Source organism: Vidua macroura, chromosome 3, assembly GCF_024509145.1.
Source record: "Vidua macroura isolate BioBank_ID:100142 chromosome 3, ASM2450914v1, whole genome shotgun sequence".
In the NCBI taxonomy this organism is placed as follows: domain Eukaryota; kingdom Metazoa; phylum Chordata; class Aves; order Passeriformes; family Viduidae; genus Vidua; species Vidua macroura.
Window position 1 is genome coordinate 38,074,001 of NC_071573.1, and position 144,179 is coordinate 38,218,179.

The 144,179-nt window shown below is 43.7% G+C and overlaps 1 protein-coding gene across 5 annotated transcripts; it reads right to left on the reverse strand.

The window, feature by feature from the left end:
- Window positions 1–30,593: 30,593 nt before the first annotated feature.
- CCDC85A (coiled-coil domain containing 85A) lies at window positions 30,594–111,065 on the reverse strand. 5 transcript variants are annotated; one of them, XM_053972679.1, is made up of 6 exons: window positions 110,996–111,065; window positions 96,413–96,801; window positions 92,996–93,911; window positions 47,752–47,828; window positions 38,218–38,337; window positions 30,594–32,601 (listed from the first exon to the last, which is right to left on the reverse strand). In XM_053972679.1, the coding sequence occupies exons 1-6, from the start codon at window positions 111,045–111,047 to the stop codon at window positions 32,512–32,514; spliced, it is 1,644 nt and encodes a 547-aa protein (XP_053828654.1). In that variant the 5' UTR covers window positions 111,048–111,065; the 3' UTR covers window positions 30,594–32,511. The 5 variants fall into 5 exon arrangements, with proteins under 5 accessions (XP_053828654.1, XP_053828655.1, XP_053828657.1 ...); XM_053972680.1 differs by lacking the exon at window positions 38,218–38,337; XM_053972681.1 differs by lacking the exons at window positions 30,594–32,601; window positions 38,218–38,337 and adding an exon at window positions 47,473–47,566.
- Between the last annotated feature and the right edge of the window lie 33,114 nt (window positions 111,066–144,179).

The following is a 144,179-nucleotide window of genomic DNA, read 5'->3' on the forward strand; positions in this document are numbered from 1 at the left end:
AGGATATAAGGATGTTCTTTAGCTGCAAGTGTGGCTTGCATATATTCATTTGAGACGCCTGTCTCAAGCACAGGCTTTACACCACAAGTCTGATGTGGCTTTCACTTATACCACATTTATAGCACTTTTCTGCTGAGTTTGACAACATTGGAGTTTGGAGAAGCAAAGCTCCACATGAGTTTTCAGATGTCTGCAATTTAGGCATGTCCTTCCATATTTTGGATTCCTATCTGAAACAGAGGCTTACAAGATTACAGCCCCCTGTGAGCAAACCAAAGGGAATAACAGCAAACACCATGTGAACACAGCTCTCCCTAACACCAGCCGAAGTCCTTTCCCATTCTACTTGCACATCCCTGCTCGGAGCTGTTACCACATGGATAAAGGCAGGCTGATGCTACAGACCTCATGGGCTCATGGGTTTGTCTCTGTAAATAAAACCAGTGCTATTTTTTCTTTGAATAACCTTTAGCAGCTTGATCCTGCCTCTGGGAACGATATTTCCTTTACAGAAACACATTTGAAGGATAATTCACACAGACCTACTAAAAGCTGAGGAAAACCTCCAGAGAGAGCAGACCCGGAACCTGCCCCCGGAGGTGAGTGCCACTCACTTTGATCTACAAACCCTCACATTTTTGTTCCATTTCTGCAAGCTTCTTATGCCAGGATGCAACCTTGCTAAATTTTTTGTACATGGACTATTCAAGGATTAAACTTGTAAATAAATTTCTCTTTTCCCCCTATGTCTTCAAGGGATTCCATGGAGTGTCTGCTGATATTTGGGTGAACTGTTGCCAGAGGCTTACAACTGCAGAGTAACTCCCAAACCAGACTAGAAGTGTTGGGTTTGCACAGTCTGATCAGAGAGAGACAGACTGACACACTTAAAAATATTTCTACTCATACTTTCCTTTCTGTCTCAGAGGAATAAAATATTTTCCAATGAGGCTGAATTTCCCTTTTTGTGATGCCTTCACTAGAGAGGCACCATTCTTCTCAGGCTCCAGAGACAAAAGATTTAAAAAATTCTTTCATGTCTAATTTCAGTTTAACTTCTGTTAGGACTCCCTGTCTCTGGCCCTGTACCACAATTTCCTCTGCTTTCTGAAGCAAGAGTAAACTCAAGTATTAAATAAAACCTTCTATGTAAAAAGAAAACAACTGAGCTTTTCATGTGTAAGTCTACACATTTGTTCTAGAAATTTAAAATTGATCTATCATCTCTAACACCTCTATCAAAAAATCCCATGCTGAATAAAATGGAGGGCTTTTCCCCTTTTGTTGGCGATACAACAAATAAATTCAAAATGAGAGACAACTGTGCACAGACAATATGAGAGTCAGAGCAGATGAAGAGTTAATATAGAAAAGCTGATTTCCTGTTCATTTTCTGTGCCTGAGTGTCCTCTCATGTTTCAATATGTATATTGTACTCTGATTTCACAGAGATCAGAAAGCCCTTGCAGACACTGGTCCCTGTGTCACAGGCAGGTGGGTCCTGCTCAAGCAGGACCTGCTGAGACACCCCCTGCCCCAAGCAGCACAGAGAGTGTTACAAAGTCAACCCTCACATCTAACAGGGAGAAGAGAGGACACAGAACAAAAAGGGAGACAATTCAGACAGAAAAGATAAGCTGAGGACACAGCACAGCCTTGATCTATAGCTGATCTCATGCCCTCAGCACTGCTGGAAGCTCTGGCTGAAGCACAGCCAACTTACATAGGCCAGTCCCAGTTTCATTTACTTAGAAATGAAAGGCACTGCTGGCAGAGGCTTAACACACAGCCAAGAACTCAGAAGCAAGTTGAAGCTAACTGAGGTACCTCAGGTGGCAGACATGGCTCCTTACACACACTCAGGAGGCTGAGCTCCTTCCAGCCATGCTGAGAGCTCTCCATGCCTTGGCAGGGATTTGGGCACAAAAGCAGCAGATCAGGGAGGGGCAGATCTGCTGAAGTGGCCAATGAGATCTGCATTACTGCAGACTTAGCTGCAGACTTAGCAGCTGCAGTGCTGCTAAGTCTGTGAAAAGGAGGTATGAAATCATACCCAATTAGTTAATTCTGAAAGTTGTATCACTGTGCAAGAATCATCCTGCTATATTTTTTTTAAATAATCTTTTATGTACCTTAGATCAGAAGTATGCAGAAAGAAGTTTAAAATGCTGGAGCAGAAGACAGGAGAAACTTGTCCTCTTTGTTCTTGCCAGAACAATGCTCCAAATTCCCCAGGAAATACATTGCCTTTTAAAGCACAAACATTATTTTCAAATGACCTTAAAAACCCCACCAGGGCTCATCAGACACACACATGCTCCCAGACACAAAGCCAGAGGAGAGGAGAGGAGAAACTCCTCAAAGATTTCCAGCATAATTTTTCCTTACGGTGTTGTATGCAAAGCCCACAGCCCATTTCTGACAGCACCTGTGCAGGTGTGGAGCCTCATTCTCACACGCTCATCCACAATGTGGCAATGCTGTCTTTAACAGGATGCTGAAAATCCAGCAGAATCCACAGGACAACAGCCCAACATGCTCTCCTCCAGGGCATAAGTCTGCTGTTGTCCCATAAGTCACCTTTTTGGTTTGGGTAACAACAGTCCAGAGTCAAGGCCCCAGCACTGCACAGCCCCAGGAGCAAGGGCATTTCAGGTGCTGAATCTGGGGATATGGCATTTAAAAAGGAGTAACTTCTGGCTGTATAATTACAAACTGCATCATTATGCATGTGCACGACCAAAAGAGAGGACAAACTGAGGTCACCCAGGAAACTTTGATGCTGGCATTTCTTCACCTCTGAGCATCTGACTTTGCAGCTTTAATAATATTCTTGTCATGAAGGGGTTTTGTTTAATTTATATATAGATTATGGGTTGCTGTCCATTGGCAGACACCCAGAGTATTGGCTGGATGCATTTTAAACAGCAAACCTTCCCTCTGTTGGAAACACTTGTTTTAGCCAGAAGAGCATTTCATTGCAGGTGTTACACTCTGAATGAAATAGGAACCTGTTTTGATTCTGTGATCTGCCCAGGGATGACAGCATCATATAATGTACCCATCAAAAGTTACTAACTTGATTGTTATGGAATGGGAAATGGTGCATATGACCTTTCTTTTAAATTACCATTGCAGACTTTTAATAGGTTTCTCAAAAGTTATTGTTATTAACATGAATATTACAGGAATAAAATCAGCCCCTTACAGTCAGTTATCATAGTGCTTAAACAAAGCTGATATCTGCAAACAGCCTGCTGAGGCACCAAGAACTCCATTGTTCCTAAAGGAAGACTTAGATAAAGACAAATCTATTGCCTGGTAGAGATAATGGCAAAGATATCACCAGAGTTAATAAATTGTTTTTAATGGGACAGAATTTTACAGCGTGTCCCGTGGTTAAACGGGCACAAGCTGATCTTTTGCATCTGCCACGCCTGGTTGGTGTGTGCTGGATGTTGGCTGTAATGTGCAGGGCACCGCGAGCTGCAGGGCGCTGGCCTGTCCCACACACTGTGAACCTACACCTATTATCCTCTGAGGTCCTGCAGCCACACATCAGAGTTAACATCACATTTACTGCCGAGGTTAGCAAGCCACACAAGGGAACAAATTCCTAACTCACAATGAACTGCATTTTTTTTTTTGAAGATGGCCCCTTTTAATTTCTAAATGAGAAGTGAATAAACTGTTTGGTTATTCATAAGGAAGGACAAAAACCCAGTCACATCCCACTCTGTTAGTTTGCTATTCATCTTTCTTTGGTGCTCCCCCCCACTAGGATCAGTGCTCTAGTGGGTCTCACATCTGCTGTGCATATTTAACTTTTTAGTAACTGGAGGAAAAACTGCAGTAGTGGGTCTGGAAAAGGTCTGGTCTGGAAGAGCTGCAATACACACAGCAGGGATCAGTTTTTCCCTAAGGATGTCCCAGTCCCTGGTCAAAGGCCCAACCCCAGAGTTCCAGACAAGTGTTTGTGCTTTGGCCTTTCCTGGGAAGAAAGGGGTGAGTTTTGATGGTGTGCAGAATCTTTATAACAGCTTCCCACTTCTCATGGTCCCAGTGAGGAGTTTTCCGAGCCCTGAGTGCCCTCTGAGAGGCCACTACTCCTCTTCCTCCATTTACCTTGTGAGCTACAGTACCATTTACAGAAATCAATGTAGAATTAAGTTACTAAGCATGTGAAATTGGCTACAAATAGCAAAGGCATTCTTCCAGGGAAGAGTCACATTTTTTCTATCATGCCATAGTTTTCAGCTATTATTGTCATTTCTTAAGTATAATTATATATAGTTGATGCTAAACTGAGTTTAGAGCCTGTTGTAATTCCATGCTCTCATCTATTTTTCTGCCCCAGCAAGCCTAACTGCCAGTAACAGGAAGAATCCAACCCATTTACAAAGAGAAAATCATTAAACTTGATCCTACCTATATAGCAACTTAAATATCATAAATTTTAATACTGGGCATTGCAAAGGGCACTTGGATATGTACTATATTGCCTCCACTGATTCAGGATATGCCATAACTGTACAATACAAGTCACTAAAGACTCCAAAATCTACTGGAAATGGAGCATGTCTGGACCTGTGGAGCACCATGCCAATACTGTGTTACCCAGCTTTTTACCTGGCAGCTGGCCAAACCCAATAAAAATAATTACCATGAGATGTTTTTTTACAAATGGAAAGGCTGCAGTTAGAGACAATCCAAGTGCGGAGCTCTGTGCAACAGGCAAACACCACTGCCAGTTTTTTTTCTTGTGGAGAAAGGGGCAATTTGCTCCTGCTCACTCCAACAGAGAAAGTCACAGCTCTGTTCTCTGGATCTGCTGCTCCTAGGAGACAGCAGCAGAGAGGACCTGACTATAACTACTATGATAAAGATGATTCCCTTCGTACCCTGTACTGAAACACTTGCAGATCCCCTTTCATTATATGCAATTTTTAGTTGCTTTTTGCAGATCATATTTTTTTTCACACATCCTTCAATCTGCCACTGCTACAGGGTTCCATCCAGTCAGGTCCAACATGCAGACACAAATTCCTGTTACAGAGAATCCCAGAGACTCCTTCAACCCAGCACCGATGTAGAAGCTTTCTAAAATTCCTCTACTCCCTGCCAGAGCTTTCGGATTTCACACTAGAAGAGATCACATGGCTCACGCTCTTGCTGCCACTTGCTTTTGGCACATGGCAGGAGCTCACTAGTGTGACCCAGAGCTCCTGACATGGGAGCAGAGACACAAATAAAGCTGCTAAAGCAGTTCTGGTACCCCTAGCCGTCACACCCAGAACTGGTTGCCACCAGTACCACAGCACATCCCAGTCTCACATCTAGGACTTTGTTGGCACCAAAAAGCACTGTTGATATTTACCCTGATCCTCTGAAAAAATAGTGGGAAACGAAAAACCAACACAGAACAAGAGTCTTTGCTCAGGATGGCAAAAGCAGGAAAATTTTTTAATCAGGAGAGTAAATCTCTCTCCTCCATAGGCATTGATATTTGGGATGGCACTGAGCAGGCATTTTCACAGTTCCAGAAATTCTCTTTCAGGTCAGTGACTACAGACAAACACCATCACTGTTGGATACTCCCATCCGATTTCCCAGTTTGCACCTAACTCACCTTTACACTACCAGACTGTACAGATGACAGCAAAGTGGCTCCCTCAACTCCACTGGGCTGCCTCACCCTGTGCCTGAATCCAGCCACATGCTCCAGAGCCTCCTGGCTTAGGGCTGGGGCTGCCCACTGCTCCCCACACATATCCATTGTCTATGGCTTTAAGGGCAGAACACATCATTTGCTGCTAGAAAGGCAGCTAGAAGGTTTGGTGCTCTGAGTCTATCAAGTTCTTTAAATCATTTGAGAATATTTACTGGCAGGTGCCAGCACAACACAGTTTTTCAGTCCTTTTCCTTTGTTGTTGCTCCCATCCTAATGGACCCTTCCCAGAGCCCTCCTGGGAATCCATCAGAGACCTATCCTCTCCTGCCAAGACTAGCCCAGGAAACAGTGGCTGATATAAAGCAAGAGGCATCACACCAAGAAAATGGCTCATTAATGACAATGTTTAGCAAAAACAGACACCAAAGATCCCTCTTTAATGAGGGGATCTGTGTCTGACAATTTGTATCTGACTGCAGGGAGAGCAAAAAATAGCACGGTGTAAGGAAGGACACACAGTGAGGCTCCCAGGGACACTTCTGCCCAAGAAGGAATCTTTCCCTTGGAGTCTACAAAAGCCATTCTTTGTCTCACCTGCTGCCCCATTTACTCTGCTCTGCACAGGTCACAAGAAGTCAGCTCAGAATGTTCAGGTACAATGGAACACCACTTCCAATCTCCAGCCTCCAAAGCAAGGCAGGCACCATACTGCCATGGACACCTTCCGAGTGAGGAACTCAGACCAGGCTCTGTCCCTTCTGTAAAGTTTCAAGGGCATTCATTCCCTTCCTCCCAAAGAAAGTTGCCTGAGCAGATGACTACACCATTTTGGAGCAACTTTCCCACTGCTGCGTGCACCTCTGCAGGCTGTGAGCACTTAGTCCAGAGCTTCCACTAAAGTCATATGCATTTTGAAACACAGTGACTCTGCAGCCTTGGCCAAGGATTCCAGCTGCATTCCCCAGGCGTTATGCTGACTGTGCTAAAAAGCACCTGCAAAGCAGTTCTTTCTGGTATTTACTTTGTAAAATTAAAGTACAGGGAGAGAAAAAAAAATAGAAATCAGTATCTTTCTGCTACCCCTTAGTTTGCATAAGCAGTCAATGGTAAATGTCAAATGGCAGCAGTGCATTAGAAAAGGATCACACTGAAAAATTCTGTCTTCAAGGCCTGATCCCAAATCCTTCACCAGCCCCAAAACTGCTCTAGTTTCACACACAACATCCTACATTAGGGGCATGTACACTAATGCCTAATTTAGCCATCACAACTCCAGGACTGTGGGAGTCAGGGAGACTCCAACAGCACATATGCAGAGGGTTCTCTCTATGCTGAATTTTGGGAAGTGCTCCCCTGCTTCAGACAGCTCTTCCCAGGTTCAAAGGAAGGAACATGGAATATTGTGAGATCCGAGTTCATTAGAGGAGCAGGTGGGGATGTCTGCAGCTGAATAAGCAGGTTGCTTTGGGAATAACTTGAAACAGATGCCCTGTCTTTGTGCTCCCTGAACATTTGCCGCAAATAAATTGCAAGTTCAAGGTTTAAGGCTGAGTCTGTCATTTATCTCTTTAGCAACTCCTCTTCTGTTCTCTTCTGCCCGTTTTCTTTCAGGGCAGAAAGTCTCTTCCATAATAAGATGACTTCAGAAGCAAGAGAGCCAAATCTGCTTTTTGATTGAGCAAGGGAAATGAAGGACTCCCTGCTAGATGAGTTTACTGATTTTTCAGGTAGAGAATGCTGGGAGATGCTCTGCACATGCTCCAGGACAGACACACATTCAAACATCAAAGCTCACTGAAGAAAACCATCAACTAGGCTTTATTAAGGGAATTTCCCTTCAAGATATTTTCCCCAAAACATTTATTGTTCAGGCTGGGGTTTTGCATATGTTAAGTTCAGCCTACAAACTGTTATTTCAGCATAGCAATGCATTTACTCATATCAAGTGTTTGAAAGAGATGAGGAACACTGGTTCTGACCCCATACCCAAGTCCTGGAGAATACTCACTCTGGACTAGAACCATATTTGCCAAGAGATTACTTAAAGCACATGTTAAGGAGGCTTGATTCTCCATCATTCAGGAGCATTTTGCTCTGAAAGACCAAAGCACACAGCATTTCACACACAGGCAGTGTCCTGGGATGGCTCTGTGAGACACCCCCAGCCCCTGCCAGAATGTAACTACTGATCATCACAAAGTCCCTTTCACTTCCCATCTAGAAGGCAACATTGAGATCCATTCAGGTTTGCCAGCCAGCCCCATTGGTCAAGGCCCAGAACATATTTTAAGAACATTACACTGATAATGTACAAGGGACTAAAACAGATAACAGCTTCTAACTCTTACTAGCACAGAAAATGGGTCTTACAAGTCTACTGCCTTAACCCACAGCAATGTGTCTCTTCTGCCTGCGCTGCTGGGATAACCTTTCCTGCATGCAATTCTCTTATTAATGTGCTTATCTCAAAACTGTGCAAAAGAAACTTCCAAAAATCTGCACAGAGGATTAGCTCAAGTCTCAAGACAAAGAAGTAATAATTCACCCACTCCATCAGCACTACCAGAAGCTAATGTAAAATAAATTCCATGGGAATTTCCAAAAATGTTAGATGACAATAATACCTTATTTTATGCATCCTGTTCATTAGCTGAAAAGCCTGTCTGCATGACCTTTTCTCTCATTTGAATTAATCACACTGTATATTAAGAAAAGACCTGCTGAGCTCTTTAATACATAACGTATTTAAAAGATGTTATTAAAAAAGTTATTTTGGAAAATTGCAATTACACCTCTATGTGTACAGTTGCATTTATTGCTTCTCTTCCTGTCAGTCTGCATCAAGCAAAAGACATATGAGCGTTTCCACAGCCAGAGGTTTGGAGCCATGCTAGGGACATTTATATGGAAGTAACAGTATTACAGTATTATCCTGGTGAAAGGCTACACATCTTCCAACATGCATTTCATACTAAGTTTATAGAGTACCTCGGCTTCGATCTACACCCCAGTTCCAAACCCAGGAACCTGGAAAATCCAAGCTCAGCCTAGTCCATTAAGTAGCGCCAACAACCTCCAACTGATGCTGTGCATGGAAGTTCCTCTATGTGCAGCATGTCAGTTAGTCTGGAGCCTTAAATATTTTAAAAAGCCCTTTGCAAGGCAAAAAATCCCATCTGTCCACCAATGTACATCCCCTTATGTGAATTAACTGTCTTACCTAAAAGGAACTTCAACTTTTTGCTTTTGGCCTTTACAGGCAGATATTTTTTCTAGCTTGAGATTCTCTTCCAACTGATACAATAAATGCAGTCACTGCCAGTTTATCTCCATGTAGTCTGGCATCAGGCAGCTCTTCTCCCTTCCTGATGTTCACCCTTACACTCTTTATAGGCAACAGCCTAAAACATCCAGCCAGCCCTTAAAGTGAGACTTGGGCACTGATTTTTGTGTACAAGACAAGCATAATTTCTGCACACAGGGCTATCACCCTGCTACCATGATTAAAAGCAGGAAAATAGTAAATTATGAATTCCAGAGCCCTAAAAAAATCTCATGAAATTTGTGAATCACAACAGCAAACAGGTCTCACCCAGACCCCCATGGACAGCGTTGGTAAAGGCTGACACAAGGGCAGCAGTTCCAAGTGCTAAATGGATAAAGTGGCATCCCCAGCAGAATTCTTCTTCATTCATTATCAGTGTATTTTTAGAGCCACCACATAACCCTGCCCATCCTTCCCCACAGGGATATGGGTATCAAGTCATTCGTCAGCAGAATATTGTCACATTTTACAATATGACCCTTAAGTACACAAGCTCTCAACAGGACAGCACTGGAGGTTATTGATTTTGAACCACTGACACAGCAGACAGCATCCCCTCAGCAAGAGAGATGCCCAAGGTTAAATGCCTTCTTAAAATACACATTTGGCTACAGGAGTTTCATTAAGTCCAATAAACCCTCAGGTATTGACTGGTGGCACTATTTATAAATAATCAGCCTGTTCAGTGCTGACCCCTTTTTTATTTAATGAAATTTGCTTCCTCTTGTCATTGTCAGGTATTTTGAGTCGGCAAAACACTGTGACCTCTCCTACAATAAAAATGAAACTGTGTATGAAGACTGTTACAAAAGCCCAACACCAGCTCACGGAAATAGCATGTATCTATTTAGGCAATATAAACAAAATGTCAAGTCTTTAGGAGCGTGAGCTGTTGAAGCAAGCACCAAACCCTCCCTAGACATTTGCACACCACAGACAGGGAGCAAGGAAGCTCTTTCATTCAGCCTTCATTAAATAAATAATATATTATGCACAAGCAAAATTTGTGTTATTGCAGCAGTGACAACAACTCATTCTGAATTAAGACATCCAGGAATTAAAACACTCACTCTTTATGCATTTCCTAAAGAGAAAGAATTTCCTAAAGGCAGGATTTATTGTAGAGAAGTTGCGATGTCCCACAGCACTGTGGGCCCAGCCAGGTCAGGGCTGGGCCTCAGCAAAGCCTCCCTTCTCAGAGATCCAGTGCAGGACCAGTGCTTAAGCCCCCACACTCCATTAGTTCAGCATTGCTTCCTCCTCCTTAGCCCAGAACTGGCAGGAGCCTTATCCACCACAGGCTGGAAAAATCTCATTTTGAGTTAATGGTCCTTTATTTCCCAATGGACTTTCTTTATTCCTATTTTTTATACCACAGTGGCAGAAGTAGGGATCCCTTTTCCTCTTTCTGAGGTAGTTTGGTCACCTGACCTTTAAATCCTCCTACACCATCCATAGGGCAGGTAGGGGTGGGGAATCACACCAAAAAATCCAGGAAACATAAGCTCATCCCTTCAGGCCATTCTATATTTAGCAGTTCCCTGGTATGCTGCTATGTTTCTAATTGCTGTTGTTATATGTAACAGGTATAATTCGCGCCATTTTTTTGCATTATATATATATATAATATTAAATAGTTGTTAGAATGTACACTTTGGCATTAGAAGCTCCCCCTTCTCAGGTGTTGCTTCTTTTCTCTCCGACTTCCTTGTTTTCACCCGGCTCCTCTTTCCTGGGGCACTGGCCAGGCGCTTCCAGGAGCAGCCGGAGAGAAGCAACAAACACCTTTGTGGGTTCGTTTGATACAGACAGAGCTATTTAGAGAGCGCGATTGAGACCGGGATAAAGAGACTCAAGAGATTGGACACTTGTTGTGCAGTCCAAAGTAGGTTGTATTTGTTCGAACGCCGCACGTACAAGTGACAATGGTTAGGGGTTGAGTTACAGGTTATATAGGGGAAAATAAGAGATAAGGTAAAACCAATAGAACAACGCCCAGTATGAATACATTATAGGTAAAATCCAATGGGAATAGCTTCAGGGGAAAGGATGAATACATGTAAAAATACAGAATAGGAACTCCAGCTTTAGGTTTAGGAAACAAACTCCCATTTCAAATTCACAAACCCTTTTTGCTCCGTTTGCGTAGCTGTACACTACAACACTCAGGCAAAACCAGGTGTGTGTTGAAACCCGATTTACAAGCAAAAGGATGTGGCTCGCCAGGAGATGGGCCTTATCTGAGGCTATATGAAGACATCCAGGTGCTGATCATCGCGTGAACGACCGGAGATGGACATCAGGAACATCCCCCGGGCTGAGACATGTGAATACCACGTTCCCATAAATTTCATCAAGAGTTTCAACGACACCAGACTTCAAATTGTTCTGCCTTGTCGCTGAGAAGGAAATCTCATCAACTTATGGGACTCTGAATGAAACAAAGGACTGAATGCCGAAATCCTGGCTTCAGGGAAAATTTTCCCTATAAAAATCGCTTGTACCAGGATGGTGGTGTGGGAGCATAGAGTGAAACCTCTGCTGAGGCTGACTTCTGTGTCTCGCACCCAGCGCCGATTCCGGGCTCGGCACTGTCCTTTTCCTTGTGGCTGGCTAAGTTAGACCTCTATTGCTAAAGTAAATTCTTTTTATTTTTTAAATTTGGCTGGATCATTTTTCATTTATAACAATCTTGGTGACCCCGACATGATCTGGTTTGGGGTATCCAGGGGGTTCCCTATCCTCGATCCGGGCGGCACCTCGCTGAGTTCAGCGGCCGGATGGGAAGGAGGAATCCCACGGAACCAACCGGATTACAAAAAGCCACAAAAGCCACGGTAAAGAAAAAAAAAGGTGGGTCCAGAGCTCTCGGAATTCGGAGCCTAAGTCTCTGAGGCTGCAGCAGAAATTTTTTTCACTCATAAAATCAACATGCACAAAGAATCCACGCAAGTATCGCGTGGTCGAGTGAGGCGTGAGTGGGTGTGCGTGTGAGACGTGACCTCGTCATGGGGCGAGAGCGGACCCCAATAAACCGCAGTTTCACTATCCCGCGAGGGAAGTGGTCGGCTACGGGGGAAGCAAAAGAACTCGGGTACACTCACAACACGCATACGACCTGAAACTCGGGGGAGTTACGAGGATCCACTCACGGACAGGTCGGGGGAGGGAAGGTACGTTCTCGTGGGTTCGAGAAATTGGTAAACCTCACCGACTTCTGGACTCGGGGAGTCCAGGGAAACAGGTAAAAGAGAGCTCACCCTTCTTCCAGCTGAAAACCCACAGAGCGGTTCACTGTGCGGCTGCTAGGTTGGCAAGGCTCGGTCGGGGACAGACCGGTTTAAACATTTGGTAAGACTCGGTCCGGGACAGGACTGGAGTATACATTTAGCACGCGAGTAACTGACTTCTTGGAACGGCTTGCGGACACCGACTCGGAAACACAGTAAGGAAAAACTTTAAACATGGGACAAAGGAACAGTAAAGTCCAGGGGAGAACTCAAGAGAAGAGTTCTAACTCCAGAAAAGATAAGAACTTAAAATCAGGGAAAAATAAATCGGGAGGAGGGAAAAAGGACAGGTTGCCCGAAATTCCGAGGGAAAGTCCCTTGGGCTGGATGTTAGTACACTGTCAGAATCTATGCAGGAGAGGGAGCTGCTGTTTTACAGAAGAACAGCCCTTCCTACCCAGGTGTGAAGTGTGGGATGTCAACCGACATGGAGCAGGAGCTGCCAGGGTCAAACACAGCTCCCAGACTGTTCTTTTTCCCTAAGGCTCAGCCTTGCTGTACTTGTCCTGGAAGCCGCCTGGGTTTGTTTCCATGTGCACCCCCCATTCTCACAGCAAGGGGTGCATTCCTGGTGGGTGTGTGTACACATTTATAGTCACTACATTGCATGGGGTCATTGACTTGATTTGCAAGTAAGCAGCGTCAGTGACACCACACTGTAATGAATGTGGGGCTTGGAGAGATGAGTTATTACAAGGCAGGATTAAAACCCTTCAGTTGATCTGTATTGATTTTATTTTTGCCGTACTGCCTACCTGTTCATACATCTTCCCATTCCCATCCCGCTGCTGGGCAGGAGGGGGCACGGCTCAGCCGAGCCTGCAGAGTCTGGCATATATCCATGGAGCAGAGGAAAAGCTGCCGGCATCCTTGAGTGGTTACAAATTACAGACCTCTCACCAGGGGACCAGGCTGGAGCCCAGATCCAGCTCTTAGAGTGCCAAAGCCAAGTACAGCTAAATGACATTCTCATCTGCTCTGCCAAGCAGCCGCTGTGGCGGACACAGGTCCGTGCCCGGGGCCACCATGCACATCCACCCACAGCACCGCAGGCATGGAGGGGCCAAACTGCTCCCTGGCTGTCCCACTTGGCCCAGGTTTAGCCCTGTCCACATGTAACAACCAAAATCCCCTCGGGGAAAGGCAGACAAGAATTGCACAGTGGGAGTGCTGAGGGAGAGCTCCCACACCTGCACACTCAGCAGCCACGGGTGCTGCCTTTGCTGCTGCGCCAGCACAGAACTCCCTTTCTTTCCAGCCCAGATTGACCCAGGAGCAGCTGCTATGTGACCAAACAGCTCCCACTCCTCCCTGCTGACTGGAAAGCAGCAGATTCTTGGAAAGCAGGAATCATTTTCAACCTTGTTAGCATTTGCCAAGCGTCATTTCAACCCTAATATTATAGGTGTTTAATAGGGCCATACTGAAAGTCTTTGAACCTTGCAATCGATACAGCTGAGCTGCTGCACAAAATTTACCATTGATCTGTGTTTTACTTCATTAAATGTTAGTTTTACAAGCTTTGAAGATAGGCCTGCTTAAAACTGTTTAACAACCTATGGCTGCATCATCAGTTCTAAATGGCCACACAGCACTGACTGAAGGCTAACCCCACTAGTCAGTGATCTCTTCCCCTACAACAGTATCAAACGCACTTTTAAAAACCTGTAACATGTTCAGCAACATTCCTTTAAGCTCAAAGCACACTGACACAATCACTTAGAGAAAGAGAGAGTACAGACAATAAAACTGAAACCCTGGACCCACCTTCTTTGAACACCCATCTCAGATGTGGCTGAGCTGCCCACCCTACAAACCCCAAGAAGGGACTCTTGAAAATTCTTCAAATACTAATTTTTTGAACATACCAGCTCCAGAGGAGCAAGCAGGCACGTGTTGTTAGTCACTTGGAGACCATGCAATCCCCAGGTGGACTAAGCCATACAGATTGGCAGCAATAATAATGTGCACACTCAGCAAATTAATCATCAATCTGCTTTCTGGCTTCTCTTCCTTGATCCACTGAGTTAAGAGTGAACCTCTATACCTCCTACACCAGGATGTCTAAGAGGATCTATCAAGCCCTTACTCCACAGGCAATGCTCTGCATGGTATAAATTATGAGGTCTGATAGCAAACCATCACTCTGCTACCACTACTAACACACAGTGTTACTTATCTTCTAGACAAGTGTAATATTTTAGCGCAAATGGATTTATGTACTAGTATTTCCTCATTTCTATGGCCTTGCCTCACCAGCCTCTATATTTTCACTTCCACAACCAACAGCCAGAAATGGAGAAAAATACTGTACATTCATTACAGATGAAAACAAAACAAATTTCCACATCTATTATTTCTTTATGCTCTGGTTAAAGGTTACACTTTCCTCTTCATTCCTGTCTCCTGCAATTTATTAAGCCCTTTACTAGGGTAATTCTTGGAGTAGGCAAAAATCTATTTACACAAACAACTGATATATTGTACAAACCACCAGATAAGAATCAGAGCATTCTTTAAAATTAAAACATATAAATATATACACACATACCAGTAGCTGCAGAACTTTGTCACCTACCACGTGCAGAGAGGCTGGGGCCTCCTTGCTTCTCCTGCCATCCAGAGCTGCTTCTGGAAATGTTGTTCAGGTCCCTTGGAAACGGCTACCCACAGTTGCTTGTGCCAGGGCTGCTGTGACAGTCCTGCCCCACGCTTGGGTGCCCTGCTGTCCTTCAGAGGGAGTGCTGCTGTTTGGCAATGGGGGCTCAGAGAATCAGGCCACATTCACGGCCCAAAAAAAGCAGCTCCCCCATTCAGGCAAATAACTGGACATAGCAAAAGCATAGAAAACATTTTTGCATTGGTACTCCACATGACAGACCAAAATCTCCCAGATGCCACTACTGAGATGTTACACTACAGCAATACTCATTCCTCTGCCAACAAATGGGAAACCTCTTTTGGTTGCCAGGAGCTCCATGGTCAGGAGGGAGACACACATATAAATGTTGAGATTTGGAGGTCTGCCCTGCACAGAATGATCAAAACCACCCCTGCAACACATCCCAGGGAGGTTCACAGCACCTACTACAGCAAAAGAATTCAGAGAATTCTCCTTTGTGCATTCTTTCTCCCCCTCATCCACATCTTTGCTTTGGGCCATGCTGACAGCAGAGGCTGGGAAGTGGAATGTTGGACTTGGAGCTAAAGCATCACAAAATGCAATGTTTATTGTCATTGTCTGCAAGAGAAAAGCTGTTTCTCTGACATTCCTCCACAAAACAAACACAATCCTACAGGATAAGAGAAGTTGGGAGCTGCTCCAGCCACAACCCAGCATGACTTCACAAGCCCCAGCAGCCTCTGCCAACTTGCCTGGCACAGCCACAAAACCAACTCCAGACCCGAGGTAGAAAAGGAGAAGAACTGAAATCAGCTCTCAGCTGCTAAGTTTTATTCCTCCGAGCATTGACAAAACCCATACGGTCTTTTCTCTGAGTGAAGACCATTTTGCACCTGGAAAACTCCAGTTGGGAAGAGAAACCAGAAAGCAAAGGGGAGAAATCTGCTCATGCAAGCACTTTTGCTTTGCAAACAGAGCTGCACCCCTCTAATCAGCAGCAAATGTTCCTGTGCACAGCAGGAAAATGTGCAAAGTAAACTTGACTCTCAAAGAGATGAAGGCATTTCTTCACATCAGTGAATATTTCACACTGATGCAAACAAAAAAAAAACCCAAACAGACACCTGTTGGAAGGTTCAAAATTGAGGGAAAATGTGTTAACAAAAATGGTGTTAATGAGGCTGTTTGGGATCTACCTTTCTTTTCTGAAATCGTTTGAAGGACTAGGACTGAAGTCAGCAGCAGATGGGAGGGGCCTTCCCTCAGGAGCAGATTTCAAACAGCAGGATTTTTCTGAGCAATGTTCCCAAGCAAAGGCCACCAAGCATTCCCAGATGCCTTCCAGTAGTACCACAGCAACTAACACCACATACTAACATAAACACTAAGCTAAGACCAAATAAAATAATCCTGCTTTTCAGGCCCAGGCTCCAGACACCCAGAGTAAAGCCCATACAGAGTTACCCCTCTCTACTAACTTGCAAGGTGAAATTGATTTTTAAACCTTTTTAATTACTACCTGTGACAGTTTCCACATAATTTACACTCCCCAGGAAATGGCAACATACACATCAAAACAAAAATAGAAATTGCATAATTTTGAGGTAATTTTCCAGTCATTTATACCCATGAAATCCCAGTTAACAGGACTACATCCGTAAAGCAGCAATAGCAACGTGAACGGATTTGATCCTTTTTTTTTTAAGTGTATATCTGGTAAACCAGCATTAATTTTTTGGTGGGTTGGAATATTGTAAGGATCACTCAAGTAATTGAAAATAGAATAAAACCTTGGGTTTGTGTGCAGTTATAGTTCAGCACTGCAGTCATTTTTGCTGCCCTTTGGACATCTTTATGTATCTGAAAACAATGAAAACTCATAGGACACATCTGAGCAGAGAGTTACTTTGGTTACACAGCTCTCTTCCAATACTATCCCTTAACTGATATAATTTCAGCTCCTCTTGTGTTGCATCCCGGAGTTTGGGTTTAGATTAGGGTTTTTAATTTATGTTAAAATAAGTCAAGTTCTGTAATCCCGCGTTTCCCCCGCATTGTTCCCCCCCGCGGTTTCTGGCCCCATGTTGCCTGTTTTCGGACCTTACCCCTGTGCCGCTCCTGTAACCACCCTGCCGTTCGGCCCCGGGAAACCCCGTGCTGGCCGCCCCGAGCCACACGATCCCGCTCAGCCCGCTCTGGCTCGGCGCCCGCCCCTGCAGGGTTCTCTGGTTGGTCGCTGTTGCTGACATCACCGCCACAGCAGCCGCCCCTATTGGACGCCAGGCCGTGGATCCTCTCGCCCCGCCCCTCCATAAAGCCCTATCCCGCCTGCAGTCAGCCGCCATTTTCTCCCATGCGAGTGCCGGGAGCGGTCGCGTCTTTCCATCGAACCGCGCCGCGTGACCAATAAACCGTTCCTGCTAAGCACGGAGTAAATGGACAAATTCCTTCCTCTTTGCCGGGTCCCTAGCGCACGGTAACAGAGGCTGGCCAGCCCACGCGCCCGAGACACGGAGCCGTGTCCGGGAACCCACGGCAGCAAACCCCGGCAGCACGTGGAAGCTACACCGCAGCCGGGCTCCCAAGAGCCGCGTGCAGCCGGGGAGAGCAAAAACCCACGCCGCAATTGGCGCCCAACGTGCGGCCGAGGCCAGCGCTGAGCTGATCGCGTGGACGGAGGTTCACCGCGGAGCTCCAGGAACAGCGCCGGGAGCCGCCGCCGCCGGCCAGGGGCTGCGCCGCCGCCAAGGGGGGAGCGCCGCCGCCAAGCCAGAGCAGGCAGCGATCCGCGCCGGACCACAGCTCCGTGCCGGACGGAAACCGAGAGCAGGGGCTCTCCAAAGTACGTCAGTGAAGTCTCCGTCACCCACGAGGGACCAGACAGTGTGTCCTGCGTGGGACAGGAAGTGCAAACTTTCGCAGCCAAGAGGGCAGAAGGAAGAACACTTCCTGGGACTCCCGGACCCTGGTGGCAGCTTTTCTTTGCAGAGACTTCAGTCTGGTAAGTATTAGTCGTGGAAACGTGTCCAGCTAATACGGGGAGGGCTGGCCGTGTTCCCGAGGTTGGGACGTGCAGCGCGCAGCACGAACGGCAGCCGCTGGAGTCGCCTGCATTTTTTTGCTTTTTTTTTCTTTTTTACTGCCCCAGGGGTGAGGTGGTTTGGGTGGAAGAAGCATGGGGACCGTGCTATCTGCCCAACAAAAGGAATTTTATTCCCAAGTTAAAGAAATCCTTTTGGTGAAGGGCCGATACCCAAAAAATTTAGTGAAGAAATTTGTCCGGTGGTTGTTCTTTGCTTTCCCTCGTCTGTCTACCGAGGACGCGCGCAAAACAGAATTTTGGGAGCAAGTGGGAAAAAGGCTAGCAGAGGGGATCGGTAGGGATCCTTCCATAGATGACTGCTTCCCTAAATTCCATTTGTTGATCACAGATGTAGTAAAATCAGACCCCGCACGAAACTCGGTTGGGGAAAGGAAAGAACCATCCGGAAAATCTTTTACTCCCTCTGAATCTGTTTCCCCATCCCCTTCTCCTACCCCTTCTTCCCCTAACCCGGGTGGGTGAGGGGGGGCACCCCGTCGATCTGAGACGCAGGGCAGCTCCACAAACGTGGATCGTGCTCCTGGCTCCCCCAAGCCATCCCGGCGTCCCTGCCTTAGCAATATCGGTCGATTCGCTGAGGCCACGACCCTAAACCCGTTTTCCAATCCCTTTTTCCCAGTTGAAAATCCCAGTTTCGGCGCTACCCCGCGCAGTTCTGTTTCTTTAAACCCCTTTCTTTGTCCCCCTGAGGAGGCCGAGGCCACGTGGTCGATCTCTTTGTCTTCCCAAGATGGAGGGCAGCCACATGGCAAGGCTTCCCCTTCCCACAATCCCTTTCTTCCCTTTGTTCCCTATGACCCCACCCCCTCCTGCTTCCCGGTGGGCGCGGGAACTGCCCACTCAAGGCATCAGGTTACCACCCCTCCCCCTGTCCCTCCTCGGGTACGCGTAGGCGTTCCCTCCTTGCATGTTCTACCTGCCGCGTCAGCAGCCCCGCCCTCTCCCAGCCGGGAGGGCTCAGTAGCCTCCTTCCCACCTTCCGAAGAGGAGGATTCTCCCCGCCCTGTCCGTCCTCTCCCTCGCGCTCCGCCCCCGCGTCCTCCCGCTCCTCGGAGACCTGGGGTGGGGGGAGGAGAGGGGGTGCAACAGAGCCCGGTCCATGAAGTCAAGCAGTCGATCCACACTCCAGTCCCCTACACAAGGGGAGGGGAAAACCCTGCGTGGACACCCCTCTCCTACGATTCCCTCAAAGAGGTCTGCAAGACATTGCAAAAATTTGGCAGAAAGAGTCCTTTTTTTAAAGGGATTCTAAAAGCCACTTTAACATCTAAAACTGTAGTGCCGGCTGACCTTAAGCATTTATTCAACTGCCTGCTTCTCCCTTCTGAATATGACCTGTGGGAGAGGAGATGGAAAAGGCTAGCGGCAGACCTGCTTCCCGAAATCCACGAGGGGCCTTATGGCCTGGATTTCGCGGAAGAGCAAATCACCCTAGACCATCTTGTGGGCGAGGGAGAATGGAGTGAGGGGCAACTGCAAGCTCGGGGAATTCCCACAGCAGTGTTGGACATGTCCAGGAATGCAGCAGAGCGTGCGTTCCTGGGCATGCCCGCCAGGGATCCGGGGATACCCTACACGGCAGTCAAGCAAGCCGTGGGGGAGCCTATGTTAGATTTTGTAGATCAGGTCCGGGCAGCCGTGGAGAGACGCATAGAAGTACCTGAACGCTGGGAAGGAATGATCCTAGAAGTGGTGCACATGAATGCCAACGCCATGTGCTAAAGAGTCATCATGTCAATGCCGGCCTCACCACCGCCAACCCTCAGCCAGATCATCGAGGAATGCACACTGAAGGCGCACCTGATGGAAGAGGAGGAGGCTCCAAAGAAAAAGGACAAGCAAGTTGCCTCGGCCGCTGCTCCTTCGAGGAACCCAGCACTGAAACGACTTCCATCCACACGCCAGTGTTACTATTGCCATCAGGAGGGACACTTCCAGGCTCAATGCCCACTTCTAGGGACTACGCTACCCAGAGTTGCGGGAGGGGGGAGGGGGAATGGGAACCCCGCGGTCCAAAAAAACTGACCCGTGAACGCGCACTTGCCACGCGTTCAGACAAAAATGAGGCAAGTCGTGGTGCTGCAAGAGGAGCCACAATGCACCATCTAGTACCATCAGTAAGCGGCCACCTCTCAACTAGTGACAACCGGGAGCCTTATCGACTCCGACTCACTAACTCTGTTCATTTCCGTTCCCAGGACTGGCAGTTTTTCATAGCAGATGCAGAGCTTCTATCGCACATCTGCCGCTGTGAGACCAGGAAAAAGGAAGATCTCTTAAATTGCAGGTATCTCGTTGTAGGGGACACAAAGAGCACTCCACTGGAGATAGAAGTCCCTCCAGTAATCTCCACCCTCAATCTGAGGCTCTTCTATCTCGCAGCACGCTGTGTCCACCCCCCACTCTTCCTGCCTAAGGGCCAGGTAATTGCACAAGCAATTCCCATTCCTCATGCTCTGTGCAATGACCTGGAGCTCTCTGTGTTTTATGCTGGGAAGTTGGGAGAGGAAAAGCCCCTGGTATGGTGCAAACTCAAATGCGAGGGGCGATCTGTACACCTACAGGGGATGATGGACACAGGGGCAGACGTGACAGTCATTCCACCACACAAGTGGCCGTCACACTGGGAGCCAGCCACAGCCAGCAAGACAATCCAAAAACATTGTCCAAATTCAGGGTCCGAATGGGCTGCTGGCCTCAGTGCGTCCGTTCGTGATCGACTGCAAATTTACATTATGGGGGAGGGATGCCATGTCGCAGTGGGGAGCCAAATTGGAATTTCCGGTCCCCCAGCATTTTTTGGTGTGGCCACTGAAGAGCGCCCCACACAGAAAGTAACATGGCTCACAGATAAGCCTATCTGGGTGGAGCAGTGGCCGCTGAGTAAGCAAAAGCTGCAGGCGCTCACCAAATTAGTTAACGAAGAGTTAGAAAAAGGACACCTTGTAGAAACAAACAGCCCCTGGAACTCTCCTGTGTTTGTAATAAAAAAACCAGAGAGAGACAAGTGGCGACTCCTCCACGATTTGAGAAAAATTAATGAGGCAGTGCAAGATATGGGTTCCCTCCAACCGGCTATGCCATCTCCATCTATGCTACCCCAGAATTACAATTTGGCTGTAATTGACATTAAAGATTGTTTCTTCCAAATCCCACTCCATCCGGATGATGCTCCCCGTTTCGCATTCTCTATGCCTTCCATCAACAGAGAAGCCCCAATGAAGCGCTACCACTGGACGGTACTACCACAGGGTTTCAAATGTTCCCCTACTATATGCCAGTGGTATGTCGCTATCTATCCCCAATGCGTGCCAAGTGGACATCCTGTATTTTCTATCATTACATGGATGATGTGCTGATTTGTGCCCCTGACAGCGAGATCCTGCAAGTAGCACTGGAGGACACTGTTAGGGCCTTGTCGATGGCCGGATTTGAGTTACAGAAAGAAAAGGTACAGTTGCTGCCACCCTGGAAGTATCTGGGCTTGGAAATTAACAACTGGACAATCAGACCCCAACAGATACAGATAAATGATAACCCCAAGACGCTGAATGATCTCCAGAGCCTGTGCGGATCATTAAATTGGATCAGGCCATGGCTAGGACTCACTACGGGGGAATTATCCCCCCTCTTTGATTTGTTAGCAGAAAGGGAGGGGGATGAGGGTTTAGGTTCCCCGAGAGTCCTGACCCGAGAGGCCAGAGCAGCGCTCGAGAAGGTCCAGAAAGCCATCACGAGCAGGCAGGCCCACCACTGCCAACCAGGGCTGCCTTTCCGATTCATCGTCTTAGGTGAGTTGCCCCATTTGTATGGTGTGATATTTCAGTGGGACAAGGGTCAACGGGACCCCCTCTTAATAATAGAGTGGGTGTTCCTTGGCCACAGGCAGTCCAAGAGTATCACCAGGCCACAGGAGCTGATGGCGCAGCTCATAATACGGGCCAGGGCTCGTCTGCAAGTACTAGCTGGCTGTGACTTTTACATGTATCCATCTCCCCATCAAAACATCCACGGGGAAGATGACCAAAGAGGCTTTTGAACACCTGCTAAGGCAGAATGAGAACTTGCAGTTCGCTCTAGACAGCTTCTCAGGCCAAATTAAGATCGGACATCCTGGCCATTATTTGTTCAATACTGAATTCAAATTGTTACCCAAAGAATTACAGAGCAAAAAACCCCTCCGAGCACTAACAGTATTCACGGACGGGTCAGGGAAGTCCCACAAGTCAGTGGTGACTTGGAGGGATCCAGAGACTCGGGTGTGGGAATCAGATATTAAGGTAGTAGAAGGTTCCCCACAGGTGGCTGAGTTGGATGCTGTAGTGAGAGCTTTTGAGAGGTTTGAACAACCGTTTAATTTAGTAACAGATTCGGCATACGTAGCTGGAGCAGTGTCTAGAGCTGAACATGCAGTTGTAAAAGAGGTGCCAAATCAGGTCATCTTTGGGTTGCTCTCAAAATTAGTACACCTGGTTTCTAACCGTGAGCATCCCTTTTATGTGGTACATGTGAGATCACACACGGATCTCCCAGGCTTTATTGCCGAAGGGAACCGCAGAGCAGACGCCCTGGCAGCCCCAGTACTCCTAGGAGGCCAGCCGAGCATAGTCGAGCAGGCCAAGCTGAGCCACCAGCAGTTCCATCAGAATGCCCCGGGGCTGGTACACCAGTTTAATCTGCGGCGTGACCAAGCCAGGGAAATTGTGGCCTCATGCCCCAACTGTCAGGAGGCAGCTTTACCAACACTGGGAGCAGGTGTGAATCCCAGAGGTCTCTGCAGCTGTGAGGTGTGGCAAATGGATGTCACCAAAGTCCCTGAGTTCGGTAAGCTCAAGAATGTCCATGTAACTGTGGACACCTTCTCGGGGGCAGTTTTTGCTTCAGCACACATAGGGGAAAGGGCCACAGACGTCAGGAAACATCTTGTCCAGGCCTTTGCCACCTTAGGGGTCCCAACCACGATTAAAACAGACAATGGTCCAGCCTATACTTCCAAGGCGTTCCGCAACTTCCTGCAAGATTGGGGGGTTCAGCATAAGACCGGGATTCCCCACTCCCCCACCGGCCAGGCCATAATAGAGAGAACCCACCAGACTCTAAAGCAAGTCCTCAAAAAGCAGCAAAAGGATGTGCGAGTGCTGTCACCGCACAAGAGGCTCTGTAAAGCATTGTTTACCATCAATTTCCTAAACTGTTCCTTTGACAGACCAGAACCGCCAGCCCTGAGACATTTCAAACAACATCAGGAGCTCCAGCCAGAGGAGCAGCCTCCAGTGTTAGTGAGGGATCCAGACTCTAAAGAAATCCAGGGTCCATTTCCACTTTTGACTTGGGGACGGGGATACGCCTGCATGTCTACGCCTTCAGGAGTCAGGTGGATCCCCAGGAGGCATGTTAAACCCTACACAGCAGAGCAGTCAGTGAGTCAGAGTGATACGGTGCCAGTGGATGCAACCTGTGATCCCACCAACCTAGGGGTTGCATCCAATCGCAGACGCCGCAAGGAAGGAAAAGATTCTACCTCTCTCTAAGCAATGCTTCCCTTACAGCTACCTCAGCCCAGTTACACCCCCAGTTCCTGTGTTTGTAATAAAGTTGTCCCAGTTTCCCTATCCCTAAACACCCTGAGAAGAACCAGCACCAGTACCATCTCCAGGCCCTCTCCACCTGCGTAGCAGTCACCGCAGTTGCAGCAGCAGAAGCTGGGAGAAGAGGCCACCGCTTGAGAGACTGAATCAACACCACTGCTTTCTTTTTATATTTTATTAAGCGGGGAGATGTTGCATCCCGGAGTTTGGGTTTAGATTAGGGTTTTTAATTTATGTTAAAATAAGTCAAGTTCTGTAATCCCGCGTTTCCCCCGCATTGTTCCCCCCCGCGGTTTCTGGCCCCATGTTGCCTGTTGCCGGACCTTACCCCTGTGCCGCTCCTGTAACCACCCTGCCGTCCGGCCCCGGGAAACCCCGTGCTGGCTGCCCCGAGCCACACGGTCCCGCTCAGCCCGCTCTGGCTCGGCGCCCGCCCCTGCAGGGTTCTCTGGTTGGTCGCTGTTGCTGACATCACCGCCACAGCAGCCGCCCCTATTGGACGCCAGGCCGTGGATCCTCTCGCCCCGCCCCTCCATAAAGCCCTATCCCGCCTGCAGTCAGCCGCCATTTTCTCCCATGCGAGTGCCGGGAGCGGTCGCGTCTTTCCATCGAACCGCGCCGCGTGACCAATAAACCGTTCCTGCTAAGCACAGAGTAAATGGACAAATTCCTTCCTCTTTGCCGGGTCCCTAGCGCACGGTAACAGAGGCTGGCCAGCCCACGCGCCCGAGACACGGAGCCGTGTCCGGGAACCCGCGGCAGCAAACCCCGGCAGCACGTGGAAGCTACGCCGCAGCCGGGCTCCCAAGAGCCGCGTGCAGCCAGGGAGAGCAAAAACCCACGCCGCACTCTTGTTCTGTCCACTGGAATTCTGAGGCTAGCAATATGTAAAATAGGAATTTAAAATGTGGTTAATAGACAGTTTAGCTCAAAACCTTTTTGGGAACATATTTAATTACTCCTAGAGAAGAAAAAGAAAAAAGCCTGCCTAATATTTCCTCCCCAACCAAACGAATAGCATGGGGTAATTAGACGAAACATCCTTCCCTCTTGCAATCACTCTGATTTATGGACTGTTTACATATTTTCTATGATGACAGAAAACTAAAATGCAGCAAATATTACTTAGAACCCATTTTTTATAATGTGCATTCAGAAAGTTTTCCTCAGTCTGTGACAGCAACAGCTCCTGAGCCACCCACAGTCACAGGTGAAGGCAAAATTTATTTATGTGGATTCCATCCAGCCCAAGAGAAGCTCTCTCCCTCTAGGACACAAAGGACTGGAAATCAACAAATTCCACCTCTTTTTTTTTTAATTTTTCCCCTCCAGACTCTCACAGATCAGTATTTTCTGTATTTATGGTGAGTACCTGTGCTGGGGGTGAAGGCCTGGTCCTGTGAGGGGAGAAGAGGGCTGTGAGGGAAGATGGCAGAGACGGGGCTGTGAGGGGAGAGAGGGGAGTTGTGAGGGGAGAATGGGGCCATGAGGGAAAAATTGAGCTGTGAGGAGAGACAGAGGAGCTATGAGGAGAGAATGGCACCGTGAGGGGAGAGAGAGGGGAGATGGCAGAGATGGGGCTGAGAGGGGAGAGAGAGGGGACTTGTGAGGGGAGATGGTGGAGATGGGGTTGTGAGGGGAGAGAGAAGATTTGTGAGGGGAACGAGGGGAGCGAGAGGGGAGTTATGGGGAGAATAAGGCCGTTGAGGGAAAAATGGGGCTGTGAGGAGACAGGGAGTAGTTACGAGGGAAGAATGGGGCCGTCAGGGGAGAGAGAGGAGAGTTGTGAGGGAAGACTGAAAAAGATGTAAGGGGAATTGTGAGGGAAGACAGTGCCGTGAGGGGAGAGAGAGGAGAGCCGTGAGGTAAGACGGGAGTTGTGAGGAGAGATGAGGCTCTGAAGGGGCTCTGAGGGGGCATGTTGCTCCTGCCAGTTCTCGCCATCCCAGCTGCATCATGTGAAAAAGCCCACTGTAAAAACCAGCTCCGGGGATCTGGGGGACAAAAACACCCCCAACAACCCCACTGTAAAAACCAGCTCCGGGGATCTGGAGGACAGAAACACCCCCAACAACCCCTGCCCCGATCCCAGCAAATGAATCCTGGGACACGACAGGACCAAGCCCTCGGTGCTTTCCTCAAGCAAGCGAGGACATTTCCGACTGAGACCTCAGCATCAATTAATTAATCGAGATCCAAGATAAAACCTTATCCGCTCCAGTCTGGGCACCGATCACTGGCTTCCTCTGCTCTCCATTGTTCCTTTTTCCTGCTAAGGTAGGGATATTAGCAGGGGAAAAGTCAAACCGGCTGTCACATGCAAATATTCTCCGAGAAAAGAGAAGGGAGCTTCAAAAAAGCCGAGGGAAGCAGCTAGGAAAGCTTCAAGTTGTCTATTTTTCCTTTATTTGCAATTTTTTTTAACCAACTGCTCATTTTTACACCTGAAAATGCCTCCAAAGTGCCTTTAGAGCAGCACATTTATTGCTCTCTGCTGGCACGTACCTGTCTTGCCATCCATCTCAATTTTCCATCAGCACTTGCAGAAACATTTTCCTGGACACAGTAAAGTTATTACTTAACATAATCCATAAGCACATATGGATTATAGATGCTCTGTATGAATATTCCTGCACTTTCCATTCTGTCAGGGTACCAACACAATTTCTTCCCTGCCTCTATGGCCTTGTTTGTCCATGGCTACAAATCGTGGAATAAGCTGCTTCAAGACAGCCCACATGTGCTGGAACAGCGCAGGAAGAAACTGAAACCTCCAATTCATGTTTAGCAGCATAAAGTAAGAGTACACAAGCAATACATCCAACCCCCAAAATACTCAGTGCAAAACTCTGAAATCTCTAGTGAGAAGCCATAGAGATGCTGCAAAATGGTCACAACAGGTTTAAAAATAAAAAGGAAGTGTGAAAATCATGCCAGAAAGGGAAAAAAAAATTCCACAGTTTTAACATCAGAACATACAAGAATGCTCGTAAGGAAGGTTTTAAAATGAGTTTCATAATTTATTGTGATTGAACAAAAGGCCTTATTCATGACATCATTCATCTTGCACCTAATTGTATGCACATGTTGGGGTTCCAGCCTGAAGCAATGGGTTAATTCTCCAATTATTTCACAGGATTAGAACTACTTTTTTTTTTTTTTTTCCCCCCCAGGAAATGTAGTGTGATTGTGAAGCCCATCAAGACATGCTATTTCATAATTAATTCTAAATAAAAAGTGAATTCTCTCTTTTCTCTAAATAGTTTGCTTTGGCTCAGCTAGGAGCAGCAATTAGCAGGACAGCCTCCCTGAACACATTTGATCTGCTACAGGGTTTCCTGCTGTGGATCAGAGGAACAAACCTGATTTCACACAATCCATAGGGCTTATGTTGGCTGGATGTGCTGTAATTAAAATGATCTTTTTTTCCCCAAGGGCTTTGTTTATCTGCTTGTGCTTTCCCACAGAGAGGCATTCACATACTTAATTTAGCACTTCTGTTGATACACTTCTGCTCTTTACCAGCTCCCTTTGTAGCATTCACTGTTTGTAGTTCAGTGCAGAAACTGGGACCTGTTGTCACTGGTGTTATAGGTCTGTTTTATTAGCAGGAGCAGAGGAACAGTTCCCATGGAAACATTTCCATGTTTCATGGTGTGCTTTTCCTGGGATTCCTGGGGTAGGGTGGGCTCTGGGCCTTCCTAAATGGGAGCATTCAGCAGTCTGCGGAGACTTCCCCTTCAGCAAGGGGAGGAAAAAACTGTATTTTTAGATTGTGTATTTATGCTTATGAAGTCTAACGCCTGTGAAAACAGAGCAGCTCGACAGCCTCACACCACTGACTGATGTTCAGGGCAGTCTCACCACTCTGACAACAAACTGGATCCTATTTGGAAAGGCCACCTCCAAACCCAAGAGAACATTTTCCTTTCACTCTGACCTTTACACTTAAGCTGTGAATGAAGCTGTGGTTTAATAGGGCTCATCACACTGGCCTGAGCCAGGATGGCCCTCCCTGTGTCACACCAGGGAGAATTTCCCAAGCTTCTTGGAAAAAACATTCCAAATATGCCACCAAACCCCTCCTGCTCCACAGTGGAGGTGTCCAGGCCTGAGAACACCACTGCTCACAAGCCAATCCGAGCCCCTGGCATTTACCAATAGTGATGAGAAAAAGAAAATGAAGTCACCTGTGAAAGGATTAAACCACCTTCTCTCTCCCTCAGTGTTTGCCACACACAGGTGAGCTCATTGCAAATTGATTGTCCCACCTAAACACAGCATGAGATTCACCTGCAGCAGCCTGGATCCTGGCAGGGCAAGTCCCCATCCCCCTTCCCTTTGCAGTCTTTCTTTCCAGAAGCTGGCAAAGGGCTCCCAGTGTTATCTTTTCTTTCTTTTTTTATTTTTTATCTGCAGCCTCACAAATATTTTTTTAAGTCTACTTCAACCTATACACAGTAGTGAGGGGCAAAAAAATCCAAAGAAACGTCAAACTTCAGGGCCACAGCTGGTGCTTTGAAGATATCATTATAACAAGTTCTTATTCAAGAGGAGAGTAATTATCATGTTCTAACAAATACATTAAATAATTCAGAATTATTATTTGGGCAGTTCTTTGTGAACCAGGTGTTCAGGAAGCGGTTTCAGACAGAAGCCTGTGATGCAGTCTCTGGGGTCCTTCCCCACAAGCCAGTAGCATGAGGAGAGCCACTAATACTTGAACTAGGCTGGAGCTCCCCAGAGCCTGACTCCAGCAAAACCCTTATATCAATATCACAGGACACTGTAGCTTTACTTATTTCTCATCGTCCCCATCAATATTTCTCAATTTTAGAATTACTCACAAGGAACTGTCTGAGCTTTCACAGTTAAGGAAGATTCAAGTAAGGTTTCTGTCTCTGGTCTATGTTATCTTAAGCTTTTAAAACACAGTCATATTTTTATTTATGTAAGAGTATTCAAAAGTTCCTTTTCCTTCACACTACCATCTCTGTGTTGCTTGACCCCTACCAATCCCACAGTCTTGCTAAGCCTTCCCCTCCTCTGACCTTCCACACACTGAAAATCTCAACCATGCTATGCTATTTCTGGGATTAAAAAAACAAACAAACAGGAGGAATCTGGAGCCACCAAGCAGGAGGGGAAGGAGCTTTTTCTTTAAGAATAGAGTGATTCCAAAGAAGATGATTTGCTCATTCCTCCTTTGGCAGTTCCCCTTCCCCCTCAACTCCCAGTATAGCATACATCAGACCTGAATTGCCAGCTCTGGCAAACACCACCTCACAATCCTCTCTTGCACGTGCTAGAAAGTACCATAACCACAAATCAGCCCAGCAAATCCCTGTTTGCTGCTTGATTAATTAATGCAGAGCCTCTATTTATTCATCCCAGGCAGAGCTGCTATCTAGTCAGCTGTTCTTAGGGATCTTGGACAACCAGAGTTGCAGTTTGGTGCTGGTTTGGGGATATTCATGGCTGGTTCACCTGAGTCTGGAAAACACAAGTGTGGAGATTGCCAAAATCTCTGTCATTCTATACCCAGCAGCTGCATTTGCTAACCCATTCTGTTCAAAATAAAGGACAGTCTCATCAAGACTTTTTCCACTTAAAAGTGGGGGGGGAATGCCTGAGCCATTTTTTCTTCTGTATCAAAGTTGTGAGATCAGTATAAAGAATTCACACCACCCTAGGACTTACTTCAAAAACATTTGGGGAATTAAACAAACCAGTGCCCTGGCATGGCTGGCATTTGCTGGGAAGGCAACACAGAGAGCCTGGGGGGCATTTGGTGTTTGAGAGGTTTGGGTAGCACAAAAGAGCGCTGGGCCAGGCGTTGTCCCGAGGCCACATAGGCTGTTTGGGCTAGCTCTGCTCAAAACATTATAAAGGGCACTCCGGCTTCATGCCACATTCATAAACATGTCCATCAACTGCAGCCTTTGGGGAACAAACTCTACTGAAACCAGTCACTTGCTGAAAACAAAGTGCCATTCTTTACCTTCTAACCCTTCAGCAAAAGCAGCTTTCCTGCAGTACAGAAGGTAAAATCCACTCCATACATCCACTACACAAGTGCTATTTAAAATTCACTCGCACAATGAATTTATAGTTCATTCAGGCTCAGCTCAGATCCTGGGAAAGGCCCTGTAACAACATGTGCAAATCTTCAACCAAAGCAGAATTCTGCTAAAAACAACCACGCAGTCCACGAGGCTCAGCACAGTTGCATTTCACTGAAAAAGGCTTAACCATAGGGTCAGGGAGCAAGACAGAGGAGCTAAAGGTCACCAAGTACTACAGCAATTTTTATTCATTAGCACAGAGGCATTTCAGCAGGCTACAGACTCTCCCAAGAGCACTGACCCCCTTCTCCATACACTGCCCACTTTCTTCTCTTAGGAAGGTGCATTTTAAGGAGGTCCCATGGAATTTATTAGCTTAAAGATATTGATTGTACTAAGTATCTCTTTTCTCCAGAAAATTCAGTGGAAGTTCTCTGCTCTGCAGTAAGAGTCAGCTTTTTCCCCTGGCCCACAGAAGCTCATCCTGGGACAGGGATGTGGTGACACACAAGGCCACCAACACACTATAGAACACTGCCAGCCCCACCAGCACCCCTTACCTGAACAAGAAGACTCCAGGAACTCCACATTCTCCTGTCCACACCTCAAGACTACTCTGTGAGTGGGGCAGGAAGAAAGAACCAGCACAGCTCTCCTGGGGCTGCAAACACAGCACAGCTGAGGACTGAATGAGTTGCACCTGGTCACAACCCCCCTGCACAATTACCCACAGCTATTCCTTGTTTAGCAGAAAACAGAGAAGCTACTTCACATTGCTGGGATTTTTTAAAGACACCTGGCAAGAAAATGAAGAAAAACACACAGCGTGCTGCTAATTTCTCCACCAAGCAGGAAACGTTGTCAATGGCTCCTGCCTGTAAGCCCAAGCAGCTCAGAGCTTCAGTGAGTAAAGGAGAGCAAACAAGGGTGGGATTCTATAATTTATTACTGTTGCTAAGATGAACACAGTACTTGATACCCCATCGTATGCAGAACTGTAAAAAAATAGTTTTAATACAGTATCAAAATTTACACAAGTGTAGTGTCAAAAGACCAGTGTCCCTCACTTGGCCCCTGCACATCCAGAGTGCAGGCACAAGTACAGGTGTTTACAGCTCTTCATACATACAGAGAGATAGGAATACAACAATTGAAATTGAACTCTGCAAACAATATAGGGGAGAAAATAACCTAGGAAGAGAACAGATAGCTGTCTGGGCTGGGGGTTATATCAGAAACCATGCAGGAGGGCAATGGTTCAAAACAGAATACTGGATTCTGCATTTCCAACTCAAGGAGAAGCAGTGAACGGGAGTTTTCCCAAGAAAGCAATGCTGGATCAGAGGTCTTACATTGAATGGTACCAAGTGAAAATAACAACAGAAACCAACAGAATTACTGCTGCAAATTAACATACTTTTTCTGAAGACAGATAGTAGATTTACATCATACTCCTATATAACAAAAGATTGTACAGCAACAGAGCTACATTTCACTGCAAATAGCCCACAGATACAGTCCAAGCTCAGAAAAACAGAGGTTCTGACTTTGGCTCAAATCTTAGTAACCAAGAACAAACCAGAAACCCAGGAATTGTTGCATTCCTATTTTTTTAAAATTAATTTTTATTAGTGTTTTTGATACTTAGCTATGGTAAAAAGTTAAGCAACAGCATTCAGTCACAAGCCTGTTGCACATTCATACATGAAACTATCATTGCTTTAAGATATACACAAAATATCTATTGTTGTAATTCAATACACACAACTAGGATCATACACAGAGATAAAAATAAACTAAGCACATCTAGGGTGCCGTCTGGTCAAATCTCAGGCAATTTGAACAAGAGCTTTCTGCCTTATAAAAATGAAAGACATGCTCTGAGGATAATAAAACCTTTTTCTTTGAAATAACGCTACAGTGGCAAGAAAAGCTTTTTTTATAATGCAGGGCAATCTTTTAGATCCTTGTAGGCTCTTGTTAAACAAACCAGCATGTCTCCAAATTAAACAGTAGAAATTAGCATCCTGACAATTGGAATATAATGTCCAAAATAAATTCTAATGGAAATCCTGACTTGAGACCTGTAATAATGGTGTCTAAGTATTCTGTTCATTAGAGGGCTGTTCATTAAACACCTTACGCCTCTTCAGAAGATGTGCACCAAAGTGAATCAAAAAGAAAGCTATCTTGACTTTCATTTAGAAAGAAATTGTGGATCACTACAAATACTGTAGTTATGCTACACTACTGGCTGGTTAGGACTTTATGGTCTTTTAGCACCTCCAAAGGCAGGTATTCTACCAAAGCAAAAAAAATCACCTGGAAATTGCCTAAGCACCATTAACGGATCCTTTACAGACTGTGTGAGTTACAGAAGTGTGAGTTACTAAGAAGCGACTTTCTCAAACCTGCAGAGACCAAAGGCACAGTTTATCAGTGTCTCTCCAGTCTGCTGAAAACCCTCTCTCAAATCCATTGGAAAATTCGTTCAGACCTATCAGAGATTCACTGTAATTAACCAAAATAAAACTTATTTCGCGTAATGCCTGCAGAATCCCAAATATCTTTTGGTTAGGATGGCAATACCTCAGTGCTTCTAAGGGTGGAGTGTTGCAGTGAGGGCGCAGAGCTTCATTAGCTGGGATATTGGAACAGCAGGATTGGGGGACACTGCCACACGGCTCCCTGCCAGACCCCTGTTCAGAATGTCCCCCCTTTCCAGCAGTCTCTTGCAGTGCAGACCCCCGTTGTCAGCTGGGAATTGTGGCAGACACAGGCGGTGCTTCCCCTCTCCTGGGAAGTTCAGACAGTGCTCTTCGGAGAGAGGATGTGCTCAGGGCCTCTTACATGGGTCCTTTGTACTGATTTCCTGACAAGTGTTGTCTAATTCCAGGGCACGACCCTGCAGCATCTCCAAGTTTCCTCCACACAACCTAGAGGGAGGGATGGAAAGACAGCTCATTATTCCCAGTTAAGGAGCACTGGTGTTCCTATGGACATGCATCTGGAATGCCACAGCTTGGCCCACACACCATGCAGCACAGCTAGGACAGGGCAGAGACACACAGCAGGAGCAGAGACTGTCGCTCAAGGGATACAACATTCCTTCTGAACAGAGAAAGCACATGTTGCCAGGTAAAAATGATTAAAAACAAGGACACATGAACTGGCACGTGCATCACTGGGACATTTTACGCTCCACACACACGACCGAGGGTATTTGCAGACCTCAACAGAAACTCTGTCCAACTAGTTCCCCAACCACATCTCTTGCAGAACGTGATTCAGAAGCACAAAGACGTATCCAGAGGTGTCTAAACATCTCCAGTTTAAAACCCATAGAGCAGTTCTCTATTGCAAAGGGTTTACTTGTTCTCTTAAAATCAAGCAAAGCATTAGAAGTGTTTACTCCACTAATTCTTCCTTGAGGTCAGAGGAATTGTGCCTGCACTCACTGTGCTACACTTTGCTTAACACCCATGTTACAAAACTGGAATTAAAAGGCAGAGGAGTGATACCCCCCAACACTCAGGGAAGTATTTAATAATGATTTATAGAAATGTTGATGGAATAGGAGCACAATAATAGTAGCTTGTGTCATGTCCCCAGGCCTCCCAGGACCACTAGAGACAAGAATGGTGATTCCTACCAATTGCATCACAATTTCAGATTATTTTTTGTAACTGCTACTAAATCACCCACTAATCTCCAGCAAAACAGCAATATGACTGTCAAGGAAGTTAAAAGCCGTTTTCCATTGTCATCATTCATTATTTGTATTTTACCAGTGCCTAAAGTCTAGCAGTGTACAGACTCTGCATTAGCTGGCACTGAATAAAAACAAAGGAGCTGGATCCTGGCAAGTTGACATCCTGAAAAGGTAGTTCCTGTAGCTGATGAGCAAAGGCAGAACAAACCCAAGGTCCTACTGTGATTCTGTGCAAGAGATGGGAAAATAACCCACTTTCTCAGAGCCTTTGCTGAAGAAAACATGAGCTTAAGCATGAAAACCAGAAACACTTTAGACTAGAAGCAACATGGCTACAGTGCTAAAGCACAGGGCCAAACAAAGTCAAGTCTTTAAGGGGAACTGTCTTTAATTCCAATGGGTGAGCATGACCCAAACCCTGCAAACTTGCCATATGACCAAAATCTTGCAGCCAGGAATCCCAAGTCACCATCATAAAAAACGTGTGTGTTTGCTGTGCAGTCAGATACTGCAGTGGTGAGAGCATGAAAAATGGAGGTCCAGTGACACCTCCCACACTGGGTGTCTGTGGCACAGCCAGGCTGGATCTGACTATTCTTTCCAACCTCTGGTTCCTGATTTTCCTAACTTAATACTTTCAAAGTGGAAGATCTCCTGGACAGCTTTTTTGAGAAGGCACATTGCACCTACCCATGACTTTCAACAATTTTTCTTCTCAATAAATATTAAGACAATATTTACCATGCAGCTAATGTTGACACGGTAATAAACCAGGGGGTGACTCTTCCCAAAGTCCCTTATCCCAACTGAATGAATGACCTCTGAATGCTAGGAAGGGACAAACCCATAAAAGAGAGCCCATGTCCTAAGCACAAGTGATGAGTTGGGGTAAAAATGTCACTCAAAATAATTCCAAATTTCAGCAGAAACCTCAGCTAAAGGACAGCTGTGAGGCTTACAATGCAGCCATGGAGATTGCTTTTTAGCTTACTACCAACACAGCAAAGTGCCAGGATGCAGGAATGTCCCTGGAAGCCAGGCAGGAACCTGCATCCAACTGCAGGTGTGACCCATTACATCTGCTGGTTGCAGCAGCATTCCAGCCCTGTGGAACTCCATGAGCAGCAGGAAATACCCCTGGAATTCTCAGCTCCCTGAGCTCTCCTGCCCAGCTACATCCCTAATCCCAACTGGTGTATCCCACCTTCCCTTGGCCTTCCCTTCCCAAGTGAATTGCAAACAAAAGTTCCCAGTAACCTGAGAAAAATCATGAATAACACCCCTCCAGACATTCCTATGCTTTGGAATTACCCCCATGCTCTCTAATACACCATGAACTACCTCTAAACCTGCTGCCTCATGCGGCTACATTCTCAAAAGGCACTATAAGCTTATAAATGCAAAGCAAAACCATTCCCAAATACATTGTTGATGAGGAGGCACCAGTTCTATATGCACATCCTGAGGAGAGAATTCCCACCTCCATTATAGTAATAAAATACCAGCACGATCATATACCACCACAAAATTCCTACAGCATGAATTACACATCCATATTTGCATTTTGCAATATTTTGGTACCAGATTGCATTTTGGTGTCAGTCAACACCACGCTTCAAAATTCTGGAGCTCAAAGTGAAACTTGTCATCGTTCCACTGTTTTCACAGGCAAAATGATGGCATGGCAAATGTTTCCTGTGAAACACCCACAGTGCATCAGGCTGCAGCTAAACACTGAGTTACAGCCTGGCAGGAACTGCAAGGAGAATGCACAAGAAAAGAAACATAATCAGTTCATCACAAATCCCCTGTGCTTTTAACATGAACTGGGTGGGTGTAAGAGAAGACAAAACCAGAAAGAAAATAATCAACTATTTAAAAAGTATAATAATATATCAGTAGTCAAATCAGGCACAGATTATAAAAGTCAGAGGAAAAGGGAGCATTTCAATGCCAGCAGCAGAGCTTTGAATGGCTGGGGAACAAAGGAACAAGGTGGGATACAAGTATATATTTGAGATTTACACAAAGGAAGTGATAAGGTCAAATTGAGCATTTTGGAAGTGGCATTACTTACATCACAAGAATTTTTATGGATTACTATTAAATATGTATAACTTACAAACTGGGGTTTTATCCGTAAATTGTGAAGGAATATCATAGGCAGAAAAATACAAAAGGGCCATTGTTCAGGTGGGGAAACTGAGGCTGTCAGGCTTCATCACACTTGCTAAGTTTTATTCTTATGAAGGATAAATTCAGGTCAGCTGAGTCATACTGTACTTTATCCCAGCTGTATTGTACACATAGATTTTTCTGATCAATACTAACCCATATGTTAACATTACAGTGTTCCTAATGAAACAGTAATTGCATTACAGAAACAGTAATTGACTTAATTTCCATACAAAATCTTCAAGGGCGTACTGTCAGCATTTAAACCAAGATTACTCTGCATCTTCAGGTGTTTCCAGGCTCAATATGGAATATAAAATTAAACACCTTAAACTTACCCTGCAAATTTTTCCAGCTGTCTCAGTGCAAAGCAAATCTGTGTGGAGCACCACAAGTAGTTTGGTCAGATACAAGTGGCCTAGGCATGGGGACACACACATGGCAACTTCTTCCAACCATCCTGCCTGGCAGAGTAGGTCATGGAAGAGCCTTAGCCAACCAGCTGCATGCCAAAGCTCTGCTCTTGTTCCCCACTTCTTCCACCAGAAGGAGAGTCCAGGCAATTGTTTAAATATTTTTTCATTTTTTCAAAGCCAGGAAGACAACAGCAGTATTTTAACAACTCCCTCCTCTATTTTCTAATGGAAATGTCCCTTTAAAACACATTCCTGCTCTTCAGGTTTCTTGCTGTGCACAAGTGGTTGTACTAACAATGAGGTTTTATAACAGAGACTATTTCTTTATTGCAGGAATTCCAAGTTGCCAAATTAGTACAGAAAAGCAGGCTCCTGATGCTGGCTGGTTCTTCCTCCTGCACCTGATTCTGCAGAGTGTGCATTCCCCAGAAAGGCAAGACCAGACCCATGTGTCCACCCTGGGAAACAGCAGAATCTGCTCCCTGACTGGGGATGGGGAAGTCAGGCAGTCTGTGAGCTGACTGCTCACTCTCCATTTGGATACAACACTTCATTTATTTCAATTGCTGCAGTACCTCCTACTGAACTTAAACCTCAGCTTTCACATCATATTGAACTAAACTCTGTGTATTTCTTATCAATCCATTTCAGCAAGCAAAGTATCAGCTGTTGTTCCAATATTTCACTTACACAGACTAGCTGTTATTACAGGTTGTCAAAAGCACCTTGTTAAATGCTCTCTTCAGGGAAGAGCCTTTGCCAAGGGAGATTTTAAGAGAACTACAAAAGGCTTTTTTCCATAATGACACATGATCTCTTGACAAAATTACCCGGCATAGCTTTATTTTCTAGGCAACAGCAGATGAAATATATGGAAGGTGCAGAGAGGACCTGGAGCACTCTGAACCAGGCATTCCTTGGGAGCTGGGAATGTTGTACAAGGGTGAGAACGGTGCATTCCTGGGCAGAGTGCTGCTGGCAGGGACGTGTCTGGGGAGGCCACCGCAGAGGGGACATGCCAGTGAGGGTACCAGGAGAGGGGCTGGGGCACTCTCTGCTGCCTCTCCCCTCTGGATGCCAGGAAAACAGGTGAGTTGGCTGCAAGGAAACACTGCTGTGCCCAGGGGTTGTGTTACAGGAAGGGATCTGATTGCTCTAAGTTGTGCTTGGTTCACTTGCATAAACCCATTTCCTCAGGCTCCACCAAGGAGAAACCAATGTCACCCGGCCTGAGGGGCACAATCGTCCTGTGCAGGAACTCGATGCTCGGATGTCCAGGTAAGTCAACAGCACTGCTGTTTGCTGAACTCAAAACCAGAGCAAATGTCTGCAGAAGTCCCTTCCAGAAAGAGGGCAAACGTCCCCCTCCAAGTATGTCCCTCCAACACCTGTACAGGTGAGGAATAACACCCAATTAACCTAAAGCAGGTTAGAAATGCGTGAAGCACAGGAGAGAAGAGATGCCCAAAGTCCCAAACAACCACAACTGAGACAACACTGGGAGAGAGGAATACACAGCCCTCACTCTGCTCAGCTCTCCCTCAGTTTTATTCCCCTCCAGAAGAGCACGGACACCACTGGTGCCTGTGCTGCAGTGGGATAGTGAACTCAGCCACTTGTTGTCTCAGGTCACCGCATAAACCTTGGAATCTTTAACACTTTCTAAGTTTCTTTGATTGCAACAATTTTACTGCTGACAGAAGGGGGAACTTGAAACTTTACCCCTCTGATTACTGGTGTCAACTGCTGTGTATCGATGTCACACAGGCCTTTGCAATCCAGCTCTCACTTCAGGGTAAAACACATCTGTTCCCAAGGGAGTTTCAACACTGACCTTGGGATTGCAGTCTTGGCTATTTTTAACACAAATATACTGTGTGCCTTGACTTTATCTCTGCATTAAAATCTTTCTCTCAGCACAGGTTACAGGAATACCTTGTAGTCCACTGGAGCACAAACATGCATACTCAATGAAAGACTTCCTTATTCAGCAAAACACCACTTCCAGCCTCAAAGAAAAACTACAAATGTAACACGGCGAGCAGCTACAGCTGGAATCAACATGGCTGAGAGGGCTGAACCCTTCAGGAAACACACAGTCCACAGATGCAATGAGTGACAAACAAAACAACCCCACTCATGACAGTAACATCCCGGTGGTGCCCACAGGGATGTTGCCAGGACAATACACACGTGTTGAGGGACAGACAGGACGTTTTTTATGGACTGTACCAGAGGAGCAGCGTTACCTTCAGAGCATTTACCACTGAGTCAGACTGCTGAGAGGCTGAGCCATGTCCACTGATGTTGGCTGGCTCGTTTGCAGAGCAGTGACTCCCCTCCGCCCCTCCTGGCATCCTAATGGCATCCTTCGCAAAAAATTAAACACTATTTAATACACAAAACCCTTGGTCACTGATTAAAACAGATGTCAGTTATTTATTGCTCTTTTGCAAAAGGCTGAGAAGTACTGAAGGTGTGTGTTACTCCAAAACCCCCCTCTTTCCGTGCCACAGTAACCAAGGGTCACTTGAGGCAGAGTGGGTGGCACTACTTAGTGTCACCCAAACGCTCTGGCCCTCAAGGGCGTCTCCCTGGAAAAATCAGGACATAGTAACAAAATTTCTTATGTGTGTACATCCCCTCTCAGAAGTGCTACAAAGTTTAGCTAGATAATTTCAACCTCAGTGTAAGGTTTTTAGGAGGTCTAATTTTATCTCTGTAATTCTGGAGGTTGTTCCTTCAGCAGAACTCATATTTTTGAACGTTGCTGCGAGGTTTGTGACACAAGCTGAGCGGCAGCCGACCAGGGAAGGAGTCAGGAGCTCCAGGCTGCCAGCTCCCTCCTTCCCTGCCTCCAGCTCCTCCAAGCAAGGGCATGGCCCCCTTGGCCTGACAGATGTCAACTTGTCCCCAGCAGTGACAACCTCAGGGGCTTTGTCCTCCCAGTGGACACCTGGAAGGGCTCTTCAGGACACTGCTAATAAAATGCAAGCTACCTAAACTCTTCCAGCCCAGTCACCTCCAACTTTGCAGGATGTAAAGCATCTCCTGGAGTGAGGTAACCTGAGCAAGCAGGCGGCTCTGGAGGAGTGCTAAAAATACCCTTGCTGCATCCATGGGCAGCAATGTGAGTGCTGCAGCTGCAGGGACCGCCCCAGCCCCACTCCCGAGCTGCTCCCAACCTGCCCTGCTCTTCCCTTTCATTCCTCATGTAGAACTTTGGGTAAAAAAAAAAAAAAAAAAAAAAAAAGAGAAATACAAAGAAGCAAAACGGTTCAAAGACCGAGGGATGAAAATTTCGTCCCTTAAAGAGTAACAAACCCCATAGGAAACACTAAGAAATAATGTAGCAGTAATTCCTGCTGGAATGTGTGGGAAATGCATTTCTGAAGGAAAAATAATGACAGTGCAAAGAGCCTCTGATGAGGATCGGTGCTCCATGTGCAGTCATTTGGCCTGCTGAGCAAGCACATAGCACAGGGCAGAGCTTTTGGGGGCGTCTCTAATCTAAACAATAGGAAAAGATGAAGGTGGGTGTGGGAGAAAAAGGGCACAGAGCGAAGACACAAGGCTGAACTTCACAGATTCAGCCTGCCTGAAAATTCATTGGAAAGTAACCCAGTCCAAAGCAAGTTCCTAATGCTCTTGGGATATGCTAAGGCCACTGTAAGCAATAGTGCAGGCTATAGAGAATGGCCAAGGGGCAGAGAGAACCCTCCCAGCCACCCAACACATCGACTCGACTCCCACAGTCATCTGGACTGGACCTCACATATTTTTAAAAAACCCTAAAAAAAATTAAATATGTTAAAAAGCACCAAACCCGAGAACGCTGCATATGCTAAACCTATAGAGAAGGTACATTAAGCCTGAATCTGAAACCTCATTTCATAGACAAACTTGTCCTCCTGCCAAGCACTGGATCCATGTAATCCATTAGAGTGGGCACTAATGGATCTCATAACCAGGCTGACAACAGCAGCACACACTCGGGGCTGTGCAGGGCAGCATCTTGCAATCCTCCCCAGCAAGGAGCAGGAGCAGTTTGCTGTGACGTATGGAGGGGTTTTAGGACTTACTTTGCTTTGGGAAGGATTTATAGATCTGTTAGTAACTGGCCAGACTTAATGCTGTACTTTGAGAAAGGAAATGAAAGTTGAAGTAAAAGGGGTAATAAAGCAGATTGTAACAAGTCTGGGTTAGGATAAATTCAGTCTGTCAGCTTTGGAGCTTTTACCAGTTAAAGTATTCTGTTTCTTTTGTAACTCCAGAGGCAGAAAAGATTTTGGTCAGTTTTGAATAGAAAATAGAAATATTACCATTAAAATGCAGAGAAAATGAGTACAGACTACACATGTAAAGCCTCCTGAACACAATAAAATCCAAACCTCCTGCAAGTGATGCTGCTCTCAGAGTTCAAGCCTTCCTCCAGGCAGTTGTGTTCCACAGCCTCTTCCCTGCCATATGTAGCACATTTTTGTCTCCTTTCATGAGAATGAACACAATGCTTCAAGCAGCCAGCACATGTTGGTATGAGACTGAAAATTAGTACTTCCCCTGTGGACATCCTTCTCCTTCCTTCCCCTGTCCTTGATAAGAGACATTAAGTTTTCTTTAAAAATTAAGGCAGATTTTGCAGCCCTGAAGGCCCTTCCCCAGCTCAGGGATTTCTCATGCCAGGTGAGGCTAGTCCACTGAGGCAGTAAAGCTTCTGCCTCCCTCGGAGGAAGCTTATTCCAGGGGATGATGGGGGTGCCCAGCCTGAGCATGGGCCCTGTGAGCTGGAGACACTCCAGCACTGCTGTTTGGAGTTCCTGAGGCAGGGAAGCAAAGCAGAAGGAAAAGGCACTTTGCCAAAGCATGGGGCCTTGGGGGACAAGGAACTGAGGTCTGCAGAGCCTCTGGCACAGCTGCTGCTTCCCAGAGAGAGCAGGGATACGTTTCACCTTCCACCAAAAACTGCCCTTGGTGTCCTTGCACTGAGGCTCCTGTCACTGCCCAGCCCTGAGTACAACTGGATCCTGAGTAGGACCTCGAGGATGGGAAGAGAAATCTGCTCCCTTCCTCCTCCTCCCTAGCTCCACATAGCACCTGCATCTAGCCACTGGAAGCATATTCCCTGTGACAGATCTTTTCATTTCTTATCCAGTGACAAACTGTGAAAGTGGATCCAAATCGGACAGGAGGGATGAAGCCATAGCTTTGTAGTGCTGAAAACTCTAGAAACTTTAAAATTATGGAGTAATTGTGAACAAACAGCTCTATAACATCAGCACCTGAGAAATAATTTACTTTTTTGCTCATCTCACACAACCACCCTTCCCTACTGACCCTGGCCAGCCCTTGTGCCCAAGTAGAGCAGTGTGCATGCACATGGCCTCTCCTGAGCCTACAAGGATCTGTGTGCAGGTCATCCCACTGCAGAGAGCAGGTAAAACCCACACTGTGTCCCGTGTATGGCTTCCCACAAGGATCAGAATCCCTGAATGCACAGATCCATTTGCTGTTAGATGTAAATCTACAAAATACCTAATGCCAAAAACGTGACTCTAGTGAATAGAAAGAACAGGAAATCTGACTCAGCCCTGCAATATCACCTAACAAAAAGCCCAGATGAATGGAAATTTAGCATTTCACTCACACTAACTGCAAAATGTTACTACTCAGGCCATTTTCTTACAGCGCCAGAGGCAAACCCTGCACTGTACCTTGGTCAGGGTCAGAATAAATACCCCTGTGTAAAACAGGGCATTTTGTGATGGAGAGAATTAATCACGAGCTTTTCTACTTAAGTCAGTAGAAAGCTTCACTTTTTCAATCTGTATTGTTGAAAAGGACAGTCATGAATGGAAGCCACTGTAGTGCCCAGCCCAGTGTCCAGCTCAGTCCATAGAAGTCCATGTGCCAGCCCCTCCAGAGGTGCCTGGCACACGGGGAGAGCCAGAAAGGGAAAAGCAGTCCATGGCTGCCCCAAGGACACTCACAGTCACATCATCAAAGCTTCCAAGAGACCAGGATTTTCCTGCCTGCTGGGCACTGCTCTGTTCACTCACCATCCAAGCCCTACCTCATTGTGCAGCAGCCTCTTATCCCAGAGGCAAGTGGTTTACTGGGAAGCAGATCCTTCCTGCTGGGTAGTTGCCACACCAGTTCAATCACTACCTGATTTTCAAAGCTTTTTTTCCTGATTTCCCCAGGCCTCAATTTCCCTGTACAGCTCAAAACAAACACAGACCGTGTTTGTCAGCATGTTTCAAACAGGAAGGAGAAAGGAAAACCAGAAAGCAATAACTGCAGCATGTTGCTCTGCTGGATTAATAACCCACTAAAGAAAACAGTGACGTTTTTTAGGGAACATTCCTGTCAATTAAAATACATAATCTTCAAACGCTGCAGTTTTTCACCTGTCCTCAAAGACCTCAGCAGAAACCTGCTGCCAAAATCCACACACTCTCACAGTGGGTTGGAGGCACACTCAGATTTTTGAGTGGCCAAAACCATTGCTGGCACCCCCTCAGAAACAGCCATTTCCAGCAGGCCCTTCAGAAACCTGTTTTGATAATGAACAGGCGAGAGAAAAATGTTCTGCGCTGTGGCAGTTCCAAACCTTGGAGGCCACACATGTAAAATCCAGAAGATTCTACAGAGTCTACTAAAAAATCCTGAGGACAAAGTAATTCCAGACTTTTTGAGTAATAACTGGAAAAAAGCAGTATCTGTCCTCTGAGAGCTGCAACTCTCTGTACACCAAGTTTTTCTTGAATTTGTGTCTTGGTAAGTTGACGCTCATGAGCACATCTTCCCAGCCCTCCCCTGTCAAGCACAATGGACACCCTGAGATAAAGGCTCTGCCCAGAACCTCAGCTGCTGGGAACTGGAGCCCTTTACTAATGGCCTATTAATTTACACTGGGGATGGGAGCACATGAAGGAACTGGGTGGATGGATGCTCTTGATTCACTTTCTTCCAGCAAATATTTGACAACATGATTAGGAAACATCAGTTTGTTCAATGGCTTTTAATTACAGTTTGGTTGAAGGATTCCCTATTCTACATGCTAAGGAAGGCAGGAGACAAACACTATGGGACTGTGAGTGCCACAGATTTTAGGAAAAAAACTCTAACCAAACAGTTCCCATCTCTAATTAGATTTATAATTTAAAAATGTCATGAAAAGGGAAAATAAAAAACACAGACCTCAACGAAAGGTTTCTGAAAGATTTGGAAATGGGTTGAAATAAAATGTTGTCGTGGTTTGACATGGAAAGGCGAAGAAAGAAGGAAATGGAAATGTTGGAAGAGCTTAAAAATAAACTAATGTGTGCCTAAGAGTCACACCTGCCATTTTCCAGTTTAACATACCAGGACTGGAATGGACTAACAAGGATGCAAACCCCTCAAAAAAGGGCCTGAAGCAACAGTGCAAGTGAAATAAATAGAGCAAAAAGAGATGGAAAAGGACCAAAAGCCTTGGAAAGGCAAGAATGAGGAAACAGAGGCAGCAGAGCCCAGGTGAGAGGGAGCAGAAGGGCTTGAGTTGAGCCCAGCACCAGAACTGCCTCCTGGTCCTGTGCTGTGGGAGCCAGGAGCTCACTCCTTGCATCCCAACTCCAGCACCAGTGGCACTTTGTCTGCAGCATCCTGGCAATGTTTTCTCTCTCCTTTACTGAAAGGGAAAGCTGAATTACAAGGACAAAGAGCTGGAAGGGGAAAAGTCTCCTCCTCCTCCCATGAAACAAATAAGAACTGAAGCAATTTAAATTGGGTGACTTGCAAAGTTTGTCTTTTGCAAATGCATTCACTGTCATTATATGACAGATGTCGACATTCCCAGAGCATTTCAGCTCAGCTGATCAGCCCTGAAATATCACCCCTACAAAAACTCAGGGATATCTTCAGCTAATTGATGAGTGGATGCCAGATCCTGCTCTGGCTTCCCCCAGCAGAAGGCACAGAGAGCAGTTATGCACCACAGCAAGTCTGGGAGGACACTCCTCTTTCCTCACTGACATAACAGGGCTGTCACAGCCCAGGGAGCTGCAACTGGGATCTAAATCCATTCTTTGATCCTACATATTTTATTAGCTCTGAGCATCTTCATTACAACTGCATAGGTGTTATGTCCTGGTGTAGTGGACCAGTGTGACAAGATTTGAGTGGTAGGGGAAGATTTAGGGTTTTAGTAACGGGAAGGCTTTAGGGATGGCTTCCCAGTTCTCAGCCCTGCAGCTCAGGGCACAAGAGATACATATTTAAGAAGGAAGAAAAAATGCTCTGTCCACCCTGCACTGCTGATGGGGAGGAGATAGGAGTAAAGCTGAGCCAGGGAAGTAGGGAGAGGTGAGGGGAAGGTGTTTTAAGATTTAGTTTCTATTTCTCATTATCCTACTCTAATTAGAGTGGTAATGAATTAAACTAATTTCTCCAGGCCAAGTCTGTGCTGCCCATGACAGTAACTGGGGAATGATCAGTCCCTGTCCTTATCTCAACCTGTGAGCCTTCTGCTGTGTTTTTCTCCCCTGACCAGCTGAGGAAGGGAGTGATGGAGCAGCTTTGGGGGGCACCTGGCCTCCAGCCAGGGTCAACACGCTGCAGGTGGTTAGAGCACTGCTGATGCTGCATTTTCCCTTTTCAATGTCAGCTGCACAGCCCGATCCCCAGTGGTGCTGAAGTTCCATGTGTGCTTTGAGTCAGCAGAAGGCACTGCCAGAGCTCATGTGCTGCTCCTGCCTCAGCCCCATGGGGAGCTACTCTGGCCTGAACTCCATCCAGCAAACCAGAAACGTTCTTGCTCAAGCCCTGCAGCGCCCAGGCTCTGCTGTCACACAGCCTTGCCCACAGGAGTGTTGGAGGAGCACCGGTGCAAGCTGCTCACCCCTCGGCCTGACCACAGGCACAGGCACAGTCTAGCATTCCCAACAGAAGAACCAGCTGCATACCATAAATCTTGGAAAGTATCTACTTTCTTATTCAGAAGTCCTGTTTGTGACCAGAAACTGAAAGGGTCTGGATCATATCTTGTTATTGGAGAGAAGGAAAACAGAACAACAGCAAAAGAACAGCTCTCACCAAACCTGCAATCTACGGCTCCTTGTAATTTTGAAACCCCCTCCTATGCTCTGAACCACCTTCTCAACCACTGTGCAGCACAGCAAGAGACATTAAAAGGCTTAAGTGAATATTCCCATTTTTATACCTTTTCTATTACCTGATCAAACTAAAATATTGACTCAGTGGTGGTACTGCAATTCCCCTGACAAAGCAGCCCTTCGGTACAGCAGAGAGAGCTGAAACTCAGGTTCCATTTGAACAGCGATGGCAGCACTTAAAACCATTTGCTTTGGAAATGGCCTTGCCACTAAATATTAATAAAACCTTTACATAAGAGGTCTGTGGGGTTTTGAAAAGAAAACAAATACATATGGAGGGAGACAAGCAAAGGAAAAGAAACTGGAAAAGAACCACATTTAAGTGACAGAGGAACAGAATGATTTGTCTGGAGAGGTGTCAACAAATGTGTCAGTGCATTTCCGTGAGTGACACATAAGCAGAAAAGGGGGAGAAGAAAGGATCTTGAAAGCAGAGAGGGAAAAAAAGAAAAGTGTGGCAGGAGGAGAGAAAAAAGCCTGAGACAAGGCCAGGGCTCTTCAGCAGAGACAGCAGAGGTGTCACACTCATGACTGTGAGTTCTCACCTCCCTCCTAAGTGCAATCCTGCAATTGCCAAACCCTCCCAGTGCTCCAGCACCCCATCAGAGAGTGACTATCCAAAAAGCAAAAGGCATCGCTCACAGAGGCAGTCCTGAGATTTTAAGGCAGGACATTGTAACTTAGTAAGGGCCGTGCCAAAAACCTTCATCAGTTGCAGAGCTTGTTGTAGATTTTCAGTTTATTTGTCAAAAGCACTTGGCTTGGCTTCATGCCCAACAAACTCCCATTCCTCCCATTAAATGGAATGAGTTCATGCATTTCCATCCTGCATCCTTGTCTTTGTGACAGGGCCTGATCACCACTGAGGTGAGCACATTCTAGGTGGGACCCAGAGGAATAACAAACCCCCAAAACAAACTCAGGCAATTGTAACACCGAGGTGATGAGAGCAAAGTTAGAATAAGCTCGGTGTTTACACTTCCTTCCTCTCCCCAAAGCCATGACTTCAACCAGGAGGAAGAGTAAAATATGCCAGGAAATGTGAACTCTTGCCACTCATTAAGTCTTACAATGAAGGACCCAGAGATATGAGGAGATTTTTCAGAACTCTACCACAGATCCTTGTGCCAACAGAACCACACATAAGACAAACTGACCTGGCTATTTGAAAACAAAAAGTAGTTGCTAGGCTTCCTCACCTCACTCTTCCCCTTCAAAACCCTACCCCCAGCATATTTTGTTTCAATGGTTTTTGCAAGAGCTACAGGCTTAGGTGCCAGGCCATTTTTACAGGGACTATTCTCTTGTTTGGCACCCCAGTCAAGGTATTTTCACTGAACCCAATGCACACAGGGTGGGTGTTCCAGGCTTTCGTAAGATTTGGGAATGCTTTTTGTGGGTTCTGCCTCAGCACCTCAAACCCAGACAAATCAAACATAAAACACATGGACACATCTAAAGATTTGGCCCAAGAAGAATGTTATGCACAATTTACATCCCACTGTTGTTCCAGACCCAAGACAAACCACACAGAATTTTTGGGTGGGTTTGTTAACATTTCCCCTGAACTCCATTATTGAAAAGAAAATAATATTTGTTATCACTGAGGATCAACCTTTGTCTTTCCTACTAAAAATTGTTTACATGTTAATGAGCAGACATTTCTTGCTGTCCTTCTCTTCCAGATCCAAAATTTAGGGTAGAGAGAAGCAAAGTGCCCAAGGTCACCAAGCAAAGAGTTGTAGAGGCCCTTCCAACTGCCATATGAAAAGTGTGGGGAAAAGCCACCACAATTTGCTTAAAATCTGCTTTAGGAAAAGAGCAATAAATCTGAGCCAGCGGATTTTACTTCTTACTACATCACTGTTACCTTGGATTTTACAGTCAAACAATGGTACTAAGTCCAACAAAATGTACTTTTCTTCGTCAGACCAAAGACTAGTGTTTAATTTAAACAAAATCCAACTTCTTTTCTTTTCCAGTAGGCAACTTCATTTGAAGATCTGATGGGTTTTTATAAGGATTATTTAATGAAATATAATAGAAATACATTTTAGTAGGTATGTGTATATATGAAGATTACAAGTGTCTTTGATTTATTTGTACCAGACTTTTAAATTTTTCATTCTTGTAAACATGTTAGGAAAACTTTTAACATCATATTTGCTTATTTATTCAATTGATTTTCAGCCTTGCATTAATGTAGCTAATATAGTCCTTAAAGTATAAAAATACTATAATCCAATTATTACTTATAATGTTTGTACTTTTAGAGCAAATTATTTTGGTTAACTATAAAAAGTAGTTGATATTTTAACAAGAACCACTTGGAATAAAACCAGAATGCAAAGGGTCAGTTCACTGTGATTCCCAACCCATTAATTAATTAATTAATTAATTAGAAGTAGCAGTTTCCAGGAAATTTTTCTTAACAAGGTATCACAGCCTGCAAAGGAAAAAAATAATGAAAGCATTGTCACAGCCTTAAACAAATCCCCTACTCAAACACAGCACAATGAGCAAACAGATGTGAGAGCGAGAGCCTTTGGTTATCTGAGTGTTCAAATGCAGGAAGGACAAGGGCTGCTGGTCCCTCTGCAGCCCGGGCGCTCCTGCGGGGCTGGCACCCACCTGGGGCAGCATGCGATTTTCCTCCTCCAGCTGTCTTACTCTGGCCTCCAGCTGCCTAACATAGGACAAGGTTGATTCTAAAAAATCAAACAGAAAAAAACTTGTATTATCCACAGAGATCTGCTTGTGTTTACCAGTGCCAGAGCCTGTGCCACATTCTCACTTGTACTCACAGCAGACCACCTCTCTCAAATATCCATGGAACATCCCACTCCGCTCCTCTCAGGGCAGAGCAAACAACACTGATCCTGAAACTGATCAATTCATTGTTGCTTGTGATTCTGCACCTTAAGGTGGTCCTTTCTCAGACCCAAGGAATCTCACAGAAAGACAACACAGGATTGAGTTCTTCCAACCCATCCCCACCTGGAAACACTCCACACGGATAATGTATTATCCCACCAGGTCAGCACTGTGGAGCCCAGGGAGAGCAGACAGTGCTGTGCAGGCAGCCGGGGTCAGAGGCAGCCCTCACACAGTCCCAGGGCTCTGGGGCACGCATAGCCTCCCCAGGCAGCACTGCAGCTCATGGGCTCCACCCCAGCTCCTGCCAGGCCGTGCTGCCACAGCTGGGGCTGGGCTGGGCTGGGAAGCAGCTGTGTGTCCCCAGGCAGGGAGGTTCCCAGCTCGTTGACAGCAGGACCAGCCGGGGCACAGTGCAGCTCTCGGCGTGTCCTCCTCTCCCCCACATGCCAGGGACATGCTCCCACTGCCCTGCTCTGCCCTCAGAACTGCACAAAGAGCAAACCCTGCTTGCTTTGCTCACCAGGCACTCACTGACCTCCACAGGGGCAACCTTTGGCGCATTGTGAAGAATATGAGTCACTTCCAGTCCGCTCCCGACAACTTGACATAAGAAGAGATCCCTGATCCAGCACTAAAAGCACCCACAAGCTTTACCATCAGACATTTCTTCGGTCACTTAGAAGTGCTGCTCTCAAAGTCCTGGATCTAAGAGAGAGACATGTCTAGGAATGTAGCACTCAAGTGTAAGAAAAAAGGTGCAGAAAAACTGCTGCGACTCTTGCACCTCTTTGTATGTAGGTGGAATTCTGTGTGTACTCAGACTCCTGACTCAGTGATCCACTCAACTTCCTCTGAGATGTCAATTCCCATCACACATTTCTACTCACATTGCCATGTAATTAGCAAAATTGATGATTGATGGTATGGAATCCATGGGTATCGGGGCAGTGCTGACGGCTGATACAGCCCTTCAAAGCTGCATTGACAGCACAGCTGTTCCCTGGTTTAAATTGGCAGATGAATTTGGGCATGAATTTCCTCTGATAGCTCAACACTACTGCAGCCTGCCCATAAAATAAGGGCAATAAGGCGTCACTTACTGCTCTTACATGACTGCAATAGGCTAAAATATACATGGGAATTTACACAACATGAAGACAACAAACAGTAATTTGTCAAAGATTATTAATGCCCAGCCAGGCACTGGATTAAAAATAGCCTTGTGCAATAAAAGAGGAAGAGGTAATCTGAGGTTCTGCGTGCTCTGCTGCGTGAGGATTTTCATAGTTGGTGATGGGTGCATCTCTGGAGAGCTGCTGAGCCCGGCTCAGATGAGCACTTAGGAGATGAACAGCTCATTCAATTAACTTCCTATGACAGGGATCCTCCCACCAAATCAGCTCCTTCCCAGCACAGGCACTCCTGGGAAGAACTGCGGGAGCTCCCTCACCATCACAGCTGTTAGCACAGGCAACAGCCCCCAGCACATCCCAACCCCTCCCTCTGCTATTTTCTATGTGAGATGGTTCCTGAGCACCCATCCTGTCAGAGAGGCTGGATCAGGAGCTCCCTCTGGCACTGGCCAGCTCTAAATTCCTTGGTTACAAGTTCACTGATGTGTCAGTGTGGGTTTGGACTTCATGCTCGAGTCCAACTTCCCAGCTGTGCCCACCAATTCCCTCCATGTGAACTCCCCTCTGGATTCTCTTCAGCTCCAGGCCTTTTGTGATTTCCTGGCTGAGCATTCCTTATCTCCTCAGACAACACACACCTCTTGGCAACATCTGCCTCTTATTAGTTTTATTCTTTCACTCATCTGTTGGGAGTCCAGAGCAGAGATCCCGGCTGCTTCAAATCACAAAACTCTGCCTCAGTTTTCAATTTCCCGATGCCAGCTCCTATCAGCTGAGGATTTAGTATGGAATCTCTGTGCCTCTTAACCCTTCCAAAGTGTGAAACAGTTACTTAAATCTCCTCTTGTAGTCTGATTAAAAGGGAAAATTAGGTCATCTACCAAAGGCTTGAGCAAGCAAATCCTAATGTATGTGAGTCTTCTTGACACATAGAATAGACACATACATATTTCAGGATCTGGTAATATATTTATGCTGGGATGTTATGAGCTTAGAGGAAAAATGAGAGGAAAAAAAGTCGGTCAAGGACATAGCAGATGGAGAAATTGAAAATACATGGAATGAAACACTGTCCACAAACTTTTAAAAAACCCAACCAAACAAAAGTTGCACTAAAAGCGTTTATGAGAAGACCTGTATGATCCATCTCTTCTGCCCTGGAACAACCTGTGCAAACAGGACAGCCACTGGCTCATGCCATTACTGCCAGATTTGACCCCTGTGGGCCCCTTGGTTACAAGATTTCCACTCCTTCCCATCTTCCTTTGTGAGGCATTGCTAAGGATGTAACAATTTGGGAAAATTCCCATTCTCAGGAATGGGTTACCACCAAATGAGCTTCCCTCCTTGAGATTCCTGTGCTCTTAACATCATTGAGAACATGATCAACATGCGGTGCTTCATTCTAGGGCTGAAATAAAACTGTTTTCTAAACTATTAGAGACACAGAAATATCTTGCTCTTAGGGAAATTCAGCGACAATTCACCCTCTCTCCACATCTGTCACTCTAACATGTTGTAAGAGAACATCAATATTTACATAGCTGATCTCTTATTCTTTTGAGATCCACACTCTTGAAGCAAGGAGATATTTTGAGGTTATGTCAAACTTTACCAGACACTTACATTGCTGCCAAAAGCATATCTGTGCATTGGCTTTACCCATTTTTATATGACTGTGCCTGGCCTCAGACCAGCAAGGAATTAATAATATTCTTTATACCAGATTATCCTCAGCTGTTTTAGAATGGGTGAGGATGTCATGCCAAACTCTGATATTTTTCTTTTTCTTTCTGCTTTCTGGGTTTGTTTCAGGTTTTGTTGGTTTTTTTGGGGGGGGTTGTTTGTTTTTGTTTGTTTGTTTTGAGGCTTACAACTCACAGGCAGCTGTGGGACTGAGAACATCTTTAAGTCTGAGATCCTCTATACACTTATTAGACCCCTGGAAAAGGGATGAGAACTCCACAGAAGGCAAAACCCCAGAGGTTCAACCTACGTTTCTGCTGGTCATAGGAGCTGGAGTAACAAGTTCAGTACAGCAGGTAGAAGGGATTTTATCCAACAGAGGAGTATCTCAGGGAAAGACAGAATGGGAGACCCAAGAGCTGGACAGAAGGCTGCTCTGAGGTAGTCCTCACATCCTCATGGCCAGAAAATGGAAAAACATGATTTGGTGATAATGCAAAATTCACCTGGATTCTGTTACCAGCAGCACTTCCTGCTTTGGTATTCATGTTCCTAAAGGAGGTCTCCAGAATTCTTGGGAGCCACATCCCAAGGCACATTTATAAACACTGAAGGTATAAATGAGGGAAACTGCCAAAAAGTTACCTGGGAAAAGGATTCAGCACATTGGGTATAGGGATACTTTGATGTGTGGCAACAAGAGTTTGGTTGAGGTACATCCAACTTCAACAAACTCCATTTGTTATGCTGCTCTTCCACAGCCACAGAATTCATTAGGATGGAAAAGACCTTTGAGATTCCTACACTGTGCTGGCAGGTATTTAATAATTGCACATCAAATCAGATTTTGGTCATTCAAATCCACACCCAGCACACTGCAATGACAACTAAATAATCTTTCAATAAATGGGAAATGAAAACCAAGGTTGTGCAAGGGGTACTCTAAACCCTCCTGTAACTACCTGGCAGCTCCACACATTTAGGAAAGGGTTTCTCTGCTAACTGGGGAACAGAGTCAGTGACATGCAAACCATCTCCCTGTCCTAGAATTCCTAGTCATCTGATTTAATTGCCCCAATATTAATATTCATGACTGAGACATGCTATCACTGCAATCTATCCCCTTTCAGCTACCTTGTTTGGATATAAAAAAATTAAAATGGCACTGTTGGATTTACACTCTCAGCAATTTACACCCCTTGCACTCAGAGCTGGCGGTGGCAGTGTCCACCTCCCCAGGGCAGGATCAGAAAACCTCCCAAGGTCATTTTTAGCCCTGTCTCCTGTGATTTTCTATTAGGGCTGCACATCTTACATAACATCCCTTACTGAAGAAGTGCTGGAGAACTTCTTGTTAGAGTGCAGCCAAATTCCCCCGCAATGCAGCCAAGGCAGGATTTTATTAAGCTCACCAGAATGTGTAGGAGCTATTTGTAACAAAGACACATACTCCCAGGAAGTTTTGGGACAGTGAGCACCATGGCACTAAGACAGGGTTTGCATTTCTCAGTCTTGCTGTTATCTGAAATTCTCCAGCCCCAAGCTCAGATTCCTTGTGATTATGGATCCAGCAATTCTTAACTTCTCCCAGTAATTAAAAATATCATTAACTAAGCTGAGCTAGTTCACCAAGTGTGTCAAAACTGAATTCTAGCAAAGGGAAAAGCTGGCACATGCTGGTTTCAAATATCCAGGATGCAGTGGCAGCCTGACACTTCTCAGGCATCATGTGCCATGTTTCCCCTTTTCAGCACACATTACACACAGACAGGTGCTAATTACCTTATTTCTGTAATCAGAGAATTTTATTCAGATTTCACAAAAAATAATGTGTTTTCTAGGTGCACCAACTTTTAATCACAGATTAACTATTTATTAGAAGAAAGCATACTCTCCTTATCTTAAGGTACCCTTTGCCATGCCTTTACCAATTCAGTGATGGGGTCTGACTCAGATTCCAAGGCGTTTGCATTTGCCTGGATTTAGGTGCCACTGTGGATCAGGCAGTTTAGTGAGCACGTCTGGGCTGACTGTGCACACACATCCCTGTGGTGAAGCTCTCCCAAGGCTTTCCTTCTTCCCGAGGTCACCAAGGAATGCCCAGGTAACCCAAATGCTGCCTGTGACACAACTTACTAGAAATGTAATGTTGGCTTCCATTTAAGAACGTTACTGCTTAAGGCTGGAGGTTTTGTTGCATATTTATCTTTAGGTGCAACAAAATTTCCAGTTGAATTTATCTGGAAAAAAATTTGCTCAAAAAAAAAAGTTTAAAAAAGGTTTAAAAATCTTGCATAGAGAATATAATTTTTAGGAGCACCTAAAAATTATCTCAGATGTCAGCTGAGGCAATGCTCTTGCTAACAGTTGGATAACACTGTCACACTAATGGGCTTCTGAAACACTAACCTTGCTTTGTTTGGGGTTTTTTGGTGCTAGAGAGGTGACAACAGCAAGGCTTTCCTTGCTGGCCTGTTTGATACTCTGTTAGCTCCCCTTCAGCCTGTGCTAAATGCATTTAGCACAGTATTGATGGAAACAGAGAAAATAAAACCCATTATGCTGTTGCTGAAGCCTTTCCCACTGGCTGTCAGCTTGTTTTGGTATTGACTGGTTGTGGTTTATGATGGGTAAAATCTTTATTGGTTCCATTTACTCAACATTCAGGTTTGTCCCTGTGCCACTGCACTCTCCTCGGCTCATCAGGAGTGTCCCCAAGAGCAGGCACAGCCCCTGGACTGGAAACAGAGCAGAGGAAGGGGGATGGATGTTCAGCAGGCTCCTGCACAAAATCCAGTGGAAGGCTGGAAAAGGCACCAGCTGAGAACAGCTTTGCTTAGGGAAGGGAGATGAAGCACTCATTCATCTCTCCAGCCCAGTGTCCTCATCTCCTTCCTTCCCCAAGCCAGGCTATTCTCAGGCTTGCCTTTTCCAGCTTTCCACCTTTTCACACAGGAATCTCGACCTCACACTGGTGCCTCCTGGTCACATGGAATTGCATGGAAGCGTCCCTTGCTGAAAAGGCCCCGGGTCCCCTGCAAACCTGTGGCCACTGAGAAACCACTGTATCCACAGAGCCACCTCCAGCTTTTCCCAGTTCTGCTGCGCCTCTCTTAAATGAACATTTACAGGACAAAATGAAAAAATACTATAAATGAGAATACAAAGCATCCCAGCAACGGCAAGATTTGTGCAAAAACCAGAGGGTCAAACCGACTGAGACACCAAACACATGCACTAAAGGTCACTCACAATCCCCACAGCTCCCTACAGATGCTCACAGCCACTTTTTTTAGCTCATAAAATTGAATTTCACAAGCTCCAATCATCAGATGTTGAAGAGACATAGTTTAGAAAAGTTAGTTTAGGTGAGAATTTTATTATTGATACAGAAATCTCAAGTTAATAATACATTGGCTTCCACCTGGCAAACTGCAGCTTAGGCCAAACCTGAAAACCACATCTCCAGGAATTCTGAATCAGACCAAACCTCTCAATCATTTTTCGCTCATCTAGTGCCTTTTTAGGAGGCAGTTATCCAACCTGTAAACTCCTCTTTTATGGGTTCCTGGTTGTGTGACTCAATCCCAAATTCAAACGATGTTCCTGAGAGTACAGAAATAGAAGCTCTCACATTACTGAAACCATTGAACCATTGAACATTTTCTTGCTACAAGAGATGCCAAAACTTACAATAAAGATCAATAGCCACATGAATATGTGGGGAACAGCCAACCCACAACTCTTCCTCCTCCCTGTGCGAATGAAACCAACAGTCCCTGGTCTGCATTTATATGGGGTAAATTTGGATGGAGAGGCAGGGGCTCCAAGAGATGTTTGGGCAGCAGGCAGTGCCAGGAAAGCAAGAGGGGCAGCTGGGCCACTCTCTCAAGCTCTGTTTCTAGCTCCTTGCCTCACTGCTGATCCTGCTGATACTTCATTCCCTGCAACAGAACATCCTGCATGAACTGTGGTGTGCACACAGCGTCCAAAGTCTCCTGTAAATACAGCAGGAAAAGTTACAAAACCGGTAAACATTCAAGCGAAAAAGGAGCAAGATGTGCATGATTATCCAGCTCTATGAGGAGCAATGGGGAACATTCTCATGAGCAGGCAAGGGCAGAAGCTGGGGACCTGCCAGAAGAAGACAGGCCAACCTGGGTAAACTCAGTGGAGATTTAAATTTATCAGGACAAAAGGAGGGTTTGGATTAATTTCTCTACACTGAGTGATTAAGATGTAGGACAGGCTATTAAATGCAGTAAAAGATGTTACAAGATTAAATATGTCCTGGGGACTGAAAGCACCCTCTTGCTTCCAGAGCCCATTAAAGAGCCATGGTACAGTAACACCTGCCTGTCCCTCCTGAGCTGGGCACATTTAAAGCAGGAAAGATGAGCATTTTGTAAAATTACTGCACCAGCAATCTCAGCACAGAGCCTAACTCCAAGGAAAAATTAGCTCTATCCGTTTCAGCTGGCAGCTACACAGAGCTACACAATAGCAGAGGGAAAGGCTGTCTCCTCTGTAAGACTCTTTTGGAATGACTGGGGAAGGGATAATGAAAAGAAATAATCAAATGACACGGTATTTATCATCTTTCAGTGCAAGCATGTCGCTCTGTAGGGACTCACATCTCCTGGGCTGCTCACTCCACAGCTGGAGCATCCATGTCTCCAGACACAATCCCTGGGAGGGGAAGCCCCAAGAGGGATCTCAGGGATCAGGAATCAGCCTAAGTGTCCAGCTCTGGCTGAAATCAGCACTCAACTACTTCAGCACTTAGGAAAACTCTGCAGATGTCTCCTGCATGTTCCTGATAGCACAAACATCCTGACCTCAGGGGCAGAAAGATTCCTGTGCCAGAGCAGACCAGACATCACCCAACAGAGGATACTGCCCCAGTTTCAGCTCATTAGTTCCCTAATTTCTGAAGATCTGCATGTCTGATTAGTATCTCTGTGCTCCTGATATGATGCTGGGATTATTGGATTATTCCAGAGAGACTCCTAGTAGCCAGGGCAGAGGGGACTCAGGTGCTACAAGCCAAACCCTGACACATTTAGGCTTCCAAGCTCTCCCAGGGACGCAGTTTAGGCACCTTCTACATATTTCCCTATCCACATGGTGAGATTCTTTCTGTCCTGAGCCCACATTTTCCCCTGCCTTGTTGCCTTTGCTGCCTTCCTGAGATTTCTGTGTCTGCATCCTACATTGTTTCAACTGGGTTTGGGAACTAATAAGACTGTGCTTTATTTTGTGAAAGTGCACAAATACAAACCCACATCATAGACTGGTGCAGAACAACACTTGAGAGGCATAAACCAGGGGAACCTTGTCGCTCTGATTTTTAAGAGTTTTCTAAAGCTTTCTGAATTTACATTCTTGTAGAGAACTTTCTTACACAACTTTCTGTAAACAACTTATTGTTTTGCATTCTTTCATAGAGGTGGAGAAATTTAATGTATAAGTAGTTTGTCTAGTGTCGTTGGAGAGGTGGCACATTCACCCTCCAATCTACTAGTACTTTTTGAGAACTATAAATTATTGAAGTCAAAAAAAATAAATTAGTCTCTTCATCATGACCATAGCTGTAGTATGTCGTTTTTCCTTGTGTCATCTGGTGACATCACCTCTGTTTTTTCAGGGCTTCAGAGGAAGCCAAATGCTTCACACAAACAACTTCCCTGTTTATCAGTGCCTTTTCAGTGTTCTTTCACTGCAATCAACATACACTGCTGTTATATTAATATGATGCTGATTAAAACACTCATAATTTAAAAGTAATCTCAACACAGGTAAGAAAGCACAGCACGTATTACTGAGAGCTGTATTAGGCACGTTTACCTACTATAAAGCTGTTGAATTAAATTTATAATTATTTACCCCCAGACATGGCAAATGGAGCCCCTTGTCCTCTCCTTTGCTGCTGGCTGTGAATCTGCAATGTCTTTGTAGCAAAGCCAGCTGAGATTTCTCAAGTCAGCACATCCAACAACCAGCTGCCCATTCCCTGGGCTGCATCTGAGATTTCTCCAGTGCAGGCCTATAGTGCTGTGTTCAGCACGAGGGCCTTCGACATCCAGATAAAGCTGGGATGACTCAGGGAAAGCAGACCAACTTGAGAGCTCTCCCAGCTGCTTATCTTCACCATCGGAACAAAACAAACATTTTAAACAAGGTCTCCTCTGTTTATTTCCTGGTTACTTCACTAATGGGAAAGCAATTTACGCATTTCCTCTCCCCAAACATACAAACAATTGTGCAGGGCTTTTGGTTCCAAAGGCTGTTGGAAGCGGTCGTGTCCTCGCTGAGGTTTACATGCAGCAATCTGTGACTAATCCTCTGCCCCCGGCACGAGGAGCTCCTCAGGGCCCTTTCTTGCCCCTCCTGGGCCACTCAACATGCTGAATGACAGATGAGTCAGATTCAAAAATCAAGTGCATGTGTTTGTGTGGACATGTGCATGTGAGGGGAGGGTTTTCCCATGAACTACCCGCCCTCAAATTACCAGGATTTCATTCAGGCCACTCTGAAAGCTTCTTTTATAGGGTTACAAGGAGGAAGAATTTGCCCCATCAGCAGGCAAAATGCAACAAGAGACATGTGAGCATTTTCCAAGCAGGTGGTACTGTCTCATTTATCATCTCTGATTAATACTACTAATTAAATTAAAATATAGTAATGTTGTGAAATAGAATAAATTCTAGAAAACTAAAAAAAATACTGACATTTTTCTCTAACAGCAGCTGCAAAGTAGCACTGAATCTCCTGAGATTTTTTAGAATGAAGACAAAAATAATTATTCCCAGAGTTCTGGGCACAAAATACAGATGTGACTGTTACCTACAAACTGCAGGAAAACTCCAAGTAAAACAGTAGCTCAGATACTGCAGTGCTGTGGGCAAGGGAGGTAAAATCAGTGTATAAAGGAGCTGTCAGGGCAGTTGCTGTAAGAAAATGCAGACAGCAGCCTGAAATTTCTGGAGAAAATTGAGACACATAGACAGCCTTGGATGTTTAAGGCTAGAAAAAATGCTATTAAAACAAAGCAGTCTGGCTTCCTGCCCTGTGGAGACAAAGGAGTTTTGATAATAATTCCAGGAATGCCTGGTTTCCTTTTCGCTGCTGGAAGTGGATATGGTTGAAAGAAATCTGTGGGCTTTTTTTCCTGCAAATAAAAACTTGGCAGAAACAATTGGACCAAAATTAAATTTATGAATGAGTTTTTTTGTGTGACTTAGGACATGAACACAAGATCTGTAGCAATAAATTATTGCAGGAGGATTATATATTTCATGGGTTTTGTGAGCCAGACAACCAGTTCCAATCCATGTGCACTATTTCTTGCCATTCCTCAGGACAACCTTGCTTTCAAGTTCACTTGTGGAAACCTGTATCAATTACCTGCAGGAGAAAACCTATATCAATTCCTCTCTGTCACGTCTTTTACAGCACACTGAGCACAAGAAGGAAACCCATCCACCCCAGCTGGAAACCCCCAGTTTCCCACAGTGTTTCCTGTATCCACCTGCTCTACACGGGTATGGAATTGCCAACAGGGGCACCAAGATTTGGCACACTACAGCTGTTAACAACATCCCTAAATCTTACAAAAAAGATGACCCCAGCAGCCCCCCCTGGTATTTCCTAGAAGGCAACAAGCAATCCTGGCCTCACTAAGGGTACAGAGAACTGCCCTCAGCTTCAAAGCCCACAGAAGCTTCCAGTCCTAAGGAAGACTGATAGAAAAACAGAGCACAGGATTGGAGACTAAAAGGAATCTTCTTTCCTCCCATTCTTCCCAGAGCAGCAATTACAACACACCGACCACAGAAATAACTGGCACACAAAACAAAGCCTTCCTGGAAAGGTGCCAGCAGCTCAGGGAAATTATAAGCTCACTTTTCCCATAGCATAAACACATTTCAAGGAGGCTCCTTGAAAAACAACAGCAGCAGCTCCTCTGGTAGAGCAGCCACTGAGAGCTCCACACCTCCCTTACCCAGCCTGCTCCTCCCAAGGGAAAGGGAAGTGAATTCTTCCAGCAATGGCAAGTCCCACCATGCCTCATCAGCCAAACTGTGACCAAAGCACTTGGGCAGCAAGTGGAGTGAGAAGTAATGGGAACTGCTCCATTTGCTTTGTTTGTTGGGCTTTGGGTTGGTTTGGTTGTACCTTTCTTTTGTCCCACTGTTACAAACAGGCAGAAGGCAAAAAAGGCATTTAACACATATCTGGCCCATATCCCAGGAAGCAGTAGTGAGTTTTCTCACCTCAGTCTCCTCCTGCTCCCACACCTATTTGTTCAAAGACAATACTCCCAGGTTTCATTTTCACTTTTTGGTAAGGGAATGCTTGCAGAGGCAGCTGACACAGCTGGCTGAGTTTTGCTGAGAGCATTTGTTCTCTGCTGGCCAGGGTCTGGCTCCACAGTCAGCACCCAGGGACTATGTACCCTGGGCAGGACAGCAAGAAAAGCGCTCCCATTGCAGAACACACGAGGTGACAAGAGGGGGTTGTTAGAAGGCCACGGGATTTTCCTGGTTTTAGTCAAGTCCTTCCTTTAGTCAGCGATCCAAGGATGCTCGGAAGGGTTATACCCACACTCCCAGGAAGACTGACTCCAAGGGATGCTTCCCATCATCATAGAAAGAGGAAAGGCAACAACAGGATCAAACCAAGCTCCCCCAGGTGTTTGACTGTGACAGCCCTTTCTGGTGAAGTCTCTAAGTAAAAAGGACAGAGCTGCCTGGCCAACAATTTAATGAGACATCATTTCCACCTAAACATCAGGAGCTTTATTTAAAAGCCATCAAGTTGTGCCAACTTCCAGATTAGCTTGCTGATTACTGTCCTTACTGAGGACATTTTATATTTTGGTAAAAATCCTTCTCCTTGAGTTAAGCATAGAACACACAAGTTACTGCTCTGTCTTAGAATATGAGACTAAAGGGTCAGATCTCTAAAGGACTGGAAATTTTAGTAAGAGAAAGATTAAGGGATAGACTCACACCTGGATTTGAAGCTTTTGGAAGGGAAAGACAGGGTGGCAGAGTCAAAGAAAGGAAACATGACCTCAGCTAAAACTAACAAGTGAGACAAATGTCTCCTTGTGGAAGTCAGAGGAATGCAGACCTGTTTGGGAAAGTAAAATCAGAGGAAGTGAGTAACAATCAGCAATCTTATTTTCAGAAAAGAACCTTATCTTTACTGCCTCATTTTTAACATAAACATAACGTTTCTTATGTGGCAGTAAAGAATTCCCTATGAAGAAGTTGTGTTTTTTTCTTGCCATCCATTACATCCAAAATCTACAATCCCTTGAGCATCAAGCATTCAGCACTGGACACAGTAAATGTTGGCAGTGGCCAATTTTGTCTCTGTGTAATTGTTCAGTGAGTCATGTCAATTCCTACTTTGTTCTCCTTATTCTTGCCAAAGCCCAAATAACATCCACTGCTGGGGCCACCAAACCAGTTTCTTTCACAGAACCACAGAACAGTCTGAGTTGGAGCAACAGAGTACATTTCAGAACCACAAAATAAATATATTAAAATAAGTTGAAAATGGTTTTTGTCTAAAGCTCTTCCCTTGCAAAAATAGCTGCCTCAGTTCATAATTCCCAGGTGCTCAGACCCTCCCTGTGTCACAGGGATTTTCTAGGAACAGGACATCCTACCATGGACACGAATTACTTCAAGATCCAAATCAGTTTTCCTAGTCTTTAATCAGAGACACTTCACTCTTCAATATTTAACACACTGACCTCGGACAAATGCAGGACACTTGTGATTTAAGTATCAATTTTTAAAGTGCTTCTGAAGTCTCAAGAGGCTTTTCCCACTAAAATTCAGCCCATGCTTAACCTATTTACATAGTCTTTCATCTTCCTGTTGTAAGAACATTCAATCAAATCTGCTGAGTCAGATAAACCTCTTTACAGGAAAAAGGATATTTGTCCTTTGGATTCAGGCTTGAAAAATATAATGGAAACTGCAAGTTTTCACAAATTCTGTAGTAAGTGCTGATATCCTGGGGAAACATCTTTGTGAGTTATTATTTGCTGCTTGGGGAGCATATCTGAGGAAATTCTGCATCATAGAAAAGCTTTCCCATGCTGTAAAAAGATAATTTCCCATTCTGTACATTGCAACTTCTCAAATTAAATTCCTTTCCCTGCTGAAATACTGAATCCAAACCATCCAGCCTACAGTTCATTTAGGGTACTGAGCAGATCACATGTCGGGCCAAAGTCACTTTGATCCTAGGAAAAAAGTATACTGTTGAATCAGCAGAGTCATCCACTAGATTAAATTTACCACTAATCCAATCAGATCCAGCATTTACTTTGCCCTACATGTTAAGCACCCCCTCCCAGTCTATTAAGGACAGCGGATTTCATTGAATGGCACTGCTTCATAATTCCCAGTTCACGTATCAGCACAAATTAAAAGCCAGTTTAAATTCCACTTCTCCTTGCTGATGCACATCTCTGTGAGCCACTGCCTTGGTACCCCTGGCAGGGTGCAGTGCCACGAAGCACTTCCCTTTGCACAGGGCAGTAAAATGGCTCAGAAAGCTTTGGAGATGACGGATGTGGGAGCACCAGGAGGAGCAGTGGCTGAGCCGAGCACGGCCGCCCCACCGGCATGAGGAGGGAGCCAGGTGAACACGGCACAGGGCTGAGCGACCTGCTCTGTGACTCCTGGGCAGAGGGAGGTGGAAATAGGATATTTATATAGTGTGGATATCTCTATTTTGTATGTATATGGACATATTCACTTACGGGGCAGCTGGGCACAGGTTCAGCTGCATCCCCTCTGTGCCAGTGCTACTATAACTTGGGGGTCACCAAGCTCCAGGGAAGGCCAGGCTCCCTCCTTCCAGAGCTTCCATATCAGCCAATTGAAATCTCCAAAGCAGGGACCAAAATGAGATACGAATGTGGCCTCTCCCTTGTGCCCACCCAGCTGTAAACACTGTGAGGTTCAGAGCTGCAGCCTCAGAGCAGGGCTCCCAGGACTATCCCCTTCCCTCTCCAGCAGCCTGGAATTGATATTATGGACTGGTGTATCTGTTCATCCTGCTGGAAGTCAGGTCCCAAACACCAGCCTTTACCTGCTTACTGGGGAGTTCCCAGTTTTCACCAGGAATTTCCTCTCACCTGCTGCTCCAGACTTTGAGAGACCTTAAACCCTTTTCACCCAGAGCTGAGTCTCCCAGAGCACAGGGAGTGAGTCACTTCACACTGGAATTAATTTCTCCTGCTCCTGGGAACCACAATACAAAAGTTAATCAAGTGAAAGAAAAATTAAGGATGTTGTAACTCAAAACATCCAAGTCGTATTTCTTGACTGTGAGATTATTTCACATCTGCCATTCATTTGTTAAAGCTCCTCTGTGAAAGCATTGCAGAAAAAATATGTTTATTTGAAATGTCACCTTTAAGGAGCCTTATACCAAATTTAAGCTCAGATAGCTCATACCCCACTAAACTGAAAATCTGTTGAACAAAAGATGAATATGACTGAATTGCAGTTTTCATAATGCAATAACACATAATCAAAGGTAGGAATGCTGTCCCCAGCAGAATTCTCTCTAGAAAAAAAATCTGTTTCATTGTAACAGGACAGGTTAATTACTTTTTGCCCCCCAGTAAAATTACTTTTATATAATTTTTGGTTATTACATTAGAACAAATGATGCATGGACAATTTTAAACATGATTTCTCTCTCCACGAAGACAATCAATTAGCAAACTCCCAAGTCCTTTTGCAGTTTTTACTCTGGGTTTATTGAAATTCTCTTCAGATTTTACCCCATTCTCATTACTCTCATTGCCTGATAATTTCTGAGACTGGGAATTATTAACTAAGTAATTAACTTCCTTACATCTTTATATCATCCATTAGCATAAACTACTACTTTGAACACTTATAGATGTGTCAACAAAAACACCTGAAAGCCCACAGACAGCAATAAGAGTTGACATCTGCCATCATGTCCTCAAAATTTTGCTCCTCTCTCCTTGTCAAACACATCTCTTACATTTGACATGTTTATCAGCTGGATAAATATGCACATTGTTAAACTTCACACTCAGAAGCAGCACTTTGACCCTGGGGCAGACATTCACATTGTATATTTTTGCAGCTTACCCATAGAAGAGAAATTTGCTTTGAAAAAGGCAGCCAGGTCGAGGCCATAGGAATGAAGATTTAACATTGAGATTTATTTAAGCAAAATAATTTTTTAAAATAATGAACCCCCCCCCAAAAAATAACATTCCAATGAAATTAGATCCTGTTGCAAAGAAAGGTGAGGAGGCAAGTGTGGAAGGTGTGAAAAAGTCCATTTTCAAGGCTGCCATTTAGGGCCTTTTTCAAGGGGTTAGAATTCACACAGAACCATCTTGCATGCTAATTAATCCAGCAGGAGAACGGGCTATCCTTGGCCATTAGGTGGCTTGTCACTTCTACTATTTGTCTGACATGTCATTGGTACTTCTGGCATTTTGACTGTTGCTCTTTGCAGCCAGCCAAGGACTCAAGGGTTGTTTCTTTCCACAGGTATTTTCAGCAATTGTCCCCCACATTTTTGCTCCTAATTGGCCTGTTTTGTTACAGGAATAAATTGTAACCCTTCCAAATGCTCCTTCAAAATGGGAATTGCCCATATTTATTCCTGGAGTCTGTCCCATCTTCAGAGAGAAAATGTCTAATTACTCTGTTCATTTCAGAGATTATTCACTCACTCATTTAGCTCCAGGGGAAGTGAGCACTTGTGGCATTTTCTTTTAAAGGCTTCTAATTCTGATAGTGTCACCAATGTAATGAACATTATGATATGAATGACCATGACATATATTTTCTCTAATAAACCAGCTCAAGCAAGGTCCCCATCCTAAAGAGCCACAACGGGAAGCTGTGTGGATAAGATGATTAATATGCAGAGGATGAGTGAAAATTTGGTCTTGATTTATTTACTTGAATTAGTCAATGCAGGCAGGCGTGAAGGGAAGCAATTTTCCCTAAAAATGCAGGAAAAGCTTTGTATTCTTTATTCTCTCTCTGGCTCATGTGTCAGAAAATCCTAAAAGCTTTCTAGCTTCCCTTTCAGAAAAATGAAAAGCCAACACATAAAAGCTGCTTTATATTACAGGAGCTGTGAAGCCAATGCCTGAAATGATGGACGCTGGCCCAACGCTGTCCTGGACGTGCTGTGAGAATTTGGTCACAGCTGCCCCCAAGTTGGGAACAATCTGCAAACAGCCTTGCCCACAGCCCCTGGGGCCCTGGGAAATAGGAACACAGCAGAGCCACAACTCTTCCCAAAGGTCTGGATGTGGCACATTCACCCTTGGAGCAGCTAGCGATGGTTCTGAAGAAGGACATACAAGTGGCCATCTCAGTGACTCTGCCACCCACAGGTGCCTCTGGGTTCAAGGTAGATTTGAAACAGATTTAGACACCTTTAGGAGAATTTGGGTGGAACTCAGGGTGCCAGATCCAAACTGTGCTCTTTAGATGCACTGACTTGGGCTCCCTGGGTAGAGAGAAGGCTGAAAGGGAATTCACCAGCACAGGAGAATGTCACAGGGCAGCCCTGCTGCAGCACTGCAGTTCTCTGTAGTTCCTCCCACTTCAGCCCAGGGAAAGCACAACAATCTGATTTTTTGCTCCAATATTTATCTAGATACTGTACAAAATAGGTACACTTATTTGCATTTTCACACAACTGCTGCATTAATAATTCCTCCAGGCACCATAAGAGGAACTCTGGCTTGAGTCAAGAAGCACAGCCTGGCAGAAGGGACAGGAGATGTTCCCAAGAGCAGAACACACATTGTCATTGGCATCAGCAAGCATGGGAGCTACCCTTGGGCTGAGACTGGTAAATCACAGGAGTTCTCCACTGCCCTTTCCCTCTTCCAGAGCCAACCCCATTTAGCACACAGACTGCCTCACATTGCAATACACAGTGACCACACCACCAGGACAAATTCCCTAGGAAGGAGCCCTCTGCATCCAGCCAAATCTGGACAGTCTGGGTTTGGCTAACAGTAACCCTTCCACTTCTGTAAGGATTAACCTAATGGGGATATTTATGGTGCAAATGCTGTTTACAGCCACTGCAAATGCTGACATCCACTGTAAATGCTGACAGTGATTTGTTGCTTATTAAGTTATGGGTCTGATTTTCAAAGGCAGCCAAGTGCCAGCTTTGTTCCCATTAAAGCCATAAAGAAAAATCTCCCTTGATTTCACAAGAGTCAGATGAAGACTCAAGACTTTTCAAAACTCTTAATTGTATAGAGATGCAAAACAAAATACTGAAACAAAATAAGCCTAGAGAAACTGAAAGTTTACATCAAGTGAAATTTTGCAGTTTGTAGGTATTTCACATCAAAGCTATAACAGATGTGAAAACCAAAAGGAGCAAGAGAGAAAGAATTAATTGAGATCCATGACTCCTCTGTTTCTTAAATGCATGACTCTTCTGTTTCTTAAATCCAGATATAATGCAGAATGACTGAGTCTTAACCTTGCCCTTAAGTATAATACACAATAGTACAACATTTCTCAAAGAACAAGTATCTGTCTTATGGCAGTAGCACATCAAATTTAAATTATATTAATATTTAAGAAGATATTAATAGTTACCTTAAATAAACAATATGTCATGAAAATAGCATCACGTATATGTTTTAAAAGTGTAGTAAAGCACTTGCAGGAAGTAATTTTGACTTTCATAAAGTCTAGAACAGTAGCTGAGGACACATTCAGAGCTGGCATCAAAAGAACAAAGGGTTAGCTATGAATCATAGTTCTCAGGACAAACCCAACATCTTCAATAAATCCCAGTTTATTTCAGAAGTATCTCCCATCCCATCCCTAGCACATCATCCTCAGCACCCAGAGGTTTAGGTATACCCAGGGAGACAGAGCCCAAAAAACAAAAATCCCTTTCAGCATTTCCAAGAGCTGAAATCAGCAGCTGCATTTCCCATGGAATTAACAGAACTTCAGTGTCCTCAAGGCAAAGGTAACACTAACAGATCTCTAGTAAATAATTGTCACTAAAATAACTCCTGCAGAGGTATCAGGTAAACCAGGGGCTCTTAAAATGCAGAGAGGCTTTTGCTGATTCAGGTATTTGGGTGCAAGTCCCACAAGCCATACTGCAGGTAAAGGAACAGCACAACTTGCCAGCCAGGACATCAGAGACCTCACACAGCAGCTCTCCCCTCAGAATAAATGATTCAATGTTGAGTTAGAAACCTCCAGAAACAGAACTTTGAGATTATAATTTTCACATTCCCTTGGCTAAAGGTGTTGCTCTAAAAAGAAACTGCTGAAAAGAGAGATCTATCACTGAATTAAAAATTCAGGGCAGGTAAGTTCCATGTAGAATGTCTATGTATTTAAGAAACCCATTTATCCCATGCATTTATATTTCTCCCTGAGCTTCCTTTTCATGAAATTGTATTTAGAATTAATGGGATTTAGAATTATATTTAGAATTACACAGTCAACACTGTACAGCTATATCCATCTTTTTAAGATGCTTTATAAATTTCCTAAATTTCCCAAAGATTTCTCAGGAATTTGAGCAAGATATGGATTTTTCCCCCATTTTGCAATTCTACAGATATTTGGATTAAAAAAAAAAAATGCTTAAACAAAATTAAACTTAAAAAAGTACCTGCTAATGACAACCATTTGCTTAACGGCAGTTGTTCAGCCAGTGCAGCAGGAGACTGCTTACATCTGCCAACAGAAAGCATTTGTAAAAATTAGTCTTGTAAATCACCACACATAAATCCATGGAAAATCAATGTCCATGGTTTCTATGGGGAAGTAGCAATGAATTATTCCTTATCCAAGAAGGAAAATAAGCTGCCTTTGAATTTTTTTTTCTTTCCACCTGCAAAATTGTGGAGGCCAGATCCAAATTCTTTCTCAGTGAACTTCTCAGTAACTCCTGTGGGCTTTGGGTGACACCATTTGCTTGTCCTTAATCTTGTCAACAAATTCCATCATAACCTTTGGAGAAAATCCTGCCATTGTTTTAGTCTAATCCATAAGGACAAAGCCTTAATGAGTTTCTAAATTTGTATCTTAAGATGTAAAATAAAATAAAATTTAAAAAACCCCTGTGACCTAGAATCCCTTCCAAAGCACTGCTCGTGGCTTCACTCCGCAGTGAGGTCTCAAGATGGGATTTATCCCACATCCATGAGAAATAGGCACAAAGCAGGAAAGTTTCCAGTGCTTCAGAGGTGGTTTTCATATGCCTCAGAAGACACCAAAGGGGGCACGGTCTGCACATTCCCATCACTGGGGAAGTGCCACCTCCCCTCCCTGCAGGTGTGTGTGTGTGTGTCTGGCAGCAGTACACCATTCCTATAAGAGAGACAGCAGTTTTAGTGAAAACACGGAGTCCAATAACTGAGAGGTGGAGGAGGCTCCTGGGAACAGCAAGAGATTTCTCAATTCTCACTGTCCATCCCTTAGGTGCTTTAATAAAGGGCAGGATATTGAGAATGGCAAAATGAAAGAGATAAAATTCATAAGAACTCCTTGTGTTCCACAGAGTTTGTTTATAATTTAGCAGTTGTGTAATTTAAAAGAATTGAGCAGCACTTCCCATGCAGACTTTATCAACCTGAGAGCAATAACATCCTCGCCTGTTACCTGGGGTTTATTACACTTCCAGCAAAATGACAGACAAATGACCAACCTTTTACCTGCTTCTAGTCAAGAATTTGAATTCCTTCAAATGACCCAAATCCATACCCTGCAGGAAGCTGCAAGGCAAAATTGTTGACTTTTATTGGTCCCTTTTAATTTTTCATTTCAATCTATTCACTTAGATAAAACAAATTAAGGCTGGTAAGCAGTTAGGGGAGTGGAAGACAAGCGAGTGTAAAAATAGATGGGGTTGTACATACTGCACCTCTTCCTTTATGGTCCTGTGTTAGAACCCTGGTTACTGAGAATTTTAGACTTTCTGTGCTGACAAGCACTGACCCCCAAGAAAACACTACATTTGACCTGAGGCCATAAAGAAGACTTCCAAAATTAAACAACAGAACTAAGATTATGAGTGTGTAGTTTGAATAGACCTAAATTATCTAAGTCCAAACAAGAAATAACACACATTTAATCCCAACTCTAACAAAAAAAAAAAAGGTAAGACTCCACAGTCCTGTGGCCTCTTTCCTCTTGATCCTGGTGCATTTGTAGGAAGGAATGCCATTGCTCTCATTTGCAGATGCTGGTGGAGGGCTCCTCCCTTGTTTCATATTTTATTTCTGCCAACCTCTTCCCTGACTGCCCAGCCACATTTTGACAGAGGTATGTGTGTATTTTTAGAATGCAATCTGTGTGGTGTTACATCTGCACATCTAGCCCAAACAAATTTCTACTTGTAAATTCCCTTAATTATAACCAGCCACTGCACTAAAATAAGGCAAAGTGTTTAAAATCACAGCGCCCTCAGGGTGAGCTCACAGGAGTGCAAGTCAAACCAGGCACACAACGTGTAGCTACACTGCAAATGCAGGCAGGCTCTGCATGGAGGGACCCCCTCCAAACAAGCACAGCTCTGTGCCTCATCTATTAAAAATTACCAACAATTGATGGGGTAGGACTTGAGAATGAAATAAAGCTTCAGTATAAAAGGGTAAAGACAGCTTTTAAATGGTCCAATCAAGTTGATGTTGCAGCACACAGGAGTTGGCACACTGAGCTGCAACCAGATCACTCAGCCACTCATGAGTTCTTAATAGCCACATTTCAGTCTTTTTGCTATTATGAATTGCTTCTAAGTATCAAATTTTATTTCTATGTTCAAACAACATCTTCATTTCTTTCATTGCGTTTGAATTTCCTGCTACTGCATTTCATAGAACTTCTCCAACATCTTCTAGAAGTAAAATGAAGTTTCAATCTGTCTTTTGCATTCACTCATTGTTTATATGTTTTCACTTTCCCCTCTGCCTCTTCTATGAGATTAAAGTCTTTTCCAGTTATCCCTGACCAATTAATTCTTTTTTTGTTCCCAAGGAGGAGATGACCAGAGCTTCACTTATTATTAACAATTAAGCTTATACAAAACACATACATTTGCATTTAGGTTGTATTTAGGTTAATTGATATCAAATTCTAGTGGAATTGGACTAATTTATGATATTCAAGTAAGTTGATCTCAAATAAGTTTTTTTTTGCTGTGGGATGCATCTTGAGTAAGTTTGTTTTCCCAGACATGACTCACTTCTAAAGCAAACACCATCCAGAGTGTGGTTTTGCTCCCAGACATCTGAATCTTTTACTAAAATAGTGACAGAAGGACAAATACTTGAGACCTCCTCTGGGACAAACCTCTGGTCGATCACTGCTTTACCTGGCATTTTCTTCCTGATCTCACTCACACCTTGGTTGTGAATTCTGCAGATGCTCCCTTTGTTCACTTTTAAATGTCACTCTCTTCTCATATCCCAACCATTTTTTAAAGGCAGATTTTCTTAGCCAGTAAAAGGGCATTTAAGAAGGCATAGCAGTCTAACATTTTCAGCTCCAGTCCTGCACTGTGTCAATTTAATCTCATCACTTGCCTGAAAGTTCTTTCATTCTCCTTGTTTTGGAACCTACAGACATAAGGCAGTAGTTGTCTAGAGGCAAAAAGAAGTGACATGTGGCATGAGCTGTGAGCAAGCTAAGGAAAATTAACAGCCAGAATGTGAGGGTTTTCACTGGAGGTAACAGAATTAAATATAGAACTAAAGAGTCCCAAATACAATAGTAGCACTTTCCACAGGGATGCATGTGCTATAAATACCTGAGTTTCTGATGGCAGACTCTAGGTGAGGAGCAGGATTCCTCTCTAGTTGAAATGCCAGTGAAGCCCACAGGAGACAACAGCAGGAGCACTCAGCAGCAAGGGACCAGCAGCTCCCACTCATCTGCAATACTTCAATACTTTGTTGACACCAAAAAACACTTGCTGGGCAAACTTGGAGGTATTTATTTCCCTGGTTGCTCTCACACTGGTTCAGCAAGAGCCCAGGCAACAGGGCTGGGGAACCTGCTCCTGCACTTAGTGAAGAGCAAAATGCACAGTGATGAAAATTAGAAGAAAGGAGACTTAGTCTACATTGATATGAAGGTATTTGCTTCCTTTTCTTTAATGAAATTATTCCAAACTCAGAGTAAGGACCACCTCACAGTCAGGGTTTATACAAGCCCATGTACCTGTTAGACATATTTTCATGTGCAAATGAAATGCAGAGCAACACACAGGTTGTGTTGTAAATCAGAGGTGTTTAAGCCCATGTACATCACACCCCCACCTGTTTGAAGTTGACACAAAACTGCTCTGCCTACCCAGACACCTACAGTGCCCAAGCTGCAGCTGAGAGAGAGGCTCAAACATAAGCAACGTGCCCAGCCCACTGGATGTAAGATGATGGATATCCTGTTTTAACTGATGCCTCTTCATGAGATTTTTCCTTTACCTTCCCAGGAAATATTGAAAAATCTGTTGTCTTTTGATAAGCTTTAGTTTTAAGCCTTTAAAGAACAAAAGGAAAATTAGTGTGGTTAATGTCTGGGCACGATAAAAATAACTGCTGATAAAAATACCTATAAAAGTGAAATACAGCTTATTCTGCTTGCAGCTTTACATGCAGCTTGCATTTCTTCCTAGAGCTTCAGCAAAGGCCAGGAGACAGACTATTTATCAGAAAACCATCAAGCTGGAATTTCATATCAGGCTAAGAGATCCCAGCTGAGCTGTTTACTTCTAAATAAAAGAACCCATGAAGTATGGTATGGAGCTTGAATTCCTTCACTTGGAACCCCAAAGCTGAATGGTCAGACCCAGAAAACTCCCTCCACAGTTTAATTCATCTCATTTTTGAAGTTCTGCTGCACCTGGTAACCAGATCCACTGTGTAGAGCACAGCTTTAGTCAAATCCATACCATGAGTTGCATAAAATACACTGGCTGAGCTTACCAGGAAAAATGGACTATTTTATTAAGCAGTAAAGTCAGGGTATGGAAGGAAGATGGAAAAGAAAAACTTCTGTGTCACTGGGGTGACCACTTCCAAATCTTTGCAGCTTTCAGAAGAGCTGTCACTATTTGATGTCATGTATGAAATGCCCTGAAGATCTGAAAATAAAGCCAAATTCTCCATCAGTCAGAAGTTCTTTGCATTATGCCACCTTAAATTAGTTAAGGGTTTGGCATCTCATCTGTTCCATTTTTATTCTTTTATCTGGTGATTTGGAACACCCACACAAACCATTTCCCATCCCCTGTGGCTGCAGGGGGCTGGTTGTATGGAGTTACATTCACAAGGTCCTTCTCTAGTAAGAGAGAAGGAAAAAGAAAGGAGAGATTTAATTTCCACAGCTCTATGGTCAGGAGTCATTTTCTTCCCTCCTCATTACAGTGTCTTTGCATTTGTTAAAACTCTTTTGGGCAGAAAAAAAGAAAAAGTGAAAGGAACAAGATGTATTAAGACGCATAAACAGCTAAACAAAAAAATCTCTATTCCAGCTGTTACTAAAACCGATTAGACCAGCTCCTGCAGTCAGATCCCCCTCTTACTGAGGAAAGAAGTGAAGAAATGGCTGAGAAAAGAACTGGCCTCAAGAAAAGCATCATTATTATTTCTTTTCCATTTCAAAACTTCAAACAGATTCAGTCTTCCTTGATTTCATCAAGATGCTGCCTAGACAAGTAAAAATAGTGTCAGCAGCAAGACTACTTGCACTGCAACATATTCCTGGCCACTTCCGTGCTGACACGACATGCAGAGCGTCCCCACAGCTCAGGATCAGGCTGTGGCACTCGGCATGTGACGCTGCAGCAGCTACCGGGGTGTGGGATGGGCCATCTCTCCCCGAGGAAACCCCAGCCCGCTCCTCCACGGGGGGGACAGGACTCCTTTATGCCTTGTGAAGGCTGACCTAGAACAGAGACTAGACAGAGCTAAAGAAAAAGTTGGGATTTATTAAGAGGTCTCAAATAGATCCACCTTGGGCAGCAAAACCCAAAATGGCCACAAAATGGAGAACAGGTCACAGTGTCTCTCACTTTCATAAGTCCTGGTCCACTTGCATATTGGAACTAATTGTCCAATTACAGCTTTAGCCCACGAAGTCCCATCCTTCTTGTGTTCTCTCTTCAGTCCACATTGTTTATGCTCTTGGGCCTCAAATCTGGACTGGCTGTCCTTGGGTCCACAGCTAGGGAAGGAATTGCTTTGTCTACCTATTCTGTGGAGAGAGCTTACTATCCCCCAATATGAAGCCTAGACTTTATACACTAAAGCAGAATAGAATCTGAAAAATATAAAAGGTAAAACCTGAGGCATCATCCTGAGCAGAGCACTCCTCTCCCGCTCTGACACCGAACGTGTTTCCAGGGCCTGCACGCTCAGCACAACTCAAAGCAGCCCTGACAGGAATTCAGAGTTCTGCTGTTCTGCAACCTCTACTTTCCCTTTGAAACTGTTACTATTTATGTGTTCTATCAGACAGAAACCCTCAGCACATTCCAGTGCTTCCTGGCTTTCTCCCCTTTTCTTGGCTCTGGTACATCTCCAAAACTTGACACCGAACCTGCTTATTGTTCTAACCACTCACATTGCATTAAGTGTAAGGAATACTGCCTAGAAACTATACAGTGCCCTTTTTCCCTATCCTCCTGTCCTTCAGAGACTTCTCATTCCTACTGACACTGCCCACCTGCAAAACCTCAGCTGAGGGGAAGGATTTCAGTTTGCTTTCTCTAAGGAAAAGAATATATAAAAAAAAATAAGAAACAAATCACACCATTAAACAAATTGCCTTGCTCATTAGTCAGGCAAATATTTGGGGGTTTTTGTTTCATTAATGTACAAGAGTTTCATTTCTGTTCCCTCTGAATTAAAATCAAACCTTCCACCATGGCAGGTACAGAGGAACTACAACTTCACACACTCGCAGAGTTGGTTCAGATTAGTTCTGGATTTCCAGTATAAGACATTAATTCCTTCTCTACTATTTTTTTGCCTTTCAGCCAGGAAAAGCTAAATTAAAGCATGCCATGCAAAGTGGGCATGCAATATCAAGTGTAATACATCCTCAGGGAGGCATCAAATCCAAATTCTGCCCTGGGATATAAGGATAAAGCTTTTGCAAGTGTATCAGAAAGAGAGAGAGAACTTTGTCATGATTTAATCAAGACCACAAAGCTCAAGTCATCTGAATTTCCAGAACCAGAAGCTGGAATGATTCCTGTGGCTTTAGGAAGTACAGTCAATCTCCTTTCCTTGCTTTAAAAGGCATCTAGACTAGGCTATGAATCCTTCAGTGTTTTCTATCCTAAAGTTTTATCCTGTTTCAATATCATCTCTCATTCCTTGCTGACAACACCCAGCTTTTTGGGAGTTTTAATTCTATTAATTAATTATATTCCAAAAAGTAGCATTTTTGATGCATATGCTGCTCTTGGCCAAAGGCTGGTTTACCCTTTCTCCTACCCTGAGGAACCATTTTTGCTTGCTAAATATCCAGGGAAGGGACACTATACCAGGTACTGAAACACACAGCATCTCTCTGATATAAAAATGAAGCCCAGCCTGCCAACTGTTCTATCAGTCACATCTCACACTTCCTGAACAAGAGAAGCTTGATCACCACCCATCAAGACTTTGATAGACATGGGCTCCTGTCTCAAGGATAGTAACAAACTGTAGTGTCTCTTCTGATAGCATCCACAAGGGATTTTGAACTTACAGTGAGATTCAGAAATATGCTAATTTACCCCATTACTCATCATATAATATAAGGGTTTATTATTTCTGTTGAAAGTGAGGAGCACACCATGGAGACAGAAGAGAAACTGAAGTAGCATTTACAAAAGAAATCAGTAAAATGTATTTTACCACTAAAACAAAGCCAAGGCTGAGAAGTGTTCAAAGTTCATGCCTTGAGCACTTGGAACGATAAGGCAGAACACCTCCAGGAGATGTGGGAAGCCCCTTCCAGAGGAACTGCAAACAGGGCTCAGTTTGGGCAGGTTTGTTCTGTCCTGCCCAGGGAAGAGCACACAGCACCAGTCCAGCCATATGAGGATCATTTCAGAGAGCTACAAAGAACCCACAAAGATTTGGAGCTGAGGAAGACAAAAATATTTTTGACCTCAGATACATTTCTCCAATGCAAAAAAAAATTTCCATAGTAGAAGTTTGATGACTTCACATTCCAGACATCAGTAATTTGAAAGCACTCTTCTATGACTACCTTGAGCATAAAGCTTAGTCCTTGAAAACAAACCCATGTCTCTCACATCTTCCATTTTTTCACAATTTTTCCAGGAGTGAAGACTGAGTGCCAAGAGCCCTTTAAGGAAACTGTCTTATGGCCACTGTTGTTCGTCAGACAGTCTGGCCAGATTTAGGGATGAAAACCCAAACACGGATCATTCTGATGAATTCAAGATGACAGATAAAACAGGGAGATGTAGAAAGGATATGATGATTGATTTTTACCAAACAGAATATTCCCTGGATTGTTGCAGGGCTTGGTGTCTGTAATGGATAGAGGAATTGTGAGCAGCTCCAAGTCTGAGAAGCAGAGTCACCTGATACTTATTTACTTAAAGATGAAGGCCAAAAAACTGACTTATAGATCATAAAGTTCTTTAGCACTGAAGTTTCTGAAGACATGTAGGGAAGCATAAGGGAAACAGAATTTCCAAGAGAGAAAACAGGTCAGAGAAGGGAGATTTTTCCCCAGCATGGAACAATTTGTCTTGACATAGTCCTGCACCATGTCCACCCTCCGCAGGCATTTTTGATTATAATTAAATCTGTTTTATCTACCAAACCCCCAGCAGAGTGGCAGGGACAAGGGGCCAAAGAGATGGTTGTGATAAAGAGAATAAATAGGTGCTGTGATGAGAGAACACAAATCAGCTTCAGGACTCGAAGGAGAGGGGGATACACGGCTGTGTTTGCTTGGAGCACAGGGCAGCACCACACATCAGCTCCTGACAAAAAGTGAATGATAATTCCACCACCAATGTTTGCAGAGAGCCTTGGAAAAGCTTTCAAGCTCTTGGTCTTTGGTATTTCAAAGAGCAAGCAGAAAGAATCGCAGTTTAATATTTCAACCTTTACCCTCACAGTATTTATGACTGACTCAAACTATAATGGTTTTTCCACCACAAGCTCACCTGTGTTCTTTCCAGAGGTTAAAAATTCAGGTTAAAAATCCAGACTGACCCTGCCCAGCTTTCAGATGCTGAGAAGAGCCTTGCTTGCAAAAGTACAGCTTATTTCTTTTTAAATAAAAAAAGGATTAAATGAAACACAGAGCCTTTGCTTTTGTCAGCTAAGACACTGCTGAGCCCTTGTGTCAGCCCGGACCTGCACAGGAACCCGAGCCTAAAGGAGGATTATGAAACAACTTCTCACAAAGCAAAGTCATCAGCTCACCTCAGCTCTCTAGGGCAAGGACCAAAACTGCTTAAGGACCTACAGAATTCCACCTAAGTCCAACATTTAGTTGCTGTGGAGCCTGTCAGAGCACATATCTATGTTGCCTAACTCCCTGGATTTGGGAACCACAGCTGATGGTTGCAGCAGCAGACACAAACAGCCCTGGAGGCTGACACTGCCAAGCTGAGCTGCTCTTTGCTCCAGCAGGACTCTGGCTGAGCTGTCCATCAGCAGCCCAGCTTATAGACCCAACATTACCAAAATGAGACCTCCAGGACAGGCTAGTATGTAAATGTGTATTTTTACAGAGCCCTGAGTGTAAGGAACACACTGGGGAGCAGCACAGGTTTTTTCAAATCCTCACAGTGTAAGAGGCAGACCCAAGGCTTGCTTGCATCTGAAGAAACCCCAAAACTCTGTGTCATGGTGTGCTTGTCACAGAGAGACAACCACAGCATATTTAATGATTTTCCTTGCCTCTAACACACCTCTCCCCTTTCCATCTCCTGCTTGCTGGATTCTCCTCTCAGTTTTCTAGATCTAATCCTCTGCCTGAGCAGGTTTTTCTCCCCAGAAGTTACGGGGTTAAAGCAGCTACAAGACTGGGAGCTGAAAATTCCCCAGGCTGATCGGAGCCCTGCTGTGGTATTTCCCTGTGAGTGGAATCCCAGTGCCTGGGGCTCCACACTGAGGGCTGTCAGCTGGAATCAGCCTGGGGACTGCCTGGGAATGAAGGACCACGAACAGAGGGATCATCCATACACTGGAGCGTCACTCGATCCCTTGGGAGCTTTACAGAGTAAAACTAGTAATTTGATAAGGAACCAAATAAAGTGAGCTATAAACATCTTCTGCAGCACAAAACTGGTGCTACATTAGGTTTGTAAAACACCTCAGGGGGAAAGGGGGGTGTTCTAAAATGCACAACCCAAAAATCTCTCATAGTTAATTTTTGAGTTTGTTTTTTTCTTTTAAATTATGTTTATCAATCATACAAGATTCCAGGAGGTAAAAACAATGAACAATCCACTCAAAATTAATTCCACACATTGGTGCTACAGTTTTGAAGGTAATAAATTATCAAACACCAGCACAGGACTGCAACATCTATTTTGTGCACGAAGCAGCACTTTATCATGGTATATTTAGCTGTGTCTCATTAAACTGACTGCAGTCTCTGGCCAGCCAGTAAAACCTGAATGGGTTTTCACATTATATTCCTCAGAGCTCAAAATAAATCACAGAGTTTCAGCCTCATGTATCTACATGATCTTTAGAAAATGAATTAACTACTGAACAGCATGGAATTAGTCCAAGTAGCGAAATTTCAAGAGAACCTTTCCTCAGCCTCCATGGCTCCATAACAATCGCATTAGAGATTTAAAAGCTAATTTAGTCCCCATGCAGTGAAGTAGATTTTGTTTATTTGTGGTGGTTTTTGTTTGGGTTGGGGCTTTTTGGAGTGTCAGTGAATTACTCTGTACCAAGAGAAACGCACAGTCTCAGGCAAACAAGGTGGAACATCCCATTCCTCCAGAAATCAATGGCAATATTCCTGCAAGAGGATCAAACTGTGCATGATCAATTTCTCATTCAAATTCGTTTCTTCTTCCCAGTAAAAATGAAATTAAAGCCAAATCCCTCTGTCCCTTCCCCCTGTGGTTTACTGGCCACAATTTTTCACCACTGTTAATGCTCTAAAAGATGTTCTATGTGTGTGGCCAACTGTGCCAATGTTTTTTTTCTAACCCCACCTGTTTCCTTCACTGCATTCCCACTGATTTTTCATACTTTAGTTATGGTGGGAAGCAAAGACCTAAGGAAGGTGTTGACGATTAAACACAAAACATATGTTCCTGTGAAAATAAAATCAAGATGATAATTGTGTGAATGGTTCTTTGCAGCAAGATAAATGTCCTCTCTCCCTCTGACATTTCATTTTTCATCAAAATGGAGTTGAACAGGCTGGGAGCTCTGCTTTGGAAGTACCCCTGTGATCTGCCAACTTACAGCACCCCAAGTGTTGAAAGATCAGTTGTTGCTCCTGGCAATCCTAATTCTTATTCCTGCTTCAAGGACTTCACCTCTGGCAGGAAAACAGGCTCAACAATCCAAGTTCAGCATTTCCTTGATTCTACTTCAAATCTCTCTCTCCTGCATGCGTAAGAAATAACCTAGGCTGTAATTGTATGTAGATTTTTCTTTTTTACAACTTTAGTGAAGGGAGTGACTGAAAAAGCATATGATGCTCTTTTCATTCAAGATATTTAAACATCAGAACATCTCATGTTAGGTTTCTATTCCACAGTACCTTTGATTCATGTTAAATTTATCAGAATGACCATTTAGACAAATTGAAAGATTAAAGGACATTCAGGTTATAGTTAGAAATAGTCGTAAGGCTAAAACTAAGCATTAAAAATTATTCAATAAAGCTTTCAAACCTTCTACCTTTGTAAGGCCATTTAGCTAAGCTCCTTGACAATGCTGAAAATAAGATAAAAAACCCTCAAAACTCATGTTGGATCAGAAATTTGTAGTTTAACATGTTAGTTATATGGTGCCTTCTACCTGTGTAACATAGAATTAAATTGTTACTGAGCAATTCACAGCAGCCTTTGTAACTAAAGTTAATTCACTGCTTTTACTTTAATCTGATCCCATAATAGGTGTACAGATGGATAGTCCTATTTGTGCAGCTGAGTGAGCATTTTCTAGTTGAATTAAAATGAGACAAGTGGTCCCCTAAATGAGCTGCTGCCTTGTATGGCCACATACCAAATGAACCATCAGATTCTTACAGATTCACTTTACCTGGGATTTTTTTCCACACCCCAAAGCACAGGCACCTATAGGAACTTAGTGCCATAAGCTTCAAACAGCTGCTAGGCAGGGACAAACAAAGGGAACCAGGAAGAATTCCTAGATTCCTGTCTCACTCTGAATAATAAATCACCCATTATCAAAAATAAAACAAGGAAAATAAAATATCTAGAACTGGAGACTTTAATCTCACTATAGACTTTTAGTTGATTTTCCAATTTTTAATTGCTTTTCCACCAGCAATAATAATCAAAGTAATGACTTGCACAAATCATTAAGATTAATTTAGTAAAAGTGGATAGAAAAAATATTTTGCTTTCTCCTTTTTTAATAGGAAAGCTCAGATTCAGCAGCAGAGTTCAACTAACACAGACTATTGACTTGTACTGTGGCAGCAGTCATTTGAAAAATTAAATACTTCATAATGTAAGATTTCTGCCTTCCAGCACATGGGGGAAGAATCCTGCTTCATAGAGAACTCTGGTAGAGGAGGAGAGGCCACACAAAAAGAAATTCACTTTTGTAGACTATCAGCTGCCAGGACGCTAAAACTCCATTCACAGTCATAAGGAAAGACTGGCAGGAGCTCCTCCGAGTGCTCAAGACACCAAAAGCTACGGGGAGCTCAGAGGTGCTATGGAAAAAGAAATCCTGAGCAGCTCCTGGGAGCTGATGAGGACCAGCAGCACCACAGTGGTCACTCCACCATGGCTGGCTCTGTGATAAATGTCCTGTTTTCCACCTGCCAGCAGAATGAGGTGGGCAGGAGACCAAACTGATACCTGTGACTGAAAAATGACAGCCATTTCAGTTGTTGCATTCAGCACCCACAAACAAGTGATAGATAAGTGGTCATGACCTACAGCTTTTCCTACCATTTCAAACTTGGAAACACTGGAGCTTTGGTTATCCTGTAACCTAATTCTCCTCTCCCACACCTTCATTTTCAGGAAGCAGGAATACTGCTCAAAAACAGGGTAAATTCAATATAATCCAACTTTAAGTAACTGGATTATGACATTTTCCTTTGCCCAGAGTCCTTCTAACATTTTTGTTTTTTCAGTCCTTCACTTTACAGCCTATGCACTCTTAGATATAACTCTGAATCTGTCTGACCTCATCTTTCTTCTTCTCAAAAAAACCCTCAGAAACTATTTTCTGAGCAACTCTATCGTCTGCACTCAGCCGGGTGCGACTCCAAACCTCCAGCATCAAACACAGCCTGCTCCCATTCCTGCTACAAAAGTCACCTCCACATCTGAGTGATGTTTCCCTAGAGATAGCAATCAGTCCTGAGCCCAGTTGCAGGAGAAGGGAGATCCTGTTCAGTCCATCCTACTGTTGCCTTTCTGCTTCCAGCAATTGTGCATTTGCTGCTCCATCTGGGATCCCGTAGGGGGAGAGAGCTCTGCCCCCAGGCAAGACTGGGCCAGCTTCTCCCCTCCTGGAGATGCTTCATCCCTGCCACATTTCTAAGGCTTGTGAAGAACTCCAACCTTGGCTCAGCATGTCCAAGGCAGCAGAGAAGGAGCCTGGCACACTGCCCCTGGAAAGCATTTCCCACTGCTGTGTGAGAAGGGTTTTAGATCTGCATCATTCCTGAGATATGTATCTTTATACATTTCTAAATATGTTTATTTAACAGGCCAATTAGCCTCTCACTAATCATCTCTCATGGTGGGTAAGAGTCTAGCAATGTAGACAAAAAATATACAGAATATTCCAGTTATTCCACTCCTCTGATTCTCCTGGCTGTGCCACACTCAGGAACATTTCCAGTCTCCCTTCATTGTATAGAGATGAATGTGCTGCTGGTTTACATTTTTTAATGCATGCTCCTGACTCAAGCTTCCCATGGCTCAGGCAGAAGGAACACCATGATTTGGGAGGCCTGTTCACCAGATTGAACACAATCAGATGTAACTGGCTTCCATGTGAGAATTCTGGACACTATATTAGAGCATTCCATGTCTACTGACTGCCAGTGGTAGCACAAGAGCTCACCTTAAAAATAAAATTACTGTTTTGACCCTTTCAAAATACCTGGGATGTGTTTTGATAAACTATTTTATTTGCTTTATACTATTATCACTATTTCTTACTATTCTCTTTGAATTTCTAACTGCTTACTACTCATTTGTCTTATTCAGGGTTCAGAGTTTAATTTCTTGACCCACATCCATTAAAAGTTTGCAATTATAAAAACATTATAATCCCATTAAGTAGCTGTAGAACAGTATGAATGTTTTTACAGGAGAAAATTATATGGCTCTGCAGAAAATTTTACAAGGAAAGATATTTAAACAAGTGCTACCTCAGAAGTAGCACCATATGTTCCTGTGCTTCAGCATGAAAGACAAAATGCCTGCAAAATGAAAAGCTATGACTTTTTTCCAGAAGTTACTGCCACAAGATTTTAAAAATATCCACTTATTTCAAGTACCAAATAATCAGAGCAATTAAAAGACTAACAGATTGCTAAATCATGCTCACAAGGACACACAACCTGGTGCTTGCTCTGGTTCGTAATTAAGGTGAAAATAGTAGCAGTACTAATGTCTCTTTAATCTCGGCCCAGGTCCGAAACATTAGACTGCACTCAGAGCACATTTTGGCTGGGAAGGGCCATGAAGGACTGGCTGCCTGGCACAGCAGGAAGCTGCTGTAATTGCAGGAACTTTGTGCTCCTGAGCAGGATTGTTGCTGCTGCGCTGTCAGCACATCTCCCTAGCCGGGAATGTCTGGGCTGTCATCCCAGGATGTCAAACACCAGCTCCCCACAGAGTCACAGCACCGGGGAGCTCTGGAGCCTGCACCAAACCCCGAGTGGGGCCAACCCCTTCTCGAACTGCCCCTGCTGCAGCAACCTCGCACAGGCAAGCTCCGGCTTTTGGCAGGCAGGAAGAACCTTTCCCCTTGTTCCCTTGAACACAGCCCCGGCTTCACAGGCCTTTAAGCAAACATTTCAGCCTGCAGTGTTTGACAGAGAACAGCAGCCACCTACCTGCTAGAACAGAGTCTGCCAGCACCCAGCCAGAACAGCTCCAAAGCCTGAGTTCCTCCCTTCCACATCTGCCAAGTCACAGATGTTCAACCCGAGCCTCACCGTGGAGATTTATATCTGCTAAGCACCACTTCCCCCCTCCCTGGCACAGCCACAATATGCCATACTGTTGATGGATGCTGAGGGCCAGATGACCATCTTGCCAAAATGCTGCGTTCTCTTTTTTGATCTCAAGAATGTACATTTTCAAATTTTATTCTGATGGAAGATGAATGCTCCTCTGGATTGTACCAGTTAACAGCCTGAAATCCACAGCAGAGAGCTGCCCATGCCTCTGCCTGGTACTGGCATCTTCATTTCCTAAATCAAAACAATTAGAGCTACACAACTACTCTGTAACAGTAAAAGCAGGCCATGAGAAACAGGACAGAAAACAGAGCTTCCTCTAGTAAAGCTATCACAGTCCTTCAGGTGTGGATCCATTGTAAATCACTTTGTGTGCCAGGACACCTTTAAGCAGCCCTATAAATGCAAAAGGTAGATTAATGGCTTCTAACAGGAATGCTGCACACACAAAAGAGAATTAAAAATAGCTTTGTTTCCCACTAGCCCAATTCAGGAAATTCAGGAAGGAAGGAAACATTGCCTTAAAAATTGATTTTGAAAGGAAACACATTGAAAATGTTTGTCTTGAGCTGATTGCTCATAAAGCTGTTTTCTAGGCATGCGTGTTATTTCAGCCCCAGTTTTTACACCATGCTGAGAACAGAATAATCTAAGAATAAAGCTGTAAGAAAACTGACATGATGCAATGGAATAATCAACAGCAAAACCTCAGGAAATCTGCACTAATTGGTGGCTGATTAATCCTGTCTTGTCTTTTGTTTAGCTCATGGTTCTTAATACACAGGTGATGATGACAATATTTGTGTGGTTGGTAAATTGTTTCCAGAAGTATTGATAAGAGCTGCAAACAGGAACCAGGCACTACTGACAAGTGTAAGCATTTCCTCAGGGTAACGGCACACCCACAGCTCTTTATACACATCAAGGTCTCACCTTCATAAAGACATTTCTTCTGACTGGGCTACCACCAGGGGAGCATTCACACACATAAATCGATGTTCCACACATCGATGCCATCCCAGACCACACACAAGAGCTCTCCAGGGCCAGAACTCCGTGAGTTAATCCAGCCAAGCTCTCTGGGCAGAGATGCTTTCTCTCTTCAGTCACACAAGACTGGTCCCAGACCCTCTGCAGGTTCAAACACCAGCATTACAAGTTGGAGTAAGGACAGGACTTGCCAATGGCTTTCCACAGCAAGCAAGGGAGAAAAGGAAAACAGCAATATCCTCCTCTGCCATGGGTACCCCAGTCCCTCCTCTGGAGTCACAGACTTGCTCTGGACCTTTCAGAAGCTCAGAGGACTCCATGGAACTCAGCTTCTGCAGCATGAACCAGAGCAGAAGCTTTTAGGCCTGAAAAGGACAGACAGACTGCAAAGGCCATTTTCAGAAGAGGCATAAATTCTGTTAATCTGATGACCAATATGTTACAGATTTTCAGTCTTTCCCTCTGATGATGAATTTAGCACATGTCATCAAGGTTGTGGGTCCAGTCTCCACAGAGGCCACTTACTAAAGAGATGGACTCAATCTTTGTGGGTCCCTTCCAACTCAGAATAAGCTGTGAATCTGTGAAAATAGATGTCACTGAATATTTCTTTTGCTAGCTTTCAGATCTGACATACACTTGGGTTTGGGCTTTTCAGCATTTGGCTTTGCGTTCAGAGGGAGAAGTTTTCTGCACAACGCATACTTAAAAACACATGTTGACAAAAACAGAGCAAAACAGGATGCAAAGTCTGATTATCCCCATGTCTGATGAGCTCTCCCCAAAATCCCACAACTCGCCACAGTCAGCCTCTAGCCCAGCTGATTGGTTCGCTATCAGGGCACACCTTCCATGGCATGGGGAATAAACAGAGATGGAGCTGGACATGGACAGATCCACAAGCCAAAGTCTACAGTCTCATCCACCCCTGGTTCTCCACAGATCTGAGCTGGCTCAAGCCCTCAGTTAGAAATTGAATCCTGAATTTAGATTGCTGAAGGGATGGTGCTCAGAAACAGAACTGTATCCTGCAATCTGTAGAGCAAAGAGCCACTTCTGATTTACATCATTAAAATAGAGAAATCAGTGTTTGCTGAAATTTATCTCTATGTCTGCAACAGATGTCTCTGGGTGTGGCTGAACTGAGAGTGTGCTCTGCTGATGAGACTTCTGGAGCAGTGAAGAAACTCTCCCAAAGAACTCTTCCTACTGTGTTTACACAGACATGATAGGACACAAAATTGGCACTTGGGCCCCATGTCAGTAGTTCCATGAGCCGAGATGCAAATCAAACAGCTGGCTCAGGCAGCAGCCAACTCTCCTGACACCTGATGAGCAAAGCCACAGACCAGCAAGCCTCAGTGCTTGGCATAAAAATGCTCCTGATTCCCTGAGGAACAGCATTTCCTAATAAACAAAATGCAAACACTATCAGGATTTTTCTCATTCCAGGGAGTAAAAACTTACTAGTAACTTTTATCTTTCACTACAGATTCTTGCCCAAGATTTTCCAGAGCCTCTTTGCTTCCTGTGCATCATTATGTGTTTCTAAGCAGAACTGCAGGAACAAACAAATCAAAATCTAACAAAACTGGGGAGGTATTAAAAGCACTTAAGTGTTAAATTTGAGAACAAGCATCACCTGAATGTATCTTTGCAGTCAAGATCCTGTTTCTCCTGCAATAAAGACAAGGAATATCCAAAAATCTTATATTAGGTTTAAGTGACCTGCAGGATTAATATCTAACATCAACTGACTTAAAAATACATGTGCTAAGTGCAGCTCTACAAAGTACAAAGCAGACACAGCCAAGGTTTGCTACATTCAAACTATAGATCTTTTCAGTGATAAATTCAGCAGTATTTTGCTCTCAACACCAAAAGAAATTGTTTCTCATTCAAACATTCTTCACCAATCCTTTAAATATCCATTTTGCAAAGTGACACTGGAATCAGCTGTCAGGTTTTCTTAGTTAAAAAAATGAATAAAATAAAAATACCACGAAATAGGAAAGGTGGAATAGAATATGTTGCCCAGGAAACTGACTCCAGTGCCTGAAGGACACACTTCAGGTGGCAGCTGATAAGTAAATACGCTTGAATTTGCATTGCTGTAGAAAGTGGGTCATGCAAGTCCTTTGTGCTACATCTCCTTTTGGAGTTCCACAGCCACCTTCTCAGGATTCCATGGATACAACTGGCTGTACTTGCAATATTGCAATCAATACAAGGCATCAACACTGTTCAACTCATTCTTGACAAATCCAGGATGATGGAGTGACATGACAGCACAAAACTCTGGGATCTGTGCTTCCAAGACAGTCTGATCAGTCACTTCCATGCTCTTGGCCAATCCAGCAATTCAGGCTGAATATAACATCCCAGTCCACTCAAAAGTGAAAAAAATCTTAGCATTTGATTATGCTCATGGAGAACCTAAAACACATAGAATCCCAATGTCTTCACACTGAAATTAGCATTTGTTTTAATAAAAACTCAGGATCTTTTCTCCAAAATATGTGCACATGCTATGGTTGTAAGTGGTCACAATGTAGCCTTAAGCAGTATGGACTGGAATACAGGCCAGGCAACAAGTTCCAACAACAGGAATGAATCAAAGAGTTCTTAGCACCTGTACCTGGAGGAGACATAGATTTGGTATCTTCTGCTGCTCAGTTAACACTGAAGGGCCTTTGGTCTTGGTGGTTGGAAAGCTGGTTAGGAAAAAATCGTTGCTGGAATGCTTTCTTGTCATGCTTTCTTTTTGGACTTAGTGACACTGCAAAAACCTAAAATTCAAAATTTAACTTCAGGTTACATAAATTTCTAAAATGGACCCAAGCAAACAAGATGAATGACAGTGACAGACAAGTGACTTCATTCAGAGCACTGCATGAGCAGGGATATTTGTGTTCTGTCTGGGCATCCCATTTCAGTGCAAGTCAGGTGCCAACAAGGAGCGAAGTGCTCAAATCCTTGGAAGAATCTGAGTCAATTTGCAGGTTCTGCCTCACAGCAGTCATGTGTTTGTGCTTGATATATTCATCTGCCCCTAACGGAATGTTCTTTTTGTTTCTCATAATCCAATACTATTTTTAGAGGCTCATCTTAATGTCCTCAGCAATGTCTGCAAACCACAAAAGTCCTAAGACGGATTTTGAACATCATTAAAGTTTGTTCGCTGTAAACCAAAAACAGACTCAGGAGCCAAGAGGGGATGTGGGTCAGGAATCAATGCTTTTCTCCAGGCTTGGCTGCACTTGGCCTAAATGGAAGCTTATCACAGAGTGATGAATCAGCCTTGTACCCTTGGTAGAAAGCACTGATACTTTTCTTTGAAGCCAAGTCACAGGTACAGGCTCCACAGCTGATTAAGGCAAACTTCCACAGCTCGCAGGAGTTTAAAGAGATGCAGTGAAAGAAATCTGGTGAGTTTTGAGGTCAAACATTTGAAGGAGCTATCTCACTATTGATCAGATTAGAGATGTTTAATATTATAGGCATAAAGGCTCTGGAATAATTTGTGTAACCTTGTGGAAGTACCAAAATGGAGACCTTTAGGAGACATTCCATATTGTTGGTTGCCACATGGCTCACTGTGCTTTTTCAGCTATGACACATCTTTTACTCTTGACAGTGCTTGAACACTGCTGTTTCACTGGTCCAAATAACCACTTCATTTATTATATGGACTTTTACAAATCAGTAAAGTTCACATGAATCATGCAAATAAAAAATAAAGGGTAGAAGAAGCATGTTCTTGCTGAACTACAGGTCCAGAGCTGCTGCCTTCTTCACTGCCCGTGAATGTTACAGAAACAACGTGAATATGCCCAAGATTTTATAGCAGAAATGAGGAGTAGAACTAAGACTATTTGTTATTCACAGCCCTTACAGAACTGTTCATTTTTTAAGACAGCCTAGCCCAAGACAGCAGCTTGCCCATTCACAATCAATAAATTTGCACACACTTCTATGCTGCATACTAAATGCTCATGGACACAGATTACAATGCTGACCCTCCTCTGTGTGCCTTGCACAATTAAAACACTTAAAAAATAAATTTACAAGTCCACTAAATAAGCACAGAGTAATATCATTACTGCTTATTTTTCAAAAGGCAATTTTAGTTTGTGCTTCACCCCCCCATGTTATACTTTCATAACTCATTCACTCTCAAACAGATTATTGTACTGCTTCCTGCAATAAGCAAAATTCAAAGCTATGTTTCAGTCCTAGCTGATTCTCTTCACAGAGACCACCCTTTAACCAGTGAAGAAGCACAGGCAGACAAGATTTACATCAAGATCATGACTTGAAGATAATTCTCAGTGCTCCCTCAGTAACTATATATCTCTGCACATGACAATATGACCCAAGATAAGATGTGCTTCAGTTTACTAATTAAGACATAACTTACTAGCTCAGAAGCCAATGAATTTTCATTGCCATTAATTTTCTTATGTACACAAGGCTTTATTATACCTCATTAAATACCCTGTAATTTGGAATGCCTTGCTGTCCCTTATGCCTGTCAACAACCCTGCAATTTGTGTGTATGGCAGTACAAAATCTGAACCCCACACTACACTGCCTACCACACTCTTCCCTAACTCTTAACCCGTTCAGCTCCAACCCCTGCACAGCTCTCCATTGTTAAGTTCATAATAAAATTTAAAAATAAATAAATAACATTAATAGGTGAACAGAAGACAGGACATTCTAGACTGGCAAGCATAATATACACTACAAGGTTGAATGTCTTAAACAAGCAGCACTTACCAAAAATTAATCTAATATACTGACTGCATTGTAAGTGCCATAGTTCAGAGAATTTTACAATTTAATCACTAATATTTCTAAACCTATATTTTACTGTTCTAAACTCACAACAGTAACTCCAAAAGCTGTGTGAAGAACTGATACACGAGGTCCTTAGCTCAGGTTAAAGGTACTCTCTCTATGCAAGGACTCAGACAAGGTTTTCATGTGAGGATTTGCTATTCTGGCACTAAAAAAAAAAAAAAAAAATAGAATAACACACAAATGTGCCCACTTTTTTCAGGCAGACAATACTAACAGCCGTGCAAACTCCTGACAAGCTCTCAGAGGTAAAGGCAAGTGGCTCACACCTTGACCCAATCACCATGAAAAAGAAATAAGCTTATCTGCTGTTTCCAAAACAAACTCCCACTCACTACTCAGAAAATACTTTGTTTCTCAAAAATGCCCAACGCAATAAAGAAAACAGAAGAAAGATTAGTATGTCAGCTCCATCCCAGGTGTACCACGACCATAGTCGGGGGTGGGAGCAGGCGCTGGCTTGCAGGGTGTTTTTGTTTGTACCGGCGCTGTGACTGATTAGCTCCCTCCTGGAGCCCCGGGGTCAGGCGCCAGGGAAGTTCCAGGGGGACACTCCAAACACGAGAGATGGTCACACGTCTCCAATCATGAAGCCAGCACGGCTCCTCCTCTACGTCCCGCTCGGGAGAGATGGGCACTGCTCACGGGGCTGCAGGGAGTCACTGCACGGGGCTTTGCTGTGGGAACTATGGGACCAGTTCCCAAATCCCTGGCAGCTCTGACTAACAGGGACCTTGCTCCCAGAGAGACGAGGTACACTGGAGACGGCTTAAAGGTAATGTCTCTATTCCCTACTCTGCCTCTCACTTCCACCAAACAACGGCTGAATTAGCATTAAGTCCTCACTGCAAAACAGAGTCGCCTGTGTAGCAGGATATGCAGCCTCAGGAAGAAAGGAAAAGATAATAAAACTTGGAAGCAGTGACTTCCCAGAAGGTGCTGGGGTGATCTCAGCCTTGCAGCAGGAGGGGCTGTGCAGCTGAGTCCCCCTGCACATCCCACTGCAGCCAGCAGTGCTATAGCACCCAAGCACAAACCCTGCCCCCAGCACCTGTCTGCCACTTGAATCAGCCTCTGACCTGTGCAGGAATCAGTGCTGAACATCCAGACAACCTGTGAAACCAGGCCACTCTCCATAAAGAGAGGCATCACTCTGCCGTTAACATCGTTAATGCCAGAGTTTTGCTGGAAGGATGTTCCGCTGCACATTAAAACATTGAAATCAAAAGGAGTTATGTCAGCGAAGTTAAGGACATGGAATTGTAAACCTCTCCCAAAAGTCCTATAACATGGTTTTCTAGTAGGTTCATTGTTTTGATACTAGAAATCACATTTTCAACATGATAAATCACTCCCCAAAAAACCAAGTTGGGTAATAAATGCAGCGTGCTGTAGTCACATCCATATTCACAACTCATGCCCCAGTTCTCTTACAGTGTGTAACAGCTAGAACCAATTTACAAGTTTGACATCAAACCTACAAAGTTCAATTGAAAGACTCTGATTGGCAAAGCTTCAGAGCTCTACACTTCTAAATTGAATACCTGAAATAAACACAACATCACTTCATATTGTCAAGGCAAAAAAAATCCCACTGATCCTTGTAGCCTTTGGTTACACTCTGAAAAGTAAGCAATGCTGCCTCAGGCTCCCAGCTGTGCAGTCATGGGTGCCACCAGGACAGGTCAAATCACCCACAGAGTGCTGTGCAGTGCCATTAATGACAGGCAGATTATTTGCATTTCAACTTTAAGAAATTTAACATGTAAGCAAACATACATGGAAACGACATCATCCCACTCTTCAGCCAGCAAAGAGGAGCTGTTTGCACAGAGAGGGTATCAGTTAACTCAGGAACATTGTTAAGAGTTTTTCCTCTCTGGAGTCACACTGCAATTTCCCCTTTTTTTTCAGTGCAGTGTTTTCTAATTTAATTTTCCTTCTCACAAGTGCATTTATAAAAGAGTGTCCAAAATTTATGCTGAGACTCTGTTTAGCCTAAAAACACCTTTGCTGAAGGAGAGGTGATGCTGCATTTGTTCTGTAAGAGCCCTCACACCTCCAGCAGTACAGGAGGTGTTAGTCAGCAGTTTGACTTCTCTTCATTAACAACCTCAGCAGGAAGCAAGAAGCACACATGAAAGCCTTTGGATACCTTCCTTTCAAGCCTTTGGATACCTTCCTTTCATACGAAAGTCAAAGCTCAGAGTAAAACAAAGGACTTCTTAAAATAGAAAGTTGAAAATAAATCACTTAGATTGAAAAACAACACTTAGACTGCAAATGCTGAAAGCAGATCAATTTATAGAGGCACTTACACCCCAGATATCTGTGTCAGAGCTAAACTGTCAAGTATTCTTCTAGGGTGTATTAATGCTCTCTTCTCAAAATGTTTTTACTGCTGGTATTTTCTCATCTAATTTCAGCAATCTTTCTATCCCGAATACCCCTGGTTCTCATTACCCAGAACATTTAGGTGTGATTACAGCAAAAGACTGTTATCATGTTATCATGTTTTATTTGGTTAAAACCTCTAGAATTAAATACATGCGTTTTCAATTAACAGGAACCAGGCCAAATTTAGCTCTCCCATCCTTTTTTCTGTCACTCCAAAGGCTAAGGACACTCATTTCAGAAAAATATGTAGGAGAGCCATGAAGTAGAGTAATGGGTATTTTTAAAGCCTTATAAATCTTATAAATGAAAGCTGACATGTCATACAAGAAAAATACCAAGATCAAACCTTTGAGCATAGAAGATGAGAAGAATTATGAAAGGAAATGTTATCACCTCATCCTTTATTCCTTTAGCTGTGCCTGTGAGCGAGAGGCTGAGGTAACTTCCCGCATAGCTTAAAACATGCATGAAGGCCAATGATTAATGCATGAACGCATCCTGCAAAGCAGCTCCAGCTGCACATCACATTTCTGATGGCATTGTAATATTATACTGCAACTGCTCTGACTGCAGCTCCACTCTGTCAGAACCTGCAAACTCTATGATCCATCCCACACGTCTTTACCTACAACCCCAGCTCTGGGAGAGGTAACACCACCCTGTGGAATCCACTGCTTCCTTGTGGTCACCAGGTGCTGACAGGATTGCAAATCCAGCTAAATGGGAGCTGCTAGAAGCTCCCATTTCTCCAGGAATAGCCAGGCTGGTCCCAAACATGCTTCCAATTAGGAACATCAGTTCCAGGTAGAGTACAGCACTTTTGGAATGAAGTTTGACATGCAGAGGAATAACTTCTCCTCTCAGACATGATTCAGAGCCCAGTTCAGACCAAGGAAGATGGGACAGGCTTGTACTGACCCAGGTAAATTCTGACTACGTAGTTAAAATATTTTATTTTACTCCTTTAAATACCAAAACTTGTTTGTCTCTGCCATTCATCATTTAGGGTCACCAGCACTTCTTCCTGCTCACATGACAGTCCACAAGAACTACAGTAAGTTTAGAACTTATGCAAACTCATGACACAGATGTGCAAACATCTGCCAGCTAGAAATACTCCAAGTTTGAAAATAAACTGGATTCCACCAATGCAATATAATCTTGTATGTACTACATGCACTTTGGGATCACAATCAAATGTTGTCCTTTTGTATTGCTCATCAGAGTTTAGGGTCACATTTCCAGGCCATTTCCTAACTCACGTCATCACAATTTCAGCATTCCTTACAACAAGATCAGGATTTTTATTCCTACTTTCAGCTGGCAGGGTCAGGTGCACACAGAACATCCAAATTCAGATTTACATGTTATTTTCACAACAATAACAATTTTTCATGACCAGCGCTTCTACCACTTCTGTATTAACTGTTCCCCACAACTTTACAGTAGCTGACAAAATCAGAACACAAAATACCCAGAAGGAGTCAGCCTTGATGTGAAGGCCAAGTATTTCCCTGAAGTTTAAAGCCTTGTCTTCACAGCAGAGCTGTCAAGAGTCTTCCCAAGTTTGATCAAGGTCAGACAGATGTCAGAATTAAACCTCAAGCTTGCATCAAATTACATAAATATGAAAGAAGAGAGGTTTGACAACTTTCTGGTGAGAGAAGTTGTCAAACCAAAGAGGACTTCTCTGTAAAAGTGATTATATAAAGCACAGGGCAGGCAAAGCTCTGATTAAAGTCAATAAAGATCCTCCCAGAGCACCAGTTGCCCTCTCCAGCACCTTGTGGCCCGAGTCCAATCTTTTGACAGCTGAAATATACTGCACAAAGGATACCAGTCAACTCAGGAATAAAATAGCAACTGCTTTCACTGCACTGTTAGGAATATGGTTCTTAACAAGGCTACTTGGGGGAAAAAACACAAAAAGAAACAGAAAACCCATATCTTCCTTCCCCTATGAGTGAGTTTTAAAAATACATACTTAAAACCTTGGATCACCTTCCTACTTAAACTGTGGTGGACTGATGAACTTCATGGGTGCAAGAAACAATTTTTGGGAAGTCTGGTTCCATACTTCATGCTACTTACAGAAGGTCAATAGTAAACACAAAAATCTGAATGGAGAGCAACACAGCATTTAATGGAAGTTGGGTGAGACCAACTTTAATAACTTCTGTATTACACATCTTCACATATTTGTCACACACTCACCTTATTAATAATTTCCAAGTCTTTAAAAAGAGGAGTCTCTACCATGTTGGGGCTGGTCAGCCCTGTCAAAAATACACATTTCACTGAAAACAATGTGGATTTGCCCCTGCAGAGAGGGGCTAACTGAAGGCATTGTGCAAGTTAATCCCAACTAGTAACTGGACCAGTGTGATAAAGGTTGAGGACAGCACCCATCTCACAAGCAGATCCAACAAGTGGTCACTTCCATTGATGCCAACACAGCTTCTCACAGCTGCTTATGAAATGGAAACACATGAACTCCACCCAAGACAATTTGCTAAGGCAAAATCATCACTTTCTGCAGAGTTCGATTTCAAATTTAAGTATAAAGGTCTGAGAAAAGGGTTTCCAACTAGGACACTAATTGCCTTCATGAGAACATCCCAAAGCACATGGAAGAAAAAAAAAAGGCAGCAAGCTATAGGAATTCTGCTAAGTCTAAAATGAGTTATTTCTACAGCAAAGTAGGATGTCTGAACTTTGTAGCTTTCAAAATAACAAGATACTTACATTGTGACTCTCCTAAGACAAATAAATTATTTCCATCAGTCAGGATATACTGCACTTAAAAACTAGGCATGTTTATTGGAAACTATTCTAAAAGGCAGCAATAAAACAGCAAAGAAACCCCTTCTTGATCTTCCTAAATTTTTAATTTGTTATGATTAAAAATATGCAAACTCAAGGCTTTGAAAGGAGCTATCAGATTCATTTCTATTGAGCCTACTCTTCATCTGGGGTCTTTTCCAAAGTTTATGGGTAAGGATAAAAGAAGCCTTCAATCAATAAACAGGAAATTTTAAAATCTTTAAAGCTACAGACAAAGCAGATTAGGAAGGTGGAAATGAAATTGGAGACACTTACCTCCACTCTGCTGACTCAGATTTAAGCAAGACAAGAAACATAATGCAATTCCTCTCCTATGCAAACACAAATCCACCTAGGGACAGTTTACATCTACCAACCACAGAGCAGGGTCAGGGCTGAGAGCTTCTCCTTGATACCCTACACCAACACTCAAAATGCACTTTCCCCCTACTTCTTTAATCTACCCCACACCTGCTGGATGGACAAACATGTACTCCAATTAAATCATCTGCTAAAGGAATAATGGTAACACCAAACTCATTGCCTTTCATTTCACATCAAACAACATTCCTGCTGCAGAAATAGCTGGAATAACACCAAAACTACCTTAGCAATTTTCAAAGTGAGCTTTTGCTCCAAGTATTGACCCACCATTCATTCCGTTGTACAAACTCCTGTGGTGAGGGGACAGCTCATCTGTCACTTGTCTCCTGAGGGTACCTTCTCTGCTGCCTCCACTGAGGTGTTTGAGGTGCTCTGGGCTCCCTCCATAGTGTTGTTTGAGATGCTCCGGACTCGTACCCCTCACCTTGTGCAGGTGCTCTGTACTTCCACTGGGTGTGTGCTTTTGAAGGTGATCTGGGCTGCCACCACTGTGCTTTTGATGCTCAGGGCTACCACCAGGCCTCTGCTTTTGAAAGTGTTCAGGACTACTACTCAAAACATGCTTTGGGATAGTTTCTGGACTGCTGCTGCTGTGCTTTTGTTGTTCAGGTACTTTGACAATGGTTTTGTGATGCTCAGGGCTCGGCCCTTTCAGGTGATGATCAGGACTGCCAGAACTCCTGGGCTTCTGCAGGTGCTCTGGGCTGATACTCCTGTGTTTCTGATGCTCAGGGCTTCCTTCCCCCCGAGGTTTTTGCAGGTGTTCTGGACTGGTGTTTGGGTGGTGTTTGTGATGGTCTGGGCTGTCTGTGCTGCCCGTGCTGGAGGTGCTGCTGCCATCCCCAACATCTCTGATGTATGCACTGGTGGCAGTCAGCTGGCACAGGCTTATCTGGCTGTCGATAGAGCTCCGGCTGCCTGCTCCTCCACTCTTCTCCTCATCCAGCAACACACACAATTCCTTCAGCTCCAGGTTCTCCTTAACCACTTCTTCTTGCCTCACTTCCAGCTCTTTCAGCTTCTGCAGGTATAAGGCCACCTCCTTGTGCATGACACTGGCACTGTACCTGCCCAGCCTCTGCCACTCACGGGACACCCTCTTGCCCTTCTGCCGGTCATCATCCAGGAAGCAGCAAAGGTCCCTCAGCTCCTGGTTATCTTCCTGCAGCTTCTGGTTGATGTCCTTTAAGAGAAAGATTATCATGACAGAGGGGAGTCTAAAGGAATTGATGTTAAACTGCTACACAAGCCACTGGACAGCACTGATGCAAACTCTTGTTTAAGCACTCCAGTGAGGCATAAATAATTCCATCCGTAGATCTAGCACGTTGTAACAGCCCCACGCTTTGAGCAAACAAAGCTGCTGTCCAGCAAAAACTACCCTTAGCTTGTAGCTAATTTCTAACTTCTGATACAGCAGAAAAGCTTCAGGTGCTTAATTAATTTTCATGCTAAATATCAGAGTAATTTAGCTCCCAAATTGGGCAAGGATTGTAAGTGCTGTCATGATGATCTCGCTCCCCTGAGAAATATTCACCTGCGAGTTATTGCTAAATAAAAGTGCCAGGTACATCAGAAATTGTAAGCTCTCTTAAATAATTAATGATTAACATTTATACTCCCTTTTCCCTAAAGCATAGTCACATATAAATATGACCATTTTAGAGATTTTTTAAAGATAGGGGTTTGCTGGATTTTAGGTTGTCATAAAAAGCCTTGTCAGTCATCACTTGACCAGGATTGCTTCAACCACTCTGAAATGAAATAATCATCTTAAATAGATTTTTTCACCGTTACAAAAAGATGTACATGATTCTATGCCCCTCCCTAAGTGAGGAACAGTCTGAAGCAAATGCTCTGAAGTAAAAATGTTCAGAGTATTACTACAGCAGAATAAAAACATTTTCAGTATTTTATCCTTCTAGTTTGGACTTATGACCATATTTATCTTTCTCCCATCATCTACATATCCATTCCTCATGTATGACATTACAACCAGAGATTAGCCAAAGTTGTTAAAAATTCAGTCTTATGGAAACACCATTTCAGCACAGTTTCCTAAGAAAATGAAGCTTTTGTAACTCCATCAAATTTCGGTGCATGAATGCCTGTGTTTGTCTGATTTTTGCCTCAAAATAACTTCAAATTTTACTGTACTTGACAATGGAAAAAAATCTCATTGAGGCTTTAAGGGGTCCTTAAAAACCTCTGCTAGTGAGAGATGTTTGAAATGATCCCACAGTGGGATCAAAAAAAGTTGTGGAAGTCCGCAGTTCCTCAGTCAGGAAACACCCATCCAGCTGGTCATTCTTATCATGGAGCAGTTATTTCACACAGGACAAAGGAGGGAGATTCCCAGACACCAAGACAGGGCTCAAAAAACCTCCTTCTCCCAGATTCTTTCTGAAAGTTTTAGCTGAGGCATCTGAATAAAAGGAGGAAGTCAAACAAGACTTAAGGAGTTTGGAATTGAGAGAGGAATTTGTGACTCTGTCCTACCCATCTTAAGTGTGTTTGGTCAGTTACCTGGAAGATGCAGAAATCCAGATACTTTTGCATGTAACTGGGAGAAATATACTATTGTCGTAACTGAACTTACATTTAAAATATAAGCTTCAGTTTTACTCAATACTACCATGGTGGGGTCTTTTTTACTCTCAGACACCACCAAAGGGATACACATACTTTGCAGAACACAAAAACTTGGGAGGCAGGAACTGTCTTCCCCCATGAGCTATTTATTTTATGCCACACTATTATCAAGGACATTTTCTCAATAATTCTGCCATTTAAAGCCATTCTACAAGTGAAGAACTCTCTCCTAATGCACTTTCTTGTAATAATTCAAAAGCCCACACTGCATCTGTGTCTCTTGTCTCCTTCCCTCCAACCTCACCTCATTGAAGGAATTTATTGAAAATTCTCGAAGCAATAAGCCAGAAAATGTTCTGTAGTCCTGCCTTCTCTAAGGTAACTTTCTAGATCTATAATGCACAAGCGAAGTAATGCTCTGTAAATAGTCACACTTTCTTCCCAGTCCTCAGAAGTGGGAATGAAGCATTAGGAACTAAGCTTCTCATCCACCAAGAGTGAAATTAAGAGCAGATAAACCATTACAGACTTGGTCTGCCCCTGACTGCAGCCTGCACAAGCACACAAGGAAGAATGGTTTGATCAGAGATGTGTTACCAGATGTCTTTTCGCACAATAAATTAGGGATTGGTTCTGACCATCCCAAACCCGAGCCCAAACCTGCCACAGGCTGCACTGCATCCTGGAAATGACCAGCTCTCTCCAGCAGCCTACCAACCTGCCTGACAGACTAAGTCTGTCTGAAAATAGTGACAGAAAACAGTGTGAGCTACAGAAACCCTTATTTCTGTGCACTTCAGGCAGGATCATTTAACCTCGCTCAAAACCAAGGAAGTCTTAACACAAAGCTGACAAGACTTCAGCGTTTTTATCAACCCAAAAGAATAGCGGGGCAGACATAAACCAGCTGTGCCCCACAGCCTGCCGAACACTTGATTATTAAGCGGGATCAAACGCTATTCACCCCAGTCCTCATCCACTTTTCATGCGGTTCTCGGGAGCGGCACCTCCCAGACCATCCACCTGACGAGATTGCTCCCGGCGGGAGACACCGCACAAACTTCAGGGGTCCCACCCTGACTACCCCGCTACCTTCAAGCCGCGGATCTCGCCGAGGTGGAGCTGGAGGCGGCGGTTCACCTCGCGGATGAGGTTGCTGTGGTCCAGCATCGCGCTCATCTTCTCGGCCTCGGCGCGGCGGAGGCTGCGGATCAGCTCCTCCTTGCTCCACTTAAGCAGCTCCTCGTCCGACACCTTGGACAAGTCTTCGGCCGGCGCTGCTCCGCAACTTTCCGCCGCCACTTTGGACATGGTGGCGGCCCGGCAGCCCGGGGCACTCGCGGAGCCTCCCCGCACTCCCGGGGCGGCCCCACGGCCGCCTCCGGGGGAAAGGGCGAGCCCGCAGCCCGCGGGGTGCCCCCAGCTCCAGTGCTGGGCCGGGGGTAACGGGGGAGACCTCTTCCGGCCCCAAGCAGCGGATCCTGGAAAAAAGGAGGAAAAGGAGGAGGAAAGGGTGTGGAGGAAGCCGAGCCACAGGCTGGGGAGCAAACTTCCCCCGTCGAGAAGGAAAAAAAAAAAAAAAAAAAAAAAAAGAAAAAAAATACCTAGACGAAAGATCTCCAAGACAAGCCCGGTTCTTGCAACAGGTCAGCTCCAGCTGCGTGCGCCCGGTCCTCGCCGCAGCGCCAGGGATGCGCGGTGGCTCTCACGGTACCCGCCGCCCCCAGGCTGCGGGATGCAGGGGAGGATGCGACGCGCCAATGCCGTGCACCATGGCGGTGGGCAGAGCGGGCCGGGCGGCGGCGGAGGAGCGGGAAGCAGCGGGGAGGACCGAGCGGAGCGGGCGCTGCCGGCGCTAGTGGCGGGCGCGGGGCCGCTCGCGGCTTTTCAGCGGGGCGCGCGCCACGTGCGGGCGGGGGCGGCGCGGACCCCGCGCGGCTCCCGGGCGCCCCCTGCCGGCCAATGCCCGCCAGCGTGGCCGGGGCCATCCCGGAGCGGCGGGCGGGACGGACACACCCGAGGGACGGACACACCTGCGGCCGGGACACACCTGCGGCAGCATCCCGGCCCTCCTGGCCCCGCGTCCCGGCCGGTGACCGCCGCGCCCCGCCGAATGGAGGCACAAACGCAGCCGCCCGCGCATCAACGCGATGCCTCCAGTAGCGCGGCTGGCGGGAGGTCACACACATTACATCACCGTCGGGCAGCACCGCCGCGGCTCAGCGCAGCTCGCAGGCACGCACCGAGCCTGAGGGCAGCTCCTCACTCCAGCTGAAGGTCGCATACGGTGAGCTAAACCCCTCACAGGAATTAGGCTTGGGCTGCTTATACACCTTCCCTAGGAATATTCAGCCGCAGTGTAGCAAGAGACTCACATTCCCCAATTCGCTTAGAGATACAAAGACTCTGCATAAATCTGCCTTGCAGATGATTTGAGAATGAAACTTGATAATCCATTCATGCTGCTTACAAAGAAAGATGAGACGGCAGATCTCAGAGGCAGAGGTGGATGAACTGAAACTATTAGGTAATTGGTTGAATCCCTATTTTTCAATCACAAAGTTCCCCTTGAACAAACCCCCTGCGGGCAGAGGAGGCTGCCTCACTTAATGGGCCCTTCCAACCTCCAGTTCTGCAATTTTAAAATTATGTAGTACTAAGAAGATTTCTGGTTCTTGAGAGGAAAATTGAAGTAGTTAATGCCAGCACTGGCAGATCACAAGGTTGGCTGGCTCTGCACAGGCAGCTGCAGAACCTGTCCCACGTCACTGTCCCAGCCGGCTCCCTTGGCATTTTCCTGCCAATGCCAGAGGACCAGACCAAGGATTATTTTCTGCTCTTAGTCCTGTTTAAAAGTTGCTGCTAGGATGGTTAAATCAAGCACTGTTCTTTGTTCTTACTGCTAATCCTCTTCTTGAACTGCCAGCTGTACTTGACCACAATAAAAGTTCTCCTGCTCCTATCCATCGTGGGCAACACTTGGACTTTTCCCCACTCAAGTCTTCCATGTTTTCCCTCCCCAGTTGTTATGAAGAGATGCTCTTTCAGCTGATCCATTTTTTCCATGTACCTCCAGCCTGTCAGGCACATGCCAGACACTCTTGTTCCATCCAGGATGGGTCCTGGCATGGGAATCCCACTTGATCTGCTCCCACAGGTTCAGCCTGCTGCTAAGGATCCTCTGCCCCTATTCCAAGGAATACCTGTGCCACAGGAGGGTGGCATGTTGGCTCAGCTGCAGGAGGAACCCCAAAGCCCATCAGTGTCAACAAGAGCTCCAACCAAGCACAGAGTTTTGCCAGCATGAAACATCATTTCTTGAGCAGCGCTAAGTATTGTGTGAAAATTTTATTTTCTCTTCAAACTCTATCACTCTCTTAAATCCTCTGATTTTTTTCCACTGCAAAGAACAAAGCTTGAGATAAAAGCATCTGACCAGCCACAGCAAAAATACAGTAAGAGGCCATGAAAAGGAGCTGTCATCTTTTATGCCCAAATATATTTCATTTTAACGCAACTGAAAAAGAACAGCTTGGCAGCAATAAATAAAGGCTTTTCTTCTTCTAATTCAGCAATGTATGAGTTCAAAGGTCACATGATGTCAGATTTTTAAAAATTCAACTTAATTTCCATCCATGAAATAAACAGTTAACTGTTCATTACTGTTAATTGTTTATTAAATGAAAAATGTCCATGAACTTTTAAATCCAAAAGCTTCAGGGAAGAGTGTCCACTTGCCTCAACATTACCAGTGTTTCTCTGGAGCAGCACTTCACAGCTTTTGATCGCAAGGAGCCATGGAAAGCACAGATCTGAGATGAACAGCTCCAGGGGACACCGTGTTCCCCACAAATACAAAGCACCTCCACATTTGTGTCTTCAGGAGGCACAGTGTTACTTTACAGGCACCAGTGAGATAGGGGAATTCATGGAGCATGGACATTGGAAGTAGATCAAACTTGAAAGGTCTGGGATAAATGTAGCTCTAATAATGAAAGCAAAAATGTATCAAGTGAAACTAATCTGGAACATTTCTATAAGGAGAGGATCTAATTTCACATTCACTCACGCTTCTGTAACAAGATCAAAACCAGAATAGGAAGTGCAACATAATTACTCCCATCTCCTGGCAAGTTTAAAACTTCCCTTTTAGACAGTCCACCTCACTACCCAAATGCCAAGTACTTCCCTGCTCCTAGGCTTTACTGTCAGTGGTGAGAACCACTGCCCCAAAACAAACACTCTAATTTTCACATTAAAGCTGCATTTTTGCAATACTCCCCTGAATAATTCTCATTCACAGCCTGAAATGGAGAGTCTGGGTAAGTGAGTTTGGAGACTGCAGTGCTGGGATTGCTGCAGCCACTGTCCAGTAGCAAGGGGATGGCAGTTCCTGTCCATCTTCCTTCCAGTTCCTTCACACCAGGTGCCAAATGCTAGCAGCACTGTGGATCCACAGCCAATTAAATCTCCATAGCTGAGCATGCTTTGCCAGCTCAGTAACATTTTCACTGCTGTGTCCTGCTCACTCCTGGATATGCAGATACCAAGGAATTGTTGCTGGAGAATTTCTCTGGCATATCCTCAAGGACTTGCTTTTCATTGCTGTCTGCAGACCCTCCAGAGTTTTAAGTCACTGACTGCTAGGCAGAGTGTCTAAGGATTATTATAACCAATAATAATTATCTGATGATTTTAAAAACTCTTGGACATTCCCAAAGAGGCCCTAAAGCTGTTCAATAGCTCTCTGCCAAAAATATGTCATAGCCGAGTACTTGCCTAGCAGTCATTTTACACAAAGATGACTAAATGTTTTTGTTCAGACCTTCCAAAAATACTTTTGAGAGTAGTTCAGACTTGAAAAATGTCATTCCCAAATTGGAAGGAAGTGAAGAGAGTTTTAAAAATGAAAAGTTCAAGTAATTTTAGTTACAGTTGCCTCTAGATGTTCTTCCCATCAGTCATAAGTCTGTAGCTGACACCCAACACAGCATCCCCAACATCAGCTGCTCTCCAGCACAGCCTGTCCATTCTCTGCTCCCTGGGCAGCGCTCCACACTTCCCCATCCCTAAGTAAGGAGAGAGTTCCCCTTCCTCATCTTCCCTTCCTGTCTCTACAGTCTCTCTCCACCATGGCAGCACCCCAGCCATGCATCTCCCGCCTACCAGTCTGGTCCATTATTCCCTCATTCGTGTCGTTGTCATCAGCTCTCTCTGTCCATCCCTAGGTTAAAGATCTCCTCAGCAGCTTTGCCAGCACGTCAGCAAAAATGCTTTTGCCTCATTTGGCCAGGTGGATCCCACCCCTTCCTAACAGTCTTTGACACTCAAAGCGGGTCCCATAGTCACAAAAAACAGATCTCTGCTGTGCCAGCACTTACTGGCCACAGGATCCATTCACTCCTCCTCCAGCTCTTTCACCATCACAGGATTCACTTTCCAGCCCTGACTGCCACTTCTGTAGTCACTGTACCACCATAAATTTGATAATGTAGTTTACAAGACACTGTAGATCAACTGTTCCTAATGGAGTCTCCAGCAGTGTTCAGAGTGTTGGTACATATGAAAGTTAATAGTCTGACACCAGGCCATCCACACAGTATTTCCCACTTCACTGCATGCCCACTTCCACTGCACAAAGGATATTATGGATAATGCCATCCAGCTAAAGATGGCCACAAACAAAATCCTTTAGTACAGACACCTTTGTATTCAAAGCCTTTACAGATGGAATCCTTGCCCTTGGCTTCTAACTTGATAACAGGCGAAAGTAAATGGCCAACTCTGAGCAAACCAAACCAGGCAACATGCACCTTTCTCATCCCAGTAATACTTTTGAGATAGAAAGGAGTTAATGTATTTCCAACTAGGAGAAAATGTAAAAGAAATCTAGAAAAAAAATGTTTTCAAATTAATAGTCTGAAGAGAGGGGGGAAGCTCAGCTTGAATTAATCATTGAGCTTTTAAAATTTCAGAAGTTGCAACTTAAACCCCTTTACTTAATTACTTGTAATAAATAGTTTCTATTTATTCTATAAGAAAACTAACTACATAAAAAGTTTTTTCTTCTTTAAATTGTTGAGAAGTTTACCTCCATATTTCAAAATTCAGAAATTCTCACAAAGCAAAGTTTTCTGTGAACTTCTTCCTGCTGCCACCTACACCTTCCTTATAGTCCAGTGACCATGCAAGTGTGTGGTAAGCTGGATCAGCTTTGTGAGTCAATGAAAAAATCATGTTAAAATCTACCACTTATGAATAATAACTGGTTTTCCCATGGATGACTGCACTGATCTGGCTCTCAGAAGCTGTATGGGATGCAAGGGAAGTGGAAGGAACACAGAAGGCCAAGGATGGAGCTGGAGCAAGTCTATCCCTGCTGCCAGAAGCCTGCATTTGGAGCAGACTAAATGCATCCTGAGTCAGGACAGCCACCAAAGACATCCCAGAGGAGAGGAGTGCAGACCAATGAGAATGTCCTGCTTAAGCTTAGGCAGTGCCTATGGCTCAGCCAGACTTGCAGCTTTCACTTGAAATCTGTAATAGATTGAAAACTCCTGGAAGGTGTCACAAAGGCACTTTGCCTTTCCTTTCAGTTGCAGACTTGTGCGTCCCTCCTCCAGGACAAACCCAGGATCCCCAAGTCATGGGATTACTCACAGGAGGTGAGTAAGGGAAAAACATTTTCCTAAGCCAAGAAAAGATACTGCCACTCAAACTGACAGGGAAATTGCTTCTGCAGGTGTTGGCCCATGCTCCTGAACCCGCCTGTTAAACTCAGTAAGGTTAATGTAAATGAACATGCTTTATAACTGCCCAAGGTTAAACAAGGAGATATTTGCACATCAGTCCGTATTAGTCTCATGTCCTCACTACAAACCCAAGTCCATCTCAGAACTTCCCAAAGCCAGTGGCCAGGCCTCAGCATCTGGAGTGCTGCTTTCCACAATGTCCCTCTTTGTCTGGGCTCCAGAGCCAGGACAGCAGCTCAGGAACAGCTCATTTGCTAACAAGTTAACCTGCAATGCTGCCCTGCCAGCCCTAACCCAGGCTTCATCTGAGGCGTGCTTAGCTCTGTACAGCTCCTGCTGCAAGAAAGAATTCCAAGACAAAAACCCTTTAACTTCTAGATAATAAAAGGCAGTAGGAGTAACACAACTTCTCCAGCAGATGTGGCTGTGATAACATTCACTTCCTTTATACCAGTTGCAGCTCTGATAATTCCCATTTCCTTAATCCTATTCTTTAAAACTGGGCTTTTTTTCCCCATTCCTTTTTAATTAAAAAACAAACAAACAAAAGGAAAAGAACAGAACAAAAACCCAACAGCAACAACAACAAAACCATCCAATGTTTGTGCTCTATGAAGCGAAGCATTCAGAGGTTATCTAACAGAACATGACACTTCCTATTGAGTGCATTCCCTGTGCTCCTCCAGGGAGTGCACTCAATAGGAACTCAACTGCTCCTTGCAGTTTAAAAACAACTGCAATTTTCTTGGGGTTTATACCCCACATCTGAGCAAGCCCTGGGACTCCAGCTCACTGGCAGTTCCTCACAGGGCTCTGGTGGAACTTGGCAATAACAGGGGTGAAGGAGCAGGCACTCAGAGCCCTTTGGGCTCATTCACAATATCAGTGAGAGGGCCCAGTGAACACAGAGCCTGACCAGGACAGCAGACACCTTTTGCCGCTTTATAATTGCTATATACAGATTCGTTTTTTATGAGAAAAACAAGAAAAGTTGCCCACAAAAGGAGAGTTAATGGTATGGCAGTCAAACTATAACAATGCCTAATGGAGTTCTAAGTTTTAGCTGGAATTAAAGCTCAGCTGGATCTAAAGTAATTGCCTTTCCATCAGCCAGAAACTACAGGACTGTAGAAGGAAGCTGCCTGCTAAGAGATAAACTGTTCACTTCCTCCAGCCCTGTGCAGACACCAATGGCTCCAGAATTTAATTAGTTATCAGCTCTAACAATGCTATTCAGGATGAAATAAAGACTGCAGTGCATTATCCACGCTGAGCCTCACTTATTTATTTGCACTGCAATAGCACACAAGACCCCCAGCCATGGAGTGGGATCCCTTGGAGCTGGGGCTGTAGAACCCCTAAAGGAGAGGACTGTCCTCAATATAGTCCATAAAAAGGACAGTGCACCCAGAATTTACAAGATACACCTTTAGACCTCTGGTTCCTGCAAAGGAAAGAGGCAGAATTAGTTAAATCTGAGTGTCCCATTTAACATGTGGACATTTCTCACTGCAAAGCTGCACTCACATTAAACTAAGGAAAGAACAAACCACAGCTTTATTGTCAGTTCAGCAAACAGTAATCAACTGAACATTTACTATCACGTCATGCAGTAAGGCTTTGAAGTTCTTCTTCTGGTTTCAGGCCACTGAAAGATGCATCTACATATCAATGTATGCAGTGCCCCTCTCAGAAGGAAGGTACACAGTAATTGGAAAGGCAGCTCATGAGGTTATTGAATGAAAAAAAATCCCCACAGATCACCTTCCTCTGCAACTTTCATCTCCAGGAACACACTAGTTCATTTTTCTGCTGATTCCTCTCAGCGGGAGAAAACCATTAAATATTTAATTAGGCTGTGTTCGATATATTAGGAAAGTGAACTACTCTATCTAGTGTTAACTTAATGTTACATGCTGTATCATTACAACACCAGGCTGCAATGGCATGCACATTATTGGAGATTTTGGTCTATTTGTTTATGAACAGGAACAGCAAAACAAAAAGGAACACCCAAATCAGGATTTCTATTCTAAGCATCCTCATTTGAGCTATTATTACATAATCAATTCCAGAGGAGATGCATGAACTCAGGAAACTGGGCATTAGAGTGAGGGGTTTTTGGCTTGTTTGAGTTTTTAAGTGGAGCAGAATTAGAGAAAAGTAGAGGAAATCCTTGTGAGTAGAGCCACAGGCATGACAGGCCAGAGTGGACATTCTAAACTTAATGAAACAGAGGTAAAACAGAGAAAGGGCAACTTAGCAATTCCAATAAATAAGATTTAATCTGAGTAAAGCACAAACCATTCCTTGAGAATGGCCAGCAAAATCCTGCTGACCTCAGTCACTTCCCAGCAATTTGGGATGACACACACCATAATGTTTGGAATACACAGGGAGAGGAAAGAGAATCTCATTGCTGTACATTTTTGTCACAGCTGAGGTATGAAAAATGCCAAGGGCAAGTGGTTCCAAAAATAAACTGATGGGTAGCAGTTGAAACAATTGTTTCCAACAAGGAAATATTAGACACCAAACCCCAACCCCCAATCTTCAGAGGATGAGCATTTTCTCTGTTTGTAACATTAGATAAGCAATGTGCACAAAGGTCTTTGTATAGCAAGCTCTTGCAGCTTGAGCAACATGTGAAACCAAGGAGGATCTAATCCAGAACTGAGATTCCCTAAACTGACTCAGCCAATGCTCTTCAAGACTAAAGAACAGATTATAACTTTCTAATCTCTGTGGATAGGGACAACTGGGCTCAGTCCTGAAGGATTGGGGACATGATGCCACTACCTAAGACCCCAGAACTGACTAACATAAAGTTATGATTACAAAAGGAAACAAACCACTAATTTTTAATAGGAATTCAGTGCTACGGAGGCAGAGATCAGTTAGATATTTTAGAATTTGTCCCAAAACTCACTGGCTCAAAAACATGGCTTTCCATTATTTGCAAGGAGTCCTGGACTCATAATAGGCTCAATTACTTCTTACCAGCCTTGGTCCTCATATCTTTTTAAAAGTAGAATGACATTTAGACAAAGAAAGTGATAGAAAAAAATTAGAAGAGGGACATAGCTAACAAAAAAAAATAATTAGGGGAAAAAAATCACATTGCCTGCTTTTTTCTCTTGTCAACTAAAATCCCTCACACAGTTGCAGTAATCCAAGTGGTACTTCCTTATGTTGCCAAAAATGTAAAGATGTTAAAGAGAATTTTGCAAGTCAGCTGTATGTCAGAAAATTCCAGCTGATTGAACTTTGATAGATGTCTTTTAAAAAAGAGCAAATGTGTTTGCATTCTTTTTTCCACTATAATGCCTTTTTTATTTTGGTGGGAGATTTTTCAATAGCGGTTCTTATAACCATTAAAATCAAAACATTTGAAAAAATGCAGAACACAAAGCCCTGTCACAAACAGACACGGGAAGATGTGCAGCTGAGAAATTACTTTTGGAAATAAAGCAGGTTCTGGAATTAGACCATCTTCAGCTTTACACAAACCCAGAATATCCCTGATCTATCACAGGGGCAGGGGAAGCAGTTTGGACCAAATTGAAAGGAAAACTTCTCAAAGGTTTTCTTCCAAGAGGATCAGATGTTGATGCTTCCCTCAAAAGCAGTTATTTATAAATAAATAAATAAATAAGGCTGAATAGAAACAGTTCTTTTCCATACAACCTTCCAAAGCTCAGACAGGTACGAAGGACAAAGTCAGGGGGTTTCATCATGATTACAGACATAGAAAGAAAAGAGAACAAACTACAGTCAGATCCTGTTGAAGATACTATTGCTTCAAAGACAACTCTCCTTCTTCAAAGGGTGACAGAAATGTGCTGGTCCCACAGGGAAATTAAAAATCTTCTCATCTTTGTGCTATAATCTTCTTGTTTCTCATCTTCCAGGGACATAAATCACTGCTCAGCCCCATGACACATCCCTCTTAGCAATACCATCACCAGGCCAGGCTGAACGTGTGTCAGCCTGGCCCTAAACAAGGAGCATTTTGGGGGAGAGGGAAGCCATCAGATGCAATGCTCATGTAGGACAAACCTAAGAAGATTTCTGTATCAATCTGCATAAACAAGGCAGTATCCTGATTTGTATGGATGGGCACTGCAGCTGCTCACTTCGCCAGGATTCTGAGGACAGCCTCTGGTATGAAATCATCTTCACCAAGTTTATATCTCAATAATCCACTTAAAATGTACAAGAACTAATTAAACTTAGTGGATAATGATAGTAATAGTCCATAGTAATTTCTAGCATTTTCTATCTTCAATGCACTTTACAGGCATTAACTAATTAATGAATAACATGAATTAAAAAATCAATGCATGAGCATAGCATATGATTAGAATTAACATTTCAATTACTCTCCTTATCTGACCACTACATTTACAAAACACTTCTCACTTCTTTGCATGTGTGTGTAATAATCAGAAAGGATCCTGTACAACTTATTACAAAGCAATTTTAGAATTTCAGAGCTGTCCTGTACACTCAGTGAGAACTCACATCTGCTCTCCTATTGTCCCTGAAATTCTGCCTTTTTAGCTATTTCCACAGATCCGTGTTACTGTAATCTCTTTTTCCTTAAGCTTTGCTCATGCACAGGGGGTACTGTGAAATCCCTGCAGCTACTGGAGTGCTCACACCCAGACAGAAAAGCTGCATTTGGGAAGTTCCACAGACCAAATCCCATTGCTTCTTCCCACACGGCAAATACCCCCAGCAGATACCTGGGGAGTGCAGTCCTCACTGATGCACCTCAAAAATCACCTCTAGTGGTAAAAGCAGAGCAGTGCAGAGCTCTCCATGGGCCAACTGCTCTGGATCTGCTTCACAGGACATTTCTTTTAGCCAGGGCCTTCAGACTGCACCACAACAGATTAAATTAAATGCAAGTGTGTCTGTGCAGGGGCCAAACATGGAAGTCTCCCACTAGGAGGAACTGAGGCTTTCAGAAACACAAAACAAAGACACATTTTGGCAACTTGTCTTCCCCAGCTGGCAATTTAAACCTTACAATTTAAAATTACTTCCTTTCAACATCTGTTGTTTTTGTGGCAAACAGATGGACCTTTGTGAGAAGGGAAAAGTTCCTTCTGGGTTTCTTTGCAGACCACTGGTCTGCAGGGATGTCAGTGTCTGGATAACTCACAGTTGTCAGATTTTTTTCCAACAGTTTTTGAGTGTTTTCAGGTATTAAACCAACCCAAACTAACAATCCCCAAAGCCACAAGGACCCACACACATTAGCTACCACACACAGCCTGCAATAAACAGAAACCTCCCACAGCTAACGGGGTGAATACATTTGCCTTGTCTCCAAAACACCAATTTGCAGCATTTTCCCTGCTGGTGCCTTCCTCCCACTGCCCTTTCCATCTGCAGAGACTTGCAGTTTGTCCTCCTGCTGTTCCACGCACCTTTTTAATGAAAATTAATTCATGTTGCAGCATTTTCCCTGCTAGTTGTGTAGGCTGAGCCTGTCTTTGCTCTGCTGGTCTCTGCCTTCCTTTATGGACCAGTGCAAACTGCCCAGACAGAGTTTCCTGCAGGAATCTCTTTTTCTCACGCATCCCCATACAGCTGTCGAGTGTTACATGGAGGGCCAAAAGCATTTCTCCAGCCTGACAAAGTTACCTCTTTCAAATTACTTCTCTGCTCCTGTCTAACTCTTCAGGTGGCTGTAGCAGTCTCTGAGCAGCTGGTTCCTGTTCCAATTCCCCTTCCCTTGGTGCTGGTTACATGTTCCCAGTCAATGACATCAATAGCACACTTCTCATGTTTGCCTGATTACATAAATAAATATAGATCCAGTGCTTCCAGAGCACAGGTTGAGGTGACAAAGGGGAGCACAGCAGTAAAAGCCAACAGCAATCACTCAAACCCTGCTGAATAAAGTTCTTACGAATAATTCAATTATCAGTTTCCTTTTCCCATTTAAATTCATTAAATGCCCACACACTTCTAACAGGAAAGGCCAGCACTGATTTTAATCTTGCTCATTACCTCTCCTGCTTCTGACTAATAGGGCTGCAAATATTCATTCTTGTGTTAATTATTTTTTATAATGTTATGCTTCTTTAAAATGGAGTCTTTCTTTAATTTAGACAGAAGCTGGCTGGTGAGGTCTATATACTGAATTTTCCAGCTCATTGGATTTTACTTTCAGCCATGAAAAAAACTGTGCAACTATGAAGACAAGTTTCAATCTAATCACTTCAAAAAAGAGTTTCTGGACACTGCCGATGGAAGAATTGTGCTAATAAAGCTTTCTGAATGCTGAATGGAAATTCTCATTGGAATTGTCATGAATAGGACAGTCCTAAACACTTACTAGTAACTGTGGGGAATATTTCACAATTTTACAATAGCATTAGTGAGGCAAATAGGTTGAAACTGGAAAAAACCTCCAGTGCCATTACTGCCACACGAGCCAGAGCTGTGAAGCTGAAACATTTGGTAGCCACAATGTAGGAATCAGATTCAATGACAGAATTTTCCAAGCAAACAGAAGGTGGAAGGGTTCCAGGTACTCTGACATGGAGCCCACCCCAGGAATCCCCCTGAATCCATCTCTGTGTGCCACTATCACCCTGTGACCTCCAAAGAGGATAATGAGGGAAAAAAACACCCAATTTCTACAGCACAGGAAAATGTTTTTGGAAGAACAGCAACGAATCCCATCTCGGGAGGCTTGGGACAGCTGGACAGGGATATTGCTCTGAGCCTAGTAGATTATTTTAGACAAGATCCAGGCACTGGCCCAGAGCACAAGGAAATTTCCATTGCTGTTGGTACTGTACATCATTGGGATAAATAAAGGCTTTCCTAAGCTATCCCCTCCCCACTGCCTTTCAGAAATACTGCAGTCACAAAAAACAGCAAAAAATTGAAGACTGCAGGAAATGCAAAGTACTTCTCTTCTATAAAAATATTCTAAAGCAAAGAGGTATCATATGGAGCAATATTTCATAAGAAATTACAGCCTCGTTGCTCTGCTTTTTGCTTTTCCATTTAGCACACCTACCCACCTGCTCTCCCACCCACACACCCCCAGCATTATTAATGAAAGGGCATAAAGTTTTCATAATAAAGACGGTTTTTGTCCATTATCTAGAGAATAATGTGGTTCATTCAATATGCTCCCTTGGGGAAAAATGATGTTTTGGTCTGCTCTAACTAGATGCTCTTTCTTGGGACAATACAACCTGATTTTCTTTTGGATTTATAAGAATACCAAACAGTTCTGCCTGGAGACACTGCTTTTCATTGAGGGGGTGTCAGGTGTGCTGCTTGTTATACATCATCATCCTGTACTATGTGTTATGTGTAGAAGATGTATCTTTGATCCTAAAAGGTGATTCTGTGTTTTTTATCTCATTACTTTGAGATGAGATTGCTAATGCTCAGTTTTTGTACATAAAATCCACTTCAAGGATATGCTCTGTTGCCATTTGTTGCTTGCTTCTGGAAAGTTCTTGATTAGCCAGAAATTTGGTGATGTCGTTAAATCTCACACTTGCAAAACAACCTAAATAAGCATTTGCTTATATTAAGGTTAAAGCCAGGCTACAAATTTGAAAGTCAGTGGTAGAGCCAGGGATTTCAGCTGACAGTGCTTTAATATCTACAAGCTTAATATTATGGTAAAAAACAGCAGGAGCGGTCCAGGCAGGAATGTTTTGGCAGAAGGGAGAAGCAGCTCTCAAGGCAGTCCAGTGCCCTCTAAATGCAAACCAAAGTTTGGATGTGCCGTGGCAGCGAGGTGACACTGGCACAGAACAGGGAAGCACTGGTACAGGTGTCACACTGTGAAACTAGTGGTCACCTTCAACATCACCTAAAGCCTCCAGGCGGTTGATAAGGGTAGCCAGCCCTCTGTTATTCCACTTTATAGTGACCTAGACTAGAAGAAGCCAGGCAGGAGTAACTACTTGTGTCAAGGCTTGTCAGAGCCCCCAGCAAGTATCTAGCAGGGAGAGGACAGTCCCCTAAATATCACTCCCCCAGCTGAAATAACCAATTCCATAGCAGCCTCATCTGTCCATGAGAAGTACTGCATGGGAAGTAGGGAAACAGCAGTGGATTGACTTCAGTCATCTCAGTGAACTGCATGGATTTGTTATTTAGTGAACATCACTTGGGGATAAACAGACAAACAAACCAACCCCTGGGCCTATTCATTGAAGTTTTCAAAAACAATTAATATGAGCACTAGAATTGCAGAAATTAGACATAAAGCATCAAATAAAACATAATAGTACTGAGGAGCCAAGAAAAGCCTCTTTGGCTTTTATAGAGATAAGTCAAATACAGCTTAAATAAACTTGCTCTGTACCTGTCTTTGTTAAGAAATGCTGGTGCAGGCTTTTCTTTCTCAGCTTTTGCAACCTATCCAGATGTGCCCACACGGAGCCAGTCACTCCAACTGCTCCATGGGGCAAATGTGGATCTGAGAGGATGGCTTAGCTCTCCAGGACCCTCTGGATGCACCCCCAGCACACAGACCCCCGGACTGAGGGCTACCTGCCTCAGGCCAGCTGTGCCCACAGGGTACATAGGGCAAATCCAGGCCTTTCTGGCCGTGTGCTCTCACCAGAGAGGGCTGGAGCAACGTGTAACTTCCACAAACCAGAGACCAAGGCTGTGAGGGCAGCCCTGTGTGGGAGTAACTGCTAATGGAGAACAGGGTGCCTTAAAAGAAATCCCTGCTGGCATTAACTCAGTTGAAGACAGTGAGAGATGACCGGGCGTCTCCACTGAGGGGGAATCGCCCCAGAGTACAGAGGATGTTTCCTCTGGGGCTGAGAGCCTGGCTCTCCCTTGGAGAAACTTAAAAATAAGGAGGGATATATGTAGGTGACATGTAACACAGCATGTGGAGATCGCCCACAGTTCAAAATACCTGCAGCCTGCCCGGGCGGTTCCTTCCTCAACCAAATCCCCTCACGACTCATCCCTGCATCCCACAGAAAGTGGCGGGGAAAACGGCGGGAAGGGCGACGGGAAAAAAGGCGGGAAGGGCACTGCGGCCGGCAGGTGGCGCCCGCACACAGATGGTGCCTGAGCGCGCCGGCCGGAATGGACATCGGCACGTATAAAATACACACAAATTTTACACTTACATAAATATGTACATCAGCACTCCTCCGGCCGCCTGAGACTCCCTCCTGTTTGATCTCCACAGAAAAAAAGGGGCTTCACTTCAGGCTGTGGCCCTTAACGGCCCTTTGGAGCATCCACGCCTCTGGGCCTGCACCTGCCTCCACCTCCTCTGCCGGCACTGGCAAAGAGGCAATGGCACCACAGAAAGCGATTGCAGAGAAATGGCCTTTTGCCTCTCCCGAGAAAGGCCCACGCCTTTTGTGACTCATACAAAGAGACACTTCCACGGGTGATTCCCAAGAATCTCCTGCCATTTTACAGGATTTCCCCTCACAGACCCCATTCTTGTGTATGGACATTGCACATAACATTTTGTACCGCTGGCCACTTTGAGGTTACCCACTGAAGGGATTCCTTAATGTACAAATCCAGGATTACAGTATTGTTTGATAGAGGAAGGAAGCTCAGGCATGGCTTACAGGCAGATGTAAATCAGACCAGAACAGGATTCCTGGTCTACACATGATTCCTTCAGCACCACCAAGAGTCAATGCTATCACACTGTGTCAGATAGAAATCCCTGTGAGCATGAGCTCAGAAAGAGGAGGTGAATTGTCTCAGTGACAGTGAGCCATGGCTGAGGCAGGGAAAGGACAGAAATCCTGATCCTCGACTGCTGCTCTAACCATTGGGACCATCCCTGTGAAAACTGCCACCTGATCTTCCTGCCTCACTCTCTTCTCTTGCATACAAGTCAGGAAAGTCTGTGCAAGTCAAATCAAATCAAAATAAAAACCAAAACCTCAGCAATTTGCTTTTACTGTCGTGTAGTGCATGTAAAGGTGACTATGCAGTAACTCATGGTACAGCTCTCAAACTGTGATGAAATAAAACCAAGGGACATTTCCCAAAAGGACCACAGTCCATCCGGCTGCAGCTCATAAGCTTGAGAGCAGCTGATAAAATAAGCACTAAGAAAGCCAGAATGTAAGTGATGTAGCCACCTCCAAAAGCATTTGTTCCTAGAAATGCATCTGGGAAACCTCTTTCTCCCCCAGTGTATCGCCTTCCTCAAAGAAAGGTAGGAGGAAACTATGCCCCACCTTGGAGTACTGTATTTTACTAAAAATAGTAGCTGGATTTCTATGGGCTCGGACAATTCCCTCTCTTGAGTGATGCCATCTCACACTCTCTGGTCATTGATCTGTGCCAGAGTTTTCTGGCAAAGGGACTTGACAGGCTTCTTCTTGCTTGGGGGGCTGAATACATTCATTAGGCTTACAAGGGAGAACAAGCTCAAGTAAAGTCCACACATCACCATGCCCTTCCTTAATTAAAATGTATGATCACCAAACAGCTGACACCCAAAACACTGCCCACACAAATCAGGCACATGTCCCTCATTTAACAATGCTTTATCTTTTGTCCAAACTTCTCAGGCAAGGTATTTCGTTGGTGGGTTTGAGGTTTATTTTTTGTGAGGGGCATAAGAGGCTGCACCATGTGGAACTGGGTCACATAAGTTTCTGGATGTATTTCAGAAAGCACTTGAAATACCAAAGTTTTCAATATAATAATTGGAAAATATGTATATTTTTTAGTGACTTGATGACATTTTTCCAATCAAGATTTTGCAAAATACCATACAAGCACTGACCATCTTTTCTGCTGTTTTCCATTTTGTAGCTGATGGCAACATTCATACAAATCTAAAAGATTTATACCTCAGAAAGAAATGTAAGCATCTAATTATGCAGGTTTATTTGCGGAATGGGGAAAAATGTCAGTCCTGTGCTATACTTTTTAATTTTGCCAGACCTCAAGTAAAGAACATTTGCCACGGGTGTTTCAACACTGCTCTGCCCACTAAGTGTTCCAGAATATATGATCCGGGCTTTCTTCTATCAGCTAACTAATTGATTCTGAGAGAGAATCAGCTTTCCAAAGGTGAGGAAAAATTATTTATGCAATCATTTTTTGTCACAGCAAGCACAGTTTTAAAGGAAATAAAAATTTTACTTGGAATATGATAAGAAAAAGTATTTCAGCAAGTAGGATTGAGCTGGCTCATGTTGCTTCTGAGAAGAAAAATACATGGGTTTTTTTAAACTTTGTTCTATTACTTGTGATATAGAGGGTTTAGATTTAAGGTTATCTTTTTTATGTCCACTTTTATCACCAACCTTTCCAATGATCTTGTTCATTTTGGCTGCAGAAACTGGGGCACATAATATTATGCCATTTGCAACCCATTACGGAATGTTGTTCCAATGACTTGCAATCGAGTGCAATATAAAGCTGTTTATAAGGCAGTTACTTGAGTAAAGAGTTTAACATAACTAAAAGATATTGAAAAGAAAGGCTCTCAGAGCCATCGTATTTTTATTTGCTCATAAAACTATTTTGGAACTTTAATATTCAAGCGTAAATTTAAGCCAAATTAAAGCGCTGAAATGTTTACTGAGAGTCATATTTTAGGAACAAGTAACTTCAAAAGTATTAAGAAAACAAAAACTGGGATCTGAAGGCATACCTCTGCACAAGACAGCAAAACTCAAAACAGGATGGTCTAGCTGGAAAACAGTGAGTTCACTCAAAGTGAGAAGTAATGAATAACCCTCTTATGAAGGTGCTTCACATGCACAAATCCCATCAAACACAAGAGGCTGAGAGACACATCCAAGTCCCCTTTGAACATCAGGAAAAACTCTAAATCAAATGTACATTTCCTTAAAAGGGGCAGGTCTTTGGGAGGTAAAAATAGTTGAGCTTTGCTAATTTAAGTCCAGGACTTGAAAGTATTTTGCAAATGGTCTGGGCTCAGCACTGCTCCTGAGAAGTCAAGGTGTTATTGTGTCCTTGTTATAGAGACACTGCAGGAAGCAAATTTTTGCTCTCATATTTTGAAACATCAACTATGAGGTTAAAACAATTTTGAAGCATATCTGTCCTTAATGGAGTTTTAGGTCAGCTGCTGCTGCTGGGAACACTGAAGCACTAGTCCCGTTCAGCACAGGAATTTCTGTTTTCCCAAAACTGTGAGGAGAGGGGCTAAAGGCCATCACAAAGGCTGGGGAATAAATTTGTTCTATCACATTGTAAGTGCTGTGTGGTTACTGACACCCCTGCACCAAAGGGAAAATCCTCTTGTCATGGACCTGTGTATGAGCAACCAGAAGCAGATGCAGAGGGGCCAGCACAGCACCTGATCCCAGATTATTCCAGGCAGAGGCTGGTTCTCCTGGCCCAGGCCCAGGAGAACCACTGCCCTACTGTAGCAGCCCTTTGGGGCAGGATCAGAGGCTCAGCTCTCTAGGAGGAGACAGCAATTCCCCCAAGGAGCTCTGTGGTGGCATTTGGCAATTTCATTGCTTTCCACATATTTTGCTGGTTTGCATTACTGCAAAAAGGCAGCATAAAGTGGAAAAAGCACATGTTTTCAGAGTTCTGATAGTTTATACAGTGTGCCATGCAGGACAGCCCAACTATTTTCCTTTTCTGAAAAAAAGATTCCCCTGAGCAAGCCTTAATTCCCAGTTCCAAATTGACTGGCAATTAGGAGTAGATGAACACTCCATGCTCCATCACAATACAGTTACAAATATTTAAAACCCAATTAATTTCTTTTTAACTTTCCCATCAAGCTGTAAAGTTCCATTTGGCAAGAATCTTTACTTTGATTTTGAGTTCCTGCTTGGGAGATTAACTGAAAATTGATTTGGCTCAAACAGCTGCGCCAAACATATTTTATTTTGTTGCCCTCTCAAATAACAATACTTAGCACTCTTCATCTTCAAAGCATTATACAAACATTAAGTCACATCCCCTCCCAACAATCTCATGACATCACCTTCTGTGAATAAAATCATTCTCATTGCAAAGAGGTGGAGAAGCAGCAAGAGATCCACAATTTGTGCAGGGTCACAGGAAGAGCCCTTGGCTGAGGTAGATGGAGGAGCCAGGGCCTCACAGGCCCCTTCTGGTCCTCACTTCATTAACCTTCACTTCTGCAGAGGTGGGGGTTGCTTTGGGGTGGAGTTTTCTTCCCTTTTTTATTTTTTCAGCTCTGTTCATCCCAGGATAACAGCCATGGTAGCCAGCTGTGCACGTAACAGCTTGCAGGGGCTTGTGCCTCTACCTTTCCTGCCACCTGAAGTCGAGCATGCACGACTAGGTCCAGGGTCCTTTTCCCTCACTGAATAAATGGTATTTTGGGCACAGTCCTATGCAAGTATGTCTCTGCCCTCAAGTCACTGAGGCCCGTGGATCTGGCTACATCCAGCAGGGAAGGAAGATGATCTTCCTCTTCAGCCACACACAAGTCTGACCAAGTCATGATCCCCAAAGAGTTCACTGCCTGGTGTGGGGGGAAGCAGTGCCAGGGCCAGCATTTAATCCCTGAGTGCTGTTTACTCAAGGCTCAAACACTGCACAAGTGGCTTATGGGCCTAAATTAGGAACCTCAGGTCGCTCTGAACTCACTGGAGAAAGGTGCCTCTTTTCAGGAGGTAACTCAGAGACCATCATTTAGGTTCTGCTGACAACAGAGAGCACCTGTGCTCCTAAATTAGACATATATATCAGTAGTTTGTGCAAAGCAAAGTCATGTGAATACGTCCCTATAAATAAATATTTTCTGCAGTGCCAACTCCCATGAAGTGAGTAAACATCAGACATGTTGAGCACAGAGTTGTCAGGGCTTCTTTTCCTGAAGAAAACTGACAAAACCCCACATGCTATCTTTGCTCCTTTGCACGTCTTGGTTTGTCTCCCTCCTTATTTGGCTTCTTCCTAAATATCTAAAGAGATTTTTCAGACTGAAAGATTGGATTATTCCCTACAAATCCACAACATTACCTAGAGAGCCCCTTTCCAAAGCATTCTGAGACACAAGCAAGGGAACTACTCCTCCTGAGCCATGACAGGTATGTGGTGGTAAAATCTAGGTTTTGCTGAATTTATGCCTTTGTGAGGTCAAACACCCTTGTTTGTAGACTGAGAAGCACTGGGAAAAACCAGCATCAGAAGGCTGAATAATTCCCAGGCCACTGCTCCTGCACAGCAGCTTTTAACAATCTCACCTTCATCCTGCTATGAGGTACCCTCCATCTCAGCATGCACTGCCAGGTGCTTCCTCTATTAAGTCCTAGTGCCAGTTTTTGAGTGCAAATTGCTCACAGAATTCCCCAAACCAGATGAATTGTTACTGCCTCAAGTGCAGGAAATTCCAAGGAAGACAAGGAAGAGGGTCCTTCAACTAAGAAAGCTGGAGCCAGTGAACCTGAGTGCAGAAGGACTAATGAAATTGTCCAGAATCTCACTAGAGGTCAGGGCACCCTTGCCACTCTTCTCAGCATAATCTTTTTCTGCTATCTCACACTAAAAGAAAACAACCACAAATAAACCCACCAGTGATATGCAACTTTCCAAGTAGCAAGTCTGACTCCAGAGCTGAGTACTGTGGCAGTACTGACCTAGCTCGTGTCTTCTGCAGCACTTTCTGGCGTTTCAAGTTCCCCACAAGGAGCTGTTATGGCCTTTCTATCACTGGGGTAGTAGGAACACATAAAGACACCAAGAGCACGTAAAAAACCCACAAGAATAGAAAGAGAATGCAGCTGAAAGAATTTTTGAGAATTTCTTTCTCTCCATAAAAACTCCCAATTGATGGCTTTTGTTTCATTCTGGATCTCCTTTGTTCCTTCTGAGACTGTATTAGCAACTACACACCCAGGGACTGAAATGAACCCATTGTACTCACTACAATGTATCAAGTGTGTAAAATAATAATTTCCCCATGTTTATCATCCATCTCTACACATTCTGGTTGCAGAATGGCAAAACACTGACAATAATCCCTGCGATGGAAGAAGCAAGAACAAAATCTCATGCTGTTCCTCCTAGACATGCTTATGTGCAGTGAATTAAATGACACAGAAGGATGAGTTTAAAATTGATATTTCTCATTGTGCTATAATGCCACTGAAGTTCACAGGGTAACAACACTGGCAGCTGAATCAGGTTCCCACTGGGATTTGAACAAGTGACATGTAAGACCTTACATGAACCGCTACAGAAGTTTCAAGCACTGTTTCATACCAGAACAGTGTTTTATACAAGCTTCACTTCACAGGAGCATCACTTTTTTTCACGTATGATGAAGTGATGAGCTGTGGAACAAAAAGGAAGAAAGGTAACCAGATACCAAAGGCCTGTATGTATTTATTACTTCAAAGTGAAAACACAGTACAGACTGGAAGGGGGAAAGGTTCAGTAAAAGCAGTGTCAGCAGAGGAATTTAAAATTGTAGACATATTCCTTGGAAAGAATCCATGGCACTTTCATCTGGTAAGAGTGGTGCTGTGTTAGAAGCTGTGTCATCTGCAAGAGCAAGAAAATAATTATCCAACACTTGATTCCAAACCAGGTGACTTGTCCAAGAGCAAACAAATGAGAAGAACAGGAGAAAAAATACACCCTGACCAGTCCAGGGTTGAGAGGAAGTTTTGTGGACTGTATCAGCACAGATCTCCTCTCCTAAGAAACAGCTGTTATTCCAAATAGCTCCTGAAAAGCACTTTTATGAAAATTCTACTGCTAAAAAAATAAACAAGGAGGCAGAATGACTACCATAAATATAAAAATAAAGAGTAAAAATACATGTGTATGTAATAGATAAATATAAATATAAATATAGTCAGAGAATGAAATAGTCTCACTTAAGTCTGAAACACCATACAAAACAAATGTGATGTTCTTGCCAACTATGAACAGAAAAAGCCCAGCAATTGTGGCCATTAAAGGTGTATAGGAGATTCCTGTATAAAGCAAGAGGCAAAAACCCAGAAGTCACCAAAATCATTTCATTAGACAGGCCAACTTAATTAATTTGTTCAATTTGTTTCTCTTCCATGCAAGGGTGTAAATGCAGGGCGGGAAGCAGGAGGCTAGAGGTGATGGGAACAAAGCTCATTAGGAAGCAATAAAGAAGGAAGAGACACCAGAAAATGAATGTTAGCTCATTGGGAGAATTTTAAAAAATGCCATTTGTCTTCATGACACACAGGCAGAGAGCTCAGCGGGCCCATGCATGGGGTGGGTTTGCAGGGACCTCTGGCTCCTGCTGGCCTCTGACCTCAGTGTTCAATCAAGGCAACACTGAGCTGTGCACAGGGCCACCTTCGAGTATCCGGTGAGTAGAGTCCTTAAAGATTACAAGCCAAACCCAGAGTCAAAAGAGACACCTAATACACCTGACACAGGATTTCAGCAGACTGCAGATTACCAGTGCCAGTGCTGACAATTGAAAATCCAAGCTCATACACACCTTGGCCTCTGCCCAACCTCACCTGACACATCACACAGAGCTCCTTCCTATTCCATGCCTGTGTGACATGCATGAATATTACTCTCTGAAGGAGCATTCCATACTTCCATACTGGACTGGAGTTAAATGCTCTTGAACTGGGACCAATTAGCCAGGGAAAAATTTTACTTCTGCATAGAAACTCATATCTTATGAGCAGGAATTCAGGGGAAGGCCAGCTCGCCCTTAGGAAGGGGGATCCAGACATTGAGCCAGCAGTCTTCTGGAGGAATCTCCATGAGCCACATCCCATAAATAAGTCAGGCTCAATTATTTCATATCACAACAATATCTTGGCTTTTATGAGTGCAACTGCCAATACAGAGAGCCCGGCGTTATGAATCGCTATTTTCTCCTTCCCAGCACTTTCTAATTTCCTGCTAAGGAGGCAGCAGAATGGGGTCATTAATCTGAATTAGGAATACCCTGACCTGCTCTGCACTTTATCTGCTAACATTTTCTGGCACAGCATTATCGGATGGGATTCTGTATGTGAGACAACAGGGGGAGGTGAGAAATGTAGGTCCTGATTTTCAATAACCTCAGGAGAGGTGTTATTTTTACTAGCAAACTCTTAAACATAAAAGCAGCACAGGGTTGTCTGTCTTGAAGCATCACAGGAAATGTGTCGAGCAGACAGCAGATAATATGTTCTTTAAATGAATTAGCATGAGGACTTTTCTGCTTTACCTTCAAATTAAATATCGGAATATTATTGCAAATACACCAATGAATGAGTTCACAAAACAAATATAAACAGAAATATAAAGTATTAAAATAAAAAAAGAGTACAATTAATAACAATGCCCAGAAAATTAATGAAAACACTGTTCCATTTATAATGAAACTTCTCTCACCTGGGAGCCCAAAGGTCCTGACAAAAGACAGGTCATGCTGGGTTTGTGCTTCTCAAGCAGAATTGCACCAAGACACAAACATGATATAGCCCAAGGGATCTAATATCTGAAAACACCTATGCACTCAAGCCTTGCTTTCTTTTTTATTATTACTTTTTATGGAACTAAAATAGAAAGTGCAAGCCGTAGTCACGGAGTGCATTCCCATTCCACGTGGCACAGGACAGACTTGGACCAACAAAGTACACGGCCAGGACCTAGGCCTCAGCCTACCCAGACCCATTGCCAGCTGTTCTACAAAGGAATGCACCTCCCTCTAAATAACTTTCCACAAATGGATAATCCCTGCAAAGTCAGTGGGAGTTTTCCACAGGACTTGAACTGCTCATGGAAAGGAGAATTTCCAGCAGTCAGCCCAAGGCCCTGATGAGATCCTAAGTGAGGTCTCCTGAGTTTCCAGGGCTCCTCTAGCAGGACTGGCCTCATTCAGAGAACAGCTTCACAAAGGCCACGCCTGGAATGGTGAATATTTGTCACCTGGGACTCACATCCTCAACAGCAGCAGCACCACAGAAAGCTTTGGCTGAAGACACGGAAGAAATGCTGCACACACATCTAACACAGTGGAACATGGCCAATTCTCACTACAAACTACTCAGTAATTATTCTCCAGTCCCTCTGTACATTTGAGAAGCCAAGAAAAATGCCAGTAGTAAAACTTTTCCCCCCACATATTTCTTTGGTAAAATCCTAATTTTTTCCCTGCCTATGGTTGTTTTACTAAACCAAAATCCCTTCAGTATTTAGTTCTAATTAGAACTAGGTGATCGTTCCTCTGCCCCAAACCTCTGGTTCCCAGGGTGGCATATCTATTATCAGGGTTGGATAACATGATAAGCAGTTATATTGCATAGTGCAAACATTTTTCAGCTCTGTGAACCTTGTTGCTAAATGTGTACCTAGGCAGACTAGAACTTAGAGCCAAGGACGTTTATTAAGGCAGAAGACAAAGCTTTTCAGTTGTTCATATTTCTGTGCTTGTTATTTGTTGGCCGTGCCTCAATTTTTCTCAAGAGCGAGACAATCAGCTCATTTTAGCATCTTCTCAGCCTGCTGACATGACAGAGAAGAGGGAGAAAAGCTAATGCTGTCCTCCTGAAGCTGATAGGTATCAAGAAATAGATTTGAAAGTCTGAGGCTAAGATCCTTCCAATTTTTGTACAACAGATTCTTCTCCAAACGAGCAGTGCTGTGGTGTCCCCCTCCCTCATCCTTGCACAGCACACAGCAAGAGAGCATGAGAACAAGATGAGCATTGACAGGTGAGCGATTTGATATAAAGAAGTTTTACAGGAACATCAGAGTTTTCTCTTCCATGCAAACAGATTACAAAAAATGCAACACACAGGCTACAGAACCATTTTTTTTTCTACTTCTATTAACATATGACACTCAAAAGAAACAGGAGAGAGCTGGAGAAAATTAAAACTGGCTATATAGCTTCCTACCATTCATAGCCCTGCTAACTTTGTCCCATCTCCCTTTCTTGTTACCAGTTCACAGGAATTCCCATATATGAGATAACTCCCCAACTTAAAAAGACATTTTGTGCTGGAAAAAAAAGATTACAGAGGGCAAAGGGCTAGGAGCTCCTGTCTTGATTGATTTCATTTATCTTTTAAACATACATGCTGGTATACGAGCTAAAAAGAGCAAGGTAGCCTTTAAAGTGTAGGTGTACCCACAAGGAACCTCTCTGCTGCTTACTTAGCTCTGACTTCCTTTTATTCCAGAGAAAGAACTGCAAACTGTGGAGCTGATGACCTGTGGTTTGACAACTGCTTTAGGACCAGGAAACCACTTGTTCTACATGGACAGGCACTGATTTGCTTTACTTTTTTTTTCCTATTTTCAACCTTTCACTATAAAAAAAAATTATTACATTTTGGCAAACAGTTAAGAGTGCAGGAATTGGTGCTCAGCAGTCCTGCTGCCTCAGCACCCTCCCTTTGCCAGCAGCTTTCAGGAAACCCATCACTTTTTCAGGCAAACTTTACCCCGTCCCCAGTGCCCACCCAGACAATCCCTGGTGGCTGTGCCCCCATGGTTCAGCACATCAAACAGCCCTTCCGTAACTTTGAAAATGCTCCATTAGCTTCCTTTATTGCACACTACCAACCTTTGAGGAATGGCATTGTTTCTCAAGGAAAACCTCATGATTTTTCACTGACATTCCACCCCTGAGCAGTCCTTCTGTCCTATAGGTGGAATTAATTAAAAATAATTAATTCAATCCCCAAATTAATTTCTTGTCCTGTTTGAGTTGTGACACAAACAGGTAAATTCTAAACTCTATTTCCAAATCCCAGTAAAGCTAAAACATTCTAACACTTTTTTTCTCTCCTTCCACTGCCATCTAGTTTTTCCAAAGGAAATAGAGCAGCTCTTTTCATGAGCTTTTTGAGAATTTTAGAGGCTGACACTCAGCCATGCAGCAATTCCTAGAAAAAGGAAAGCAGAACAACTGAACATTTGAACTCCCACAAATAATCTCCACAATGATTTTCCACATGACCCAGAAGAATTACTTTTAGAAGCAGAAAAGTAGCTTTATTCCCTATTTCCATTTAGTCCTTGCAATGTTGGAAAGGGCATTCAGTAAGGATGAGTATTATTATTTCTCCGTGATGTGGATTCCCTTGGAAAAGCAGTAATTCCTAGAAGTACCAGTCATGATGAAGACAGGCTGTTCTAAGCATGGTGTAATTCATGGTGAGAGCTTCTCCCTCCCAAGGATTTTCAACCAAAGCAGGCAAAACAGAAAAAAACAAAGATGAGGAGTTTGTTTTGGAGGCTGGCGATCTTCCCTAGCTCCCGTTTTGCTGCAGTTTTGTGTGAGATGGGACAAGCTAACAACTCCTCTACACTTTAGACTCTATTTCTAGGCAGAAATACCTCCACTACCTTGCCATGAATTGAGAGGTTTTGGCAAAAGCTCTCAACTGCCCTTTTCCACCTCAGACCCAACAGGCAACTTCCCTCCTGCCCTGACTTCTGCTTTTCACTCTCCGGGGCCTGGGGGCACTAGGTGCCACTGGGTGGTCACAGAAGAGGCTCAGTGGTGCAAACCAGACCATCCCATTTCCAGTTTTGACACCCCCATGGCTTCACAGCCCACAAAAAGTTCAGGCTATTTCCACAGCATCCCTGCTCTCCTCATTTCTCAGTGAATATATGCTGATCAAAAGCCCAGCAAATGCAAAATACTCGTGTCCACCTGGCAGGACCCCATAAGGTCATGGCTCCCATTGACCCCTCAGTGAGTGCAGTGCTGACAGGAGGTACAGAATGTGCTACTTGCACCATGGAGTGATATTTCCCACACAAATGTGTCTGATTTGCCAGTCTCTCACTTATTTCTACAGCCTGAGGGCAAGCAGCAGCCAATGCCAAACGCTGCATAAGCAGATTTTTCTGTATGAATTACACAGAACTTCCATTTGCATGGCACAGGAAATGAAGCCATAAATTCTATTTCCTGTAAAATCCCATTACATACATCATATTACAGACTAACGCAAACTCTGATGAACTCAACCAAAATGCATTTCAGTAAATGGTTGTGGAGGAGCTGAGCTCTGTTTGAGATCCATGAAAATTAAGGAGATGAACAATTGGTTAAAACAGATTTGGGATTCAGCACAGGGTTCCCAGCACAGGTCAGAAACAGGACCTGACTCATGTCTCGTTTCTTCCTTAATATTAAAGGTCCATCAAAACCTCCTGTAGCATTTATATTCCTATTTGTCTAATTAAACTGGTCTATGCAGAACTTTTTGTGCTGTGCAGTGCTGCAGATAAAAAACCTTGGGTTAGGAAATGCTTCTCTTCAAAGCTTTCCCAATGCAGTGTCCCTCTCCTGCAATATCCTGCTGAGGCATCAATGTCAACATGGATACAAGTTCAGACTGAAAAGTGGGGTGATTTTTAAGGTAAAAAATATTCCATGAGAATAATCCCTTTTAAGGAACCACTGAAAAGCTGCTGTGATAACCATACAATTTATAGGGAATCAAAATAAGAAAACTCAATTGCAGAATTTATAATTTAAGAATTTTGTACAATGACTTATTTTGTTGTCTCATAGAAACTCTTGAAATTTCATATGTGTCATCTGTTGGTTATTTATCAACCTGTGACATACTCTGCTACCTATTTCAAGGAAGTTGTATTAATTTGCATGTTTTTGAGAGGCTGTCTTGGTTTTATCCACATTTTATGCATAGGAAGAGTTAAATGACAGACTGTATGAATCATGTCACAGGAGGTATCTGTGCCTCCATCCCTATGTGCAGGGCACAGCCCATGTTCCAGGCCGATGCAAAAATTCATTTACTCTGAAAACACACCCTGGAATATTCCCAGAACAGACGAGGCAAAACTGCCTTATTGGCCTGTCTTCTTTTGCCACTTTCTAGGAGTCCTGCTCTGAAGAAAAGGAGATTTGCTCTCCCAGATTGTGTAAAGGTTGCTGTGCTTTATCCCTGCGGGCAGGGGGGCTTGGCGGGGCTGCAGCTGCTCTCAGCATAATCCCACCAGGTGTGGCTCTACTGCCCACAAAAAACTCACCCAACGTCTGTGTCTCTGCCCACGGCCAAGCAGCACCTGGAGTGGACCTGGTAGTACAAAGGGAGGGGAAGGTGAACTAAATTTCACAGGTGAGGTCTGGCACCTGGGGCAGGTCAGGGAAGGGCGGCTCAGTGAGCTGGCTGAGGCCTGAGGCAGCTGTTCCTCCTCCCCCAGGCCCTGAGGCCAGCCCGTCGGAGCCAACTCCAGCGGCCTCTCCCGCTGGGATCCTCAGTCATCAGACCTTTGCTCCGGGCACAACGTTCTCAGGTTTTTGTGGGCACAGGCCATGAATCTCCTCCTTCCAATGAGAAGCACATAAGGATGAATTAGTATTTTGCTGCTCTTTCAGTCTGCAAATCTAACAAAACAATTCAATCTGCTATTTTTGTTTTAATAGCAAAGATAATCATCAAGAAGTCAGAATTGAGAAAGGCTTTTTTTTTTTCCTTGCCCCTAGGTTTTGTTCCTTTTCGTCTCTCAATGAATGAAAACTCTGCTGCTGCAGAGGCCAAGAGAAATTTAGGCATAATTCAAACAACCATACCCATATCTCCATGAGTGTGCAGGGTCAGTGTGCCAGGTTTTGTTTGCTCAGGTGGCTCCCATCGTTATCTGATTTCTTTCTCTCTGTGGGTCACGGCTGTGCTGAGAAACACATTCCATTTATACAAATAGCATTTCAGTTCTTTAATTAAAATGCAGCATAATCACAAACAATTGAACAGCCATCACTGAGCACAAGGCAGAACAGCTTGTCACACACAAGCCACAGAATTAAAGCTGGAGACAATTTTCATTTGTTTCCTTATTAAGGAACATGAATGAAGCCATATATTATTTGAAGATGCTTAGAGAATATAGGTATGAGCACTTGGTGGGTTAATCACTTCCAGACAGAAGACTATTGGTAATTTCTTTAATTACAGTACAACTAATCAAACACAGAAAACTCAAAAGAATTGGCCAGTTCCTATGGATTAGACTGCAGGGGTCCCATCTAATTTCAGCGACTTAACCCACGATTTCCAGTAATGTATTTCTACTCCAATTCCAGAACAAAAACCAAAGCTGCATAGCAGACGGTGAGGTTACCATACCAGTTTCTGTATTTTTATTTAATACAGCCACAGCTGAGGTTTGATGGGGAGAGAACATTAACAATCAAGTGAACTGATCGAATGCAGCTCTTGCTATAGGGTCAGGATAATCAGATAAAACTTGCTGCAAAAAGCTAAGTTCATAAACCCATAAAAGTCACCTAATTGCAACCTTTGTTCAAAAGAGTAAATACAACTGTCAAAGCAAATGCAAGTGTATAAATTGCTGCCTTTGTCTGCTTTAGTGTTTAAGATTGGAATTTTTCTTTATTACTTTTATTACAATTACATTTATTTAAGGGGTTTCAATGTATTAAATCATTTACTGCCATTACCTTAATATTTTCCTGAATTGCCTCATTTTCTATTTATTTTTTAACATGCATTTTTCATCTTTTTAAAAGCCTTTTATAAAACTAAGATGTTCATATTTGGCTGGTTCTGGTATATAAAAATAGAATGAGCCCAGTGAGTCAGAAATCAGCTCTTGCTAGAGAAGACCTAAAGAATCTTAAATGTATTCACAGTGACACATGGAATAATAATTATTTTTACATGGGCTGTGATGGAGAAGGTAATGGAGTGTATTACAATGCATGAAAATAATAACCTGTCTTTAATCCGACATACGGTTTTCATAAAAGATGAACTTTAACTACAGACTAAGCAGAGGGGGGGAAAAAAAGGAAGGCCAGTGGGTTAACAAAGGGACAGACCATTTACTACCTTAATATTAATAAAGAAGGGAAAATACCTTTCTGGCAGAGTCTACTCACACAAGAATGAGAAGATAAATTTCAGGGAAATTCCCTTCATCAAATACAGCAGTTGGAAAGAATGTAAGTGCAATCCTTTGCTTCCCCGTCATAAAATAGAAGGGGATTGCCCAAAGACTTTGATACACCTCTGGATTTTCACAGTTGATTTGTAACATGCACTTCTGCATCTTGATTCTCCGGAGAACTTGGTGTCCTCCTGCTAAATCTCATTTATAGTCCAGCCAATTCTCACCTTGAATTTTCTGGAAGCCTTCTGACCTCAGGTGCACACAGTTAATTCTTCCTCATAATTTATCTTATCCTTCTTTCCAGCTAATTCAATTACTGCTTGATTAGTGACACAAGACAAAGGAGAAAATAAACCTGGGCTATCATTAATGAACAGAGCCAGGGAATTCACCTGCTGGTTTCCATGAAAGTCCTCTTCAGCAGGGCACGGTGACAGTGACATGAGGAATGACCAGGGGATCCCTGTGCCACCCTCCAGAGTGGCCCTGAGGCCACGGTGTGGTCATACACTGTCGCTGTCGAGCAGGACGGGAACAGAGAACTCCAGATCAGAAGGCAAAGAAAACGAGCTCCGATTTATTTTAAATATACCGCTCTATATATAGAGAACATCGAGAAGACTAATTTCATTGGTCTTAGAGTGAAAACATGTCACACCATTGGTGTGCAGTGAATGACGCACAGTGGCAGAGCATATCTATAAACAATGTGAATAACAAGATAGATTAGAGAATTATTTACATTCTTTCCCAACTGTTTCCCAGGCTCTTGCCTGGTTAGAAAACCTTTCTCTTTCTCTCTGACTGAGCTGAGAATATCCACAATACACCACTGTGTTCACTTGATCTGGTCCTGCTCAGCATTGAGTCAGTGCATGGATCCAGGCTCCTTCCTCTCTGGAGACTTGGGCAATTTCCCTGAACTTAGTACCCAAATTAAAAGATAGTAAGAATTTTTAATTGATTATCTTGATAGGAAAATAAAAATACCAGTGCCTCGGTGAAGGGTAGGAGTGGTATAAGTCACAGAGCTGAACACAGAGCAGAGCTGACAGCTAACTGGGAAATTTGCTTATCCCAGAAATGCTGGTTTCGAGTTATCCAGGAAAAGATGCAGCCCTGCATCCCAATGCAGGCTGCACTCTGGGCAGCAAAGCACAGAAGTAATGAATGATTTGCTGCACGTGACTTCACAAGGAGCTTTGCTGACTACAAGAAGTTTTAATCAAGTACTCAGAGGGTTCCCCAAATGCTTGAGCAGATACTCCAGCACACTGTTCCTCCTCCTACCTGCTCTCTTAGCAGCATTTGCTCCTTGTGCTCTGAAAACACTTCCCTTTGCTCTGGCTCCAGCCAGAGAGGATATGAGAGAGAAGCGGAAGGCAAATTCTGCTGGTCCCAGAGCTCCAGAGAGTCCTTCTGCTGTAGTTTGTTAAACGACACTGTTAACAGCCCTGCTTTAACAGTCCCGCTCGCCTGCCGCTCCAGAGCTGCTCTTAAGTCTGTGCAGATGGGAAAATATTTTCCTCCTTGCCATCTCCTCCAGCTAGAAGAGGATTGCTCCTCTAGTAAATCCCACCAAGTGACAGAACCGTGCGCTGCTGCAGCACAATGGACGTGACACTGCACCTTGCAAGGGAAAACTGCATGTGCTGGGCAAGGTAAACGGGCTGCTATGGAGCTCTACTGAGACAAATGGAGTTTTGCCACATGAAACAGAGGGTATGAAGAATATTAAAAAGGCATCATTTCCCACCATGTCAAATTGCTGCCCAAAAGCAGAGTTGCTAGCATTCATCTAACTGGCCTTTTAACAGTATAAATAGAATATCATTATCTCCAGAGCAACGAGCTGATGAACCTGACAAAAATAAACATTCTCTGAAGATGAAGATGTTTCTGCTAGCACAGATGGGTTACAGCAAAAACCACTTACAGCCAGAACAGAGATTCATCAAAATTATTTCATAGGGTTTGCCACATGGTACCACAGCAGCGTCAGACATTTCAGGGATCTAAAAAGCGTCACCTGGTCTCATGCACAGGCTTATATAAATACTCTGCTGGTAATAAACTCAAGAACCAGATAAATATTATCCTTTGAGGAGACGAATTCCAGAGCATGTTTCAAATGTAAAATTTTACACCCTGCCTCAGGAGACTCAAGCAGCAATTCAGGATATTCCGAGTTCTCCAGTACCACTGCAGCTCCACTATTTCATTCTCCAGTGTTAACATATGCTTGGCTTGAAAACAGGGACTGCTTTAATCAAGGCTTATTTGGCTATTGTAATTTTGGAATTATGAGATCACCAAAGGACCCAGCTTAGGATAATGATAGTGAATAGAATAACTTTGGCTTAACAGGGAAGTAGAAATTATGTCTAAAGAGGATACATCCACCTTGTGCCAACTGGTTAAGGAGAGCTCACAGATGTTTCATACATACAAACTTCTCAAATCCCATCTTTTCATTTAAAAATGACCATAAAAATTCAGATGCTCAGCTGAAGATGACTGCTTCACCCAGTGCAACAGACATCTTTTTCTTATTTCATTTAAGGTTTTGAAGCATGGTTCAGAGCTGTGCCCTCTTTGGTGAGTACACTGGAGCTGATCCTGTAGTATTTACACAGTGGGTGCTGGACAGAGCAAACCAGAGTTAAGGCACTGGGTGTTGAGCTGCTACTGCCATGTCCTTGGTGGGTGCAGGGGTAGAGCCCCCCTGCTGCTGGAGGCAAAACCACAACCAAACAAACAGCTCCACATAAAGCAAGGAAAAATAATTTGTTTTCCCTTGATCCACAGGAAGAGGAAACTTTTCCAGGGAACCCATAGCCAGCGACAGACTATTCAGTGCCTGCTCACTGCCAGCCAGCACCGTGAGGCAGCAAGGGAACCACAGGATTTGGGACAGCCCTGACACCCCCTGTGCTGCTGGGCAGAGATCTCCCACTCAGCAACACCCCATGACCTATCCCTGCCCTCCAGGATGCTGTGCATGCCCTGCAGCCCCTCTGCAGGTAGATGGCACCTCCCGGAGCCAGGAACTCAGCCACCACTGTGAAGAAATTTGTTGAAGGTGCAGCATTTCCGAGCAAACACACATTCATGGCTCTCCCTGGAACAAGGCTTCCAGTATAGCTGTGGTCAGAATCTGCTCCAAAGGAAGCTATGCTTATTTATATTCTGGAGACAGATTTGAGCCCTTAGTATCTTGTTTTCCATACTCACTTTAACAAAGCATGCCTTCTCCAAGGCTTGCTAATGAGCCTAGCGTACTTAGGGAAAAAATGTAAAATATACAAACAAACTCACTGTCAGATGGGTTTTTCCAAGACCTGGCCTGAAACTCAGAGAAATAAGAAATAAATGCTATGTCCCTCCAAATATCTTACAAACTCTGATGAAGAAAAAAAACCCAACCTTGATTTTTCAGCCAAATCTCCCAGCTGCTTTTGCAATTCATAACAGGTCTGGCTGAAGAATTGGTTCGTTTTTATAAATCCAGTGCCTTTTCACAAAAAATATTACTGTAATAATGCCCAAATCCTGATTATTTCGTGCTTAAAACCAAACTTTGTTAAAAGACAGTGCATTTTCCCGCACTGCACTTTCACCCAACATACATAAAAGCACTTCTAAATTTCTTTTGGAAAGAGTGTGCCCCTTCCAGAACCAATGCTGTTACTCAGGGATTAGGATGGGTGAATTTGAGAAGAAAAATCATAAATCAAGATAAAAAGATACCATCTAAAATCCTGAGGATCAGTAAACCATCAAAACATGGATGACACTAAATATTCAAAAACCGCACATGTTCAAAATGCAACTAATTGGTGAACAATCAGTGCAAGTTCCAAACTGATAACATCACTCCAAACACCACAATACCCAAATGTCAGGTTTTGAAGGATATATTTCACTCGATTTCCTTTATTTCATCAATGCTGATCAGCACTGGGCTCTCAAGGATTCTTCTCCCTTCTTGCAGGTGTAACATTTTCAAGGATCCCCTTGCTATCTCACTGCTCTGATTTCCTTAGAAACTCAGGAGTGGTGTGTAATTTGTGCCTGAACTGTTGTAAGAGGACATCAGAAAACATTTTTGCCATATTTGCATACACTGTTCATGGAATTGTGCACAAATACATCTGTGAGTTGTCATCTGCCTCACCTGAGCAAGCTCTCCTCCACATGAGTTCTGTCCTGACATACGACACAAAAATAACCCTCTAGGAACCAAATGTGTTTCCCAGAAATGCCTCTGCCAGCCTTGCCACAAAGCTGTGTTTTTGGCAAAAGGCAAAAAGGCATTTTTCCACCTCCAAGATCTATTACCCAAAATAGCTCTGAAGGATGTCCAAAAGGCCATCAAGACACAAAGCAACTTTCACATGTGGCTTGAAGCCTCTTGTTTCTCACCTACTTCATGACAGTGGAGGGGTCTGGGGAGCCTTTGCTCTACACATGTACTGGAAGTCTCTATGGAGTTGCATCCTATAATGTGCTTGGTACCAAGATTTACAGAAGTAAATATTGTAATTTCTGATGTCTGATTAACTTTTCCTGAAGGACAACACAACAGATCTTGGTCAGGGGCCAAGCACACAGGAAACACTGTTATCCCTCAAATAAATAATTCATAGAATTTTGCGTAATGAAAATTTAGGAAGCAAAAAATCACACTAGCATTAGCAGGTTGTCCTTCAAAGAAGTTGCCTGTCAAGGTCAAAAAGCAGTCACCTGAATTAGGATCAACCAGTGAGAGATTCAGACGGAAATTCAGCTTTCTCAGATCAAGTTCTCCAGCTGGTCTTGGTGTGGGAGGAAGCACTTCTTGCTGTGCTCACTCTGCTGCTGAGCACCAGCCACAGTCATTTTGCCCTTTCCTTGTGTCACGTTAGACACGAGCCCAGCTCAGTAACCAAATCTGCAGAAATTCAAGGGAAACCAAAAACAGCACAGGCTCTGCCATACAACAAACCTTGCAAATGCCACACCAGGGGATGATTTGAATCTAGTGCCACCAAGAACTCACAGTCACCCAAAGAGTGACACAGCAGCAACCTAGAGTTCAAGTGTCCTTTCCTCAAAAGTCAGTTCTGTAGGACTTCAGGGAGCAGGGCTCCAAACCCTAACAGGGATTTTGAGAATTCCAGAGTTTGCTGCTCCAAAATCACACAGTTTGACCAGTCTGCTGTCAGACCAATTCCTACTAAAACAAACATTTAACATGTACAAATACTAAAAGATTAATTTCCTGTTTGAACAGTCAGCACAACAGAACATTGCCAAAGGAATCATTGCAACATCTGTCAACGTAACCAACCAACTTCCAGTCAGAAAATAGGACAACCATGATCTGTCATCGAGAGATAGAACCAATGCCCCAGCACAGCTTCCCTATACCAAATTCCACACAGAGACAAAAGATGAACAGAATGGGATGCAAGGAAGAGTTGCTGTGATCTCTGACCCTTCCCTTCCTACCCAAATAAGCCAAAAGACAGCTTAGAAGCGGAAGCCTCTTTGATACTTAGCAAAGGAACCACCCTCCAGGCAGTGACAACTTGGAGACAGTTCTGTTCTCCCCAAAAAATCAGTTGCTTATGACCAGGGAGTTGTTTCCCTCAGACATCTTATTAGCAGAATTACAAGCCTGGCCAAACCTCCACAGCAGACATGTAAAGGCATTGCAGTGATAGCCATGACAATTTCTTAATGCTCACAAGAAATTATGCTTCAAGGTTTTTTAAAATAATTATTTTCAAGGTCTTTGCTCATTTTCTAAGCAATCACATATTCCTCATCACCCACAGGGAATCACTGATAACAAAAAGGTTTCATTTCAGTTCTAAGGGAAAAGGTGTTGCTGCTGACACACCATTGCACAGGTGTGTGCTGGTTCCTGCAGGTGTTTCCCAGTCCTCAGCATTTCCTTCCTGCATGGACTCACTGAAAGTTGTTTGTATGTGCAGTGGGACACTCCCATCCATGAGAGATGTCACTTTATCAGTGGAAATGATGATGATGTAGCTGTGGGGGTTTTAACCTTTTACAGGAGCCAGAAATTCCTCTAGAACCTGAGTGCCTGAAAAGCTATTACAGTTGGGTGCAGAGAAGGTAAATGTTATCAATTTTGCTTTTAAAATTATGTAGAAAAAGCAGAGGGAGCCAAAATAATGCAGTTAGATTTTCCAGGTGGTTAAAGAATCCTCCAGTGCCAAAGAGGTGCCACAAGTGGCCAGGTAAAAAAATTTTTTGTGAACTTGCTGCTAGTGGAAAGGTGGTGGAGACTTTTGTGAGCCACTTCTTACTATTGTGACACATGGAACATGCCAGGGAAAAAGAAAAGAAATAAGAAAAAAGAATGAAAAGAAGAGTGTAGCAGAGCAGGTTCTGTTCTCTCAATAGAAGATGCTACAGAAAAGCTGCAGGAGCATGACAGCTGATTTCCCAGTGTTCCCTCCCAGGGAGAAAGGAGCTGCTGCCATCCCAGCCAGCTCACATGCCTGGGATTTGTAAATGTGAACAGGGCCCTTAACTTCCAAAACCCTTCTTCCTGTTTCTATTTTAAACTAAAAGGAGCCACTCAGAACTTGCAGAAGAAGGCACAGCCCTAAAGCTCTCCAGGCCCGAAGAGAAAAGCAGCCACAGAAAATGTGCTTCTTAGTTGTTACTGCTGCTCTTCGTAACTCTATTAAGAAAATTTGTAATTTTGTTTTAAAATACAGAAAGTGGAAGTGGAAGGGGGGGGGAAAGCACAATTGGCACAGCTCAAGTCAGACACCAAAGACAATATATCAAACATTCCCAGTGCTATACTCTGTTTCCAGCTCACTTCCATACATTGTGGATGGGAGTTTCCCTCATTTCCTTTGGGATACCACCCCAAGACATAATCCAGCTCATTATCAAGAAGCTCTTCTTAACATCCAAGCTCAGTATTTTTTTTTCACTATTTTTATCTTACCAGTCTTGATTATGCTTTCCCCCTCATTCTAAATCACTCCTTTATTACTTGGATATATTAATGCTCTCCCTCTTAGTGATAATCAATGGAGCAGTTGCATCCAGAAAAACTCAAGATAAACTCAATTAATTAACAAGAAAAATTTGTAAATCACTGTCATACTCTCTAATTAGCCACTCCCCACTCCACAACAGCAAACCCTGGCTTGAGAGTTTGGACTCAATTATTTGACCCAAAGTTTGGAGGATGAACACCCAAATGCATCTTTAAACACACAGAGCAGTTTCCTGAAGAGGCCACACAGTTTAAAGCAGTTAAATCCAGCTGGCTGCACAATCCATACAGCTGTGGCTTCCCTCAGCTCTTAAATAAAATATTAGGGTGTGTTTCTATTGTTTGTTGGCTGTCATCAGCCCATCTTTCAGCTGACAGGGGTTAAAGGCTATGTAGATTCCTGGGACAGCTGTTTGGTAATTGTCACAGACAGTTACTTGGTAACCCAGGATCAGCAATCTCAGGAGGTGGATTCTTGGTTGCTAAGCAATAAATTCAGGTAAAATAACCTTTTCCTGGATTTTTTTGCAACTACAGACTCCAACTGTATAGTCCTGTGCTTTTTTTTTTTTTTTTTTTTTCTCCCTTTCTTCTCAGGAATGGGATTTAAAATTATTGCTGAATAACTTTTCTGGGATCTCATGCAGCATTCAGCACAGATTAAATGAGGTGGACCACATTCTACTGCTATTTAAATGGATAAATCCACAAGGCTTGTGCAGCACAGTGAACCACGTACTGTTTATTTGCTGGGTGCAGAAGAGTGATTCACACAACAACAAGCTGAGCAAAACAGAAAAAGGGGAAGGTGCTGCTCCAAAAAGGACTTGCTGTTCCTATTACCCTTTTTGGGGGTAGAATTTTTTTTATGTACTTATTCTTAAAAAACTGCAACATGCAGGTTTGAGCTGAGCCAGATGCTTTTGTGCCTAAGGCTCGCTGAGCAAAGCACTGCAGCCCCCATTGCCCTTGGCAGCATCGTAAGGGTCAAACTCCCACATGGACACAAAGTCCTTCAGCAGTTTCCCCATGTGTGTGTCACAAGCAGGAGCTCAGACAGAATCTCAGCTTCAGTCTCAGCTCTCAGTGCTCTGTAATTTCTTCACCTATGAAACAGATACTGGCAAGACTTATTTTCCTGCATGGCAACCTTATTTATGAAAGCCTTAGAGAGTGAAATCCTCAATCTTCATTTCCAACAAAGGTATTTTTATTAGTTGCTACCTTATCATTATTGATTAATTCTCATGTTCATTTTCAAGGAAATTACAATGAATCAACACCTGCCTTCCTCCGGAAGAGATATGCAAACAGAGTTTGGCTGATTTGGCTGCACTAACCCCATCCTGCTGTTACAGAGCAGGACAGAGAAGGGCTGTGGCCAGGGCTGGGCTGCTGGATGCACAAGGAGGGTTCAGCATTGGCTCCAGGCTGGGAGTCAGGTGGAGCTTCCCAAAGGATCTGTGCAGCCACCCCTGTGTGTCTCAGCTAGCAGCAGCACCCACCAAGGGCAGATACCAGCCCAGTTTCCCTTTTTTTTAGGGGCCTCTGACCAGCACAAAGAACATTCCATCCTAATTCCTCTAACATCCCATCTTCCTCTCCCTGTGGATCCAAAGGAGGATGTTGAGCCCTGCCCCAGGATCATGCTGACTATGCCACTTCACTTCCCCCACACACCAGAAGGACTTTGCAGAATTCTCTCCCGTTCCTTCAAAGAGGAAGAAACCAAAGGTGTCTCTGTGCCCAGACTCTCATACAATAACCTCCAGTCTGGGAACAATTAAGCTCTAAAGAGCTGCCGAGCTGACACCAGGAACCTTCAGGGAGGATTTCTGCAGTTCTACAAAATCCCATTGACCAAGACCAATTCTTGCCTCACTGACAGGAACTTCACCATGTTCAGACTCACCTTATTCCCTTGGACAGGAAGAAGTTAACTCCTCAAGCCACACTAAAAACCTAAGGACATTTCAGCTGGCCGAGGAACCCTCCTGTTTTACTAATAAAAGTTAAAGGAGTGAACTGAAACCAGAGAACTGGTTTGAATGAGAAACACACTGACATGTAACAAACCCTTTTGTCACAAAGATCACAAAACTGTTCCCCTTTCAATCACTGCAAAAATTACTGTTGAGGAGAAAAAAGATCTGGGCTGTGCATATACAAAACCAGGAGAGAAATTACAGTTTTCAGTGAGACAAAAGGCACATTTTTCAGAGACTCTATTTCTGGTGAAGGAAGAAGCCCATTTGCTGATATTTGTCCTCACACCTGGGGAAGATGGCCCACTCCAGGATGAACCAAGGTTTTAACCCTTGCAGCCTGCTCAGGGAAAGGCTGATGGAGTGGTCGATCCCTGGTTCTCAACTGAAGGGCCAGTGCAAGTTGTGCTTTCCACTCCTTTATGTGCCATATGGCAAGTAGAGGAGTCTGGCTGGGATTTCTTATTGATAATTTTAGCTTGATGCTCAATTTCTACAGCCCCAGGAACACAAAAGCTCTAAAGCTGCATTGTTGTTGAAGGTATTAGGTTTACATGCAAGCAGAGAGAAAATACCACCTGCTCTAGAAGAAGACAGGTAAAATGCCACACAGAGCCAAGATTCAGTGAAAGACTGGGGTCTAAAGACAGTGGAGGTCCAAGGAAGAATGGGTACTGGCTTTCAAACACACAGAAAAGCACAGAATCAAAATCTAGTAGTTGGGAATGGCACAGGGAAGGGATAGGTCACATTTCACACTACAGATTGTAAAGGAAATAAATATTTCAATGCATCTTATTTAAAGGTATGAAAATCAGATAGGATTAAATATAGTAATATTCTATACCCATCTATAAACCACCCATCATGACCCATTTCATGGCTTCTTCCAAACAGGGGAAAGCAACCGCATCCAAATAAAGAGACAAATATCTGCTTCTGTGTGATCTGAGGCTGATCCAGCACCTACGGAGTCAATGAAAATATTCCTGTTGACTCCAGTGTGGTTTGGATCAGGCTCCTCGTAAGAGAGAGTCTTATACCTGTGAATTTTCTATGGCAGAAGGAGAACATCTCAGATTCTGTCTCACAACTATTTTTCTGTTCCTCAAAAATACTTTTTTGAGGAAACAAGGTGCCATCTTTTGTGAGATGTTTTCAGGCAGCTTTGAATGCTGAGCAAAATTACTTTGATACAGAAATCTCACTGATAAATGGTTATTAAACATGTTTTGAAATGCTACAAAGAGCATTCTGTCTCAAGAATTAAGCACAATATTATATCTGTGTTATGCAGAAAGGAAGCAAATGTCCATTTTTCCACAGCATATATATCATCCTTTGCCTAGGAGTCATTTCTTCCCTTAAAATGGCATTATTTTCATTATATTCTTTATCCTTTTTTTTTTTTTTTTATGTTTCAGATGATAATTAAACTTTTAATAATTAAGCAATGCCTTCCTGAGAATGGCCAGGGCCTGTTTCTGTTTCCTTATTCCCCTGCTGCTTAGGCAGTATCCCTACCTAGAGCAGCAGGGATTAAACAAGCCATGACTTTTTGGGACCCAGGCAAATAGAGAGTAAAACAGAGAAGGCAAAGATTTTTTAACTCACATAAACCTTAAAATAGCACTCTCCTTGCTTGTCATTTTTGTCCCTTGACAAGATCTCCAGAAAAAAAAAAATTTGCATTTTCAGTCTCAACAAAAACCATGGGTTCTCCAGCAACGAGGCAACGGAAAAAATCAATACTTGCCATGTACCATGTAACCAATAGAATAAGGGCAATGATTTATGTATGGATGGATGCAGACTGAATCAGCTGGGGCCTCAAACACAGGCACAGAGAGAAGAAGCGAGAGAGAGAGGTGTGGGGGTGAGCTGGACTGCAGTGATTATTCCTCTACTATGGCCAGATTTTTTTTCTGCAGCAATAATCCCCCTCCCTGGTGCTGCAGGATGTGGAGGAAGGACTAGCAATGTGTGGAATATATGCTGGACCAGCTTTTCTCTTTTTGCCTCAGAATAATGATGCTATGTTGAATATTGAGGTACAGTAAAAAAGGAAGAATGATACATGGGCTGCAGTCCTTCAGGCTTCCAGCTACCTCCACCTTAATAAAGAGCAGCCCAGTGGGACAAGAAATAGTTTAAAGAGAGTCAAATTATCAACAGGATAAAAATGTACCATCACTGCTTCATGACAAGGAAAAGCAGGAAGGGCTCACTGAAGAGAACTACTTATACCCAAGGAGTTTCTGCTGAGAATAGAGTTTTGTAAATTGGATTACCAGGGACACAGCACCATAAGGTATTTAATGACTGTGGTAACTTTTAGGATATCTAATACTGCTGTTGCTTTAGAAACAAAAGCATCATGCTAAAGATTTACTTGTCTGTTTGTGTGATGTAGGCTAGCAATAAACACTTATCCAAACTACATTCAATGCTTTATTGCTGTACTGTTAATAAATAGCTCATAGATGACTTTAAAGTGAGAGTAACTTGCTGCAGAAATGTCATACTATTTTATTAAAAATACCTCCTGTGTAGTTTGTGCCAACTGCTAAAATAATCCATAAGCATTCCTGCAATTCCTTGGAATTCAGGCTGTATTTACATTTTGCAGAAACAGATGTTCGTTCAGGACTTTCAATATCATAGTTTGCCATGAAGTAATCTTGCTATAATTAACATTACTGCCACAATTACCGCTTATGACTGAATCAATCCTCTTTTCTTTCTGTAACATTTAGACAACATTTAGACCTTGGTATTTTCAGTCTCTCTCTTGAAAGGCAAAATATTTCAGATAATGCTATAGAACAATAGGAGGCCACCAGTTACATACACCAGTTAGGTAATGTTAGATCAATTAAAGCTTTAAGAATTGGGGGATGTTTGAAAGCCTTGAATTTTATAGATGTCTGGGAATTTATCAGGTCAGAATAGAACAGAAATAATTTCCATTCTGCCTTCCTACATCATATTATGACAATCTGCTCACGAGATTAATCACCAGCTATCAAACAATTGTGTTTTATGGCAAAAATATCAATAAATATAGGGACAAAATTTAGTTTAAGTATAAACAGGTTTTTGTTTTCTAAAGAATGTGGTTGCATGTCACCAGACTTTGCACTTGAATTATAGAAATTTGGAGTATTTTCTTTTGCTATTACCTACCTATACTGTGCTTAGCATAACAGAGCAAACACCTGTATGGGCATAGCAAAAAAGCAGGAAAATAACTCCCTGAAAATAGAGTTGGTATTTGATTTCCCAGTCAGCTGACAATGGCAGACAACAATAAATTTCAGAGAATAAAAGTATGAAACACGTTCTAAAGCAGAGTTAAGTATAAACAGCATGTTCTTAATTCAGTTACAAAATCTTTCTGGTGGTAAACACTCAACAGCAGTAACAACTATCTAACTATGTGGTCCTAGATCCCTCACCCCTCTCTTTTTATTCATCCCACAGATTAGAATCTTGATAAATTTAAACCTTTTAGACTTAAGTTAGGATACAATGGACAAAGATGCAGCCCATGAGCCAAATAAAGCACAACAGAACACTATCCACAAGAGAAGACACCTCAGCAGCAACTTCTGATGGAGAAATGAAATGCACATAATTCGAGGCGATTTTTCCAACTGCCCAAAGTCCTGGAACACAACAGGGTATGGAGAGGCTTACCTTGGAGCAGTAATTGTAATTCTCCTCCTGCTTTCTCTCTCTCAATAAACAGAACAGAAACTCCACAGATGATGCTGGACTTCCTTGACTTTAGTTTAGCTTCAGCCGTAAGGCCATGGACCTACACCCTTGAAGGAGGAGAGGCAACAGCACGGGAAGCTTGGCAGCAGCCCAAGGGAAGAAGGGAAGAGCCAGCGGAACAGTCACCGGTCCTCCACAGCACCAGGGCCAGGTGAGTTTCACAAACAATGCCTTGGAGGCAGGGATGTGGGAATTTGTGCTGAAAATAGATTACAGTATTTTCCTTTCTCCTGGCCCTGCACTGCTTTGATAACTTGAAGCACAAGGTTATGCAGTTAAAATGCCTGAGTAAAACCTCATTTGGTGTTTGAAAAGAGCAGCAGATTTCATTTTAAAGCAACAACACACAGGCCCACATTTCATAAACAAAAGGAGAGGTGCACTGTCACTCCTGCAGCCCTGCACCGCTCTCTCACCTCAAAGGTTCTGACTGGCAAAGGAACTTCAGAAATTGAACCAAAGTGTTATAATTAGGAAAAGATCACAGAAATTATTGAATCTGCAATACAGAAAATTATCCTAATGTTTCACATGTACCAATAAATGTCTGTTTCTATCCAGCACATGATGTTCTCTTCGCAAATCACCATTTGAAAATACACTGAAGTTGAAGAGAACATGGCGAAATCCACAGCTGAATTTTTAGAAGCTGACATATAAAGTACGAGAAGAAAAAAAATCTTATTTATCATTTTTAAAGGAAAATATTTTAATCTGATGTTTACTACAATTCATATCCTTAGCATTATTTCCAGCTTTGATTAGGAGAAATACACAGTTAGGCTTGCTCCCATTTACACTAATGGTAAGATTATCAGTAAAACTAAATTATTCTTGTTGACATCATCTTAGCATTTTTAATATTTGTGCTTTGGAAACAACTAAAAAAAGGAAGCAGGTGTGTGACTTTCATAAATATGTAATTTTTAATTCATTTTCTATACCAGGAAATGTATGTATACAACTGTGTGTTAATTTTTCAAATGAATGTCCAGAAATTTCTCATTTCTCTAAAAGCAGCAGAATAATTTAAAATTATTTAGAGATGCATCTATAGAAACACATTTACAATTTTTTTCTGACATTAAAGTATTGCAGTTTGTCTCACGAATAAGGAAATATCACAGAATGTCACAGGTTGAAATGCCTTATCATGCTGTAAAAACTGGGATATTGTGGAGCAGCAACATCTGGATTTTTGATGTCTGCATAATTTTTTGTCCTGGTGTGGTCAAAGTACCATCGATACTTGTTGGAAACTGCTGAAGTACTTCTGCGAAATGCAGCACTGTCAGCTCCAACTAAAGCCAGTTCCCGGGGAAATGAACAGCCCAAGATCCTGCCTAACACAATGCAGGGGGAATTTAACAGAAATGCAATGTCTGCAAGGGGTCAAATTTAGTCCACAGTAAAAGGGGGGGGGGGGGGGGAGGGGGGAAATCAACCCAAAGCATTGTAAGGCCCTGATTTTGGAAGTGCTTGGATCACAAAAGCAGCACCCACTCTGAAATAACCCAGTGTTCTCCAGGAATGGCCTCAGTTCTGGGAAAAAAAATCTGAAAGGGAAACTGAGCCCTGATATTTGCCATATAAGAAGTCCTAAATATTGGTGTATCAATGCCCCCTGAGCAGCTGGAGAGCTGGCAGTGATCATTTGCAATTACTGTAATCGCATTCATTCTTTGCTGTCATTTCCCATACTTACAGTGCTTTTACATCTGATTCTTTTATCTCATGAAATCACTCCAGCTCTGTCAACAGCTCCTGAATTTCTAAACAGGTACCATTCCCTCCCCTCTTTTATTCTGCCTGAAATTTTCTGACCCCAGATCCTCAGATAGAGCAACTTCCATGGATTAAACAGTTCTATGGCAGTCACCTAATAAAACACTATTAATTGTAATAGATTTTTGTTTCTTCTTCCAATGATATTTCCATGGCAACATTTTCAGGTTCTATTGTTGAGGGTGTTCTTCATTCCCAGAGCAGGTTAACCACAGGGCAGGAAGGGCAGGCTGTTGGTCAGCCTTTATTTTCTCTGGTCCTTCAGCAAAGGTTAGTTGAGGTCACTAGAAGCCAAAGGGTAATTACTTTTCCTCAACAGGGTTAAAGTCACACAGATTGCTGTTGAGACAACTGTATGGACGACCTTCAGGATTTTACATTAAATCTTCCTTTCTTTCAGCAGAGCAAATGTTAATAAGGAAGCAGAGAGGATAAAAGCCTGGTTAGCTGGACACTCTGCAGCTCCACTCTGCAGTTCTGCTCCCGACTGGTTGAGCAGTTTGGAACAAAAATGTCCTTAGGTGAGCCCAGACCACAAAAGGTTGTACAGTGATTAAGTGTGAAAGCTATCAATAGCCAAAAAGGACCTTCTCTAGTCAATTAACAATATTCCAGCTCAAGTAAGAAATTTTTAGGAGAGCCAGCACCCCATGTTCTGTTTCAGTGGCTTGCATTTCATCAATAATGCCACTTCTTTCCACTCAAAAGAATGAACTGGAATTTTAGGTTTTAACTAGGCAAGATTTTAGTGCTCAGTGTTTCGGGCCTGGCTCCTTCTTTCAGCTCCCCATGGAATAGCCAGCAAGGCAGGAGCCTGGTGGGGATGGAGGAGAGACTGACCTGACCTGAACTGCAGGGAAAGCCAGGGAGAGGGTTTGGGTAAATGAGGGGTTAACATGGATTTGGGGGAAGGAAAATGGGCTGGTAGCACACCAGCATGCTACATAAAGTGGAAATGCACTCACACTGTGAACCTGCCTACAACAGAGATCCAGTCCATACAAAATCCCCATGTCTAAGTGTAAATCCAGCTGGATCTCAGGCTTGTGGCTGGTGACAAGTACAGGTGGCACCTGGAGCACTGGGAGCCAGCAAGGCCCTGCTCACAGCCCCTGCCCCAGCACTCACAGCCAGGCACTGTTCTGCTCCTTTCCCTGCCACAAACTGAACATCCCCTGTGACTCCCCAGGCACCACTGCTCTCATTTCCAAAATTAACAGCCCTGGGTTACTATTTGTGGTACACCTGAAAGTAAATATTGCAGCAGTGAAAGTCAATAATGCAAAGCAAGGGGGAAAAGAAGGGGAGGGTGTTGTCTTTCTCAACCTTAGTTTCAGTTTTCCGTTGTCTGGCTTCTCAAGCTCAATGTTGACAAAATAAAATAAATAAGTAATACAAGGATCAGGTCCTGATCATTAAAATATCCATTATGAATCAGGGAAGTGCAACTCAGCTTCTTGATTGATGCATTACGGTGTAAGCTCAGCACAAGTTATAAATAATCCCAATGCTTATAGATGACAAATGGAAGATTTGATAATCAGTCAATTCAAATGGGGCTAAATGGAAGAATAATGCATCATTTATACTTGGCTGTGTTGTACAGTATGTAAATTATTGAGCACTTGCTATAGTACTGTCACATCAAAGAGCTGGTGGACAAACAGATGCTCATAAAATGAAATTATCAGACTCTGTTTAAGCATCTGTGGGACATAGCCAAAGGGCCACAGATACTTTCTTCTCTCCAGCCTGAACAAGGGCAGATCTTCCCGCTCAGAAGTTTCCCTTTTCCCAGGGACAGCAACTGCTGTCTTCAGAGTTCAAATACCAATTCCCAAACAGAAATCATGTTAACCAGCGTTGAAGACAAGATCAAATTTAGGATAAGTGCATCATGCGATCATCCCCTAAGAAAGAGCTCCAAACACAGGAATCTGAGATACAGTTTCAGATATCTCTTGCATCTGCAACATGTAAGGGAATCAAACACACTGTGCTAGGAAAAGCTGTGTTTTAAAGGCTCTCAAGCCTAATTCCATCATGAAATGACCCTACACAGCAACCACACAGTTACAATTTGTTCTAAACTTGCAGTCTCAGACATCACTAAATTAATTAAGACGCTACATTTGTTGGAAAGGGAACTTTCACTTGGAAGTGTGTCAGCCCCAGGCAGCAAAAAGCACAGATAATGTCCAGGTTAATGCCCAGGGGCCACTCACACCACATTGCTTTTCCCTGAACCACAGAATCAGGGAATGATCTGGGCTGGAAGGGATCTTAAAGTAGATCCAGTTCCACCCACTGCCATGAGTGGAACCAATGTAATAGCAGAAGTCCTTCTGTCCCATCTGTTTTGGGAAAATTGGGCTTACAGGAGAACTTACTAAAGTAAGATCCAAGGGCAAGACTAAAATATCCAAGGAAGCCCCATGGAAATTTAGACAGCTGTCCTGGATTAACCTGCTTCCTTAGGACTTGTAAACAATGACAAGAGCCACAAAGTGCCGATATTGGCAGGTCAGAGGAACATTTAGGAATGTTTATCCACTGTTTTCCCATCATATTTAGAATATAGTTCATCCAATTTCATTCCCATAACATTCTTAGAGCCAAATGCAGGCTTTCTAATTGCTGTTGAATCATTAAAACTCACAGTGACATGATACACCTAACAAGCATTTTTATAAATTTAAAAGCCAGAAATAGCAAACCCTATGACTAAAATATAAATTATAGCTTATTTTTACTTGAGTAAATCTATGGTAGGGTACCCCAATTACTAGAGATTTGTAAATGGTCATTTGGATACACTTTGCATCTACAAACCCTGACTGAAAATGGCACAGACTTGGAGAAGTCCAACTGCAAAGGCATTTGGTTGCTTTGGAATCTTCCTCTTGGGTTCCTTTTGTTGTTTTGTAATGAACAGACACTGTAAAACGGATTGTGAAAATCACCAAGGCTTCAAAATCATGCTCTCATCTCCAAAGTTCAGCTTGCCTTGGTCAGTCTGGGTTTGTGCCCATGGAACTCCAAAATTATATGGGGTTTAGGTGAAGAGAACAATTGGAAAACCAAAGATACTGAAGCTGTTTCCTGATGGTTTATCCATCTCCTTCAGTTTTCTTAGAATTCCTGGTCTCAGGATTAGCGATATAAAGATAAGCATTTTCCCACTGTAGTGTAGAGCTGATGTTTTTAACATGGGCTTTTAAAAAGTGCAATTAATGATGCTTGAAGCAAAAGAGACATTTTAGATATCAGGGTTCATAACTAGAAAAACACAGCTCCACCTGCACACACCTTTGCAGGTGATCACTGATAGCACAGGGGGAAAAAACCACTAGGAAACCTATCTTGGAGCTGGCAGAAAACCTGCAGCATCCCAAGTATTACAAGGGAAAGATAAAGACGTTTTCCAAATGATAAAACTGGAAAACATGCAAATACAACAAGCTGGCAAGTCCACTTTATCTCAGATCTGCACAATATTGCCTAATTTCCCATTTCATGGCAAGACCAGCAAGAGGATAAACATCAATCCCACCTCATCCCTTCTGGCCTACCCCATAAGCTAGGTGAGATCTATGATGTCCAGACTGGGTAACTCTCTCCTACAATAGGTAAGGGAGAAAGATATCAGTGTTACTCTAAGTCACCTT

Bases quoted from the DNA above. Each gene is read 5' to 3' on its own strand.
- CCDC85A (XM_053972679.1), bottom strand. From the start codon at position 111,047: ATGAGTCGTGAGGGGATTTGGTTGAGGAAGGAACCGCCCGGGCAGGCT. The intron at 47,829-92,995 runs GTGGGTCAATAC...TTGATTTTTTAG, and splicing joins TTTGTACAACGGAATGAATG to AATCAACCTTGTCCTATGTT. The intron at 38,338-47,751 runs GTGGGTGCCAGC...TTTTTTGCGAAG, and splicing joins AAAATCGCATGCTGCCCCAG to GATGCCATTAGGATGCCAGG.